The 144,179-nt window shown below is 43.7% G+C and overlaps 2 protein-coding genes across 2 annotated transcripts; both read right to left on the bottom strand.

Moving 5' to 3' along the window:
• Nucleotides 1-52,354: 52,354 nt before the first annotated feature.
• On the bottom strand, nucleotides 52,355-105,716 carry MTHFS (methenyltetrahydrofolate synthetase). Its single transcript, XM_047796099.1, has 3 exons — nucleotides 105,493-105,716; nucleotides 98,058-98,319; nucleotides 52,355-52,791 (listed from the first exon to the last, which is right to left on the bottom strand). Exons 1-3 carry the CDS (start codon nucleotides 105,607-105,609, stop codon nucleotides 52,559-52,561), a joined length of 612 nt encoding a protein of 203 aa, XP_047652055.1. The 5' UTR covers nucleotides 105,610-105,716; the 3' UTR covers nucleotides 52,355-52,558.
• A 13,272-nt stretch (nucleotides 105,717-118,988) lies between these two features.
• On the bottom strand, nucleotides 118,989-129,607 carry BCL2A1 (BCL2 related protein A1). The gene is made up of 2 exons (XM_047796822.1): nucleotides 128,883-129,607; nucleotides 118,989-119,259 (listed from the first exon to the last, which is right to left on the bottom strand). Exons 1-2 carry the CDS (start codon nucleotides 129,300-129,302, stop codon nucleotides 119,152-119,154), a joined length of 528 nt encoding a protein of 175 aa, XP_047652778.1. The 5' UTR covers nucleotides 129,303-129,607; the 3' UTR covers nucleotides 118,989-119,151.
• Between the last annotated feature and the right edge of the window lie 14,572 nt (nucleotides 129,608-144,179).

Here is a 144,179-nt window from a genome sequence, read left to right on the forward strand (position 1 = left end):
GTGTGCGCTTATTATTTACATTTCAATCTAAAAGTTACTAATTTTCAATCTAAAAAGTACTAATCACTTACTATATGACTGGCATATGGTATTTATCACATTTAATCCATATAACAATCTTACGGGGTGGGGACTGTTTTATGACCATATGATAGACATAGAAATTTGGGTGCAGAAAGGTTAAATAACTTCCTCAAGGTCATATGACTAGTAAAAATACAACAAAGTCGGTTTTCAGACTCAGATAGTCTGGCTCCTGGGTCTGTGTACTTACTATATTGCCACATTCAGGCAGGAGCCTGCTCCCCGAACCTAGACCCATGGCTCAACCACTGATCTTGGCATTCTTGCCTTTTGGGAGGCCCTGCTCAGGCAGTAGTGGGTGGCAGTGTTGTCAGGGAGCTCTCTCCCTCCTGCCGTGGAAGAGACGGACCTCATCTCCTCTACATTCAGGTCCTTGATGTAGTGTGGTTAGCAAGACACTGTCCCTGCCCCATGGAACACAAAGTCTTCTCAGGAGGACCAACATGTAAATAGATGGTTACAACACAGTGCGGTGTGTGCTGAAGCAGGGCTGTGTGCAAGATCTATGAGGGACAGGTGACAATGTCATTAACTCCTACCTCTGGCAGAACACATATGACACATTCAAACTGGGTCATTTGCAAAGAGACTAATCAAGGGACTGCCTACCAAGGGTAAGGCGGAGATGAGGTACAAAACCTGGGACTTGCCACAGCCAGAAGGCATCCCCACCCTAGGCTGCCAGGCAGCCCTCCAGACACATCACCCCTTTCCAGATTCCGAAGACTACACATCATCCCCAGGAAAGGTGATTTTATTAAAAAAAAAAAAAAAAAAAACACTTCTGTGGCCTCCTCACTGCCTCCCTAAGACTATCCACTGAGAGGAGCACAATGGCAATTTTTTTTTATTTAATTGTACAGCTGCATTATTTAATTATAATTATTATAAATTCTTTGATGGAGAGGAAATCAGAATCAGATCTAAGAAGACTTCAGCATTCCAAAAATGATGTTCAATGACCCCCTTCATGGTGGATTATGCACTTATTTACTATGAGATATATTTCTTCTCCAGAGATTCCTTGTTTGTGTATCAATTGTAGATTTTTGGTTTGCAGTTAATTCTGAAGTTTTGATATAAGAATCTATATGTATATGAGATTGTTTTAAGTTGTTGCTCTTTTAATCGCAAGTTCATCTCCAGTGTCCTGCATTTGCACCCACCTCTTCTCATGATTTCTGATTTTGGTGGTATAATTGTGCATGGATGATTTCATATCTTTACTGTATATGTACCTTTACTGGTGAGCCTTGTCATTTGTGAAATTTTTGTTTTCTGTTGCTGTCTTTTCTTTTCTGCCTAGAGAAGTTCCTTTAGTATTTGTTGTAAGGCTGGTTTAGTGTTGCTGAATTCTCTCGACTTCTGCTTATCTGTGAAGGTTTTGATTTCTTCTTCAAATCTGAATGAGAGCCTTGCTGGGTAGAGTAATCTTGGTTGGAGGTATTTTTCCTTTCATCACGTTAAATATATCATGACACTCTCTTCGGGCCTGCAGAGTTTCTGCTGAAAAATCTGCTTATTACCTTATCAGGGTTCCCTTGTATATCATGTGTTTCTTTTCCCTAGCTACTTTCAAGATTTTCTCTTTGGCTTTAATTTTGGTTACTTTGATTAATATGTGTCTTGGTGTATTCCTCCTTGGGTTTATTTTATATGCTACTCACTATGCTTTCTGGATTTGAGTGAGTGGTTGCTTTCCCATGTGAGGGAAGTTTTCGGCTATTACCTCTTGGAATATTTTTTCTGTCCCCTTCTCTCTCTCTTCTCCTTCTGGCACCCCTATAATACGGATGTTGGTGCATTTAATGTTGTCCCAGAGTTCTCTGAGACGCTCTTCATTTCTTTTCAATCTTTTTTCTCTTTTCTGTTCCGCATCCATAATTTCCACTAATCTGTCCTCCACCTCGCTTCTTCGTTCTTCTGCCTCCTGTATTCTGCTGTTAGCTGCTTCTAGTGAATTTTTTATTTCAGTTATTGTATTTTGCATCTCTTCATGTTTAAGTTTTCTATCTCGTATCTCTTTGCTCAGTGTTTCCTGTAAGTTATCCATCTTTGCCTCCAGTTTATTTCCAATGTCTTGCATCATCTTCAGCATCAACAGTCTGAAGTCTTTTTCCTGGCGGCTAAGAATCTCCTCATCGCTTAGCTGATTTTCTGGGATTTTTCCTTTCTCCCTCTTCTGAGTTATAGTTCTCTGTCTTTTCATTTTTATAGGTTTTTGGTGTGGTGACCTTTTTACAGATAATAGAGTTGTAGCCTCTCTTACTTCTGGTGGCTGCCCCCCTGTGGCTGAAGTCGGTATGGGGGCTTGGTGTAGGCTTCCTGATGGGAGGGGCTGATGCCTGCCCACTGGTAGGTGGAGTTGATTCTAATCCCTCTGGTGGGTGGGGCTTAGTCTCTGGATGGGATTAGAGGCAACTGTGTGCCTGAGGGGTCTTTAGGTAGCCTGTTTACTGAAGGGTGGGGCTGTGATCCCCCCTGGATTGTTGTTTGCCCTGGGGCTTCTCAGGCTGACTGATGGCTTGGGCCAGATTTTCCCAAAATGGCCACCTCCAAAGAAAGGCATGCTGGTGAATATTCCCGAGAGCTTTGCTTTCAATGTCCTTCCCTCACAACAAGCCACATTCACCCCTGTTTTCCCAGGAGGTCCTTCAAGAACTGCAGTCGGGTTTGACCCAGATTCCTATGGAGACTTTGCTTTGCCCTGGGACCCAGTGCATGTGAAAATCCATGTGCGCCTTTTAAGAATGGGGTTTCTGTTTCCCCCAGTTCCATGGAGCTCCTGCGCACAAGCCCCACTGGCCATCAATGCCAGATGCTCCGGGGCTCTTTCTCCCAGTGCCAGATCCCCACACGTGAGGGTTTGATGTGGGGCTCAGAACTCTCACTCCTGTAGGTGAGTCTCTGTGAACCAGAAAGTTTTCGGTCTGTGGGGCTTCCCACCTGGGAGGTATGGGGTTGTTTATATCGTGAAATCGCCCCTCCTACCTCTTGATGGGGACTCCTCTTTTTCTTCTGGAGTAAGGTATCTTTTTTAAGGTTTCCGGTCCATTTGGGTGGAGATTTCTCAGCCTTTAGTTGTGAATTTTGTTGTTTTTAGGAGAGAAGTTGAGCTCCAGTCCTTCTATTCTGCCATCTTGGGAACTCCTATGTCTCCACAATGGCAGTTTTATAAAATTGCTGTTGCCGGCTGGATGTATTTTGCTGAGTACAACTTTGACATATACTGAGCTGCTTGGAGCTCCAGCTCTTATGCAGGTTACATGTTTATAGAGGTTCATTAAATCCTGCATTCTGCAGGAAGCTTGGTGGAGGCAGAAGATATAGAGGCTAGAGTTTTCTGGAAATGTAGTTTGGAGCCAGACGGACAGTATTCTTGCAGTCCGTGGAATGCCTGCTAGGAAAACACAGAGAGGGAGTCCTGGATCCAAAGCAAGAAGTGAGAGCTGGACCAGGAGGCAGGGAGAGACAAGTCCTAGACTGGGGAGAAAAGCAGGACGATTGATGAACCCAAGCAACAATCCACAAGAATTGAGGGGGTAGAGAGCTGGTGGGCAAAGGGAGGACTGACTAGAGGTATCTGCCTGAAGGAGGGTGCACCTGAAGCACTTCGTGACCTAGGATTAATTCTGAAAAAGGCAGAGCCCCTAACCAGCCTGATACTCCTCCAGACTCTCTCATGAAGGTTACGCTACAGTCCTGAGCAAGCTGCGAGATGAAGCCCAAACAAAAGAGGTGCTCGCCAAAGTCAAGCTGTCTGAGTTGGACTCAGATGCCTGTGCTTATGTTTAGAGGCTTGCTTCCCTGGCTTTGAGGATTCCTATTGCGGAGTGGGAGAGAAGGGAGCGATCAAGAAAGGCAGCAGCTGTGGAAAAACAGAGAGTAACCACATCAACAACAGCAGTGATCCTGGCCCTGGTCTCTCTTTGCAGACAGAGGAAATAAGAGACAATGTAGGCAACCAAAGAGGGCCATCAAATACCCAAGGAAAAGCTGACCAGGCCAAGGACCATGGGAATCTCAGGAGGGTCTTATGGGAGACTCTGGTTCCAACCCATATTCTCTGCACTCACATATTTAGATTTCTGTGCAAAAGGCATGAGTGAATTTAGAGACCTGTCCGTTGGCTGGATGGGCATTCAGGGTCAAATGCTAAGATCATAACTATCCTGGCCACGGGTGATCGCCAAACCTGGGGTTCTGGCCAGACTTTTAAAGGAAAAATCCAATATAGATATTTGAGGCTGAATGAACATATTTTTAATTAAACCATGTACCCAAGTATATCAAGCATTGGAAAGGTGGTTCTGTTACACCGATGCTTCTGTTATTTACCGAGAACTTAATGAGCCTCTGTCTGAAATGCCATCACTGAGAATGCTTTGCAAATCATGTTTGCTAAGAGTAAACAGCTGAATTTTCAATATACCTCACTTAGAGATTAGTATGGTGCTTTGAGAGTAATTAAGCATCATTACTTTAGAACCAAAATGTCCCACACAGTGGGTAAAATAACTGCATATATAATTGTCTAGACATGCCTTTAAGCAAGAGAATTCCTGGTTTAAAAGGGAGATCAGTGATGGAATGGGAAGACTGTTATATTGGTTTTGTTTTTCTGTACGAACCTGAAGAGACCCACAGCGGTGGTTTTCATAGTTTTAGTGTTTTGTTTTCAACTCAGAATAGGAAATTCTTTCATGTTGACCTGAGAGGCTCATATTTCCTCTTTAATATCTTCATCTGTCTTACTGCAAGGTCAGTGTTTGCTGGTAACACCTGCTTACTTAGGTTGAATCCCTGAGAACCCAGCTAGCCAAGACTCCTGGCTTCAGTGAGCACGCACGTGCACACACATTTGTGCACGCAAACACACACACACACACACACGCACACACTCTCCAAGCCTTAGAGCAGCATTATTGATGTTTAGGACTGGATAATTCCTTGCTGTGGGGATAGGGACTGTCTTGCCCACTGTAAGCTCTTTAGCAGTAGCCCTGGCCTCCCCTCTAACTGCCTGTGATACCTTCCCAAATTGCATGATCTTTTTTATATGTCGTTGGTTGGATTCAATTGGCTAAATTCGTGTTGAGAATTTTGGCGTTTATATTCATAAAGATATTGGCCTATGTTTTCTTTTTTGGTAGTATCAAACGGTAGCAACCAAAAATATCTGCAGACATTGTCAATGTCCCCTAGGGGGCCTCATCGCCCCTAGTTGAACGCCACTGATTGAACAATCAAGGTCTGCACGGGAGTCCTCTCTTTTTCGAGGTGAATGTGAGGTCAAGGGCCTGGCTTAAGAGAAGGACTTGGCAAACCTTTGCTCTATGCCCCTAAAATGGGCCGCCGACCTGAGCCCCAGCAAAGATACCTAACAGCCTACACAAATGACACAAGGAAACTGCTGAACTGGTTTCAGAGCTACTCTGTTCTACTCCACCGTGGCTGAACTGTTCAGAGAAAAGTATAGCCCTCTTAAGGAGGGTCCAACAGAAAGACAGATGGAAAACAACTGAAGGCAGCAAATACCTGACCATATTAAAGCAGTCATAGATTTCTTTTTTTGAAGGAAAAGGATTTACAATAATTAATAGCTTAGTGAAGGTTGTTTGATTGGTTGATGGGGATGTATATCCCTGTCTGATTCCCAAACATTTTTGAGACTGTGAATGTGGTTCTTTTAAGATTTGTCCTGGTTGGACAGAAACTGTGGTGAGTTTTTATCCAGAAGAACAGACAGGTAGCATGTTCTCTCTGTTGCTGGTGGGGAGAGAGAGACAGATGAAGAGTGAAGGTACCACAAGGATGCAGTTTAAGGCCTTTCCCAGAGGGGACAGAAGAGGGCAAAGGGAGTGAGCATCTCTTTAGAGTCTGTTCTGTACTAAGAACTCTGCCTGCATGTGAAACTTCATTTTAGGATCAATATTGTCCTTTGAGATTTAGATCAAACTGACTCGATCTAAGGGGAGTCAGACCCTAAGGGGAACCCACGCTCTCTCTCTTAAGATTTCCTGGAGCCTCACATTCTCACCAGTCCTCTTTACTCAGAGGCCTGCCCCCTGGCTCTTTTTTGTTTCACTTACATCTCACTCCATTTGTTTTTTCCTTCAAATGCTAAATAATCTCTTCCCTTGACTTCCTCAAAATATCCTTTTCTCTCTTTCTTCCTTTCTCTCTTTTTTTCATTTTTTCTTTCTCTCTTCTTTCCTTCTATTTGTCTTTTAGTCTTTAAAATTGACCATTTATTGTGTACCAGGCAATGCTGATAGGAACTGGGAATAAAAAAGAAGAGTAAAATCAGAAAGGCTCTCATTGAACTCAGAGAAGACAGACAAAGATCAAATTGTGATACAACGTAATACACAATGATACGAACAACAAAGTGACAGTCCACAAAGCTGGAAAGCATTTTCTAGCCTGGCAAGTCAGGGAAGACTTCCCTGAGTCAATGACATCCCTAAATTCTGAGGGATGCACAGGAAGAGGCAGAAGATAATCCAGGCAGAGAAAACAGTGTATCCTAAGACTGTACAGCAGAAGGGAGCCAAGGCAACAAGAGAATGCCAAGTAGAAAGATACGGTAAGTGTGGCCAGAGATGGGGAAGACATGTAGAGATGTAGGTGGGCCAGGACATGCAGGACAGGAAAAAACAGTGTGGTTTGTTGTTTTTGTTTTGTTTTGTTTCGGCCAAGCCCCACAGCATGTGGAGGTTCTCTGAGCCAGAGATCCAAACTGCACCACAGCAGCAACCCAAGCCAGAGTAGTGACAGTGCCAGATCCTTAACCCACTGAGCCACCAGGGAACTCCTTGTCTTTATCATTAACATATTTTTTTTTTTTTACCTTTAATTTTAACCTTTCTGAATTAGGTTTGATTGTGTACCCTTGAGAAAGCATAGAGTTGTACTGGCTTTGTTAAGTAATATATATATATATATATATATATATATATATATAGTGAGTTTAGCTTATTTATATTTGTTAATATCAATAAAAGGTTTGGTTTCAGTTGTCATGCTGTTTTTTGTTATACTTACTATAAGCACATAAAGTCCTTTCCTCTTTGGCTTCCAAGTGCCAAAACCTAAGCAGTAAAACAAAGTAGCTTAAGTGAAAATGTAGGTCTTTTTGAAAAGTCACTGGGAAAACTCACAGAATGTAAGGTGGAATTAGAAACCAGGGAAACAGATTCAAGATACTTTAATAGCCAAAGTGATACAGATAAAGATAAAATGAAAGAAAGTGTTATGATCTGGGCGTCAAATAATCTATAATCTAAGAATAGAAGTATTCAGCAAAACAAAGAATATTTTATAGTGCTAAAAGCATAATGAAGTTATCATTGTCATAAATTTCTATGCACAAAATAATATAGCAGCAATTTTCATGAAGCAGAAACTATAGAAGATAAAAGGAAAAGTATACAAATCCACATTAATAATAAGATAGTTTAAATCACCTCTTTCTGACTGAGACAGATTAAGGCGAAAATATCTATCAAGGATAAAGCAAACCTAAATAAATAATAAATTAAGTATATCTTAGAGCTATATTTCCAACCTGGTACCATGATAATACAGAATTTTCCTTCTTTTCAACTACCTTTAGACCATTTAAGAAAACAGACCATATTTTAAGTCATAAATAAAATCTAAATTAATTTCAAAAATTGAAATACGATTCTGGCCAGAATAAATAATTGTTGTGATATAGTAGCTCATTGTGCTTTTGATTTGTAGTTCCCTAATAACTAATTAGTTGAGCATCTCTTCCCGTGCTTATTGCCAATTTATATGTGTTATTTGGGTTATTTGGAGAAATGTCTATTCAGATCCTTTGCCATTTTTAATTGGATTATTTGCTTTTTGTTACTGAGTGGTAAGAGATCTGAATACCAGCCCCTCTTCAGATATATGACTTGCAAATATTTTCTTCCATCTCATGGATTGTCTTTTAACTTTCTGGATAGTATCCTCTGAAACACAAATTTTTTAAATTTTTATAAAGTCCAACATATCTATTTTTTCTTTTGTCACATTTGCTTTTGGGTTCTAAAAAATCATTCCCTAATCCAACATCATGAATATTTACTCCTGCGTTTTTTCCTAAGTTTCTTAAGTTTTTCCCTAAAACTCCTTAGTTTTATAATTTTAGTTCTTATATTTAGGTCTCTGATTCCTTTCAAGTTAGTTTTTGCATATGTTTTGAGGTAGCTATCCAACTTCATTCTTTTGCATGTGGCTATACAGTTGTTCCAGCACCATTTGTTGAAAAGATTACATATTCTTTATTTGTTTTAGCATCCTTGTCAAATATCAATGGACCATAAATGTGAGGAACTTTTAATCTGGATTCTCAATTATATTTCATCTATCTGTATGTTTATCCTTATGTGAGTATGACATTGTTTTGATTACTGTAGCTTTGTAGTAAGTTTTGAAGTTGGGAAATGTGAGTTCTCCAATGACTTTTTTTTTTAACTCTTTTTTACTTTTTTACCATTTTTAAATTTTTTTTAACTATTTGCATTTCTATGTGAATTTTTAAATCAGCTTGTCAATTCCTACAAAAAAATAGCAGCTGGAAATTTGGTAAGAATTGCACTATGTCTTGTTTTGCTTCATTTAGTTTCAATGATGGGATTTTGATCTATGGAGACTTTGATAAAATGACATTGAGCAGGAGACATTGTGCTGTTTGCCCTTGTGATGCCAGCAGAGACCCTAAAAGTCTACAAAATGCCCCAATAGACAATGAACCAAATCAGCCGGTCTTTCCCTGTTTTACCCTGTGAACCCAGAGGCCACAGCTACAGAAGGGCAGGAGGCCTGAAAGTGGTCACAAAAAACCCCCTCAGGCTCCCATTCCAAATATTCTTATAAACTAGAAACCTTATCTGATTATAGCCATCAAGGTTCTCAGACCAGGAATGGACATAAGTCAGCCCTTTCCCTAAATTGTATCCATTTGAGTTTCCTACTCATCACACATTTCCTTTCCAATTTGCCCTGCAAAGACTTTAAACTTCTAGATAAGCTCAATTATGCAAAGAAAAGTGCTTTTTCCCTTCATTTGACAATAGTTTTCAAGAGAGGCTCAGCTGTGGGGCTCCTTTTGAAAGAAAAATTGGCTTCTGATTATACGTAAGTGATAATGAACGAGGAATACATATTACGCTGGCCAGATTTGCATATGCAAATTAGACAAGCTTCCCTTAACTTCTCTTTCACCAGCAAAAAATATGGTAGGGATGCCTGAGCCTGACTGAATGATTCATGTAGACCTCAGCCATCTTTCAGTGAGTTAACAGCCAGTATATTGAACGGCTTCAAGATAGAAAATCATTCTCATATCTATGTCCTAAATGTGGACTAACTCTGCATTTAAAATTTGTATTTGTTTCCTCCTAATGAACTTAAAATGGAGGCTGATGCTATAAATAGGTGTGCAGACTTGAAATCCAGGTTTGACCACACACTAAATGCCTTCTCCGTCCTCTTCAGGGACCAGACCTATGCGTTGAACATTCTGTACATAGTAATCAAGTAAAAGTATTGCTGACCTTGCAGACTCGCATCTCTACAGGTTCACTTGCAGTGTTGGAAAGCAGATGACCTAAAAGTAGGAAAGAAAATAAGTGAAACAAGGTGACTGACCAACATGGTCTTTTATAGGCTATTATCTGATAAAAGTGTTACTTATTTCTAGGAGAGTTACTATAATTCTTGTCAGGGTAGAAGTCAGAGGCCTTGATTCTGCTCTCTGCTTATGTCTTTTTTAGTTTCCTGACACCTTGGGGATCCTTGGCCAGGGGCAATCGAAAATGACCCTTTTTTCCGTGGCGCCCAATGGGCAGAATAAGAGTTCTATCCCACAAGAATGGGATGCATGAGGCTCTCTTCTCCTCTGAGTTGGAGACAGCAAGCCTCTGACTTGGGGATTAACCTTCAGAGCCTGATTCCAAGCTCTTAGATGCTCCATCTCTTCAGGCCCTCCCACCTCCACTGCAGCAAGATAGAAATTCTGACTTAAGACACGTGGTAAGATAATAAGTGAATGGCCTTGGTCTGGAGTCAGAGAAGAATGCCCTATGGATCAACTGTATAAATGGACCACCATATCCAGTTCTCCAGGCCACCAGAGAAATGAAGGAACAGGTAGGCTCTTTAGCCACCTGAAGCTGCCACGAGCAATCCACTGGACTCCACAAGGCCACATAAAACCGAGGGGAGGGAGGGTCCTGCCCAAATCCCACCCACGCAGAAAAACCAGGAGGAGTCTAGTCCTATCTCCTGGTCCCTAGACTCTACCACCAGGGCACAGTATAATGGAAATGTCCCAGGATCTACAGTGACACACCTGGAATTCAAATCCTAACTCCCTTTCTTAGTAGCCATGTGACTTTGGTTGGCTCTTTTAATTTTTTTAAGTCTCGGTCTCTTCAGTTGGCCTCTTCAGTTAATTTTTTTATTATTATTTTTAGGGCCACACTCATGGCATATGGAGGTTCCCAGGCTAGGGGTCTAATCAGAGCTAATTTTTCTATGAAAATGACCAGTGTACATCAACTCTCACTTGGCTTCTTCCTATTCTAGACCTTGATAGAAACCCTGGTGACTAGATAGACGCCGGTCCCACCCACAGGAGGGTGTGGGACTCTTGGGTGTGGGACTGGACATCAGCCACCTTGATGAGAAGTACTGAGTGGCCTCAGAGTCCTGCCCACACTCCACTATCTACATTCGACAGTGAGGCTGCTGCTCCTGTGTCACATGCTAGGAGTGGGAACACAACAGGTCCATATGGAGGTTCCAAGCACATGCAACTCTGAGGAGGCCATAGAAGGCTAGTTCAGCAGTTTCAGTGGCTCATCAGAGATATACTTGGGGGGAAATGACAGATAGGTATGCAGGAGATCCATGCTCAGAGTGAAACCGGTCTTCATCCACCCTGGATGGCTTTTTCTTGCCCACCTACCATTCTAGGAAGAGTCATCCATACTCTTTCTTTCTTTCTCCAATTCCCCACCACACTGCCCTCAGCCCACAGTGGTTCGGCTCTAGCCTCCATCACTCCATGACCTTGCTCTCATCAAGACCACCCGTGACCTCCACATTGCCAAATCCCAAGGGCACTTTTCCCCTCCTCACTACATTTGCCCTTTCACCAGCATCTTTCACCAGCCTCCTTCTTTGCTTTTTCTTAAGTCTTTTGTTTTTAATCCCTTCATTTTAATCATTCTCTTAACAAACATTTTTTTTTTTTAGTACCTTCTACTAAAAAAAAGTACCAGGCACTGGCCTAAACACTGGGAATATGGTGGTGAACAAAAGCAGAAATGATTCTAATCCTTTTGGAAACTACACTCCAATGGGAAAGTCATGTATGCATCAAATAAACACACAGATAAATGTTGTATTGTCATCATAATAAGTGATTCACTGGAGAGGGAGACTGTGCAGGGAAGAAGGGACTTTGACGTAGCCAGGGAAGTCAACAAAGTCTTCCCCAAGGACGTGAGGCTTGCTGAGATCTGAAGGATGGATGGGACTTCACTAGATGAACAGGGTGAGGAAGAGCCTTTCGGGCAGAAGGAACAGCCTATGGAAAGGTCACTTAGCAGAAAGATGGTGGATAAGGCTGAAAGGTGACTTGGTCCCATTTCCTAGAGCCCAGGGCAGGGATTCTGGTACATGTGATTTCTTGAGAAGTGCTCTCAGGAGAAGGGTGCGAGGGAAGCAGGATGAGGAACCAAGCAAGGATGTGGTCTTAGCTGATCCTATAGGGTGCTCTGGAGTGTGAATTACACCAGGGCTGGTTTCCCTTGAGGCAAAGTAATAGTCTTTAGTACTTTCTGTAGAAGCCAGTCATTGGCTGTTGGCTACACAGGGGAAGTGGGGTGTGAGCACACACCACCTCTCAGGTGAAGTCACTCCCATTGACCAAAGGCAGTGCTCCAGAGATGGGGCATCTGTGAGACATCAGCAGCCACACTCACAGCAGCTGGAGCATGGACACCCCCGCCCCATAAAGGTGATTCAGGCCAGACACCAACAGCATCCACTGCAGAGCCATATGGCCAGAATCCTAGCAAAAAGAAGCTCTCTCCTAATTCTTGGCCCTCAGCTAAGTCTTTTCCCCTCTCTCTTTCCCAAAGTTTTGTCCCTGTAAAATCTTTGAGTGCCTCTCTAGCCCATTCATACACCATGGTTATTTTCCCATCTTTTGGATCCCAGGCTAGAGTTCACTTCGGGATACCGCCTTGCCACCCAGATGTCTGGCCCCAGGGGCCTGGTAGCAGCAACACTTCAAAGCCTTCCAACAAAAGAAGCACAGGAGTCAAATTCAGAAAACACCAGGAATGTCTGACAGTCCGTGCTAGAGAATTCTGAGGCCAAGAGGTCAAAATAAGGCTGGTCACCCAGTTAGATGAAAAGTCAGGAGCCCAGAAGTGGGTACCCAGAGGTGTCAGAGCTGACGTGAAGGGAAAGCCCAGGCAGTGAGGGGGGGCTGGGTCCGGGAAAGCAGGAACAGGAATGCCTGGTGCATTGCAGAGTGTGGTCCAGGCAGGGACAGCCCTGGAGGAGCGGATGCCCTTGAGGAGCTGCCATGCTGTTGCTCTGGCTCCCTCCCCATGCCTGGTTGTGTGGGCTGCTGCCTGGAAAGTACAGGATTTTTTCTTCTTTGCTTCTGGCTTTTCACAGTAACTTCCATTGGGCTACCACTCATATTCTGTGTAATAGGCTAAACACGAAACAGTCAAACTGAGCAGAGAATGGAGCAGGCACCAGAAAAGAAAAAGAAATGTTAAGATTTTTTAGCTTTTATAAAAGTTACCCCATAAATACATACGGGGTACAAATAAATGTTAACAGTCTTCTCGTGGTAATCCATGCACTAAAATATGGAGCTTTAATATCTCAGCCCCACTCAGGATTTGGTCTGACTTTCATAAACCAATTTCATATTACTTTATATACAGAGCAAGACAAATATAGCAATCATTTATTGAACAACGGTGCTAAGCTTTGCATAGTGCTAGGTTTTACATAAATCATCTTCTTTTAATCCTTTCAACAACCCTTAGGAAGGGTTGTTATTATCTCCATTTTACAGAGGAGAAAACTGAAACTCAGATAGGTCAGCAAGCTGACATTTGGCAGAACGAGTATAAACTCAGCTCTTTCTTATGACCACAAAGAGACACCATTCACAGCAGAAATACCAGATCTCAGGTATCCGAATGAAGTTTGCTCCTTTCAAATAGGCCCTCAAGAGACCACAAAATATTCTTCTCTAGAAATAGCCTTGTGAACCTAAAGCATAATCTTTTCTTTTTTTTTTTTTTTTTTTTTGCCATCTCTTGGGCCGCTCCTGCGGCATATGGAGGTTCCCAGGCTAGGGGTTGAATCGGAGCCATAGCTGCTGGCCTACACCACAGCCACAGCAACATGGGATCCGAGCCGCATCTGCAACCTACACCACAGCTCACAGCAACGCCGGGTCCTTAACCCACTGAGCAAGGCCAGGGATCGAAGCCGCAACCTCATGGTTCCTAGTCGGATTTGTTAACCACTACACCATGACGGTAACTCCTAAAGCATAATCTTGTGAACGTTCTCACTGTAGGCAAGATTTTGTCCTTGAAAGACGGAGTTGATTTTCAACAGTTATTTGGAGCAAAGGCTGGTTGGGCATGGTGGGGGAGGGGACAGGGTGGTCCACAGGGGACATCAGTCTATCCAGACAACCTTTGTCTGTGGAGACACAGCCTTAGCTCATCCCACCATATGTGCCTCTTTTGCCACCTGACTTCAAGGTGGGCATGTGATCCAAACCTGGCCACTCTGGCCTGGGTACCTCATCCTCCTATTCACTGTGTTTTGTCTACAAAGTGGGCATGGGGGCAAGGCAAACCAGAGAACTTCTAGATTTAGTAGATCAACTTCGGAGAAAAGGGTCTCTCCTCCTTTTGGATTGTGTGTTAGTTTCCTCTAGCTGCTATAACAAAGGCCAACAAACTTGGTGGCTTTAAACACTATGAATCTATTCTCTTTAGTTCTGGAGATCAGAAGTCCCAGATCAGTGTCACTTGGCCAAAATCAAGATGTCAGCAGAACTGGTACCTTCTGGAGATTCTAGGGAAGAATCTGTTGCTGGGCCTTTTCTAGCCTCTAGAGGCCACTTGCATTCCTTGGCTTGTGGCCCCTTCCTCCATCTTCAAAGCACATCACTCCAACCTCTGCTTTGTCATCCTATCCTCTTCTTCTGCCTTTGATCTTCATGCTTCCCTCTTCAAGGAACCCCTGATTACATTGGACCCACCTAAATAATCCAGGATGATCTCCCCATCTCAGGATCCTTAACTGAAATCACATCTGCAGAGTTCCTTTTGTTGCTGAACCAAACTTGGGTTCAATGCTCACTCATACACAATAAAGCCAATCTACGGACACCTGGTTGGGGGAAGGAAAACAAAGTGTTTGTTGTAGGTCACCGAGCAAGGACAGCTCACGCTCAAACGACCCAAACTCCTCGACAGGTTTCAGGGAAGGGGTCTGAAAGGCATGGTGAGGGAAGGGGCCACAGGTTGCTTGATTGGCTTGTGTTCAAGTCTCAGATTGGCTGGCATCAAGATGGAGTTTCGAGCATCAACCTTCTGGTTTCAACTGGTCTGGTAGCTATGTGCTTACAGTCAGCAGTTTTCACCTGGTAGGGGTCTGCTTTTGTGAAAACAACTTAAGAATACTTTTCAGGCCTTTATATATTTCAGGAAACAGAGTTCAGTGATTCTGCTATGTAGCAGATTTATAGTCTAAATTGTTACAAATTCCCAGTCCAACAGCCATTCTTGTTTCTATATCTTCCTATTTCCTAATCATTAACTCTTCAGTCAGCCTTTTGAGACCAAGGAGAGGCCTGGAGACTAAAGTCAAAGCCTCATGCTACAAAAGACAAGGACACGGGGTCTTGTATGCAGTTTCACTTTTGCCATGCAAGGCAACATACTCACAGGATCCAGGGATTGGATCATGGCATCTTTCAAAGGCCATTATTATGGCGAGCAGACTGTGAGTTTGGGGGGCTCCCAGTGCCTATGACAGCAATGTGAGAAAAGTCTGACTGCAAGAGATAGGGTCAGTAGGAAGGGATGACTGACACAAGAGAGTGAGAAAGATGGAGTTCTCGTCGTGGCTCAGTGGTTAACGAATCCGACTAGGAATCATGAGGTGGCGGGTTCGATCCCTGGCCTTGTTCAGTGAGTGGGTTAAGGATCCGGCATTGCCATGAGCTGTGGTGTAGGTTGCAGACGCGGGCTCAGATCCCACGTTGCTGTGGCTCTGTCGTAGGGTGGCGGCTACAGCTCCAATTAGACCCCTAGCCTAGGAACCTCCATATGCCACAGGTGCGGCCCTAGAAAAGACAAAAAAAAAAAAAAAAGAAAGAAAGAAAAAAAAGAGAGAGAGAGGGAGGAAGCTGACAGCATTTTTGAGCCTCTGGATTCAGTTGCCCCTGAAGGAAGGACAGGATGGAACCCCTGGCTTCAGTGTGGAGAAAGCCTGGCTAAGAGATGAAGAGAAACGAGGTAAGCCCTTAAGCCAGCTGCACCCTCCATCCTTGGATGTCCAGTTGTGCTTGTGTCACAATTAAACATGGAAAAAATACCATATTTTGGTCAAGAAGGAAGTGTGACCACAAAGAATTGATACTGATTCTCTTTTAGGGTAAAGTATCTGATCCCAAAGCTCATCCTCAAAGGTAAGTGTCAGGGTGATTGATGAAATAAGGACATGAGTTTTGGAAAAAGCACCTGGTATCCCAAGGGAGTTATGTGAAAAGAACATTCATTTGGGAAGTTATATTTCCTTGCATTTTTTTCCAAATGTTTTATGTTTCATAGAAAGATGCTCGTTGTTTCTCCCTCTCTCTTTAATCCACTGCTTGCTCATGATTCATTCTCAAAAGGACCCCAGCACAGGACTACTGCTAACTGGATCGGGGCGATACCTGACCCCTGCTGAGCAATTAAATTCTCTCACAGGCATTTGAAACTGGAACTTAGAGCTGCTAGTTAAGAGGTAGCTGGTCCTTAGAGTTTTCTGCCATAAGAGAGTTAGAGGAAGCTGACTTACAAGGATGGGAATGATGTGAACACACAGAAATACAAGGTCACGAGACCAGAAAGACAAGGAAAAACAGAGACTCCGAGAGAGACACAGCACAGAGGCAGAGACAGAGAAAGCAAAGGAAAGCAAACACAGTGACATTTCCAACATTTGGGAGATCTGGATAATGTATACCTGGAAATTAAAAGTACTATGCAATTCTGTAAGTCCAGAATTTTGTTAAAATTTTTTGTTTCAAAAATAGTGTAAACAAAATAAATACTCCAAGTAAAAGACACTGCTAAGAAAATGAAAAAAGCAATTGCAGACTAGGAGAAAGCATTTCCCAAACACATATTTGATGGAATGTACAAAGAACTCTTTCATCTAAGTACGATGAAGACAACCTCATGTTTTTAAATGAGAAATTAACTGAATAGTTAACTCACCAAAAGGGATAAACAAATGGAAGTACAAAAAAATGTTCTGCACCATTAGTCATTAAGAAACTGTAAATTAAAACCACATTGAGGGGTTCCCATTGTGGCCCAGTGGAAAAGGATCCAACTAGGAACCATGAGGACTCAGGTTCGATCCCTGGCCTTGCTCAGTGGGTTAAGGATCCGGTGTTGCCGTGAGCGGTGGTGTAGGTCACAGACATGGCCCGGATCCCATGTTGCTGTGGCTGTGGTGTAGGCCGGCAGCTGTAGCTCCAATTTGACTCCTAGCCTGGGAATTTCCATATGCCGTGGGTGTGGCCCTAAAAAGCAAAAAATATATAAATAAACAAACAAATAAATAAATAAATACAAATCTTCTTCTCTCCTAGAGCAAAAGATCCATCAGCTCTCCAAAAGAGTGAAGCTAGCCTTTTGCTAGCCGTTTGAGAGAAGGAAGGAGAAAATATCTAATTTCTGTAGCAAGTCAGGCTGCCTCACTTATAAAACATTGCCCTTCATCTTAATAAGTTTACATTGATTTCTCTCACTTGCAACCAGAAGAGCTCTGACTAAGATATTTCTTGATGGAAAGAAAATTAAATTTCTTAAGGATTCAGAAGTCCAAACTACCTCGAAACGTAATATCATAAAATCTTCTAATATTGTATTTAGATGGCTTTATCCCTTCTGGAATGCTAATTTTCAGCTCGCCGTGTTCCTAATATCACTCTGTGCATATTCAGAGCAATTCACCACCCAACAACCTCCACAAAGTCCATTTGAGGACTAAACTCATCAGACTATAATGCTTTCAGAAATTAAGATGTTCCTGGCAGAATGGCCTCGATGTTCATTCTTCTTGTGGATCACACAATTTAAAGTTTAATTCTCCGTGATTACTCCATCAAAGGAAAAGTACACATAGATGAAATGATTCTAGCACTGCCCTTGTTTGGACTGTCATATTCGGAGAGCTCCATTTCCAGCAGATGGAGAAATGGCAGAACTCATGCACCCATCTAACTCCCAAGGGCTCCTGAGCCGTTGGCTGCTGCCTCCTAGTCCTGGGGCCCGTGTGACAGCTCCACAGAGAACACGGCCCTCCTGACTGAGAGCCCATGTTGCATTTGCTGAGAACAACTGCACTGCTGGGCAACAAGCATCGCGCAGGGACTGTCATCAGCCAGGGCATAATGGCTTGTCACGGCAGTACAATTCCATCTGACTCTGGGAGTTTCGTCCAAGGCAACCAGCAGCCAAACATTTAAGTGTTTGTATCATGACAAACATAATTATGAGATCGAAAGAGCCTATTTGGTCTACTGTGTAATTTTAAAACTCCAACTGTCAAATAGAAAATCCCTCGTCTTCTCATTTTGAGAAGGCTGTTATCATTCCAGGGTCCCTAACAGCTCACTCAGTAGCTGGTTAAGTGCCCTTTCTGAGCTGATAAGAGCTTCATTCTGTACTGGTTCTGGTGTCTGAAGAGTTTAGAAGCAGGAGGCTAGGCCCAGGTGACCTAAGGAAGCCCCGGCTTCTTTAAGCTTGAGAGTGAGACACTGGACAGAACATGCCTCACTGCACTGTTGGTTTTTAATTAGAAAACCGCAATTGACACCAACAGGCATACATGTTTCTGCATATGTGGGTCGAAGTGTGCACACGCTGGCATGCGTGGGTCTGTGTGAGTCTCGGGGGACTTGTGAGTGAACATCTATGCCCGATCTTCTAGATACTTTTCTCTAAGTGTGGACAGCCTTGGGATGTGAGCTCATCCCTCATAGCCTGGGCCCTGCAGGCAGCTGCTCCATTGCTACATGCTCATCTGATTGGTACAGACCCACAGCCCACACAGCCTATAGGTCCTGGTGATAGAAAGAAAAGTGCCCTGGGTAATGGACCAGGGCTACGGCTGATTAGCTGTGCAGCACTGGGCAAATCTCTCTAGCTCTCTGATGGACCTCCATTCCCTTATCAGCAACAGGAAGCTATGACTAGTTAACCCATGGGGCCCATGGGAGGATTCGGGGGGAGACTTCATTCTGTACTGGTTCTGGCATCTGAAGAGTTTAAAAGCAGGAGACCAGGCCCAGGTGACCTAAGGAAGCCCGGGGCTTCTCTAAGCTTGAGAATGTATATTGTGCGACATGCAGAATCACAAATCAATTCTTTTGCCAGAATGCATATTGTGTGATAATAATGGAATAGCATCGTATTGTGTAGTAATAGTTCTTGTCTTAGTTTGGGTTCTCCTAGAGGTGGATTCCGAGACAAGGATTCACGGTCAAGTAGTTTATCTGGGGTATGAAGGAGAATGAGGAGGAAAGAGAAGAGCAGTCACTAAAGGATATATTATAAACCAGCTACTGTTATGGGGACAAACTTAACCTTACAGGGCCATCCTGGGAAATAGTACAGGATACACTCTCCAGGCATTTTAGGGTGCTGGTGGGGTCACGCACCACCTCTGCTGGTCACCGGCAAGGAGCGGCTGGCAGGCAGCCAGTTTCTCCGCACTTGCAGCTCACCGTAGGCAGATAAGGCCTGCCAGCTGCAGACCTTGGCCTGTGGACTGCAGCCAGATCCTGCTGAACCCAAGAACTGAGGTCTGTGAGCAGGGGCTGGGGAGCATCTGGTTCCAGGTGAGAAGAAGAACACTGCAAAACGGTGTGTCACAGCAAAGACCTAAATTCTGGGCAGGCTTGGATTCCAAAAGAGGAAGTGCTAACAGGGCAATTTCAGATCTTTCAGTCCTACCTGCTTTGGTGCCTGCCTCTCATTTATCCACAAAAATAATTACTTGTGAGCCTCTGCTCTATGTAAACATCATATTTAGTGCTGCAGATACGGTGATGCACAAAACAGACTCGCTGTGCCCTCCTGGAGTTCTAATGGGGATGCCCAACTTAAACCATCACACACACACAATTACAATTCAGTAAAAACTCAGACACACACCCAGTTACCTTCAGTAACGAATGCTAAGTACCTGCCATCTAAGTTGAACAGTGGGTGGAGCAAGCAGATGTCAGGGAAGACCTCTGAGCAAGTGACATTTTAAGCTCAGACTTGAAGGCTGAGTAGGGGTGGCCAAGTGAAGGCGACAGAAACCCCTAGCAGATGGCCTAGCATGTGCAAAGGCCCGGAGGCAGGGAAGAGCTGGGCACACTCCATGTGCTGGCAAACGTGTCTGAGGCCTGGTGAGAGGGAGCTTGCCCAGCAATGAGGCTGGAGAAGGAAGGACAGTCAAGCCAGGCAGCATGAGAAAGACTATGGATCTTATCCCGAGTGCCTTGGGCATGGATGAAGGGTTTCAAGCAAAGGAGGGCCTTATCTATTTGGAATTGGGGAGCACCACTGTGTGGAGAAAGGATGCCTAGAGCGGCTCTGGTCCTCATATGTTAACTAGGGGTTCAGGGAAGATCAGTCTCCCAGGGGAGCTCTGGTGGGGACAATGCATGAGAGAAATGCCAATGTCTACACAGCAGGTCCAAATCAGAGATGAGGATCCCAAAAGCCTTTCTGGAGGAGGTGGTATTTGAGGCAGGCCTTGGAGTGTGGGTGATATTGCACCTGAGGGCTGGGGCAGAGAGAGACCCAGGCAGAGGAGTCAGAGAAAGCAAGGGAAAGCAGATCCGGGAGCTGTCCTTGGTGCCCAGGTAGGCAGTGGCCTGAGAGGGCACAGATCCTCTGTTCATGTGGCCACCACATTCAGCCCCTTGACTGCCAGGGCAGGTCATGGTGATGTCTCAAATGTTTGGAGGGGCCACCCTGATCCCAAGGGAGCCAATAAGGTCACCTAGGCCTGGCCGGGAGATCAAAGACACCTGGGAATCAGCAGGAAGCCACCTAAGGGCATAGCTGGACATTTGTTGAATGGGCTGGATGGTGGGGTTATTACTTCTAGTCAAACTCACCCTTGGTCCATTCAAACTACATACAAACACATGAATAACCACCGAGAACTACTTTTCTGTTTGGCAATTTCAGCAGACCTGCGCATGTGTGTGTGCATGCATGCACCCATGTGCACACATATGTCGATATAAATATGCACCTGCAGGTGCCCGGGAAAGCGCCCCAGGTCAACAGGCATGTCATTAACAGCTCATGTTGGAGTTCCTGTCATGGCGCAGCGGAAACGAATCTGACTAGCATCCATGAGGACGCAGATCCTATCTGTGGCCTCACTCAGTGGATCAGGGATCCGGCATTGCCATGAGCTGTGATGTAGGTCGCAGATGCGATTCAGCTCTGGTGTTGCTGTGGCTTCAGCATAGGCCAGTGGCTACAGCTCCGATTCGATCCCTAGGCTGGGAATCTCCATATGCTATGGGTGTGGCCCTAAAAAGACAAACAAACAAACAAGCAAACAAAAAATGTTCTTTCTAGGAGGGTGAGGATGACTCAGTGCCATTGTGGGGCTGAACCACAACTGACTTCATGCTGTCAGCTCATCTAAGGCCTATAGTCTCTTCTGCTCCCCCTCCTTAAAACAAAACAAAACAAAAAAACAGCTCAAGTTTATCCAGTGCTTGCCATCACTTGATATTCTCACATGAATCATCTTATTTCACCCCTACGGTAGCCTTGGGCAGTAGACAATACTGTCATCTCCGCATCCCCACTTCACAGACCAGGAAACCCAGATGGGATGTGAGCCAGATACCTCTCTGTGTGCAATGTGCTCATTCATTCCTAGAATCCTAAATCACGCATCCACTCCTAGAAGGAAAGAGATTTTCAGCTTTCATCAAGGTCGCTCACAGAGACAACAACTCATGCTGCTTTCTCATAAAGCCCTTGCAAAAAAACCCGACAAAAATTGGACGTGAAATAAAACTATAACATTTTGCCTATAGTCTAGTATCAGATGTCTGCCAAAATATTAGGAAAATGAATGCCGTCCACCTGGGAAAAAAAGAAAAAATAACCTGGTAGAGTTTGGCAGTAAAAAGAGCATATTTCACAATTTCTCTGCTCTCTAATAAAACAAGCAATGAATCTGACCTCTGAAGGCATCCGTTCTAAATCCACCACCTGACTTAATAATGCTTGAAAAACAAACAAGTAAAATTTAATTTGCTCATAATGAACACCATTTTTAGGTTTCCAGCACATTAAAAAAATAGATAAAAGCCAAAGCATTTCAGCTGCAATCCAGCTTTTGACCATCCAAACTCACTTGTAAAATGATCCCGTTAATTGGCGAGGAGGAATCTAAAGTGTGTGTGTGAAGCTGCTGGTTCTCCCTTTGTGCTGACTCCAAATAAAACCGTGCAAGTCTTTATGAGTCCACCCTGCTCGCTTGTTCTTTCCTAAGGAGAATTCGCAGAGACCCCAGAGCCATGCCTGCCACACAGTAAGCACCAGGAAGGTATTAACTACAATGATAATGATGGTTGCCCACCATCCACTTCCCACTCCACCCCCCCCACCCTGTTTGTGCACCCCTCAGTCCACAGTGGAAACTACCTCCCATGATCCCCGCCTGCCCAGTATTTTATCTCAGAGGTCAGCTGAGCATCTTGTCGCTCACCATGCCCACAGCCCCCACCCCAATCTCTCCAGTCCTACACGCTGACTTTTCCCAAGTCTTTCAAATTTGCGATTCTCCCTGACAGTAGGACCTTGCACACTCTGTTCCCCAGCCTGGGACACCCTTCCTCCCTCCTCTCCTACTTAATTCCTACTCATCCCTCAGACTTCCGCTTAGGTGTCATCCCCTCCCCCCCAACCAAGAAACTTCCTTTAAGCTCCCTAACAGTCAAATCTCCCTGCAATGGGTCTTCACCACCTCACGTGCCGCTCCTTTCGGGTACCGTCACAGCGGAAGTTCGCACCTGCCTGGTGGGTGATCTGTCCCCTCTCTGGTGCATCTCCCCCATTAGACTGAATTCCCATGAGGCAGGACCACAGAGCCCCAGAGCTGAGCATAATAACCTGGTCTGGAGCATAAGAGACACTCGGTAATTCTAACTGTGTGACTTTACAAAAAGGGGTTTGAAATAACAGTGTGGAAGGGAAGGGGCTAGAAAAACTGACAGCTAAGGGGGGGAGAATGAGACCAGATGCTCTCGCTGGCTCTCCTTCATCCACCCTCTAGGCCTCCCCACCCCCATCCTACGTCCTTCCTCAGCCACGAGACACAGACCCATGCTGGTAGCTTCAGAGCCCATCTGGCTGCAGCACAGCCGCTCTGCCCAGAGCTCTTAGGAAGCACCTGGTACATCTCAGTGACAAAGTGGCTCCAAATCATACCCAGTCCCTGTGTCCAATCCTCCCCTCTCCTCCCCCTGCCCTGGAGGGGAGCCTCGCCACATTCCAGCGCCATCTGCTTAAGCACAGCATGCCAGGCTCCCCTTGGCAGGAAGGGCCCAGTTGGCAGTAAGGGTCCCTGGGCCACCATGGAACCATCACCCATAGGAGGTGGACAGAAGGCAGACGCAATGGTCTGGGGTCAGGGACATAGTCCTAGCTGTCCCATGGGGGGCATCCAAGGTGAGCTGGAAGTTTCCATGGAAGGCAGGATGGTAGATTGGGCCAGATGTGGGGGGGAAATGGCTGAAATTCAAAACTGTCACAAGCAATGAGAGATGGTATCCTGCTGGCCCTGGGTGTATCCTGAATCCAGATGATGAAAGCAGAGAAAGAGTCCAGTCAGGACAAGATGGGTCCGGCTCAACATCCCAAAGGCCACAGCCTGGCTGGAGAAAAGGGGTGCTGTGACTGTGTTAACATCAGTCAGTTGAGCCCTGGGTAGGGCGTCTGATACCCATTTGAGCCATGGCTCAAAAGGCTGCAAGGAAAAGGGAGATCAAGACCTCTACAACTCACAGGCCTGGGGAAGGTCCACAGGTGCCCGGGGCAGTGGGGGTGGGGGGGCACACAGGGAGGTCAAGGCAGGGTGACCTGGGGCTCATGCCTTTATCAGGGTCCACAGGTGGAGTGTTTCTGGGGTTCTCAGGCTAAGTCAGGACTGGAAAGAGCAGGGTTTGGTAGGCTTCTGTGGGGTCTTCCCTAAGGGCCACACCAGGGAAAGGAGCTGGGAGGAAGGAGAGACTGTTGACCACCAGGGCCTTTGGGGAAGTCACCTTGGAAACTGACATTTACCTGTGACTCTGTGGGCTGTGACCTAGGGGCGGCGCTCAGGGGAAGGGCTACAGCAACAGCTCACAGCCCCTGCAGGAGGCTCAGCCCCACAGCACCGACAGCGAGGCAGCAGCATTGCCTTACAGAGTAGCTTAGCTAAACTCTCAACAAGGGGCTAACAGTGTGTCCTCATGCTCCAACTAGAGTCGGGAGTGGGTCTAACCCAGCACAAGAGGAGGCCAGAAACATCATCCAGACAAGAAAAGCCACCACCAGCAAACGCAGGTGTGGAAGGCCATGGTACTTCTCAACTGTGGCAGGACCCCTAGTACTAGGACCAAGGCCACCTGCCATCTCTGAAACAGGCCTGCTGTGTGGTACTCCCTCAGGTGCAACAGCTGCTGGGGATGCTCGCAGAAAGAGCAAGTCATTGGAGAGATGTGGGTATGAATTCCAGCTCAATCCCCTCTGGCTGTGTGACCTCAGGTAAGTCACTCACCTTCTCGGAGCCTCCTCATCTATATGGGATTTGTAAACACTGCCTCATGGGAGGAAGGAGAAGATGTAGGTAAAGAGCTTACTATGTGCCAGGCAGTGAGCTAGGCTCTGCAGATATAACTGTGAGCAAAGCCAGATGTGGCCCCTGCCCTCATAGGACTTATGGCCCAGTGGGAGAGATGGACTTGAAGCAACACATCTCACAAATAAATGTTTCACCACAAACTGCAATCAATTCTTGGAATAAAGAGCATCGGGATGCTCACCATCTCTAATAATTGGGGAAATGCAAATCAAACTACGATGCGGTACCACCGCATACCCATGAGGGTGGCTACTATCTAAAAAACAGGAAATAAGTGTTGAACAGATGTGGAATAATTGGAACCCTTATCCACTGTGCATAGGAATGTAAAATGGTAGCGTTGCTATGGAAAACAGTACAGCAGTTCTTCAAAATATTAAACACAGAATTACCATATGGCATGGCATTTCCATACCTGGGTATACACCCCAAAGAAATGAAAGCGGGATCTCAAATAGACACCTGTACCCTCTCAGCCCATAGCAGCATCATTCATAAGAGTCAAGAGGTGGAATCAACCCAAGTGTCCATCAACAGATAAATGAATAAGCACAATGCAGTATCTATACAACGGAATAGTATTCAGTCTGAAAGAGGAAGGAAATTCTGGCACAAACTACAACATGAAAGATCCCTGAAAACATTACGTGAAGTAAAAGGTCAGTCAGTCACAAAAGGACAAATACTGCATGATTCCACTTCTATGAGGTACCTGGAGTCAAATTCATAGAGACAGAAAGTAGAATGGTGGTTGCCAGGAGGGGAGGAGGGAATGGGGACTTGCTGTTTAATGGGGACAGAGTTTCGTCAGCAAGATGAACAGTTATAGAAATGGAGAGTGGTGACAGCTGAATGACAGCCTGCACGTACTTAATGGCACTGAACCACAATTAAAAATGGCTAAGATCGGGGAGTTCCTGTTGTGGCTCAGTGGTTAACAAATCCGACTAGGAACCATGAGGTTGCAGGTTCAATCCCTGGCCTTGCCCAGTGGGTTGAGGATCCGCCGTTGCCATGAGCTGTGGTGTAGATTGCAGACGCAGCTTGGATCCCGAGTTTCTGTGGCTCAGGCGTAGGCCGGTGGCTACAGCTCCGATTCGACCCCTAGCCTGGGAACCTCCATATGCCAAGGGAGAGGCCCAAGAAATGGCAGAAAGACAAAAAAAAAAAAAAAGGCTAAGATGGTAAATGTTATCTATCATATATATAAACACAAAATGTTTTAATTGGACAAAAAAAAGGTATCAGAAGCAAGAGAGTGGGTAACAGCAGGGCTTGACCTGATGTAGGAAAGAGAGTACTGGGTCCTCCTAGAGGGAATGACAACATCCGAGCTCTGGTGGAAGAACAGGGAGCAGCAGTGATGGCCCAGGAGCAAAAGGGTGGGGGTGGGAAAAAAGCACCACGGAGAGCAAGGGGTGTGTGTGGCAGTGCTTAGGTGGAGGGGCTGAGAGGAGGCAGAGAGCAAGTGGCTGGCAGGGGCTGGATCCTAGAGGGCACTGTCAACCCCAAGATGTGACAGGCTCCCTAGGGCTGACTTAGCATCCATCAGAATGCCAACCCCTAGCATTATACACAAAAGAGCACAGCCTCTTCCTCAGGATGGTTTCCAAATTACCCACATGTTCCTCCAAGAGCAGAGGGCAGACTTGATTGAGAAATCTTTGAGGCTTCTTGACTGAAAAGCCTCTGAGTTGAGACATTTTGATCCTAAGATTATTCCCAAATCAGTCCTTAGTCCCAAGATGCCTCTCTACCATTGCTCTTAGAAAGCCCAGCAAATCCTCAGGACACCAGGTTTCTGGGGAGCCAGGCTAAGGTCCCAGGAGTCTCAGGATGGATGCACAGATATGCGGGGCTCTGCACTAGCCTGCCAGGGCACCCAGCCTGCTCCCTTAACAGGAAGGAGTGCGGTGCTTTACACCTAGTGATGTTCTTGTCAGAGGACCAGCAGGGATTCTTATGCATCCCTTGGCTTCCACCCCCAGGTCGCCTTTTCTTGGAGCCTCTGCCCACAAGCCCCGTAGCTACAGCTTTACAAAAGGGGGAATGCAATACAGCAGTTTCCAACCTCTTGGCTCCTTTCAGTCTCTGCATCTTCTGTTTCTCTCTGCCTGCTTTGCCTCTTCTAGAGTGTGTAATTAAACCAAAAGAGCCTGGAAAACCCCCTTCTCATCAATAATTCAAAACGCTAGTCTCCTGTGACATTTTTTTCATTACAGTTCTGCAGGTCAGGCATTCATTAATTCTCCAGGATGGAGTTCCCTGCTGGGACATCCAAGTACAATTAATGTGGTCTTTGGGTAATTATGTATTTTTTAATTATCCTTTTTTTTTAACTAAACAGCCAGAAAGAATTGTTTATAAATAAAGGAAAATGTTATGTTCTCATGAGTTGTAAAGAAGGAGATTCAAATGAGGGTACAAATTAGAGTAGCAGGAAACATTCGGGGTATTTGCTGAGTCAAGAAAGATCCATTTAGAAAAAGGTGAAAAGAGTTCAAGCACCATTTAAAAACTCCTGACATGACAGTTCAGCTTTATAATGAGCACAACTGAGGTACCAGTGGCCTTGAGCTCTCCTCCTTATGCCCTCCCTCCTCCCCATTCCCAGGGCCATCCCACCATCGCTTTCCCCCTAGCTGCAATAGACACTGCTAGGGGCTTAGCCAACACTCATTCTCTCCTTTTCCCAATATTCTGTTCCAATAACAGAACCTTGATTTTGTTCAGCATGGCAGCAAGTCCAATTTAAAACATCCCCCCAACTCCACTGCAGTTAGAGGTGACCAGGTGAACCTGTCTAGCCAATGATATATAAACAGAAGTCTACAGTGTGGGACCTTCAGGAAAACAAAGCCAACTCAGCTAGCATATGGCTATGCCTTTCCATCTTCTTCCTGCCTGAGATGTGGACGTGATGGCTAGAGGAAGGGCAGCCATCTTGCAATCACGAGGATGATATCTACAGGTTAGGAATGGCAAAGCAGAGAGCCAAAAGAAAACTGCACTTTCAGTTTCTCCCTAAGGCGGGCTTCTTTCAGAAATTCCTGTATGTTTAAGCCATTGTTAAACAAGTTTCCTGTGACATGCAGCCAATGCAAGCCCTAAATGACATACATTTCTAAACATTAGGACACTTACAGAGCCAACTCAATCATCCCAATTTATGAGAGTTTCTCTCCAATGGAGCCAACAGTTTTGCAGACTCTCCATTCTGAAAGGAGACATCAGCAAAATCTAAGGCTGTCTTCTATCCACTTAAAACAGTAAAGGACAATGGGCACTTTCACAGGCTCCACCAATCTGTAGGATAGGAGAACAGAATGGAGTCATAGGGTTTCTGAGAACAATAACCTCAGTGGCTACAATACTAGAGCCCTAGGCTCCTAAAATGCCTTGTGCAGCAGCACAATATCTAGGTGACCCAAACTCCCTGAGCTCACTCGATCTCACGGCTTTTCCCACACGGGAGACACTGTATCGTCCTCACTACATTGCCCTTTCTGGGTTTCTGTGGCATCTCTCCTCATCTCCTGCGAGAAGGAGCATGGCTGGAATGCAGGAGCTCCTCGGGGTGCCTCTTAACACTCCCATGTCCTATGACCAAAGTCAATTGGAAAACCACACCAACCCAATTCAGGCAGGACAGCTAATGACCTAGGCCAGTGAACAGTAAACTGTAGCCCACAGGCCAAGACCATCCCTCCACCTCCACCTATTTTCGTAAGGAAAGTTTTATCGTAACACAGCTGCATCCATTTTTTTATTTTTTTTATTTATTTATTTATTTATTTATTTATTTATTTATTTATTTATTGTCTTTTTGCTATTTCTTGGGCTGCTCCCGTGGCATATGGAGGTTCCCAGGCTAGGGATCTAATCGGAGCCGTAGCCACCAGCCTACGCCAGAGCCACAGCAATGCAGGATCTGAGCCGCGTCTGCAACCTACACCACAGCTCACGGCAATGCCAGATTGTTAACCCACTGAGCAAGGGCAGGGACCGAACCTGCAACCTCATGGCTCCTAGTCAGATTCGTTAACCACTGCCCCACAACGGGAACTCCTGCATCCATTTTTTAATGTGTTGTCTGTGGCTATTTTGCATTGCAACTACAGAGCTGAGTAGCTGAGCCAGAGACTCTAGGGCCCTCAAAACCTAAATGTTTATTATCAGATCCTTTACACAAAAAGTCTACCAGTTCCTGGCCTAGATCCACCACCTAGGATACTGGCTAAAGGCAAAGGAAATACTGAATGAGTAAGGAAGGAAGGTAATTATAAATGCTGTAACCAGCTCCATGAATGAGAATGTAATACTTATGGATATTTCTTTCTTACCTTTTTTTTTGTCTTTTTGCCTTTTCTAGGGCCGCTCCCGTGGCATATGGAGGTTCCCAGACTAGCAGTCTAATCAGAGCTGTAGCCACTGGCCTACACCAGAGCCACAGCAATGCCAGATCCAAGCTGCGTCTGTGACCTACACCACAGCTCATGGCAACGCTGGATTCTTAACCCACTGAGCAAAGCCAGGGATCGAACCTGCAACCTCATGGCTCCCAGCCAGATTCGTTAACCACTGAACCATGACGAGAACTCCTCTTTTTTATCTTGATAGAATTATTTGTAAATATAAACCAGGCATTTTTCCCTCTATCACCCCCTTATCTGCATGTGCTAATAGCAGTTAGCTTTATATCTCAAAATTTAACTCATACATATATTATACGATTAGATACAGATATAGATAAAGGGAGAGTGCAAATTGGCTAAGAGAAGAGTGAACATTACCCCCAAGACAAAAAAAGGGACTTCATATCTTCTAAGGAAAGGCTTAATGCTTGTTTGGCTGAATGCGGGTTAGTTGTAGCACATTACACAGATGCATGACTTTGTCATTGTCTTTATTTGGAGACTAAGTGTGTATTAAAGAGATGGGTGCAGGTACCACATTGACAGAAGTGTACAATAGTGACTTTCCAAAGTGACAGCTTGGCTGGACTACATTTCCCAGAATCCCTGCTCCTATAGGCTTCTGGTTAGGGCAGGGCCCAGGGGATATCACTGCAGGAGATGGGCCAGTGGGCAGAAAGCAGAAGCCATTTGGCTCTTGTGCATGGTCACTGACCTGCTGACCCAGCCCATTGGTATGCTGCAACAGCCAGGCCTGCAACTGCCCCAATGTCCCCTGAACCTTTCAGTTTCTCCAAATCCTGGACCAGGTATATATGGTAAGCTCTTATTTTGAGCTAACCATATACACCTGGCTTCTGCAGACACCCTCCCCACCCCCCCACTATTGAGGTCCGAAGCAAAAGAAATGACATGGATTAGAGCTCATCCTTGTGGTCCAGCTTGTACTTGAAGTTCCAGCATGTTTTTTCTCTCCTCAATCCATCTTCTCTTTCGTAGAGTCCACTCTGTGGACTTCAAGCTCAACACCAGACACACACAAAAAATGAAATTCACGTAACTAACCCTGTAATGGAACCAAATGTATGAGTGTGCAACTTGCTAGGGGTTCTGCTTCTGTGATTAAACACTGACTGACTCTTCCAAAGATAAGAGGTACTTGAAGAAGTGCTGGGAGAAGAGCAGACAGAAATCTATGCCTGAGCTCCCACTATGATAGAAGGAAAATGGGTCCAAATTGCCCAAGTGAAAAAGAATAAAGGGGATAAAGACCACAAAAGGGACATAAACAAGGCACTCCAGGGGTATGGAAGTAGCAAGAGCTTTGGAGACAGCCAGACCTGAATTATGACCCTGGCACCATCACCTTCCAGCTGCGTGACCTTGGTAATGACACCCAGTAGCTGCCTTGGTTCCTTCCCCTTCCCTCTATGGAAGAGAACTGGGAAAAGACCTTTTTGTTGACGGGGAACACGTCAGGCAGGGTTTCAAAGAAAAAGACAGGATGTTTCCAGCGGGCCTTGCAGGAGAGTGGTTTGTATTTTTCCATCGTGTGTAGAATGAGTTAATGCATTTGGTGGGATAGAATGGGAAAAGGTCATTCTGCAAATATTCAAAAGCAATTTCATGAAACAGTGGGCTGTCATCCATCTGTTGTAACAAACTGGCTGGGCACTGTGGAACCTTAAGCACTATACATTCAGGGAAATTATGACTCCCACCGGGGATATATCTTATTTTTTTTTTTTAAGGCTTAAATGAAAAGATATACAGTACCCTGTATACATAGACCTATTATGCTGGGGGAAATCTCAGAGCCAGTTTTGCTGTTTATGGAAGATGAGTTATAAATCAACCTCTATAATCTGAAACCGACTGTTTCATTTGTTCTTTAATGTTCCTCTGATCTTTTGGAAATGAAGGAATTTCACATAAAACAAGTAGTTTGATGAACTTTAATCTTACCCATAATTGGGTAATAAAATTGGGGACGTGCAGTAATTAAAAGGATTGTGATAAAAGAGTCAATTTGCAGTTTCGGATTGAGCCTCTTCCATAAACTGAGTTCAGTTCAGGGCATACTCAGAATCAAAAAGCGGCCCCTTGGGCAGGAGAGCTGCATTTTTTTTTTTTTTTGTTAGAGGAAAATGTATTTATTGAGAAGATATACCAGGTCAGTGATGGCTGATATTACCACCTAAGGCACCGTGAGATTGTGAGCATCAGTTTTAAAGATTAGGCTTCGACCTGTTAGTGAGCAGGAAGTTAACTGCTCGATTTTCACTTAAATGAGTTCATTTTTCCAAGTTATCTGTAGATCAGTTCATCTATTACCCATTCTCCGTTGCTGTCTGTCTTGTGTAAATGCAGACTTTCAACTTGCAAGCAAGTCTGTATGTATCAAATCGTTGTTTCTGGGCTCCCCAGTAATGCCTGCCATGCCTGCTCCCAGCCTTCAAAATATCCAGCCTCTCTTCTGCCGGGTTGGGTCTTGCTGGACTGGCTCCTACTCTTTTCTTGGTGCCTTAAAGTCCTATATCCGGCCACTAGGACCCTGTGCTGGACCTCCAGTGAAGCTGACATACCTGGGTCAGCCCCTGCACCTTGAGCAGCTCTCTCAATCACCCCTTTTTGGTTTTTCCAACACCTATCTTTGGCCTCCTCCAGTCCTGGCCATGGCTTGCTAGCAACCTCTCCATCCTCAACTAGTACCTGACCACAGACCCAACCGTGTAGACCATCTGCCATTAGATCCTGCCCAACTTTAACCTGGCTACCACACCATGCCATTCTGATTCCTCAAAACCTTGCCCTCTGTGATCCTTAGGAAGCTTTTCTTTGCAATACAGTGCATAAGAAAATGATGGGTTTCTCATGTACCAAACTGATAATAAAATTGCCAGCGGCCCACAAAGTGTTGATATCCTTTGATCATTTCTCCGAGATACAGTAGTGAGAACAAAATAAAACAATTGATTTCAAAAGGGATCTGGAATCAGGAAAACCCCAAACACATATGAATACTATCACATGGAGCAAGGGCCACCTCTGTTTCACAGATGAAGAAACTGCCCCTCAAAGAACTAAGGAGCCAAGGCCTCTCAGAACCCAAGAAGCATATTTAGGACTAGAATGCAAGCCACTCTTCCTAGACACTGGTGATCAGTATTTCTGCTTGCTTTCTTAATAAATCATGTTTCTTTGATTTTTGTGTATGATAAAACAGGAATTTATATAGCCATATTAACATTTTAGTATATATTCTTCCATTGATTTTTTTTTCCTACAAAATGCAATTGCTGGTTTTTTTCCCCCCACAAAATGCAATTATTGGGATATATTGTCTTATAACTTATTCTTTTTTAAACCTTAGAACATGAACATTCTTCTTCTTTAAACATTCATCTACAGTACTTTTAATGGCTATGTGGGGTATAGTTGGTCTAAATGTACCTATTGTTGTGTGGTTTCATTTCACTAGGTAACACCAATTATCACTATGAAAACAGCCCCATGCTGAGCATCCTTGTGCATAAATCTATGCAAATAGCTTATATTATTTCACTGGGATAAATTCCTGAAAAGAAAAACACAGGGTTAAAAGTCACAGAAAATAAGACTTTTGTTACATTTTGCCAAATTGCTTTCTGGAAAGACTGAAAAATTTAAACTCTCACAGCAATACAGGAGTCTGTGAGACTGCATCACAGCCCAAACTTAATATTATGGGTCTGATTAGTTTTTACCATTAGGTTTGATTGGCATTTCTTTGATGATATACAAAATTAAATATTTCTCATATATTTATGGCTATTTGTGTCTCTTCTTTTATGAATTGCCTTTTCATGTCCTTTTCTCTTTTACCACTGGGCATATTTCACTGTTTTCTCATTGGCGTGGGTAGGTAGCATTTACTGGGCAGCCCAGAGATTAGGACAATGAGAGACCTCCAAAGTGGGACTCGTCCTCCTGAGCCAGAGAGAACTAAGGAAACTGGTCCTGCTCTGTGGTCCAGAGGAAAGGAATCTGATGACTTTGCCCTCCTGTCTGAGCTGCACATCTGCTGAGAGGTGGTTCTGGTGAGAGTGGTGCCAAGGAATGATGGAGGGAGAATATGCAAGCCCCCGTTCTGATTCTGGGACAGGGAGAAAGGACTGGCAATTTGGAGGAGGATATGCAAATACAGGGAAGCAGGCAAAGGGAACTGACATTAATGGAGGGAAGAGGGGAGGTGGCAAAGGACGTCAACAACTTCCAGGCTAACCAAGTACCCCAGGCTCGTCCCTGATCCCCAGATTTCAGGTCCCTTTCTACATCACACTGTCTTCTGCACTAAAGCCACTGAAAATTAATGTACCTCTAAGAGGCAAATAACTTCCTCTTAGACTGAAATGCTGGCAAAAGACCAATCATTTTTCATCTCTGATTAAAATGTCTAAGGAAGAAATTGGAAATAATTCAACAAAAGGAAGCTCCCACTCTTGAAGCTGCAGAATGCAAAATAAATTTGGAGGTGGGAGTGAAACGGCAACACACTGCCCTCTGTGCATGTCAGAGCAACCAGGCTCTTTCTCATTGACACGTACAGGATTTATTGGTAGGTAGGGTCGCTGGGGTCACTTAGGCAAGAATAATGCAACTGAGACACGCTTAGGACCCTGGAGTCACACTGTTCAGTATTTCCCACCTGTGCCTTTGTTAGAAGTACTTGTTAGAACAACAAATTACCAGTCTTCTTTTCCTGGAGATTGTGATTAGGATGCCTAAGGTAGGACCAGGAAATGAGACTTTTAAAACAAGGGCCTCAGGGGGTTCTTATGATCTGGCAAGGAGCTGACAGTCCAGGGCTTCTCACACTAAAATCCCCTGAGGAGACCAAACAAACACCACCAAAGAGTTCCATTTCTGCCTAACTTGTACAGATCAACATACCTACCACAAACAAATAGAAACTATGTACAGAATTACATCTTTTAAACATTTTGTTTAAAAATATCAGAGAGCTATCAAATGTGGCAAGATGTTAAGGCACTGAGATCTCAGAGAGAGGTGCAACTGATACTTGGCACAGCTCTTTGCCTTGAAGCATTTGCTGATTCTTAAGAAAAACCTAAAAGCGGAGACGTTGTGCATGGTAGAAATTGATCAGTGAAGCAGCCAAGAGGAGGAGAAACCAAGTGGAAACCAGCAGCCAAGAAGATGTGAAGCTAGGCAGTGTTTCTATCATCTCAGCAAACTGAGGTAGCAAAAATGCGGAAGCAGGGCAAGAAGGGGGACCCTGGTATGTATCCCAAGCTTTCAGATAGGATCCGAAGTCTAGGAATAGAGACTAACCAGAAACAGAGCCATTTTCATAAAGACTAAAGTGTCATTTCAAATCTGCTCAGTGCTAGCCTGGATCATGATGATCTGCCCCACATTAACTTCCAAAAGCAAAAGGAAATCCTCTCAGTCTCAAATTGTCTCACAATTTTCTATACACAATATCTGACATTCGATAAGCAATTACAAAACATCCTAGGAGATATGAAAGGCCAAATACCAAGAGAGAAAACAGACAAAGAATGAGACCCAGGAAAGAGTTCCCATCGTGGTGCAGTGGAAACGAATCCAACTAGGAACCATGAGGTTTTGGGTTCAATCCCTGGCCTCACTCAGTGGGTTAAGGATCCGGCGTTGTCGTGAGTTGTGGTGTAGGTTGCAGAAGCATCTCGGATCTGGCGTTGCTGTGGTGTAGGCTGGCAGCTGTAGCTCTGATTCGACCCCTAGGCTGGGAACCTCCCTATGCTGCAGGTGCAACCCTAAAAAGACAAAAAGAAAAAGGAAAAAAAGGAGCTGGTGAACTATGGTCCATTGGCCATTTCTTTTTTGTAAATAAAAGTTTTACATGATATTTGTGGCTTCTTTCTCACTACCAAAGTGGAGTTGAGTAGTTACCATAGACTATAGAGCACACAAAGCCTAAATTATTTACTATCAGGCCCTTTAGAGAAAAATTACCAACTCAAAATAAACAGTGTTGGAGATACAACCCTGAAAAAACTAAATAATTGTTTTGTGCATTTAATGTAGTTTTTCTTTTATATTACAGCCCTGAAAGAAAGAAAGAAGGGAAAAAAGAAAAAAAGAAAGAAAGGAAAGAAAAGAAACAAAGAGTCTCAAGGAGATGCTGATATTAAAATGATCAGATAGGGACTTTTAAGATAACTGTGAGTTAATATGTCCAAGAAAATGAAGGACAAGATGAAAAATATTAACAGAATTAAAATGTATTTGTATTTTTAAAAATTGAAAACAAATTCTAGAACTGAAAAATATAACTAAAACTAAGAACTCTGTAGATGAGTTTAAAGCAGCAAATTAGGCACAGCTGAAGAAAGGACTAGAGTCTTCAAAGACAGATCAATACAGAATATCTGGACTGGAAGAATGGAGAGAAAAAAATAGATGGAAAATACTGGACAGGGATAAGGGGGCATATAAGACAGAATGGGACCAGGCAAATAGGTGCAACATACATGTAATTGGAGTCTTGGAGAGGAAAGAGCAAACAGAACAGAAGTAGTTTTTACAGCGATAATGACTGAGAATTACCAAAGCTGACCAAAGACATCAAGCCATAGATTCAAGAAGTGTTTTGGACCCCAAACAGAATAAGTACAAAGAAAACCACATCTGGAGACAGCTGGTAAAACTGCTAAAACCTGAAAACAAACAGAAAAATTTATAAAACAACCAGAGTTAACAATTCAATTTGAATGTATTAATGTATTTTATTATTTACTTTCATTACTTATTAATGGCCAATTGTATCAGAATCTCTGAGAATTGGGCCAGGACCTGAAGGGGCGTTCTAGACATTCTGATTTGGTCAACTTGGGGAAGGGCCCATGAATCTGCATTTTCAACAATCCATTGAGGTGATTCCGATACAGAAGTGGACCACATGCACTTCCTCAAACCTAGCTATTCCTTATCCCTTTATGTTATAGCTGAGGAAATTGGGGCCCAGGCCAGCTGCAGGTGGCACTGCAAGTGGGTGGCAGGGTCGGGGGCAATTCTAAGAAGCAGCTCTTCTAACCTGGCACATGCAGGACCCTCCCCTGCAAGGAGGACCTGTAAGGGCTCATAACCAGGGGAAAGACGGCAGGGAAGGACTGCAAATTCCCGATCACCTCTATGAGACAGGCCCTGTATGAGGAACATTCACAGACTTCCACTGATTCTAAAAATGGGCTCAAGCTATATATACCGTTTTTCCAACTTACTGTATTCAATTTATACAGGTGCTGTATTCAATGCTTTATCCACTATCATTTTTATTTTTTATTTTTAAATATTTATTTATTTATTTTTGCTTTTAGGTCCGCATGCAGGGCATATGGAGGTTCCCACGCTAGTGGTCAAATGGGAGCTACAGCTGCTGACCTACACCACAGCTACAACACCAGATACGAGCCACATCTGGGATCTACACTACAGCTCATGGCAACTCTGGATCCTTAACCCACTGAGTGAGGCCAGGATCCTTAAGCCACTGAGCGAACCCGCAACCTCATGGTTCCTAGTCAGATTCGTTTCCCCTGTGCCATGACGGGAACTCCCATTATCGTTTTTAATCTTTACCAGAAACCTATGGAGTAAATATTACCATCACTCTCCATTTTATAAAGAGGCACAATGAAGTTAAGTAACTTATTCAAGGTCACACAGCTCCTAAGTGAGGGAGCCCAGATTTGAACCCACAGGGCTTGATTTTTAGTCTATACTTGTAACTTCTATGTTCCACAGCCTCCTACCTAACTCCCCTGCCCCATCCACCTGCTAATTTGCACACATTTACCCCCAAGGCCAAAAGATGGTTCGTTAACATCTCCCCCCTCTAAACTGGTTCTGGTGGGGGGTAGCCTGAGAGAGCAAAAGGTGCAGGTGACCAGGACTTTGAAAACCTGTGCTACCACCTAGCTCTGCCGCTCCATTCTGTGGTCCTAATATAAGTTCCCTCCCTCCTAGGCACATCAATCTCTTCACCTGGAAAACAGAACTAATAAGACCCACTTCAGGATTATGGTAAGGATTAAAGGCCTTTGAAGACTTATCACTACTCTAAACCAGGATGAGCTCCAGGGTGTGGCTGACATGGGAGAGGAAGCGTTTGGGTTCTATTGCGATTGACAGGTGGGCCGACAGACCTGGGCACTTAGCCTGCGTGGTGGTGGCTCCTAAGAAGCTGTGAGGCTCAGTCTGCAGTGTGACCTGTGCTGCTGGCCTGCAGCATGCCGCAGTGTTCACTTCCACCACAGCCAAAGCCTGCCTGGGGTGAGCTCATTCTCTCGGTCCACTCTCCGCACAGCTGACAAGGCCCAGATTATTAAACGGCTCACCTAGCTGCACTTGTTTTTTAAAATGGCATGAGCAGCCATGCAGATATCTATAAGTTTTTCAATAAACTTGGAAATCTGATCATCTCATTCTCTGAAATTTCCCTTCTGGTGCTTGATGTTGATGGAATTTTTAAAAACTTTATCTAAGATTTAATTAAAAAAAAAAAAAACCCGATGGATTCAAAGGTAGAAATACATACATTTACAGGTGATATTAATCCTGGCAGGACTAGTTCTGGGCAAAACTCTCAAGAGGATAAAACGAGGTGTGGAACCCCTCCCTCCTTCTTTTGTCTCTATGGGTGGGATACCCACCTTCATGCCTGCAGCAACTGGCCCGAACCCAGCACCTGCCGGTAGTTTTCCATAATATTCAGGAATCTTAACGGCTCCTTAGCTCCTAGGAGAACATCCCCCTGGACTCCTCTCTACAAGATAACATCGGGGGAATCTCGTAATCACGTGACAACCTTCCTTTGCAGACAGCTCGTTCCCCTAGGGTTCAAAGGAGGGGGATGGCCCTGGGAACTATGTCTAGTCACTCGTGATGGACATAATGGAGGATAATGTGAGAAAAAGAATATATATATATATATATATGTGTGTGTGTGTGTGTGTGAGAGAGAGAGACTGGGTCACTCTGCTGTAAAGCAGAAAATTGACAGAACACCATAAACCAACTATAATAGAAAAATAAAATTTATAAAAAAAGTGAGCTGGTCGGGGAAGAAGAGAGGGGAAGGGAGAACAGAGATGGGAGATGGATTTGGAGGGCGAGAAAGAAGGAAGGAGCGAGGGCGAAGGGAAGAGAGGGGAGGGAATGCAGAATGGCTGGACCATCAGCAGAGAGACTGAAAAGCCAGAAACATAACCACGTGGTGGAGGAAAGAAAGGCTTATAAGGAAAAACCCAGATTTGGGGGAAGCAGCCCGCTGAGGACCAGAGGAGTGCTGCAGCTCTGCAGCCACAGACAAGTAAACCTAAAGGGCATTTCTGATCTGAAAGAGATATCTCTGCTGCCTCAGGCCTGGCAAAAGCTGACTTTAGGAACAGGTTTCTGCAGACCCAACTGGAAGAGCTACGCTAACGCAGCTGCCCTCATCAGGCCCAGGCTCCACAGCAGGAGGCCCGGTGGGACCACTTATAGCTGCCCCTGTGCCTTGTGGTGACAGCCTCAGCCATAGGTCCTAAAGGGGAGAACGAAGCCCAGCTCCACAGGAAGAGAATCCCCTCCCCAGCCTTCCCATCTTATGCCAGGTGGCTGTCTCTTCAAATCTGCCACACACCAAACTTTGGGGACTCAAGTACTTGAGGGAACTTCAGCAACCAAGCCCAAACAGAACTGGTGGCCAGGACCCAGGAGAGCAAAAACTGTGAAGGTCCAGGAAGAGAGTCAGAGGGACTTCCTTTCTCCAGCATCTACAGTGAAGAGGGAGGCGCAGGTGGATAAAAAAAAACATGGGGGAGTTCCCGTTGCGGCTCAGCAGGAATGAACCTGACCAGTATCCATGAGGATGCAGGTTCCATCCCTGGCCTCACTCAGTGGGTTAAAGATCTGGTGTTGCCATAAGCTGTGGTGTAGGTCACAGACTCGGCTCTGATCCCGCATTGCTGTGGTGGTGTAGGCCGGCAGCTGTAGCTCCGATTGGACCCTAGCCTGGGAACCTCCATGTGCTGAAGGGGCAGCCCCTAAAAACCAAAAAAAAAAAAAAAAAAAGAAGAAGAACATGGGCTTTAAAGTCAGAGAAGACTTGGTTCAAATCCTGAGCCATCACTTACTTGGAATATGATCTTGGGCTCAGTTTCCTCTTCTGTGAAATGGGCATAGTCATACCTCATAAACTGGGAAGAACCCGAATGTGTTAATATATGTAAATGTATGTCCTGCATTTCCATTTCCCCGGTTTCCTGTGCTCTGATGGAAGACTTCAGCCAGAGTAACTCTTCTGTCCTTTCTTTCCTCCTCTTCCCACTGGCTGCTGGGATTTACAGAAGGACCTGAGCGTGTTGGGTCTAGCCCTTTCTGGTTTCCTTGTTTTGGACCCGTCTCCCCCATAGAAAAAGCACTCTCTACCACATGCTGAGCTCTTGCCCCTGCTGGGAAGGTCCACAGGCATGGAGCCAGATATACCCATTACTGGCTGGAGGATGCATGTGTCCAAAAGCAGGAATATCAGGTAGCCCTACACCTAAGCCACATCCTCCAACCATTATTAACAAAGCTGATACTTGACTGATCCTCTGTCTGAGCCCTGTGTCTTGTCTCTCCAGGTGGTTCTGAACTCAAAAAGCAGTAGAAAGTACTGTTTGGTGATTCTGGTACCCAGAAAGCACGCCTTGAAAGCCTGCTGCACATGCATCCCCCAGGGGCAGGGTCCTTTCACTAAATCTGGCAGAACTTGCACTGATGCTCCGTCCCCCTGAGGGACACTGGTCCTCCTATAAGAAGCAACTCAGCAAGCAAGAGCCAGTTAGCAAACCAGTCTCTCATTTTGGTGATGCACCCTGATGGACCTTGGGGAAATTTTCTAGCATTTTATTTCCACTTGCCCCTGCCCCAGGGTCTTGATGCCACCTTGTTCTTTGGAAACACGGGAGCCATGGCATGCTCTGTTAGAGCCTCCGTCCTCAACCCACATATTCAACTTCTTCCTCCAAGAAAATGTCAGATAGCATGGTCCAGGAGACACCAATTGGTTTTCTTTCTTGTCCACTACTCCACGTAGTTCTGATAGGGCTGTAACCACAGGGCCTTTCTTCTTGACCCCCAAACAGCCCATCAAAATATTCCTATCCAAGAATTTGGATACCGAGCAGTGTTGCCCAGACAACACCCTAAAGAGTTTACAAGCTTCTGTCACTGATTCCCAGGGCTGCCCTGTGTCCGTGCTTCCTGTGTTGAGTTCTTCCTTCAGTTCCATGAAGTTCCCCCCTCAACCCTGCCCCAGTATCAGGTTTCCCAGGAAGTAGAGTGAGATGGAGATTGGTGTGCAGGAGCTTGGCTGAGGAATGCTCTCAGGAGCAATGGCTTTGGGGAAGGAAAAGAAACAGGAGTGGACAGGGAGAGAACTGAATGGAAAATGTGCATGGCACACAGGCCTCGGCCAATCCCAGGGCAGCTGCAGCAGAGATGGCCTGCCTTGAAGCGAGGGGGCCGGGCCTGCGTCCCTCTATCACAGCAGGCACTGGGCATAGGCTGTCACCAAGAAGGGGCTGTAACCTTGGGAAAGAGGCCTTTGTTTAGCCAAGGGCAATTCCAGGGGAGGGCCCCAGCTTTGAGCTGCCAGCAGCCAACATCCTGGCAGCTGGAGGAAAGCATACGTCAGTCCTAATGGGGGATCAGGCAGCTCTTCACAGCGCCCACCGCGCCTTCCAACATCTCTTTTTTCTTACTTAAGTTCCGTCTCTGCTTGAAGTAAAGAACCATGGCAGATATATTTGGACACAAAGCAATCTCAGACAATAGTCTCCAATGCACCCCCTACCTTTAGAGCGCTCGCTCCAGCGGCTAAATCAAGGTTTGTCTGTCCACCGCACGTCACTCCCATTCAAAAATGAGAATTAGAATGTGAACCCCTCTCAAAAGGAATGCCATGCAGACTGCAAACCACTGCGGAGTTCTGCTTTGGTGATCAAGTCTGTGCCTGTTGGCTCTCTCCATTTACAATCACCCTGTGTAAAATGTTGTTACACGGCACTTTTCCTTCTGTCTAGAGTTTCTGCAGGCTCCACGGCAGGGACAATGGGTGACAGTTATCTACACATTCTGAAGAGAAGTGATGCAGACTCTGAAAACAAACTTATGGTTACCAAAGGGGACAGGTCGGGAGCGGGGATGGACTAGGGTTTGGGATTGGCCTATGCACACTGAGGTGTATGCAATGATTGGCCAAAACAGGGACCTGCTGTGTAGCACAGAGAACTCTACCCAATATTCTGTGGTAATTTCTATGGGAAAAAAATCTGAAGGAGAATGGATGTGTGTACATGCATAACGGAGTCACTTTGTTGTACGGCAGAAATTATCACAACACTGTACATCAACTATACTTCAATAAAACTTTTCAAAAGGGGGTTAAAAAAGAGAGAAGTGATGGATTGGAAAGCAGACCCTGGGTCAAGGAAATGCGTGCAGAAGTGTATTTTGGGAAGTGGCTGGAGCAACAGAAGAGGGGGACTGAGCAAAGGAAAACTGAGAAAAGGACGTGGAAGCCCAAGGCATCTAGCCTGGTGATCCTCTGAGGAGCAAGGCAGAACAGACCTCAGAACTGGAGAGGATTTATCCACTGGCCCCAGACCTGCACTGGCCATGCGCCGCCCCCTTGGGGTGCCGACTCCCTCACACTGCCAGGTGCGCGTGTGCATCAGGATGACTGAGAGGGCTCTTTCAAGGCTCTCACCCAGACATGACATGCCAGGGTGGGAAGCCCTGCAGGCAAGAAGAGAGGATGGCTGGAGAGAAAAGTAGCCCGAGAGGCAGCACAGGAGTCCAACAGGTAGAAGGCAGCCAGCATGGCTCTTCAGCTAGCCACCACCACCACCATCCATCTCCAGGTTGTATTAGAAAAGACAAGAGATTGAGAAGATCATTGAAATAAGGGACCTTGTTAGTGTAGAGAATGCTGAGCCATTTTCCTTCCCCTCCCTGTGACTCTGGAGGGCAGGAGCTGGGTGGAGGCTGTGAGGGGTCAGCCGGAGGGAGGTACAGTGCATGCAGTTCCAGCAAAGTCTCACAAAGTGCTTCTATGAAAGACAGCCAGGACCTGGGCATCTGGCATGCAGACAGCTCTAATGGCCAGGTTGCACCTGCACCCAGTCAGGTGAGCTTTACTCTTCCTCAACTGTCAGCACATTCTGAGCCCGAAGGATGTGGAGCAAGGAAAGTGGGATACCCTGCCGAGACCTCTCCCCACCTCCCCAGGCATGGAGGAAGGCAGCATAGAGTTGGAGGATGAACTGAATTTCTGATATAAGACGGGACTGAACTTTTTGAAACCCGAGAATGGAAGTTCTTTTTATAACTGAAGGGTGACCAAAAAACTATAGAATCTGCCCCAAATTCTGTTCCTGCACAGGAAAGGGAGGTCCAAAAGAAAAAAAAGAAGAGAACTATTTCCGGATTGTACTTAACCCAGGTTGAGCATCATCCCTGAAAATGAATGAATGTAGCTTCTGGTCCTCACCAGATGTTAGCACCTAATAGACCAGAAGGCATATGGGATCAGAGAACACATCTGGGACAAGCTGCACACCAGAAGAATGCTGCTGGCTTGAGAGTTTATACCTCTTCCACCCTACATGCCTATGGTGTCAGAGGTCAGCTCCACCAGGGGAAACCTACTACCTGTAGACAACTGGGTATGTTTCCATGGCTGGAAGGAGGGCATATTCCAATTTAAGTTGAGCTACCCCATGTCTGTCTCTGGTATTTACCTGTTCTCACACTAGATTTCTTTCTAAACATCAGAGTTTAGACTGCCTACAGAAGTGTTCCTATGAATTTAGCATGCATAAGAACCCCCGGGGGTGCTTGTTTAAAATGCAACTTTCCAGTCCCCTACCCCGAGAGATTCTGATTTAGTAGGTGACCTGTCAAAATGAGTTTGAAAAACACTGCTGTCGAAAATAGTGTTGTCCAACAGAACTATCTGCAAGGATGGCAATGTTGTATCTCTGCGCAATTCAATACAGTCGGCACTTAAAATGTGGCTAGTGTGGCCAAGGAAGTGAATTTTCCATTTGATTCCATTTTAATCAATTTAAATTTAAAGTTACATGAGACTAAAGTAACCACACTGGGCAGCACAGCCTGAGACCTTGCTACTCAAGTGAACAGCCAACCACCAGCAGTAGTATCACCTGGAAGTTTGTTAGAAATGCAGACTTTCAGGTCCCACTGTAGACCTACTGAATCCGAATCCCCAATCCAGCAAGACCCCAGGCGATCAGTAACTTTATAGGCTGACACTCACTCTCGAGAACATGATGGTTCCTCCTTGAGATCTCCCATTCCTGCATCATCTGCTACCTGTTAAATACAGCTCTCTTGTTACAGACTAACCATGATATCCACCTGTATAATAACCTAGTTCTTCCCTAGAATATTGGATATAACTGGCATCACTGGTCTAGAAGAAATAAGAGGGTGTGTGTGTGTGTGTGTGTGTGTGTGTGTGTGTGTGTTCTCTGGGCAATAGAGAACTATCGAAAGCTGTTAAGCAGGCAAATGACATGAGCGTAGTTTTGTTTTAAGATGACAATGCATGGAAGCATAGAGGATGCCGTGGCAATGGCTGGCTACGCAGACACCTCCATTGTCCACTGGGTCATATATTATAATTACAGAGAGCAGCATTTGCTACCTTATCCTTAGCTATGAGGAACACCAAATATTTAGGACTTAACACGATCTCTCTATTCTCCTACATCAATATCCACAAGTACCTCAACTGAGATCTTCAGAATAATACTCTTCATCTCTTTTCTGGAGAGGAAATAAGACTTTTTGCATTTCAATCCTGAAGAGATGATCTCTCAGTGATAAACCAAGTGTTCGCTATTCCTACCAGTGAACTCTTTGGAATCTGATGCACCCACAGACACAACTGCTTCCTTCTAAAGTATGCTTTGTCGGACTAACAGTGTAAGTAAGACATTCACAGGACACACATAATCAAAACAACAAAACACAATGGACCTTCTTTTACACATCATGTCCATTGGTATTCACGTGGTGTGTTGTCCCATATATTAAAATGAAAAGCAACAGCAACCAGTGGAGTAGGTAGGGGGATGAAATGCAGAGAGAAGAAGTGAGGGGCTTGAACGTGCTCCTCGTCTTTTATCCAGTCCCAGAAACTCCTTGATATACCCACAGGGTGGGAAATGGCCAGCCAGGGGAAGTCTGAGAGAAAAAGAACCAAAAGAAAGGCATCTGCTGATTCCTAGGTGACAGAGTTCTTTAAGGCATTCTGTTTTTAAAGGAGTAACTTAGAGAAACTCATTGGGATCTGAAATTCTGCATTTCTAACAAACTTCCAGGTGATGCTGCTGGTGGTTTGCTGTGCACTTGAATAGCAAGAAATTATCCCTCTCCTACTCAAGCACTGCAAGCAAGAGAACAGCCCCAACAGAGCAGTTGGACAGAAGACAGGACACTGGTACTGGATGCAGCGGACCAGAAAGATGGAGGGGTCATGGGAGGCCAGACGCATACACTGTGGTCCATAAGAGCCAGGGAAAGGAGGGGCCACCGCTCAGGCAGAGTCCCTTAGTGGAGGGACCAGTGAACCGGAACCCTCTACCCATCCAGCTAGGAGGACAAGTCCTTAGAGCAATGGTCTCCAAACAGGGTGACACTCACCAGGAACACTGGGGCTTGGGACCAAGAAATTAGAATCTCTACTTACATGTACCTTTTAATCTTTAAAAGACAAGGAATTAAGACTTGTAAAAACTTAAACTATAGATTGACATCAGCCCCTCACTCTGTCAGCACATCAGAAGGCCCTGGGGTGGGTTGGTACGCAAGCAGCACTGGGAGGGAAAACAGCTGCTGGATGATGTGAAAGGGGGTGTTTCGTTCCTTTCGGCATACTGCAATGTCCTGTGTGTTTTGTTTTGTTTTGTTTTTTAATATTCCCAGGCACATGGATATATCTATCGGACTATGTAGTTTTTACTAAATCACCCTCTTAAAATGGGTAAGTGGCTTAAAAAGATTCTTGCAAAGAAACAGCACAAAGATAATTCTAATAATTCAAGCACAAGTAATACTAGAAGATACTTCTGCTACTGGTAAAAAGCTATTCATCTGCTATATGACAAGGGGAAAAAACAAAACAAAAAACAGTAAGATTTGCCAGGAAGTGAGTCCCCCCATTTGAAATTATCGCCAAGATATTTTGTAGTAGGGATCTGTATGCACCATTGTCATGAGACACCTCACTCTTCAGATTTATGATGACAAGTGTGAAGCCATCATGGTTAGCAGAAGCTACAGATCCAAAAGATAAACCTCTACACCATTGTTAGTAATATTTAATATCATGACTTACTAACTCTTCTGTCCTTTTAGGACCCACCCACGGCATGTGGAGGTTTCCAGGCTAGGGGTCTAATCAGAGCTGTAGCTGCCAGCCTACACCAGAGCCACAGCCACGCCAGATCTGAGCCACATCTGCGATCTACAGCACAGCTCATGGCGATGCCATATCCTTAACCCACTGAGCGAGGCCAGGGATCAAACCTGCAACCTCATGGTTCCTCATGGAAACGGATTCGTTTCTGCTGCGCCACGACGGGAACTCCTAACTCTAATATATTTTAACCTTGTTTCCTAAATATAGTCATAACTGTTTGTCTTTAAGTTTTCTCCCTTAGCAAAACGAAGTAGAAAACACTTGTTCTCCTTGCCATGGAAATAGGGATGAAGTACTCATAAAACAACTCGGGGAAAAGAAAAACCTGGGCACATCTTTTTGTCAAGAGGTACTAACTGGATACCATGTAGAAAACATGCTAACAATCTAAAGAAATAAGCACAGGAACAAATTTTTCAGGGTGAGGTGTTGGGTAAAAGGACAGATGTTTCCAATATGCCCCAGCCTATAGTATTGCTACAAAAAGAAATTAAGTAGAGATATTAAAGATATTAAGTAGCAGAGAGGGTAGGTCTCAAAATTAGCTGACTTTCTTTTTTAATCAGTGTTTTATGGACAAATTATTTAAGCCTAACCGCTGATGGAATGGCTACTTAAAGAGTTTCATTTTTTAAAAGGGGAAGAAGGATAGATTCCACATTAAAGGATTCAGCAATAGCACTAATACATAATTTACAGACCAGAAATGCACCACACGCTGAAGGTAGCAGTTAATTTTATCAAATTCAGACCTTTAAGATGGGAGTTCCCATTGCGGCTCAGCGATAATGAACCAGACTAGTATCCATGAGGACACGAGTTCAATCCATGAGGCCAGTTCAATCCCACTGGCCTTGCTCAGTGGGTTAAGAAGCATTGCCGTGAGCTGCGATACAGGCCACAGATGTGGCTCGTATCCTGCCTTGCTGAGGCTGTGGTGTTAGGCTGGCAGCTACAGTTCCGATTCGACCCCTAGCCTGGGAACCTCCATATGCCTCAGGTGTAGCCCTAAAAAGACAAAAAAAAAAAAAAGACCTTTAAGATATAGAATATCTATAATGCTTTGGAATGTGATAGTACAAATGAAAAATATTTAGGGAAATCTAAATTTCTCTGATTATCTCAAAGTAAAATGCTTTGTAAAAAGTTAAGCTTTAAGATGAGTTTTGCATGTATTTTTTACACAAAGAAGAGTGTTCCACTCTTTCTTTTCTGTGATTATAAATGGCCACCAGTAAATCACTACCTAAGCAAACATCTGCCCCCTGTCCCCCTCAAATACATCTAATTTGAATCTTCAGGGTAAAAGTCATGTTTCTTCCATGAGACAGAAAGGAACTTCTTTCAGAAAGAGATGTGATATGGAGAGAACACACTGAAAATGGTTATCTGGAAATATTTTCATCATTGTATGATTATGTTGCCATAAACTCGGCATGGCACCTATAAACACTTTGATATCTGCACAACTAAAAAACGTGGAAGCAGAATTTTTCTAACTTGGTTAAAAATCTTTCGAGGAGTTTCAGTAAGTTTTGAATCCATTTGCTAACAAAATAAATGTGCATCACTCTCTGATAATACACAAGTACGATCCATATCAATAAATGGATATTTACTAGCCCGATGTCAATTTAAAAAAATTGTGAAATTGGTAGATAGCACTGCAAATTTTAGTAAGTGCAGTACTGCTTCCATATGTATATATCTGGAAGATACTATCTTTTTCAAATATAAAAGCCCTTAAAACCAAATATCAAAATAAACTGAAATTAGAACCAGACTTCTGAATCATTCAAAAAGGGTTAAAATAAGGTTTTCAAAAATAGTAAATTTCTGGAAAATTTCCATCATGTTGCTTTCCTTTTTAGAAATTAAGTACATTATGTTATAAAACTATGGATAATATATCTAGTTCAATGATCCCATCTTTTTATGTGTATGTTTCCTAGTATGCATACAATATTATTTTTTAAAAAGAAGTTTGGGAGTTGCCCTCATGGCTCAGTGGTTAACGAATCTGACTAGGAACCATGAGGTTGTGGGTTCGATCCCTGGCCTTGCTCAGTGGGTTAAGGATCTGGCGTTGCCATGAGCTGTGGTGTAGGTCGCAGACGCAGCTTGGATCCCACGTTGCTGTGGCTATGGCATAGGCGGGCAACTACAGCTCTGATTCAACGCCTAGCCTGGGAACTTCCATATGCATATGCTGTGGGTGTAGCCCTAGAAAAGACAAGTAAATAAATAAATAAAAAGAAGTTTGTTTAAGAAAACTAAATATAGAACTACCATATGACCCAGCAATCCCACTCCTGGGCATATATCCAGACAAAACTTTCATTGAAAAAGATATGCGCACCCCTAGGTTTATTGCAGCACTATTCACAATAACCATTAGGAAACAACCTAAATGTCCATTGACAGATGAATGGATTAAGAAGATGTGATATATATACCTCAGGTGGTCTCAGGTGAGGGGACAGACCAGGCAGGAGAGAAATAGCAACTTGATCTGAACAAAATAGTTGTTCCATATATATATAATACTACTCAGCCACAAAGAACAAAATAATGCCATCGGCAGCAACATGGATGGAACTAGAGACTCTCATACCAAGTGAAGTAAGTCAGAAAGAAAAATAAATACCATATGATATCACTTATATCTGGAATCTAACACACGGCACAAATAAACCTTTCCACAGAAAAGAAGCTCATGGACTTGGAGAACAGACTTGTGGTTGCCAAGAGGGAGGGGGAGGGAGTGGGATGGACTGTGAGTCTGGGGTTAATAGATGCAAACTATCGCATTTGGAGTGGCTAAGCAATGAGGTCCTTCTGTACAGCACAGGGAACTAGACATAGTTACTTGTGGTGGAACATGATAGAGGATAATGTGAGAAAAAGAATATATACATATATATATGTACATATACAAACATATATATGACTGGGTCACTTTGCTATACAGCAGAAATTGACAGAACATTGTAAATCAACTATAACAGAAAAAAACTAAAATCTTTATAAAAAAAGAATTTTGCCTCCTATTTTTAAGCATATAAATAAACATATATTTGGGGCAGAGGCTCACAGGGGTTAGAGATGGCCCTTAAAGGGCAGAAAGCCTAAGACTGCCTGGGCATAGGAGAAAAGATGACCACAAAGATGCAAAAAAGAAAAGCACCAACAAGGCCCCACACCACAGATGATGTGACGCACACGTACAAACTGCCCAAGGAAGGCAATGCAACTGCAGTAATAGAAAATGTGTTCTAAGAGTTCCCGTCGTGGCGCAGTGGTTAATAAATCCGACTAGGAACCATGAGGTTTCGGGTTCAATCCCTGGCCTTGCTCAGTGGGTTAAGGATCTGGCATTGCCATGAGCTGTGGTGTAGGTCACAGACGCGGCTCGGATCTGGCATTGCTGTGGCTGTGGTGTAGGCCGGCGGCTACGCTCCGATTAGCCCCCTAGCCTGGGAACCTCCATATGCCGCAGGAGCAGCCCTAGAAAAGGCGGGGAAAAAAAAGAAAAGAAAAGAAAATGTGTTCTAGAATAATCCAACCCTGAGACAACGCTGAAAGGACAGAATCCCAGCAGCAAACAGCAATGAACGTTAAAACTGACAAGGGCACCACACAGACAAGGCAACAAGCACACTGGTTCATTCCTCCATCAAGAATTTATTGGCCATTTATTTTATGCTAGGGACTGTGGTGGGTACCGGAGTAAACCAGGAATTTGGCAGAAAATTTACCTTTGAGGAGGAAATAAGCTTGTTAACGTAGGGCTGAATGCAATGGGATTAACTGAATTTCAATGATCTTTAAGGGGGGAAAAAAAAGGGAAGGGGACCAGGAATTAACAAACTTCAGCATCAAGTCACCCATACCTAGACATACTCATCGATCTCTTGGATCTCTTGTTTAGGTGGGACTTCGAGATTAGTATACTGTTCTTATTGATATCTGTTAAATAGACTAAGACAATACAGTTTACTTTCTGGTTAAATTAAGCACAGTTCTGTACAATAGGCAAGAATCATAGACACACACATATTGCCAATTACCCAATACTGAGAACTATTTTGTTCAGATCAAGTTGCTCTTTCTCTCCTGCCTGGTCGGTCCCCTCGCCTGAGACCACTGTCATTCCTGTTTCATGCTGGCTCTCTCCCTGGGTTCAAGGCCTGGTCCTCAGCCTCTGCTTGTGCCCTGATCAGAGTTACAGTGTCACATCACCTGCATTGTCAGGGTTTTTTTTTTTTTTCCTTTCCGATGCCTTCTGCACAATGACCACTGCCCATTACTGGTCACTATAGGGAATGGTCCTCTTTCCAGGTGAGAGACCCTGCAGCCTGGAAAGAGAACCTTCCTCTTTCCTGAATCTCAGCACCTGACTGACTTTCCTGAATCTCAGCACCCTGGATCTTCTGGCCGACTGATTCTGTGTTCATCTGTACTTGAGGAGCTGGGAATAGCTTTGCTTTTATTTTATTTTATTCTTTTTTATGTCTGCACCTGTGGCACATGGAAATTTCCAGGCTAGGGGTTGAATTGGAGCTGCAGCTGCCAGCCTTAACCACAGCCACGGTAACACCAGATCTGAGACACATCTACAGCCTATGCCACAGCTTGTAGCAACAGCTGATCCTTAACACACTGAATGAGCCAGGGATCACATCCACACCCTCACAGAGACAACGTCAGGTCCTTAACCTACTGAACCATAATGGGAATTCTGGGAGTAGTTTTTAAATGCTCTTCTTTGACAGAAAAACAAGAGATCAAGTTCTAAGTTGCTAGACCTGCTGCAATTCAATCATTTTACGGTTGAACCACTTCAGGCCAACGGTCATGTCAGCTATATTAACACTCACCTTAACTTATGGTTGAAGTAACCCTTACGATTTCTCACCAACACAATAATGTGACTTTACAGCTTGCAGAAATTGTTTCCCTCCCATTTCTCATTGTACACACTCTATCATAAAAGTTCAATCTTAGCCCAATTGATGTTTTTAAATGTTTTTACTTTTGTATATAAAACATTAAATCACACGCTATTATCCAAGGGATAAGGATCTGTGTTTCAAATGAAACATATCTGAATGTATTCAACTAACTCATTCAAAAAAATTTTTGTTGTTGTTGTCATACTAAATAGTCAATCTAAATCAGTGCTTCTCCATTCAGACTGGCCACACATCTAGAGTTCAATGGCCAAATGTAGTGCTTATTCTGGACAATACAGTTCTAGAAAACCAATTTGTTACTGTTGATGAGAGGATGAGAGCAAGAGAAACAGAGGTCATTAAATAAACCGTTTCCTTCATAAACTAGAAAATATTTTTCTAAAGTAGAAAAAATGCCTACAAGTAAAATCTTTCCTCCAAACTAATAAATATTCATTTCTAAGCTAAATTATTTTGTCAGTATAAATTAAAATAAGCAACTGGGAGTTCCCTTTGTGGCTCAGTGGTTAACGAACCTGACTAGGATCCATGAGGATGCGGGTTTGATCCCTGGCCTCGCTCAGTGGGTTAAGGTTCCGGAGTTGCCATGAGCTGTGGTGTAGGTCACAGACATGGCTCAGATCCCACGTTGCTGTTACTGTGGCTGTGGTGTAGGCCAGTGGCTACAGCTCCAATTTGACCCCTAGCCTGGGAACCTCCATATGCTGCAGGTGTGGCCCTAAAATAATGACAACAAAAAATTAGCAATCGAATACATTCTAATATCTTAGACTTTTAAAAAAACTCTCCAACACCCACAATATGTCTAAGTACCTTACCAAGTGTGAGAAATATAAAGATTATCCCTGCTCTTTGGCGTTCAGTCTGGGGGAGGGATAAACATGACAATAAATAATTGATACGTAGGGACACTGTGACCAGGACAATGGCCCAGGCTGCTTAAACAAGTGAAGGAACACTAACTCTGCCTGGACACACGGAGGAAGACTTCCCAGAAGAGGTGAGCTAACACGGGAGCTGAGTCTTGGATAAACAGGAGTTGTCTAGACAAACAAAAGAGGAAAGAGCACTGCAGCTGGAGGAAAAGCACCCTCTCGGAGCACAAAGGGCAGAAGCCTGCAGCACTCAGGGAGCTATATGAACATCTGCATAAGTGGTACAGAAGGAGGATGTGGGGGGGGGCGGCTAGAAAACCATAGGTGGGAGACCCTGCTTAAAGGGCCCTGTGCACGCATAGAAAGCCTGTGCTCCTTAGCCAGAGGCTCTGAACAGCCACTGAAAGATTCTGATTTTCACGATCAGGTTCACGTTTTAAAACTTCACTTCGACTGCAGTTGGAGAAATAGGCTAAAGAGGTCTAGACTGAGGGCAAGGAAGCCAGGGATGAGGCTCGCACCCCATTCAGCTTAACTCGAAGGGTCTGGACAAAAGGAAGCACAGGGTGGGGAGAGGAGAGAACAGAATTAAGAGGCACTTCGGAGGCAGCACCCACAGGACCTGGCAACAGGCAGGATGTGGGGTGTGAGTGAGAAAGCACGATCCAGGAGGACTCCTGGGTTTCTGGTTACAACCAAATCTCCCCGTCACAAAATTCCCGTTCCCCGGCTGTGAGCCCATCTGCCAACTTTCAGCCCAAATTGCATTTCCAAAGCCGACACCGCAAACAAACAGAGGTAATTGCTAACTTACAGGCTCTTGGGCCTTACACTCCTAAGAGCCTGACACACAGAGCAGCAGGGATGGGAACCAATCAGCTGAATCAAAATATTTAAATCATAAAAGATTTCAGTCCATTAACCATCAAAAGCTACAAAGGGTCACACATAAAATTTCAGGTTGAGGGAGTGAGGCCCTGATGAAACGGTTATCGTATCTTGGGGAACTTTGTGTGCGAAGCAAATGCAAACACCGACCGATCAGTGAATAGATGCTGAGTCTCCATCTGCCCCCCACACTGACCCAGGCCCATGACGGGACTTGATGAAGGTGTCTTCTCCTGACGAGTTTACTTTCCCCTCACACTCTGAGTCGGAGCACAGTGTCTCATGAATATTTAACTGGAACTGCAAAGCAGAAAGATCCACTTGGGACATGAATACCAGGCAGTTAAGCTGAAAATCATATGGTGATAGGCTCCATTTTAATTGAGGTTCTATTACTCACGCTGCTATTGGTTTTTTAAAATGGCTTCATGTTAGATATCTTATAATTAACACTAAACGCAATACAGCCCCTATTTCTACTAATTTCTGATAAAGGAAAATACACATATTCTGCTTTTCTCTGATACAGAACATTGATTTTGGGGGAGCTGTAGTCATCAGGACTTAGGATGCTGGGGAGTCTTCATAAAGGACTTCATCTACCTTCATGTCATGTTCATCCATGGGGACCTGGAGGCAAATCTGTTCTTTGAAAGCCAAGGCCAGGGTGTAGGGCTTCACATCCTGGGACTGCAGACAGCGCTTCAGGTAGGCGTCGTAGTAGCCCTTGCCCCGACCCAGACGGTTGCCACAGTTGTCAAACCCAAGACCAGGCATGAAGATGAGATCAAGTCCCCCTGTGGAAAGAGGAACAAATTTACGAGGGTCAATGGTTTCTGAAAGAGACTAATCATTTCAAGATCCTCTTTTTTTTTTTTTTTTTGCTTTTTGCTTTTTAGGCAAAAGCCTAAATGCTTTTTTTTATGCTGCATACCTGCAGCATATGGAGGTTCCCAGGCTAAGGGTCCAATTGGAGCTGTAGCTGCCCGCCTAAACCACAGCCACAGCAATGCCAGATCCGAGCTGCGTCTGCAACCTACACCACAGCTCACGGCAACGCTGGATCCTTAACCCACTGAGCAAGGCCAGGGATCGAACCTGCGTCCTCATGGATACTAGTCAGATTCATTTCCGCTGAACAGAACAGGAACTCCTGCTTTTGTTTTTTAATGAGGTCTATTTTTTCTCTGATTTCTAAAGAAATACATGATCCCCTCTAGAAAATCCTAAAAGAAGGGAAAAAAAATCACTCAGCTAACTGTAAGTCAATTCCTCCATCTCCATCAGCTCTTTCACTTATATACATACAAATACTTGTACAAATATGTGCAGATATCTTTCACATATATGTACAAAAGTGCCAGATTCCCAGGTCTTGCCCATACCTAGTGGAAGAGAGTCTTCAGGGACAGGGCCAAAGAATTCTCTCTCTCTCTCTTTTTTTTTTTTTCTCTTTCTTTTTTAAAGCAAACATGATTGTACACACCTCTGCCAAGTTTGGGAGCTGAACATACAAACAACTGGAGTCAGGGGAGAGGGCTGGAAAGAAGCCAGAAAGGATGGAGCTCTTCTCAAAGTCAATGAGCAAGCAGAAGGTTAGCTGTGACAAGAATGAACCTTTCCTTTTCATTTCCCCTCTTAGTGGAAAGGGAAGGCCAGGCTGTCTGGCTTCCCTGAATTCATGTGAGAACTACCTTTGACCTACCCAGGAACACTCCAAAGGTATAAGATGGGGCCTCAGAAGTGGGCCTCTGGCTGGAACACTCCCAGGGAGCATGGGGATCAGAACTGGCCGTGGCATCATCAGGACAGAGCAGGCTTCTGGGGCTCAAGATGGAAGGCAGGGTCTTAGAAGCTATAAAAACCTGACCACAAGGAAAGGTGTGAAGAAGACAATAAAGCAGCTTCATGGATTTTGTGAGGCCCAGGAAATGGCCCTTCAGTCCCTGGTGGGGAGCACGACACACCAGCACACGCCACATCACATACCCAACCCAGGGGCCTTTCTGTACTGAGCCTTGGCCTCCTGAGAGCCGCCCTGGAGCTTCTGGGTGATGGACTAAGCACACATGGCATTGCTAGCAAGGACGTACCAGGGTTGGAAGCCAGGAATTTTCTGGAACAGGGTATTCAGAGTAGAGGTTTTCAGACTGCCAGCTAGGCTGGCCCCCAACTAGCAACAGCTGTTCTGACTACCTGCAGAACTGCGAGGTGACCTCAGCTCCTCCCCGGTTCTCAGTTCACACCTGTCAACCCCTGCCTGCCAGAACCTAGCCGTGCACGTCTCAGATTCCAGCCAGGACCTTCCGGGGGGAACCCGCTTGCCTATTCCAATCCCGACTGGCTAAATGGCCTTGGTTGGTGACCTTCATCTTTCCTCCCTCCTCCCCCCTCCTCCCCATGTCTCCCTCTCTCCCCTCCCCCGTCTCTCTCTTTTTCTTTCTCTTTCTCTCTCCCTCTCTCTTTCCCTCTTCCTCTCTCTCTGTCTCTCTCTCCCTCTTTCTGTCTCCTCTCCCTCTCTCTCTGTCTCTATCTCTCTGTCTTTCTCCCTCTGTCTCTTCTCCCCCCCCCGTCCTTCCCTCTGTCTTTCCCTCTGTCTCTATCTTTCCTTCTCTCTCTCCCTCTGTCTTTCCCTCTGTCTCTATCTTTCCCTCTCTCTCTCTCTCCCTCTCTCTCTCTGTCTCTCTCTGTCTTTCCCTCTCTCTGTCTTTCCCTCTCTCTCTCTCGCTCTGTCTCTCTCTCTTTCTGTCTCGCTCACTCTCACTCTGTCTCTCTGTCTCTCTCTGTTTCCCTCTCTCACTCACTCTCTCTGTCTCTCTCTCTGTCTCTATCTTTCCCTCTCTCTGTCTTTCCATCTCTCTCTGTCTCTCTCTGTCTCTCTCCCTCTCTCTCTCTTAACCATGGCTGGTGCACTTAGACTCTGCTTCTTCCAAGTCCTCCTGCTGCGGCCAGAGCACTCCCAAGCATAAAGTTCAAATCTTTCGTTATCCACACACACACATCTTTTCCTTGGCTTCTTGCCTCTTGACAGGGTAGCAAAGGTGCTTTGTAAAGTCCTCTGGGGGATACACAGCCACACCCCTGCCCTTCAGCAGGTGGAGAGCAGTTAATGTAAAATCTGCACAAGAGTAACACCCATTCCAACTCAAGGTGGCAGCGCCTGCCAACTGCCCCACGTGCAACAGAGACAAGACGTCCTAGAGACCTCAGCAGAGGGACAGCCACATGGCTGGGTGGTCAGGGAAGGGGCCAGGGGCAACTCTGACAGGACCCAGATCTGTAGGGATATGTCAGTATTGGGCGTGAGAAGATTTCAGAAACCAGGGAAAGGTGGCAGGAGCGGAGTGCTGAGGAGCTAACAGGGCAGAAGAACCGGGCTGAGGAGCAGCAGAAGGCGTGCGGAGTTCATCAGGGAAGGGCAGGGACATTTGAGAGTTAAAGGCAAAGGGACCTCTATAGCCCAAATAGCAAAAAGACAAATAACCCAATTAAAAAATAGATGAAAAACTAAAGGGAGCTCCTGCCATGGTGCAGCGGAAATGAATCTGACTAGCATCCATGAAGATGCGGGTTTGATTCCTGGCTTCGCTCAATAGGTCAGGGATCTGGTGTTGCCGTGAGCTGTGGTATAGGTCACAAATATGGCTCAGACAGGCTGGCAGCTGTAGCTCCAATGCGACCCCTAGCCTGGGAATTTCCATATGCTGTGGGTGCGGCTCTAAAAAGCAATTAAAAAAAAAAAAAAAACTAGAACAGACATTTCTCCAAAGAAGACCAATGAAAAGACGCTAAACATCATTAATCATCAGGGAAATGCTATACACACCTCCATGAAATACTACCTCACACCTGTTAACACAGCCACTATGAAAAAAAAAAAAAACCCACAGAAAATAATAACTGTTGGTAAGAATGTAGAGAGATGGGAACCTCTCTGCATTGTTGCTGGGAATATACAAAGGTGCAGCTGCCATGGAAAGCATTATGGAGATTCCTCAAACAATTGGAAATAGATCTACCATATGATCCAGGAATCCCACCTCTGAGTATTTATCCAAGAGAACTGAAATCAGGGTCTTGAAGAGATACTTGTGTATCTATGGTCATTGCAACACTCTCCACAACAGCCAAGAGGTGTTCACAACCTAAATGTCCATCAGATGATGAATGGATAAACAAACTGTGATGCATACAATGAAATATCATTCAACAATGAAAAAGAAGGAAAATGGAGCATATGCTACAATGGGGAAGAGCCTTGAGGGTGTTAGGTTAAGCAAAAAAAGCTAGTCACAGAAGGATAAATACTGCAGGAGTCCACTTAAACCAGGTATCAAAAGTAGTTGAGCTCAGAGTTCCTGTCATGGTGCAGAAGTTAACGAATCCAACTAGGAACCATGAGGTTGCGGGTTCGATCCCTGGCCTTGCTCAGTGGGTTGAGGATCTGGCGTTGCCATGAGCTGTGGTGTAGGTTGCAGACGCGGCTGGGATCCAGCACTGCTGTGGCTCTGGCATAGGCGTAGGCCCAGTGGCTACATCTCCAATCAGACCCCTAGCCTGGGAATCTGTATATGCCGTGAGAGAGACCCTAGAAAAGGCAAAAAGACAAAAAAAAAAAAAAGTAGTTGAGCTCATAGAGCAGAAAGTAATGTGGTGGCTGCCAGGGCTGGGGGAAGAAGGAAAGGAAGAGCCGCCATCAAACAGGTGTGCAGATTCAGTACTGCAAGAGGAAAAGTTCTAGACAGCTACGGTACAACACCGGGCTTCTAGCGAACAATACTGTTCCATTTACTTACAAGTCTGTTAAGAGAATAGAGCTCATGTTATGTGTTATTTACCTTAATTTTTTAAAGGTGAATATAGCAAAAGGAAAGCCAGGAAAATTTCCACCAGAGCCAGTACACAAAAAAGAGAAGATTGGCAGAAGAAAATAAAGGAAGGAAACAGAAAGGTAAGAAAATAATGTTCCTAGATCCCTCGAGTTAGGATTACTCTTGCTCCCCCTTTTCTTGCTCCCCTCTGCACTTTTTTTTTTTTTTTTTGGTCTTTTCTGAGGCGGCTCCTGCAGCATATGGAGGTTCCCAGGCTAGGGGTCTAATTGGAGCTGTAGCTGCCAGCCTACACCACAGCCAGAGCAACACGAGATCCAAGCCGCATCTGTGACCTACACCACAGCTCACGGCAATGCCAGATCCTTAACCCACTGAGCAAGGGCAGGGATCGAACCCGCAACCTCATGGTTCCTAGTCGGATTCATTAACCACTGAGCCAGGACGGGAACACCCCCTCTGCACTTTGATGATAGTTCTCACTGAGTCTACCTTGTACCACAGTTCTTTGTATGCGTTTCTGTCGACTCTAACAGAGAGAAAATTTCCTTGATAGCCATGCTTTTGTCCAAGTCATCCTCCATGCTTGAATTTTAATAGAATTCTAGGCCAAAGGAACCCTGAAAGTGGAGTATGCTTTCCACAGACTGGATCAATCCTAGCATGACATCCCCTACTTTAATAACTCCAAGGTGCCTAGGTTTGAACCATAGAGGCAACAGCTTGGGACAAGAAAATGACAGGCAACAGCTTGGGACAAGAAAATGTACAGCCGCTTGTTCAAAGTGAGCTCTACCACTTAAGCCAGAAACAGGATGGCTTTGGGATTCTTAGGTGACGAAAGGCTCTGAAATGGCCCTTCACAGGCCATTTGGGGGTGTGGCTGTTGGACCCCCTACCCGCAGGACTGGTACTACTACTGCTCCCTTCAACCATGGGGTCCTCTGTTGCCCTGGGCTTCAGCTCCTTAGAATCGTCTTCCTCGTCTGCTCCTCTCTGTGGTGAATCCAAGTGCTTTCCTGAAAGACGTGGTGTAATCCCTGCTAGACATCATCCATCCGGCGTCACCTGTGAATCTTCCTGTGCCTTTCCACCTTCCCCACGAGCATGCCTGTTCTCCCGCTGCAATCACACTGGGCTCTTCACACACTCATGGCCCTGTGCTGGATGCTCTCCCTCCCCAAAGGTGAAGGAGCCCTGGGGCCTGGAATCACATACAGTCTCACCAAGCTCCCCTTACACATGCTGGTCCCTGCTGCGCCATCCCCACCAACAGAGCTGGACCTCAGACCCATCCTAGCACACGCAGGATACAACTCAGTAGGAGGAACAGGAGAACAAGCCCTGGTCCACACACACATCCTTTGTAAGCCTCTAGCACAGTTCTAGTTTCCAATCCCCAATGGCTCCTTAGGGGAGGACACTGACTTAGTACAACATGCAAGAAGAGCCACCCTGACTGCCTTTACTCCCACATGCACCTGCCTCACAGGCCCTGTGAGCTCACGGTGGGACCTTCACAAAGAACCCAGCTGCATCAGGACTGCAAGCCAGCGTTCTGGAAGTGTTCTCTGGAAGTCACAAGACTGCTCTGCGGTCACGGTCTGGTGGGTGTGTTTCTCCAGGCTTTGTGGGCTTTCTAAGGTGATGCTGCATTCCCAAACTGCAGGGCTAACCTTCGGAAAGCTCAGCCAGCCCTTCCCACTGTATTTGTTCACCCACAGCGTCTGTCTTTTCCACTCTGGTGCTGGCTCTGAAACACCAGTGCCCTCTGGAGGCAGCCCAGTGTGGTGACTAGGGGCAGGGGCTCAGAGGCTGTTTCTTAGTGGTGTGACCCAGGGCAACCTAATACCCTCTCTGTGTTTCAACCTTCTCATCTGTAAAATGGAACTAAAACCAATACCCACTTCACATGAATGATCATGAAAATTATATTAGATAATGATTGTGAACACCTCAGCACAGGGCCCCGATTGTACCATTTATGATAACAGCTTTTCTTTTCTTTCTTGAGAATGTCAGGGAGTTCCTGTCGTGGCTCAGTGGTTAACTAACCGGACTAGTATCCATGAGGTTGCGGGTTCGATCCCTGGCCTCACTCAGTGGGTTAAGGATCCAACGTTGCCGTGAGCTGTGGTGTAGGTCACATGGATCCCATGTTGCTGTGGCTGTGGCTGTGGCAGAGGCCGGCAGCTGTAGCTCCAATTGGACCCCTAGCTTGGGAACCTCCATATGCCTCAGGTGCGGCCCTAAAAAGACAAAAGACAAAAAAAAAGTCAGACAGGTAGCATGGAAAGGGGGTGAAGCTTCTTCAGTACTTCAAGTGATTTTTAACCAGAGCTTTTACAGCCTTACATGTTCTCTCAGCTTCAGGGTTTGGAAGAAAACCAGGGGAATGATGTTATAAAACAAGGCTTAGCAAACGTCTCCACGAAGGGCCTGAAAGTATGTAATTCAGGACGTAGAGGCCACAGGGCTTACAACTTGACCCTGCCATGCAGCAGGAGGGCAGCCACACAGTGGTACATAAATGAATGGATGTGGCTGTGTGTCAGGAAAACCTTCCTCACGAAAACAGGTGGTGGGTCAGACGGGCCTGTGGGCGGCAGTGTGCTGTCCTGTGTCACAGAATATAAGGAGAGGGTCCCAGGAAGAAAGGAGCAGAAACGGTATCCGAAGTTGGCAGAGGTGTTCCCATCGTGACTCAGCGGTTAAAGAACCCAGCCAGGACCCGTGAGGATGTGGGTGTGATCCCTGGCCTTGCTCAGTGGGTTAAGGATCGGCATTGCTGTGGCTGTGGTGTAGGTCAGCAGCTACAACTCCAATTCGACCTCTAGCCTGGGAGCCTCCCTGTGCCATGAGTATGGCCCTAAAAAGCAAAAAAAAAAAAAAAAAAAAATTGGCAGAGAGGACAAATAAGGTAAGGAGAGGACAACATCACTAGACTGAGCGACGAGGGAACCACCAGGGTCATGGTAACTTTAAGTGGGGAGATGGGGACAGATGCTGAGCTGCGACCAAAAAAAACAAAAACATAGGAACTCGGCCCTGAAAGAAAATAAGAAAGAGGATTCTACAGATGCCTTTACTTATTCTTAAGACTGAAAGTCTATGCCAGGCACTGAGGATTCAGCTCACCTTCACAAAACATCCTTTTGTAACTCTGGCCAAAAGAGTTGGGACAGCAGCTGGGCCACAGACACTTCTTAAGATGCACTGAACTCAGACTCCCCAGCCTGGGTTTTTCAGATGAATATAATCAGCTCAGCCAGTGGCCTCTCTTGCCCCAATACTGAGGAGAAGGCTGAAAACAGTCAGTGTGAGAGCCCAGGAGTCACACAAAGCTTTCTAACTCTACTTCCAACATGTTCTGTTCCACAGCCTTCTATTTCTCTCTCCTCCTCTTCCACCTACCTCAGGTTGTATGGGCATGCCTCCCACAAATTCCCCTCAGGAATTTCCTAACTCAGTGCCTCCTTCTGCAATCACCCCTCTGCACTCCTGCCAGAGTCCTCAGCTCCCCTTTTTATTTTATTTTTATTTTTATTTTTGTCTTTTTAGGGCCACACGCATGGCACATGGAGGTTCCCAGGCTAGGGGACAAATCAGAGCTACAGCCCCTGGCCTGTACCACAGCCACAGCAACACCAGATCTGAGCTGCATCTGTGACCTACACCACAGCTCATAGCAAGGCCGGATTCTTCACCCACTGAGCAAAGCCAGGGATCAACCCCGTGTCCTCATGGACACTAGTCAGGTTCATTAACCACTTAGCCATGATGGGAACTCCTGCCCTTGTTATTCTGAAGGTGCCATTCCCCCTGGAAGTCCAACCAGTTAACCCGCCTTGAGGCACTGCTGGTCCCAAACTATTCAAAAATGCAGCTTTCATCATGACCTCCCCTGGCCCCAAAACTTTTAATCAATAACAGTCTCTTAAAGATAACCTCCAAATTCCTTACTAGGATGCATGCCCTCTACACGTTCATTCCAATCACCTCTCCAATGTGACCTCCCATCACACTTGCAATCCTAGGTAAATGGATAGAGTCACTGTCCCACAAACCTACCCCACAACTTCCTGCCTTGGCTCTTGTGACACTGTTCTCCATGCCTATCAGGTAGTTCTTTTTTATTAATATACATCTTTTATAAAAATTATTTTCCATCCTGGAAGGTCTTTCTAGACCTTGTATTCATTTGTCTAATCAAATCAGTGCTAAGAATCCTCAGGGAAACTTCCATCTCGTCCTCCCCACCCATGCAGTTTTGTGTGTCCAGCTCTGACTCTATGCTGCAAGGTGCCCATGGCCCATTAGGTAGAGGAATCTCTTCCCCTTGCCTCTGGGGACAGTTTTCATGTTTCCCCAGAGAGATGCTAATCTCAGTTCTATTACGGAAAGAAAAATGAGAGCAAAAGACAGGATGAGATGTCTCGTGACCATATTTATCTTCGTTTTCTGACTATACCCAAGTAGTTACCTGCTCAGACCATCCTCTACGACCTCTCTTATCCCAAGTCCAGCTTCTAGAAGAGGAGAAGAAAGCACAGAAACTAAAATCTGTTAAGTGTCTACAATGTGTCAGGCACCATCCTAGACCCCAGGGAAAGAAGGATGAATTAAATCAGCTGGTCAGTACATCTACCTGGGGAGACAGAAGGGCAAAAGGATTTTTATCCACTTTGGGAGTTCCCATCACGGCGAAGTGGTTAATGAATCCGACTAGGAACCATGAGGTTGCGGGTTTGATCCCTGGCCTTGCTCAGTGGGTTAAGGATCTGGCGTTGCCCTGAGCTGTGGTGCAGCTTGCAGACGCGGCTCAGATCCCGGGTTGCTGTGGTTCTGGTGTAGGCCAGTGGCTACAGCTCCGATTGGACCCCTAGCTTAGGAACCTCCATATGCCGCAGGAGCGGCTCAAGAAAAGGCAAAAAGACAAAGAAAAAAAGAAAAAAAAAGGATTTTTATCCCCTGAAATCTCACAGATGAAGAAACACATGCAGTGCTCAGAGACCTCAAGTTGCTCTTTAAAGGCATTCCGCTCAAAGATAGAGAGCTGAGGGCTTGCTGCCCCCGTGGATAATGAGTCAATAGCACACGCTGCTCTTACTGCTGAGAGATACAGGTGGAAGGAGGTAGAGGGACTGAGGAATCATACAAGGTCAAGTGCCTTAGAGGCGGTGGAGCAGAGGGGCTATGTGCACAGGCTTTGGACCAGCTGCCTAGGTCTGAATCCCTGTACTAGCACTTACTAGCTATGCAACATCAGTCAAAATTGCCTTCCCCTAACATCTAAAATGGATACACCTATTAAGATGTAAAGAGTCTCTAAGGTATTAATACCAAATGTCAACTTAATCAATTGCTGCATGCATACTTCTAAGGCCCTGGGGCTGATTACGGAGACACAGGCATTTCCATTAAACATGTCTCTCAAACATGAAGAAGCTGAAATCCTAAAATAAAACACAGAACCAGTAATTCATAATAGCTTTTATGGTAGAACTCTCAAAAATCAATACCATATGCTTTCAACTCACTGTGGTTGCCTTAGAAAGAACATGAGTTCCCATTGTGGCTCAGTGGTTAACAAACCCAACTAGCATCCATGAGGATGTGGGTTTGATCCCTGGCCTCACTCAGCGGGTTAAGGATCCAGCGTTGCTGTGAGATGTGGTGTAGGTTGCAAACGCCGCTCAGATCCCTCGTTGCTGTGGCTCTGGTATAGGCCGGTGGCTACAGCTCCAACTGGATAGGGCCTGGGAATCTCCATATGCTGTGGGTGTGGCCATAAAAAAAAAAAAAGAAAGAAAGAACAGATTGAAGCACGACTCACTTGAATCATCTTCGTAGTAAAACAATATAGAGCATACAAGTGGTAAACAAAATCATTCATGTGATTATAGTCATAAAATATATTCAAGTCTGGTTATACATAAAAATTGGGTTTTCAAATAATGTATTTCCCTGCAAATCCATAATGCTCTTAAAGAGTACTAGTATACAACTAAACCACCTAAGATTGATGGCTATTTTTTAAAGTTACATTGTAAATGCACCCTCACACTTTCTGCTATGTCTGGTCCCAATGTACTGTGGCTGTTTGGGAATCTCCATGTAGAATCAAACACACTGGGAGTTCCTATCATGGCTCAGTGGTCAACGAATCTGACTAGGAACCATGAGGTTGTAGGTTCAATCCCTGGCCTCACTCAGTGAATTAAGGATCCGATATTGCTGTGAACTGTGGTGTAGGTAGGTCAGAGATGCGCTCAGATCCTGCGTTGCTATGGCTGTGGTGTAAGCTGGCAGCTACAGCTCCAGTTAGACCCCTAGCCTGGCAACCTCTATATGCCGCAGGTACAGCCCTAGAAAAGACAAAAAGACCAAAAAAAAAAAAAGAATCAAATACATTGTAGTAAAAATCATCTATTAAAGACATGATTATCATATGATTGATTATATTGTTATCATAAAGTCTTTTCTTTTAACACAGGTCCCAACATTCAAGTCAAAATACAGGGACTGCATCTATCACAAGAGCAACTGGGGACAAGTACCCAACACCACGTACAGCAGCCATCCCTCTAGGATCCCAGGTATGACAGGTCACTCCACTAATCAGCTAATGAGGGGTTCAGAATATAAGACCATCTCCATGTGTCTTATATTTGAAGCCTAAGTCTTTACGAGTTTAAGCTTGTAAGCCCAGAGAACATTCACTACATGTTTAAATGAAGGAAGCAGGAGATGATAGGAAATTAGATTCTTCTAGGTTAAAGCCTGGAGCAAAGAAATGGGAAACATGAATAGTATCTGGTGACGTGACTGCTGAGTATCTCACCAAGAACATCCTCCTCCTACCTAACCCAGGAGGCCCTGAGAAGGATCAGCACGACAACAGCACGGAACTCAAGCTAATACGGATTATAAAACCCAATCACCCTTTTACCTGTAACAAATACTGGTAAACACCTGTAAGAATGTCTCAGGAAGGATCTGAAGGAAACACAATCAGAGTGGTTGGCTCTGGAGAAAGGAATGGGGAACCAGACTCTTGCTTGGATGAGAAGGGTATTTTATACTTTCATGCCATCCTCTGTACAGTTTGAATCTTCTACCATGTGCATATATAACCAAATTGTTTAAGTCCTTTTAAAATATCAACCTTCTGCCATCATTAATAAGTCTACAACTAAAAAATACTGGAGAGGTTAGGGAGAAAAGGGTTCCCTCCTTCACTGTTGGTGGGAATGTAAATTGGTACAGTGTGGAGGTACCTCAGAAAATGAAATATAGAACTACCATATGACCCAGAAATCCCACTCCTGAGAATATATCCAGACAAAACTTTCCTTGAAAAAGACACATGCACCTATATGTTCATTGCAACACTATTCACAATAGCCAAGACATGGGAACAACCTAAATGTCCATCAGCAGATGAATGGATTAAGAAGTTGTGGTACATATACACAATGGAATGCTACTCAGACATAAAAAGGAACAAAATAATGCCATGTGCAGCAACATGGATGCAACCAGAGATTCTCATACTAAGTGAAGTAAGTCAGAAAGAAAAAGACAAATACCATATGATATCACTTATTTGTGGAATCTAAAATATGGCACAGATGATCCTATCTTAAAAAAACAGAAACAGATCATGGCCAAGGAGAGCAGACCTGGGGTTCCTGGGGGGAAGGGGGAGGGAGTGGGATGGACAGGCACTTCGGGGTTTTTGAGGGCAAACTGTTATTTTTGGAATGGATGGGCAATGGGGCCCTACTGTACAACACAGGGAAATGTGTAAGACTGGGTCACTCTGCTGTACAACAGAACCTGAAGAAACACTGTAAATCAACTATACTTTAATAAATAAAATAAAATAAAAATCAACTTTCTAACATTTCAAGGACAAGAACCTTGGAGGCTGAAGAGCACAGCACTTAAGCATGTAGGCTTCTAGAGAGACTGCTTAGGTCTGAATGCCCTCACTGCCACTTACTAGCCAAGAAATGTTAATCAAGTTACTCACTCTCTCCTAAAAAGTTTCTTCTCCTTAGGATGGAAATAATACTGCTACCTACTTTGACAGGGTGACTAAATACATAAAGGGAGGAAGGTAAACACTCCAATAAGTGTTCAATAAAGGTCCGTCATCATGATGCTCAGGGTTTGAATAACACCTATTCTCTTTCTGTTAACTCTGAAAGTGACTTCATTTTGAGGAAGCAGGAAAGCCCTAACAGAGTTAGATTATACAGATTTCCAATCAGCCAAACCACCTGCAAGGGTGGGCAGACCTGGGGTTCCTGGGGGGGAAGGGGGAGGGAGTGGGATGGACAGGCACTTTGGGGTTTCTGAGGGCAAACTGTTATTTTTGGAATGGATGGGCAATGGGGCCCTACTGTGCAACACAGGGAAATATGTGTGACTGGGTCACTCTGCTGTACAACAGAACCTGAAGAACCACTGTAAATCAACTATACTTTATACTTATCTACTACCATCAGGTAGAAATGTGCAGGCCAGAGACAGCCATCGGGAGGGCTCGAACCCTGAGCGGAGCAGGGCCACAATGACTCTCTGAAATATGGAGGCTCCGAAGTAGGTGTCATGGAAAGGACTCCCCCCCTCACAAATGGCCTCTCCCTTTACAAAGGATCCTTTGAAAAGAGCCTGTTTAGAAAAGAACCTCATGGACTTGAAGAACAGACTGGTGGCTGCCAAGGGGGAGGGGGAGGGAGTGGGATGGCCTGCGAGTCTTGGGTTAATAGATGTAAACTATTGCATTTGGAGTGGTGTATAGCACAGAGAACTCTTATCTAGTCACTTGTGATGGAACATGATGGAGGATCATGTGAAAAAAAGAACATATATATGTATGTATGACTGGGTCACTGTGTTGTACAGTAGAAATTGACAGAATACTGTAAATCAACTATACTGGAAAAAATAAAAATGATTAAAAAAAACTTATGGTGTAATGTTAAGTGAACAAATATAAAATTCTAAGGAAAAAAAGAAAAATGGTTTGGTTGTGATGATTGCTGTACACCTGTAAATGCAATAAAATTCCTTAAGTAAAAAATAAAATAAAATAAAAATAAAATAAAAAATTTTAAAAAAAGAAAAGAATATGTTTACAAACCAAGGAAAATGGAGGCACTCTTTTATGATCCCTTTTCAGCACTGAACAGCCATGTGCCAGACACTGCACAAAATGCACTTCACAGACGGGACCTCATTTCATCTCCCTGACAGCCCTATGAGGTCAATATTATTATCCCCTTTTTTTTTTTCAAATGGAAAAGCCAAGGCTCAAAGAGAAGGTATAATTTGTCCAAAGCCATACAGCTAGTAAATGCAAGAGCTGGCGTGTGAACCCCGATTTCCTAGCTCTTACGCAGTGTGGAAGCTCACTGTTTCTGAACTGGAGAAGGAAAGTGGACAAGGAACAATGTACTTCACTGCCTTGGTCTGGGGAATCAGCCAAACTGGACACAACATTACATCAATCAGGTCAGGGCCAACGTGAGTGTCCTCAAATTGGGGACGTGAAAGCAGTTCAGTAGCAGAAGGCTTCAAAGAGAAGGCAGGGCTGAGAGAAAGCAGTAGAGCTGCTAAGAAGCACTGACCTTTCCTGGTCCCCACCCCCTCCCCTCACCCCCCCACCACAGTTACAGGCACCAAAAGAGCTGCATTTGGAGGGGCTGCCTAAGAGGAGTATGGCTCCTGGAGATGAGGCTCTGGGGGCGGGGAGGGAGGGAGCAGGGGAATAAGCACCTCCAACCTCACTCTCCCGCAATCCTTGGTCTCTGCTGGTGCTTCCCATTGGCTTGAAGAGCCAGAAAGCAGGGATAGGGCACCTTGTTGATGCAGTTCATACAGGGGGACCCACCCCCCACAGGGGTACTGAGCAAGGAGAAAAGATAGACAGTGGATCTGTAGGAACCAAGCAAAATTATCCAGCAAAAGATTCCATAGGGCTATTATCATCAGTGCTTACCACTGGGTTGGGGAATTGGGGCTTATTTTTTATTTCCTCTTTATACCCCTTTACCTTCCTTGAATATCTCTTATCTTTATAATCAGAACAAAGCTATTTTCCTTTAGAAAATTCATTTCTATGAATACTAAGAAAAATTTCCAGTCTTATTTTGATGAGGTACTTCAAACATGTTAGTAATTTCCTTAAGTGCTTTTTATTATCTCATAAGGCTAGCAAGGTATAGAGGAAATAACTCTAAAATTGTAAGTCAATAGAAAATGATAATTTGATTTACATTATTTTCTTAATCATCACCATCACCATCATTGCCATAAACCATTACAACTGTCTTCTGTATGAAAGCGAGCAAGCTAGGTGCCAAGGACCAAAAAGTGAAAGTGAGGGTCCCAATACTTTACCGTAGGGGTTGGCAAACTATGGCCTATGGGCCAAATCTGGCCTGCCGCCTACTTCTATAAATAGTTTCAATGAACACAGCCACACTCTACTTTCACACCAAAAAAGCAGAGTTGAATGGTTGCAACATATAATGTATGGCACGTAAAGCCCCAAATAGGAGTTCCCATTGTGGCTCAGCTCTTTAAGAACCCGACATAGTCTCCATGAGGATGCAGGTTTGATCCCTGGCTCGGCTCAGTAGGTGAAGGATCCAGCATTGCCGCAAGCTGCAGCATAGGTTGCAGATGTGGCTTGGATCTGGTGTTGCTGTGAGTGTGGTATAGGCCTACAGCTGCAGCTCCAATTCAACCCCTCGTCTGGGAACTTCCATGTGCCACAGGTACAGACCTAAAAGAAAACAAGAATTAAAAAACAAATATTTACTATCTGGCCCTTTACAAAAAAAATTTGCTAAGCCCTTCTTTAGAGCATCTATCATAGGTTAAAAAAGAAACACAAAACAAAACCATATTTTAGCTTATTCTTTCTTAGCAAAATATTAACCAAATAAGTCATTGAAAAAAAAAGAATTGTCTTTATTGCGGATATGCAGAAATGTTTTGCAGTAAATAGCAACAGCTTTATTCAAATGGCATTTTCTAAATGTTTATTTTGGGTCTGAGTTTGGGATGTTTCACTGTTGTTAATAATCAGATGGACCTAAAAAAATTCAATAAAACTAAAAAGAAATTATAGAACTTCCTACAGTTTTTCACTAACCTTAGGCAACCTCTGGTTGTCTGATTTTTCTCATCTGTAAAACAGATGGATGGAAACTGTCAATTTCCCAGATCTCTTCAGATTCAAAGCTTAGTGATTCCGAGAATTTTAAGGACAATTCCCTGTCTATCTGTGTGACACAATGAATCAATAACTTAAGCCAGTCACAAAGAGGCAAATACTGTACAATTCCACTTGCATGAGGTATCTGCAAATAGTCAAATTCACAGAAACAGAAAGTAGAATGGTGGTTACCAGAGGCAGGTGGGAGGGGGAAAGGAGGGTTGTTTAATGGATTCTGAGTCTCAATTTGGCGAGATGAAAAGGTTCTGAAGATCTGGTTTACAACAATATGACCCTGCTTAACACTACTGAACTTACATACTTAAAGAGGGTTAAGATGGCAAATTTTATGGTGTATGCTTTTGAACCACAATTTTAAAAAAACAAAAAAAGGAATGAAAGAAGAAACTAAAGCATTGAGGGCCACTGCGCTGGGGCTGGCAGACAGCCCATCCTACAGCATGGGTTCATGGGAGGGTGCAATGAAGAAAGAAAAGCCTGGTTTACTCTTGAGAGCAGTGAAGAACAATTTCTTCAGATACAGAAATATACGGTGCTTCTGGAGCTATTTCCATTTGTCTCACTTTTTAGAAGATGAGCTCTCCAAGTCATTATTCTAAATAATTATAGCACTGCATGATTCCTAAGTCTTAAGAGCTTAGCAAAATGGAAACTTCTCCCAGGCTTCCACCATTTGTTTTACCAAGATGTTAAACAAGCACTTGAAAGTCCTGCAAACTTTCTGGTTCAGTACATTTAACTAAAATAAAATTACACGGTACATTATATTTCTTCTGCTTGCTCTCTTCTCCCATGCCTAGGAGGATTCGTAGCTCGGCTAATACGAGGCTTGTGCCATCTCGAACAAATTCTATTACTGCAAGCCTGAGATAAAGTAACCTATTACTTTGAAATAATAGTACCTGATTTTTTTATATAATGTCCTTTTCCAATGAGTTCCAAGTGCTTTTTTCACTCCAACTACCCTTGTTATCTGCTTCAATAAGTCTTCCTCTGGTAAGGGAGAAACTTGCTCTTAAAGCCCTGAATGTTCCCTAAAACCTGCTAGAGCAGCTTGAAGGAAAAAGGAAGCAGAAAAAAAGATTCTGAGGATTTGCAGCTCCATCAAAATTCAATGGAACCAACATAATAAGCAGCCACTACTGATAAATTACTATAGGGAAGGCCTTGTCCAAGGAACTAGAGAAGTCACCAAGAGAAGTAACTATTCAAACTCTCTAGGATCTAACAACCTAGACAGCTGGAAATATCCCTAATAAGTTGTGTGTGTGTGCACAATTAAATAACTGTAATAAGGGTCAGGGCAGTGTAAATAACAAGGAAAGAAGTAAAAAGGAAGGAAGCTGTACTCTATGAGAGAAGGGGTGATATGCCCACCAGGGAGATGGCCTGTTGTACAAGCAATGAAAGGATGGGTAGGATCTTGAAGGGCCAGGATGGAAAGGCAGGGACAGAGCGTCATGAATAAAAATGCAGTGAGCAAAGGCACGGATGGGGAAAAGCATGGAGTCTGTTCAGGGCCAGGGATTGGTTCTCTTTGGAAGGATTTATGAATGAAGGAAAAGCAAGATGGCTGGAAGGATACTTTTAGACCATGTTGAGAAGGGTGCCCAATGCCATGGTAAGAAATCTACTTAATTCTACAGGGTGAGCCAGGGAACCCCTTGATGGCCTCTGAGAGGAAAGAGAAGGAAACCCATGCCGAGCCTTCAGGAAAATCACAACTCCAAAGGCATGCAGGGAAATCATAGAGAATCAGTAGACAGTGTCTTGACGATGCTGGGAAAAAAAAAGTGACTAGGTCTTTTCTGCCATTTAAAAAAAAAAAAAAACAACTCTACATGGACTTCCCTTGTGGCTTGGCAAGTGTAAGAAGGATCCTGCATTGTCACTGAAGAGGCTTAGGTTGAAGCTGTGGCTCGGGTTCAATCCCTGGCCCTGGGGACCTCTGCATGCCCATGGATACGGCCAAAAGAGAAAAAAAAAAGAAAAGAAAAATTCAACATGGAATATTCTTAGTTAACCAGTTTTGTTCCTTACAAAATTTGTTACAAAACTGCCTACTCTTCCCACATACTGCCAACAATATATCAGAAGGACTCCTGAGAGGGCCCTTATCAGCCAAGTCTCAGGGCTACAAACAAGACCCTGGACTCTGGACACCACAGTTATATCTCTCCTTATCCAAGAGGAAACTGGATTTCCTTCAGAGGTTTTTTTTTTTTTTTTTCGTCTTTTTGCCATTTCTTGGGCCGCTCCCGTGGCATATGGATGTTCCCAGGCTAGGGGTCTAATTGGAGCTCTAGCAGCCAGCCTTCACCAGAGCCACAGCAACATGGGATCCGAGCCGCGTTTGCAACCTACACCACAGCTCATGGCAACGCCGGATCATTAACCCACTGAGCAAGGGCAGGGATCGAACCCGCAACCTCATGGTTCCTAGTCGGATTCGTTAACCACTGCACCATGACGGGAACTCCTTCTTCAGAGCTTTTAAAACTCTTTAGAAAAGGTAAAACAAAAAAGTTTCTTTGTAGTAATAAAACTGTTCTGGAGTTCCCGTCGTGGCGCAGTGGTTAACAAATCCGACTAGGAACCATGAGGTTGCGGGTTCGGTCCCTGCCCTTGCTCAGTGGGTTAACGATCCGGCGTTGCCGTGAGCTGTGGTGTAGGTTGCAGACGCGCTCGGATCCCGCGTTGCTGTGGCTCTGGCGTAGGCCAGTGGCTACAGTTCCGATTCGACCCCTAGCCTGGGAACCTCCATATGCCGTGGGAGCGGCCCCAAAGAAATAGCAAAAAGACAAAAAAAAAAAAAAACTGTTCTGCATTTTGATTGCTGCAGTGGTTCCACAACTCTATAGATGTGATAAAAATGCAGAGAAATGTGCACACACATACACATAAATGAGCTGACTGGAAACTGCTGAAATCTGAATGTGGCTGGTAGATGGTGCAAGGTCAGTATCCTGGTTTTGACATGGCGGTACAGTTGCCTAAGAGGTTATTATCAAGGGAAGCTGGCTAAAGGGTACACTGGCCCCACCCTGCACTATTTTTGCAACTTATTATTTTAAAACAATACATCTTTAGAAAAGCAGCTCATACTGTGACTTCCACCTCAGAAAGTCTAAAACCAAATCAGCCCAAATCTACCCTCAATCTTACCTGCCTTTCATTGACCAGAGACTCTAAAAATAATCCCCTTTTCACCGCTTGCCCTCACGAGTTCCCTTTCTAGCCTTCACACTCTTGTCCCACAGTTCGAGTCTCTGAACTTTACAGAAGTCCCATCCTATCTTAAAGACTCAGCCCATGGTTTCTTCCTTTGCCTTCACATAAATCCACCAAGGCACTCACTTCTCCAAAATCCAGTGAGTAGGAGTTCCTGTCATGGCTCAGTGGTTAAAGAATCCGACTAGGAACCATGAGGTTGCGGGTTCGATCCCTGGCCTTGCTCAGTGGTTAAAGGATCTGGCATTGCCGTGAGCTGTGGTAGGTCGCAGACGTGGCTCAGATCTGGCATTGCCGTGAGCTGTGGTAGGTCGCAGACGTGGCTCGGATCTGGTGTTGCTGTGGCTGTGGTGTAGGCCAGCGGCTACAGCTCTGATTAGACCCCTAGCATGGGAACCTCCATATGCCACGGGAGCGGCCCTAGAAAAGACAAAAAGAAAAAAAAAAAAATCCAGTGAGTACTGGTGTCAGAGGGCTAGGTGCTCAGCACATGTACCCTTGGAAGGTCCCACCTCTGCAATGAAAATTAAATGGGCCACATCTTTTCCATAGGCAGATACTGATGGGGGGAGCCAGCTGAATAAAAGAAAGATATTTCCTTGAAACTGGCATTTTGCCCACTTCATAACTTGGCCTAAAGCTGTCCTTAGGGTTCGCCTGGTTTCTTTACCCTCATTTTGCAGGAAAAAATATATATATATTTTTTTATTACTTGGTATATTTATTGGGAAAGATTATAAACTTTTGGAGGATATTTTTGACACAGGTGTACTGAATGATTTATATTATTTCTCGCCAACATAACCAATTAGGCTGTGCAGAGAGGAGGCTGGAAGTTATCCTAGTAGCCATATGCAAGTCCTGATGTTATATCTACAGTAGGAAGAACAGGACATTATACTCAAGGTCAATTTCACGTCCAGTAACTCTACATTCAGGTAACAAAAGACAATTGCTTTCAGTTCATTTCACGCAATTATTGTTATAATCCAAGAATCTAACATCTTGTTTGTAAGCAATTTTAAAACATTAATCTACCTAAACTGAATAGTATCTGCTTCCGTTTCTCCAAAATATAGCTTCTGGGTTGGACTCTACATATTTTCTTCTCTGTGATTTTGGTGACTATCTTTAACAGTCTTTTAGAGGGAGGGTGTTTTAGAAATAAGGACACCTGGGTTGTTTCCCGAGGCCTGTTCCTTCATCTGCAAAATGAAAGGATCAACCTAGATGATCTCCAAAATCCCTTCCAGTTCAAACAATCCCCGGTATGCTAATTAAATGACCAAAAGATACAGAAAGGCAAGAAACTGCAGATAAAACCACCACCCCAGGCTAATACATTTGTAAAACACTGACATCTGCTGGAAACTGGGAAAAATACTCAGTCCACCCAAAAGCAGCAGCCTTTAAAAACCTGGTCTTAGACATCTCACTTTGAAAAACACGTTCTCAAAGACTCAAGTTTCTTATGAAATTGAGTTTTCTAAAATTTCATTTTAGTTTTAGGCAAAATTTTGAAGAAAATAACTTTAAATCTACTTCAGAAACTTCTAGAACCAGAATTCTGGTTCAAATGGAGCTATTTGGAAACTTGAGCCTAAGTTCCTATACTTGCCTAAACAACTTGCCTAACCAACTTGAAAATATGATGGAAAAAAAAATCCCACTCACAATAACAATTATTAATTGACTACAAATATATTTATCAAGAAATATGCAGAAACATGACTAAAAGCAAAAAAGTCCACAGAGGAGCACAGAAAAAGCCCTGATAAGGGAGGCATGCCATATTCCCAGAGAAGGCTGATGTTGCCATTTCAAACCAATATGAAAATAGTGTTGGGCTACCTGGCTGTTTTTTTTTATAAAAAGTTAAGTTTCGGAATTCCCGTCATAGTGCAGTGGTTAACAAACCTGACTAGGAACCATGAGGTTGCGGGTTTGATCCCTGGCCTTGTTCAGTGGGTTAAGGATCCAGCATTGCTGTGAGCTGTGGTGTAGGTTGCAGACGCAGCTCGGATCCCACGTTGCTGTGACTGTGGTGTAGGCCAGCGGCTACAGCTTCCCATTGGACCCCTAGCCTGGGAATCTCCATGTGCCACAGGTGGGGCCCTAGAAAAGACAAAAAATAAATGAATAAATAAATAAAGTTTCTTCTCTATATATTAACACACATTTTTAAATGATTAAGATTTTAATATTAGAAAAATGAAATAATAGGATAAAATGAAAATTTACAGATCCCCTAAAACAAAGAAAGATTCCCTAAAAAAGAAGCCAAAGGTAAAATTAGTAAAGGAAAAGACTGACAGATGTCAGCAATAAAATATCTGTATCCCCCCAAAACAAAAACATACAAGAAATAAAAAGAAAATAATGGGAGTTCCCGCCATGGCTCAACAGTTAACGAATCTGACTAGCATCCATGAAGACACAGGTTCAATCCTTGGCCTTGCTCAGTGGGTTAAGGATCCAGCATTGCCATGAGCTGTGGTGTAGGTCGAAGACTCGGCTCAGATCCTGCATTGCTGTGGCTGTGGTGTAGGCTGGCAGCGACAGCTCCAATTCAATCCCTAGCCTGAGAATTTCCATATGTTGCAGATGCGGCCCTAAAAAGCAAAAAAAAAAGAAGAAGAAGAAAATAATAAAGTGGATAAACATATTTGCAGTATACATGACAGACTAATAATTAACCTTAATATATAAAGAATTGTTACCAACCAGAAAGAAAATTGTAAATATAAAAAAAGAAGATAAATTCCACAAAAGAAATGGGAAAAAAAACTACTTTATAAAAGACAAATTAGGTGTTCATTGCAGCACTATTTACAATAGCCAAGATATGGAAGCAACCTAAACATCCATCGACAGAGGACAAGAAGGAATAGAAGGTGTGGGATTGGCATATGCATACTGAGTTATACGGAATGACTGGCCAATGGGGACCTCCTATATAGCACAAAGAACTCTACCCAATATTCTCAGATAGTCTATGTGGAAAAAGAATCTGAATGAAAGAGAACGAGTGTGTGTATATGTATAACTGAATCGCTTTGTACAGCAAAAATTATCACAATCTTCCAAATCCCACTATACTTCAATAAAACTTTAAAAATGAAAAAAAAGACAAATTAAGAAGGTTAAAGAAATATAGGAATTCCCATTGTGGCTCAGCAGAAATGAATCCAACTGGGAACCATGAGGTTGCGGGTTTGATCGCCTAATTCAGTGGGTTAAGGATCCAGCGTTGCCGTGAACTGTGGCGTAGATTGCAGATGTGGCTCAGATCCTGCGTTGCTGTGGCTGTGGTGTAGGCTGGCGGCTGTAGCTTCAATTAGACCCCTAGCCTGGGAATCTCCATATGCTGTGAGCATGGCCCTAAAAAGCAAAAGAAAAAAGAAAAAAAGAAATATAAAGAAAAAGGAATCCTCTTACACTTTTGATGGGACTGTAAATTGGTGAGGCACGATAGACAACATTATGTAGTTTCCTCAAAAAACTAAAAATAGGGAGTTCCCGTCGTGGCTCAGTGGTTAACAAATTCAACTAGGAACCATGAGGTTGACGGTTTGATCCCTGGCCTCACTCAGTGGGTTAAGGATCCAGTGTTGCCGTGACCTGGGGCTCTGCCATGAGCTAGGGTGTTGCCGTAAGCTTTGGTGTAGGTTCCAGACGTGGCTCGGATCCTGCATTGCTGTGGCTCTGGTGTAGGCCAGCAGCTCTATCTCCGTTTAGACCCCTAGCCTGGGAACCTCCATATGCCACAGGTACAGCCCTAGAAAAAGACAAAAAAAGCCCAAAAACCTAAAAATAGAATTACCATGTGATCCATCAATTCCACTCAGGGGATATATCCAGAAAAAAAAAATGAAAACACTAATTTAAGAAGACACATGCACATCAATATTCATAGCAGTATATTTACAATAGCAAAGATATGGAAGCAACCCAAGTGCCCATCAACAGATGAATGGATAAAGAAGGTGTGGATACATGTATAAGGGAATATTACTCAGCCTTAAAAAAGAATTAAATTCTGCCATTTGCAGCAATGTGGATGGGCCTAGAGAATATTATACTTAGTGGAATAAGTTAGAGAAATACAAATTCTGTATGCTATCACTTATATGTGGAATCTAAAAGATAACACAAACAAATGTACATGCAAAACAGAAACAGACTCCATATATAAAAACAAACTAGTAGTTACTAAAGGGGAATAGAAAGAACAGAAAAAGGGGAGGAGAAATTAGAGGTATGGGACTAAGAGATACAAACTACTATGTATAAAGTAGATTAGCAACAAGGATATGTTATATCACAAAGGGGATTACAACCATTATATTTTAATAACTTTTTCTTTCTCTTTTGGCCGCACCATGGCATATTTGGGCTAGACATCAAATCCAAGCTACAGCTGCACCCTACACCACTGCTGCAGCAATGCTGGACCCTTAACCCACTGTGCTGGGTTGGGGATTGAACCTGCGGTGCTGCAGAGACAACACCATATCCTTAACCTGCTGTGCCACAGTAAGAACACCTTGTGATAACTTTTAATAGAGAATAATCTGTAAAAATACTGAATCACAATGCTGTACACCTGAAACCAATACTGTAGATCAACTATACTTCAATTAAAAAAGCATACAAAATCTTATTACACATTTTAACATTTTCCATAATGAACACATATTTACTGTAATTTTCTGAAGGAGGAAATTAAAGTAAAATTGAGAAATTACTGTTTAGATTCATTCTTTTTTTAAAAAAAAAAGTTTTTTTATTTTTTCCATTATAGTTGGTTTACAGTATGTTTGGATTAATTCTTCAAAACAAAACCAGAAACATTGATAAATCAAAACAAAGTTGTTTTTTTGTTTTTTGTCTTTTGTCTTTTTAGGGCCATACCTGTGGCACACAGAGATTTCCAGGCAAGGTGTCCAGTCGGAGCTGTTGCTGCCGGCCAACACCAGAGCCACAGCCAGGCCAGATCCAAGCTGCGACTGCGACCTACACCACAGATCACAGCAACACTGGATCCTTAACCCACTGAGCGAGGCCAGGGATCAAACCCACAACCTCATGGTTCCTAGTCGGATTTGTTTCCACTGCACCACAACAGGAACTCCTATTTCTAAGGTGGAAAATTCAAACAGTGGGGATCATAAGATTATCCCAATGAATTTCTTCTGAGACTGTTAACCAAATTTCTCAAAATGTTTATATATCGAATATATTTTGAATATATTAGTCAGGTTTGTTGCGGCAGTACACTTTTTGGGGAAATTCATTAAAAAAGATATATTTCCTCCTGATACAACCTCATGACAAACTACTATTTACACCCTTAAAGACTTGGCTGAGATATTCCCCCTCCACCCAAACACTTCCAGCCAAAAGGAACCAATCCTGTCCTGGGTCCCCAGAGCACATCCCCACGGTGCTCAATCTCATCAGGATGGAATCGCTGCTTCCTACAGGTTGGCCATCATCATCAACACCAAGTACTTACTAGGTAATGGGCGCTGCACTGAAAGCCTTACACAAATGTTCTTATTTAATCTTCACAACAGTGCAGGGCTACAGGTGCCCATTCTCAAATGAAGGAACAGAGACTTAGGGAGACCGGGGGGTTTACTCATGTCTGTGCAGCTAGTATACAACAGAACCCCTAAGTATACCCAGCTCCTTCTGAGACCAGAGCCCCATCCTAACCACTCCTCAGCCTCCCGCTCCACACAGGTGCCTTCCCCTGTGGCCAGAGATCACTGCCCCCTGTGCACTTTTTCCTTTCCAGGGCATCACGGGGGGCCTGGCACATGCTACATGGTCATGAGTGTGCACATGTTTTCTTTCTTTCACACACTCATGTATTCATTCACTCATGCATCCAGGCAAAGATCAAAATACTCATATGATGGTGCTAAGTATGTAAAGTGGCACAGACTTTTTGGAATCAATATGGAAATATCTATAAAACTTTAGAATCCACAGCCATTCCACTGCTAGGAATTGACCTTATTTGCAGAAGTATGCAAAAATACATGAGGATATTCTCTATGTTACTGTTTGTAACATCTTTTTTTTAAAAAAAGGGAAATGTCTTAAATGTTCATCAGATTGGGTAAATACATTAAAGTGTATCAAAGATAGGCAACCATTTAAAATACTATGAGAGATCTACCTGTGTTACTATGAAAAGATTTCTAAGATTACCTACAGGAAAAAAAACAAACTCATGAATTTGGAGAACAGACTTGTGGTTGCCAAGAAGGAGGGGGAGGGAGTGGGATGGACTGGGAGTCTGGGGTTAATAGAGGCAAACTATTGCATTTAGAGTGGATAAGCAGTGAGATCCTACTGTATTGCACACAGAATTATATCCAATCACTTGTGATGGGACATGATGGAAGATAATGTGAGAAAAAGAATAAATATATATGTATGACTCCGTGTGTGTGTGTGTGTGTAATATGACTGGGTCACTTTGCTGTACATCAGAAACTGACAGAACATTGTAAGTCAACTATAACAGAAAAAATTAAAATCTTTAAAAAAAGAATTCTAAGGTTTATGAACAAGTGAAAAAGCAAGATATAGAAGAGAGTGTAGAGTATAAAAGCTATCTGTATAATTTTTTTAAAGAATGCACACATATAGACCTAGAAAGATACCCAAGTATGTTAACAGTGGTCCTACTTGGAGAATAGGTGAGAGGCAAGATGAGACTTCTACTTTTCATCTTATGCCCTTTCTAAACCACTGAAATTATTTACCATGGCATGTAATTCCTTTTATGAATTAATGTATTAATTGTTGCTCTACCACTGTGGGGTTCTTCTCTGTTTTCTTATACTTGTTTTTTAAATGCCAACACAAACTGAGATGAAGCACGGTTACCTTGGATTGGCCAAGAGGGTGAGCTGTGTATTGATCCCCTATATTCCACTTTTCTTCCTCAAAGGCTATCCTTATCTAAGGATTGGGCAGCATGTACATGAATATACCTTCTTCCTACCACCAAAAAAGAAGGGCAAGAGGCAAGGGAAGGAGAACCTTTCATGGAAGGTTGAGACAGAAGTTGGGAGTGCTAGAGTAAACAAAGAGTCCATGCTTTCGTTGGCTGAGTCTCAGGTAAGAAGGCTGTTCTTCCCATTGGGCTCCACCACCACTGCAGGGCGTGAGAGCTCCCCCTTCTGGTCTCCCGACCTCATTTAAATTGAGGTTTCTGACTACTAATTTTTTATGCTTGCACCACAGCTCGATCACTTTTTGTCTTGCAGCCTGTTGGAAACATCAGATTCAGAAATATTTCTCCAGGTTTTTTTAATGTGGATTAGTGAAAAGTATAATAAATAGAAAAAGGTAAGATGGTCATAAAAACCAACAGAAGTTTTCCAACCACATTCATTAAAGACACCAGCACAAGCGTGGGGAGAGGGAAGGGCATGTCTAATGAAGGTTCTAAAAACTTTTTCTAGTGAAAGTTTCCATGAAACTTGTAACTTGTCCAATCTAAAAATTATAAGATTCCAAGTAAGATTAAAAATCAGCACTAAAGATGTAAAATTCTAAATCCATAGAATTTTTCAAAATCCTCAACTTGGAAATGAATCCCCAGTTAACACACAGACGTACAATTTAGTGGGATCATAGGAGAATGCACATGGAAGCTTTTGTGTAAGTACGTGAGGCTGGGGGGCCGGGGGAGGTGGGGGGGGGAGAGAAAGAGAGACAGACAGACAGACAGTGTGCGTGCTCTAAGCTGCCCCAGTGATCAGTAATCCAGGCTCGTCGGTAAGGAGTACTCTGGTATTTCTGATTTATGACTGAAGTGAGGTCCAGATGTTCCCTAAATACTTTGCGATTTGTAGCACAGTGTCAGGAAACAGTAAAAGCAATAAGCAAGGTGCTGCATGCAGAATGAAGTATCTCGCTTGTTTTTAAGCACCTTAAACTTAAATAGGAATTTCCACTGAAATTATATTCAAATTCAATTGAATAAAGAGATTAGAGAGGAAGACCAAACAGGCAATAGTTTTTATACTATGTTAACTTTTTCTCCCCCACTTCAATGTGGTCTAGTAAATTTTCTTCAAATTCAGTTATAATTTTCTGATGTGAAAATGAGTCCTCATTGAAGGAGCTCTGTATTGGGTTTCTGAATGGAGCAGATTATTTTATTCCTACAAGATAATCTTTTTAGATTCAAAGTGAAATATAACTTGTATTTTGAAGGGTTTGGGGAAAGATATTTCCAGGTATGTTTTTAAAATGTAGAGCTTTTCGGAGTTCCCATTGTGGCGCAGTGGTTAACAAATCCGACTAGGAACCATGAGGTTGCGGGTTCGGTCCCTGGCCTGGCATTGCCGTGAGCTGTGGTGTAGGTTGCAGACACGGCTCGGCCCAAGAAATAGCAAAAACACACACACAAAAAAGTAAAAATAAATAAAATGTAGAGCTTTCCATGAAAAATGAAAGAACAGTGAGTGCTGGTTTATTTGGTAATATATATGGGTTGAGCTTTGGGGTAGCGTAGCTACATCAGGTCACAAGTAATGAAGGGGACATGTATTTATGCAACTAGGATTTCATAAAATCTAGAAAAGGAAGGAAAGGAGGCTCTTGGCAAACATTTTGGCAACCAAAGTAATTTTGATTATTGTACATATTAATAAATAAAAGAACTTTAAAAGAATTCTTAATTTGTAGTCGTATGTAATTACTATTTTAAAATTAAATTATATAAATTCTACATTAACGATGGTGAGGAACCAATTTAAAGAATCACTATAAATATCTCCCTATAAAATAAACATATTTCGGGAAAAAGTTTTTTAAAAATGAGAGTTGAGAATAAGCTACATCTATGAAACTGGACAGCACAGTCATAAAAGGGGAGTAATTTGAGGTCTTTAACAACTGTTTCTAGATTTTTTAAATTAGTAATTAAAAATTTGTAATGATGGCAAGAGAATAACGGTATTGATGGAGAAAAAACCCAAATTAATGAAACAGAAGACTAGATAGGGAAATTCTATCAGAACTCAAAATGACATAGTGAAATGATGATGACAAAAAGAATGCGAGAAATGTATTATATATCCAGGAGAACCAAAGAAAACATAACAGTAATTCCAAAAACAGAAAACAGAGCAAAGAAGTCATGATCAAAGAAGTAACTGAAGATAGTTCCCTGGAGCTGGAAAAGACATAAAACTTTAGAAAAGAGATCACTAAGCATCAATGAATTCATAAAATTAATGAGGATGAAATTCATAGGTTTCAAAGATAATCAAAATTCCCAAAAGAAGCCAAGCAGCAAAAAAGCAAATTTCTTACTAAGGAAAAAATGGATATGAGATAAGACTTCTCATCTACAGTAGTAAGTGCCACAAGACAATGGATCAATTATCTGGAACAGGTCAGGAAACCACAGCCCCAAAGATAAATCTGGCCTGCTGTCTGTTTTTGAAAATAAAGTTTTATTGAAACACTACCATATCCTATATATTATCTATTTTACAATACAACAGCACAGCTGAACTGCTGTGACAGAGCATGCATGGCCTAAATATCTGTCACTTGACAAAAAAATATTTTCCAACCCCTGGTCTAGAATTTTGAGTGGGGGAAAAAAAAATGTGACCCAAGACTTCTAACCCCATTCAAAAACTCAATATGTATAAACTCAGGCCCCAAAATAAGAGCATTACAAAAATATGCCATCCATAGATCGTATTGAAAAAAAATTACTGGAAACAACCCAAATGTCCATCGACAGATGATTGGATTCGGAAGATGTGGTATATATACACAATGGAATACTACTCAGCCATAAAAAAGAATGACATAATGCCATTTGCAGTAACATGGATGGAACTAGAGACTCTCCTACTGAGTGAAATGAGCCAGAAAGACAAAGACAAATACCATATGATATCACTCATAACTGGAATCTAATATCCAGCACAAATGAACATCTCCTCAGACAAGAAAATCATGGACTTGGAGAAGAGACTTGTGGCTGCCTGATGGGAGGGGGAAGGAGTGGGAGGGATCGGGAGCTTGGGCATATCAGACACAACTTAGAATAGATTTACAAGGAGATCCTGCTGAATAGCATTGAGAACTTTGTCTAGATACTCATGTTGCAACAGAAGAAAGGGTGGGGGAAAATGTAATTGTAATGTATACATGTAAGGATAACCTGACCCCCTTGCTGTACAGTGGGAAAACTAAAAAAAAAAAAAAAAAAAATTACTTAAAGGAATACTCCATCTGACCAAGAAAGCAATAAAAATACATAAATCAAGAATGAGGGAGTTCCCATCGTGGCGCAGTGGTTAACGAATCCGACTAGGAACCATGAGGTTGCGGGTTCGGTCCCTGCCCTTGCTCAGTGGGTTAAAGGATCTGGCGTTGCCGTGAGCTGTGGTGTAGGTTGCAGACCCGGCTCGGATCCCACATTGCTGTGGCTCTGGTGTAGGCTGGTGGCTACAGCTCCGATTCGACCCCTAGCCTGGGAACCTCCATATGCCGGGGGAGCGGCCCAAGAAATGGCAAAAAGACAAAAAAAAAAAAAAATGAGGAAGGCATGGTTTAAAAGCAGAAGCAGGAGTTCCTACTGTGGCTCAGCAGGTTAAGAACCCAACTAGTGTATCCAATGAGGATTCAAGTTCAATCCCTGGCCTCGCTCAGTGGGTTAACAACCCAGTGTTGCCAGAAGCTGTGGCATAGCTCGCAGACACTGCTCAGATCTTGCATGGCTGTGGCTGTGGCATAGGCCAGCAGCTGCAGCTCCAATTCAACCCCTAGCCTGAGAACTTCCATATGCCACAGGTGCGGCTCTAAAAAAGCAAAAAAATAAAAAAATAAAAGCAGAAGCAATGACCCACAACCCTAGGAAAAATTAGAGTTGAGTTTAAATAACTACTCTTTATAAATACAGCATGAAAACAATCAAAGGTCAAAAAATTCCTTAAAGAACAGGTACACATTTTAAAATTACATTATTGTAAAAAATCCCAGTTTATGTTGAAAAAACACTGGGATGAAAAACCATATTCACTTATCTTTTATGGGAGTGAAAAAATCGATGCACTATTGATAATGCTAATGAACTCTGAGGTTCAAAACATTTTAATGTAACTAGTAGCAGAAATGGATGCATAACTTGCAAGTGCTCCCGAGGAAAAAGGATATAAAGGAAAGGAAATGATTTTTTTTTTCATTCTTTTTCCAAAAACAGAAAACAAGATGACAGAAGTTACAGAGAGAAGGTCAAACACAGCAGTTATCAGCAAAAAGAGGACAGGCTGAATTCTTTTAATAAAAGAAGACTCCCAGTTGGGTGCAAAACAAAAATCCAATTGTATGCTATTTAAAGAAACATGCTCACAGACAATGGCACCAAAGATTACGGAGAAAGCCAAAGACATATTCAAATATAAAGAGGTATCAAAATTGATAGTAAGATAGAATTTAAGACAGAGGGCTTTACATGGAAAAAAGAAAGTTGGTTTATACACATTTTAAAAAATCCACGATTAAACCTAACAGCTAAGAAGTCTTCGGTGCTAAGAAGTACAGTGCTGAAACATATAAAATATGTTGAAAGCTAAAGAATTAAGAAAGCCTTAATTACAGTGGGAGATTACAATCATATCCTCTCAAATGTGTACAGCTACATATAAACAAAACTGAAGATTCGCAGGAGTTAACTTACAGGACATAATTAATAGGCATGAGAATATTTGCCTGGATATGCAGGTACAGCCCTCATTTTGTCCCCTGGACAAAGAATACAGATTCTTTTCAAGTCTACAGAACACTGTCTGGCAGAAATTGTTAGTTATTGACCCAATACTCACCTTTTCTGCTCTTCCTTATTAACAGAACTATGACTTGTTTGGGAGAAAAAAAAAAACAAAAAAAAAAAACACCTATATTCCTGACCCTCTTATGAACAGGAGTCATCACACATCAAGCCAATGAGATGTAAAGGTTTCCAGGGAAGTTCCTTCAAAGTGGGAACATCCAATCACTGCCATTAGTCTCATTCTTCCTCCTTGCTCAGTTCAGATGTGAAAGCTGGATCTAGAGCAGTCACTTTTCAATCAGATAAGAAAGGCCAGGAGTTCCCGTCGTGGCTCGGTGGAAACAAATCTGACCAGCATTCATGAGGACGTAGGTTTGATCCCTGGCCTCACTCAATGGGTTAAGGATCTGGTGTTGCTATGAGCTGTGGTGTAGGTTGCAGATGCAGCTTGGATCCCGAGTTGCTGTGGCTATGGTGTAGGCCAGCAGCTGCAGTTCTGATTGAATCCCTAGACAGGGAACCTCCATATTCAGTGGATGTGGCCCTAAAAAGACAAAAAGAAAGAAAGACCAAGAAAATTGTAGAAACTGCAGGCCCATCCTTAGGCTGAGAGATCAATGCCAATAGCCACCTGCCACTGAAATTCTTTTTGCATGAAAGTAAAAACAATTAGCAAACAACATTGTAAATCAACTATACTTTAATAAAATAATTTTTTAAAAAAGAAAATGAAAAGATTAGCCATAGACTGGAGAAAATAAATATAAATAACAAAAAAATGATTAAAAATTTTTTTAAATTAACACCTTTCCTTATTTAAGCCCTTTTTTCACAGGACCTGATGCTTACTGTCCAATGCAACACCTAACTGAAGTAACCAAAATACATGAACCCACAAAGAAAATGTTAACACATTCCTCAAATGATAAATTGTATATGCCAATATTCTCTTAGTCAAAAATAAAATTATTTATATTTTTATTTTTATTATTTTTTTTATTTTGTTGTTGTTGTTGTTGTTGTTGTTGCTATTTCTTGGGCCACTCCCGCGGCATATGGAGGTTCCCAGGCTAGGGGTCCAATCGGAGCTGTAGCCACCGGCCTACGCCAGAGCCACAGCAACGCGGGATCCGAGCCGCGTCTGCAACCTACACCACAGCTCACGGCAACGCCGGATCGTTAACCCACTGAGCAAGGGCAGGGACCGAACCCGCAACCTCATGGTTCCTAGTCGGATTCGTTAACCACTGCGCCACGACGGGAACGCCTCAAAAATAAAATTAGAAGGTGGTCAAAACACTTTAAAAATTTTTTTAAATATGTTAAATATCTCAGACAAACAAAGCATCTGATATTAGTATAAAAAAGAAGATAATGGGACCATAACATCATATGTCCAAATTCATGGAAAGTCACTAAAGCTATATTCAGGGAAAAAATTAGAAATTTTGAATGTTTTCATTAATAAACAGGAAAGAGCAAAAATAAATGAAGGAGTCAGGAAAAAAAAAAGTCACAGGGTAGTAGGAAGGTAAGAATCAAAAAAGATTTTAAAAAGAAACTAATTCCATGAGAGGAGGAAAAAAACCAAGGAGGTATTAGTCAAAAGGTACAAAGTTTCAGTTATGGACGATGATTTAGGCCCCAGAGATCCACTGTACTGCACACTGCCTTTCCTTAACAAGACCGTATGGTACACTTTAAAATTCACCAAGAATAAATCTTATGTTAAATGTTCTTCTCACAAAAATAATAATAAATAAAAGAGAGTGAGAGGAAATATTTGAAGGTGATGGATAGGTTTATGGCATATGATTTTTAAAACATCTATGTTGTATTTTCAGTACATATAATACCATATAATTTATAATATAAATATCATATAATTTACATGCTATTCATAGCAAGGATGGAGGAAAGGAATGGAATTACCTAAAAACCAAGTTGCTATATTTTACTGGAATTTGGTATTAAACTGAACTGTGTTAATTAAACGTGTAATCCCTCCATCACCACTGACAAAACTTTAAACATAAAAATAATAGAGGAAGCAAAACAAGGTACTAAAAAAGAGATTTAACATAAAATTGTTCCTCTCTTTTGTATTCCATGATTTAAAGACTACGTGATCAACACTGTCCAAACTTTTCCTACAGAAAAGAACAAAATCCCTGGGGACCTGCCCAACGTGGCCCGCCACAACCAAAACTGTTTTCATTTTGATATTTTGTGTTTTATGGCTAAAATTAATGAATTGTTTTTTGTTTTTGGTTTTGGTTTTTTTTGTCTTTTTGACGTTTCTTGGGCCGCTCCTGCAGCATATGGAGGTTCCCAGGCCAGGGAACTATAGCCGCCGGCCTATGCCAGAGCCACAGCAACGCGGGATCCTAGCTGCATCTGCAACCTACACCACAACGCCGGATCCTTAACCCACTGAATGAGGCCAGGGATCAAACTCACAACCTCATGGTTCCTAGTAGTGTTCGTTAACCACTGAGCCACGACAGGAACTCCATGAATTTTTTTTATATTCAATACATTCGTGCTTGTTTTGGTATAAAAACAATGTAGGGTTTTGTTTGTTATTCTACATTTGTTTTCCCAAAATGTTGAAGTAAAATGAACACTTAAAGAAAATGTACTGTTTGTTCGCTTGTTTTATGAGCCCACTGATAGTCCACCAGGGGCCCCTAAAAAAATACATGGCCTTTTGAGAGGTAGGCACCTAAACCAGTAGCTTTCAAACTTTCTGGAACCTACAGTAAGAAAAACACTGTGACCCACTTTACACACAAACACATAGACACACACAAACACACATAAAGGTGCATGCACACACACATACATACACACAGGTGCACACAAACCTCTAATTTAAAAAGTTTTTTCCTATGTCTTTCTCGGGTTGTTTGTTTGTTTGTTTAATGCTACTAAACTATAAAGCCCTAATGAGTCAGGCTTCCAAAAAAAACTGGTCTCGACAATCTGACAAACTAATTCATCCCAGGACATCTTAGCAGTGATTCTGGCTTCCAGCATCACGACACTCGAAAACTTACATTTTTATGTGTATTGCACTACTTTAAACCAAAGTCGTGAGATGGGCAGATAGGAAGACAGTTTTGTTTCTGTTCATTTTCCATCTCTTAGCTCACTGCCCACTTCATCCAACAATATTGGCTTGTTCTTCTTGCTTACTTGTGGATGATTAGTAATACATACATGATTTTAGAAAATGATCAGCATGAAAAATAAACATCGATGGATTATGTTCACATTTCTTGGCAGCTACAATTAATCACTCATTCAATATACAATCATTAGGCTTATACTCTTAAAAGGATATTTAAGCTGGTGAAGAAAAAGGTGATGCATCAAGTTCACTGGGGTACCATACAGCCCAAACACAACAAGGGAAATGTTTCAAACTATTTAAGGGTTTCTGTAAGGGGCAGCAGGACCATCAGCTAAAAGAGTTACACAAAGGCACAAGCTTAAAATAGAAAATAACTCCTAACCTCCTATAAAGTGGTCTGAAATGGAATGGGCTTTCCTGGTAAGTGGTGGACTGCCAATCCTGCAATTATTAAAGTTAAAAAAAATGTTTAAATTACAAGCATGGGGTATAATAAAGCCAATTCAATAACACAAAGCATACTGAGGTATCATAACATGGGTAGAAATATGAAGGAAGAAATGTTTAAATCTGACTGGGGAATCTAGGGAGGCTCCTAGAGGCAGCCTTTATGCGAGACTTAAAGGATGATTACGATTCAAAAGTCAGACAAAGAATATGGGCGTGTCAGGCTGAGGGAGTTAGAAGAGCAAAGACAGAAAGATCTTCCCCAAAAGAAAACACACACACACACACACTTCTCCTCATCTTCCTTGAATTCTGCTACTGAATCTGGACTTATTTTCTAGAGAGTGAAAACAAACCTTTCAAGGGGTGGAGTAATACAATCCAGGTGAGTGTTAAGGTCACTTTGTCAGGAACATGAATCAGAGAAGTCAAGTTTCAGAGAAGGGTGGCCAGGGAGCAGGTCACTGCCATAACCTAAGACAGAAACGTCAACCCCAACATTTGCCAAATGGACAAAGGTGGAATTTCATTTCACTTTACTGGCCCAGCTTCCTTGAAATCATGTCTTGCCCTCATTTCGCAATGGAGAAAACTCCCTACCTCACTTTCCTGGAAAGAACATGTTCTAATTCATCATAAAGCAACACCCCAGTCTTGTTGGCCTTTCAAAATGCTACAATGAAGAATTTTAGAGGGCCCTTTTCACTGCTGAAGGCATCCATGGAAGTACAGATCCTCTTGGCTTTTGTCCACAGCACAGATGGCTAAGACGGAGGCTCTCCCCAGCCTGCGGTCCGACGTTCCCCGGGCTGCAAGACTGTCCCATCAATCCTTGGGGAGGGAGTGACAGAACACAGGGGAGGACCTGCTCACGAAGAAAGGAGGAGTGGGGGAGGGGGAGAAAGCACATTTCCACGGCGACACGGAAACCCATGGTGGCATTTATGCACACGCCAGTTTTCACCACTCTGACTTGATATTTAAGGGTCAGAAAACTAAACTAAAAACAATTTATTTTTTTTCTAATTCAACCTCCTCTTAAAAATTCTGCCTTTTCTCTCAACTGAACTATATACAAAAACACACATAAACCTAATAGGCATTTTAATGTCTCAATTAAAAGCAATAAAAACTGAATTGAAAAAGAGTTTAAACACATGAAGTTCTATATGTAGGAAGTCTGAAGTCACCTGGGTTAGTCCTTTTAATGATACTTAAGTGCTCCATAGTACACTCAATGAATCATTATGCTTGAATAGAACGTTTAGCAGGCTAAGCCATCTTGGCAAGAAAAACAGGCCATAACCCCTAAGGTAGTATCTTTTAATCTTAATGGGCTGGGAGTTAACAAAAAGTAAATTACCACTCTCCAAAATGAGCATATAGTCTAAAGGTGCTGCTGCAAAAGATAAAACAGACAAGCCTGGAAGCGCTCCAAGGAAGCCTATCAGGAGTATACTTATCATTCAAATGAAAGGCCCTGTTACCAATAAAAGCCTAGACTGTTCTTCCTGTGCATTTACTTGACTATAAAATGATGGAAAAGAAGCTTAACTTCAAAACCAGTGTACTTTTAGAGACATGTGACTTAGATCAGGTTCTTCCTTGGGAGAATATGACAAGGTTCCCATGAATACAATTACCAACAGTACCTGTCCCATGAAAGGTGCTGGTGCAGTTTGCTGTCAGGAGAGGGAACGAGGATCCAGGTGGTAGAGCATCTTAACAACTGAGGTGTGAAGAAAAGACGGTGGCTCAAAGGGAGAGGAAAAGAGGAGAACCCGGTGACCACTGCATTGTTAGGAACTCCGTGTGTGTCCTTGGAGAAGTCACTTGACCTCCCCGGGCGTCAATTATTCCCTCTGAAACAAGGATGATGAAGCGAGGACCAGTAGCCTTTGCTCCAGCTCCCACAGGGTCTAACTCTGAAGGCAACGGTCTCTACCCCCCTGAGGGAGAGGTTGCCCTCAAACTCCTGCAAAAAGCGTGTGCAGTGTGCAAAAGCACACTCCAAAATCACAACCGCTTTGATTTCTTTTTTAGTCATCCGAATGTATTTTTAAAGTTCAAATAAAATGAGTGAAGCGGATTTTTTTAAAGTTCAAATACAACGAGTAAAGCGGATTTTTGCGAAGCACAGAGACATGTGTTAAAGGTTTAGAAACACCACTTCAGCAAGTTTTCTGTAAATCATAGCAAAACATCAAACCATGGAGGAACCCATAACTGCTAATTTCTCGTGGACGCTTTGAAAGTCCTCTGTGATGACAGTGCTATTAGAGTCTCCACAGAACATAACGAGACAATACCCATTGCCTGGACCATGCACGCAGCACAGACCTGGCGGCTGCTACAGGTTTCACGCGGCACTCTGACTCGGCAGATGGAAAAGACTCGCAATCTTGGTATTCCTAGGAGAACCTGGCATTACAGAAGATACAGAGCAGCACCTTCATCCCATCCTGGGCCCAGCAACCACCCTGGCACGCAGCTTCTTTTGTCCCCTCGCCCACACGGGATGCCTCAAGTGCCAAGATGTGTGCAGGTGCCCTGGAGACCCATGGGTTCTGACCAGTCTTTCACATGAGTCTAGACTCAGAGACTCAGGGCCTACACACTAACTCACAGCTCCAAACCCAGGTGTAGGAGCACACAGCAGGTACAACACAGCAGGTACAACATTCTACCTTCATCTTAACTCTATAGCGTCCCCAAAAACATTCCACCCTGATCTTAACTCTATAGCATCCCCCAGACGAGTGTTGGAAGAAGACAGAACAATTGCAAGGTTATTCCAATCCAGGACTGATGTGAACCCTTGATGCTCATATACCAAATAAAAGCATCACAGCATCTTATAAAACAATTTCTGATATGCTTTTTATTTTATTTTTCTTTTTATGGTCACACCTGCAACATGCAGAAGTTCCCAGGCTAGGGGCGCGTCAGAGTTGCAGCTGTCGGCCTCCACCAGCCTTAATCCACTGAGTGAGGCCAAGGATTGAATTCACATCATCAAAGATAGTATATCGGATTCTTAACCTGCTGAGCCACAGTGGGAACTCCTGATATGCTTTTTAAAAGGTCCCTAGGTTGTTATTTTTTTAAATCTGGCTTTCCTTTAATGGCTATAAAATATTGATCATCCATAAATTTATACAAGCATGCTCTGAATTCATAGAAGTGTTGGCTTTACCTCAAAAAACGTTCACTGAAAGTCTATGATGTGAACCACAGGATGTTAGGCACCAGGAGTACAGATGATTTAGGAGAAGATCTCTGCTCTAAAAGAGTCCACATCTCTAATTTTTTTTTTTTCCTGTACCACCAGGCAATTCTCTGACATCCAGCTGGGTGTCCAACAATTCAATTCAATTCTTACAGAGCTACCTGGAGGGGGCGTCAGGTCCCACATGTTAAGGGCTCAATGCCATAAGACAGCCTGCCCTACCAGCAACCCCCATGCCAGATGCCAGTCACAAAGTCCAGGCTGTCACCTGTGCCTCTGACCTACCAGCTCTCCATCGGAGGGTCCCACCACCCCTTCCCTGAGTTGGATTTGTTTGATTAATTTGCATGAGCTGCTCCCAGGACTCAGAGAAACATTTTTACTGACTAGATGGCTGGTTTATTATAAAAGGTTATAACTCAGGAATAGCCAGATGGAAGAGTGACACAAGGCAAGGTAGAGGGAAAGGGCCTGGAGCTTCCAGCAAGTCCACATGCTCACCAGCCAGGCAGCTCTCCAAACCCATCCTTTGGGTTTTTACAGAGGCTCCACTACATCAGCATGATTGATTGAATCACTGACTGCTGGGGATGGAGTCAATCTCCAGCCCCTCCCCACTCCCCAGAGGACAGGGATGGTGGGGGGACTAAAAGTTCCAACCCTCTCATCACAAAGTTGGTTCCCCTGGCAACCAGGCCCCATCCTTAGGTGCTTTCCAAAGTCGCCACATTAATATAAACGCAAGCGTGGTTGAAAGGGGTTCGTTATGAACATCAAGACAACCTTTATTGCTCTTACTTCTTGGGAAATTCCAAGGATTTTTAGGAGCTCTGCCAGAAACAGGGATGAAGACAAACACATATTTCTTATTATAAATCACAGCATCACAAAGTCTCTCAGCAAAGAAAAGAAATATACCCTCTAGGAGAACTTGTAAAACAGGGGAACATATGTTAAGTGCCAGGCGAATAAGAATTAGAGAAGAAAGGGACAGTACTGGGGGCAGCTGAGGAGGGCTTAGAGACGGTCAGCACAGGCTTCTCTAATAACGACTGACATTTTTGATCTCTAACCACGTGAGCCACTTCACTACTAGGCACTTCACATACGGCATCTTTATCCTCGAAACAGCACGATGAGTGGGCACTGCAATTACCCCCAATTTCATAGGGAAAAAAATGTGTCCTTTGGATGTCAAGCAATTTACCCAAATGGTAAAGCCTAGATTCAGACTCAGATCAGTCTGACCCAAAATGCAATGACCTTAAACACTAGACAAAAAGATACTGCCTGGAAGGAACACCTAAGACATTCCAGCCTGGATGTGTTACCACATCCTACAGTCCTACAGCAACGTGTGTTCACAGTGACAACTCAACTGCTGCAAAAACAGCAGGAGCCACATCAGTAACCAGAGCCCCTTTCCTGAACACCTACTATGTGCCAGGCACTCTTCAGGCATCATCTCCCTCAAGGTTCATAACAGATCTGAGAGGCAGTTTCATGACATCCCTCTACAGATGACAAAACTGACACTCAAAGGAGTTAAAGTCATATAGTTAGAAAGTAGCAAAACTAGAGCTCAGATGCAGGTTTATCTGATTCCCAGGTCTATGGACTTAACTGTGGAAATACTGTCTTCCACTTGTCACAACCCTGGCTGAAGCAGAGCAACTGCACCAGGCAGAAGCAGGGGTCAGGTGAAAAGCCAACGAGGGAGTTCCTGTCGTGGTGCAGTGATTAACAAATCCAACTAGGAACCATGAGGCTTCAGGTTTGATCCCTGACCTTGCTCAGTGGGTTAAGGGTCCGGCGATGCCATGAGCTGTGATGTATGTCGCAGGCACGGCTCGGATCCCACGTTGCTATGGCTCTGGCGTAGGCCAGCAGCAACAGCTCCAATTAGGCCCCTAGCCTGGGAACCTCCATATGCCGAGGGAGCAGCCCTAGAAAAGGCAAAAAGACAAAAAAAAAAAAAAGACAAGGAGGACCAGGCAGCAACCTAAATGTTTAAATTTTATCCTATGTCCCTTTTCTTGGCAACAGTTAGCTAGCAGGTACCTCACTCTGCTCAGGTATACAGATCCATGCCATGTACAAGGAAAGGCTTGAACGGGATAGAAGGCCTGCACAAAAAGAGATAGTGCAGGAAAAGCAATATAGTCAGGAAGCCAAATGGAAGTTTATTCCAATGGAACAGACAACGAAGAATCAAAACGATAAGTGAAAGATTCCCCCGAACTGGAATTAGAGAGAGACAAGTGGTAAAAACATTACAAAGAAAACTCTGGGGTAACTGGATGGATACAAAAGAGACAAGGATGATTTTATGGTCACAAACTGGATACTCATAGGAATGTTCTGGTTGAGGACTAGGAAGTCTTCATTAGGATCATACATTTTTTGAGTTATGTGTCAGGTATGCACAGGCAGGTATGAATTCCTAAAGAGCTTCCAGAAAGACCAAAAATTTAAAAATCGGCACTGACAAAGTCATAAGTGCAAAGAGCTTGCTATATCTACAGATTTTCAGCAATGACGGACAGCAGATGTGAGTTTGATTTTTGACTGTCCAGTATTCACTCCCCTAGTTCTGGCAATGGCGCTTGTTTTCCTGGTGGTGAATCACTCTCAGCCTGCCCTCAGCTCAGCGCTTTGGGCTGGGCTGCAGAGGTGGTCCAGGAACCCCATGGGGTCCATCAGCACATCCTTTCACCCTGGTTACAGCAAATGGCTCAGGGATGGGCATGTAAGGCCCAGGCCTGTCACTCAGCCTTGACTCAGTGTGTCCTTGGCCACAGTGATTAATTTCAAACGGACGCCTGACCCAATTTGGGTCAATAAGAGTTAAAGAGCAGAACTTTACTGGGGCTGTTTTAAAAAACAGACTTGCTCTTTTCTGCTGGGACTGCTAGCAATAATGATGTCATAGAACCTGAAAATGGCCACCTCTGGCACCAAGAAAGGAAGCCAACATAGATGAAAGCAGAGTCAAAAAAGCAGAAATAGGCGTTCCCTTTGTGGCTCAGGGGTTAACGAACCCGACTAGGAACCATGAGGTTGTGGGTTCGATCCCTGGCCTCACTCAGGGGGTTAAGGATCTGGCGTTGCCGTGAGCTACAGTGTAAGTCGCAGATGCAGTTCAGATCCTGTGTTGCTGTGGCTGTGGCGTAGGCCGGCAGCTGTGGCTCCAATTTGACCCCTAGCCTGGGAACTTCCATATGCTGTAAGTGTGGCCCTAAAAAAAGGAAAAAAGAAAAGAAAAAAAAAAAAGCAAAGCAGAAATAGAGTAGATTCTAATGACTCTGATCCAGCCATATGTAAAGCTAGCCCTTTTGTGGATTTTTCAGTCTCTGGACCAACAATATCCCAGGTTTGCTTAAGCCACATTGAATCAGATTATGCATTTTCAATGGAAAGATTCCTGGCTAATCTAACGGCCCAAGCAGCCCTCACTTTGAGAATAAACTGAGTAAAGAAGTAGCCTCTCGACTTTACTTACCCATCTGGTTTTTTTTTGTTTTTTTTTGCTATATGCATAACACAAAAATACCTGTGTGAAATTTTTGCTTAGGAACTTACACTTGCAACCAAGGACACCAAAGCTCACTTTTTTCTAAGCTGTGATAACAAGAGCAAACCAGAAAGATAAAGAGGCTACATAAGCTATACTGGGAACAATCTGAGCTCTAATCAGTTTGTCCCAAACACTATGAAGCTAGATTTATGCTGTAGCACTGAAGATGCCATATTCTAAACTGCTGATGCAAGTGAAAATCCATGGTACAGAATGTGATGCTGGGAGATAACAAAGAGCAGACACTGCCTATTTGAACATTTCTATAAACAACAGCAAAGAGCATCAGCTCCCAGACCACAGTGGCAAGAAACTACAGGTATAATTTCCTCGCCCTTTGCAACCCAGATTGCAAGTGCCTGCAAAAAAAAAAACACATGGGGAGAAAAAGCAACCCATCCCACAAATATAGCATGAATAAATGCTATGGAGGAGGAAAAAAACTGAACAACCAGTTTTCTGAGTGAATCTTAGGGCCAAGTCTTGAACTGCTGTATTCTTAGTATTCCGTATCTTTTCATTTGACACTTATATTTGAAGTCCATTGCAGGTGGGACGCTCATTCTATTTACATATGTTTTCTGTCTCCCCAGCTAGAGTGTGAGCCCCCTGAAGTTCAGGACGTTATCTTTCCAGAGCTGAAAGATATCTTTCCAGGTGTCTGATACCAATGAGATGCTTGGAGAAATGTTTGTTGTAAATTATCAGAGTGTTAAACACTTGGGTAGCACTGAGTTGATCTTATAATGAATAATTCTGCCCTTTTTGTTTCAAATTAATAGCGGTTACCATTTACTGAAGACCTCCTAGGTGCCATATAATGGGCTAAAACCCATACATAAATGATACAGCTCATTCGCTTGGACTGAGTTTATCCTAACCAGGAAGTACATGTAAATTAAGAGGGAAGATAATGCTTCTTCTTTACAACTCCCACTACCGTATTTAAATAGAAACAGAACGAATGCATGAAGTTTCGGGGTGACGCATTTTAGCTCAACCTAAGGAATACATTCTAGAAGGTACAGAGCTGTTCTACCAAGACAATGGGCTGCCTCTGGAGAAAGTGGTTACTGAAGGATGCCAAGTAATATTTCAATTAGAAGGCCATCACAGAGATGACGTAAGCATTGAAGGAGCCGCTAATACAGTCAAGCAGAATAAGGAAAGTACCCTAGGCTCTACCCATGAGCCCATGAGTCTGGAGAAGCTGATTAAGTGTGAACAATGTCAGAGTGTACAATTCATATCTTGCCTTATCTATAAGCCTGGGCTAGCTCCCAAAATACACTGTATTCCCTTATGTCTTCTTGTCTTAAAATGCTTGCAATCTTTCTTCTTGAAGATACGAAAAAGTTTCATAATGTTGGCATCCATCATTACTGACATAGGACATGAAGGAGGGAGATCTGAGTGGACTGTTGGTGCCTAAACATCTAACAAAGTACAGAACTGGATAACACAGCAGAAAAAGTAGCCAAGTAAATAATCTCCCTATTACCATAAGTCCTTGACTCTGTCCCTTCCCACGCTGTCATATTGATTTTGTAGGTTATGATGCTACATGGAAAAGGAACAGAAACTGAGAGAAGATTGCATAAAGCTTCACTGGGATTTCTTTGCAGTTATATAAGCCTTAACCAAAAACATACACCTCTAAGATAGGTTTGAGGCATTTGATTACAAAATCGTACCCTTAGCTTGTTTTGCTTCCAGTTCGTTGACTGCTTGACAATGATTAAATCTTCCAAGTGGCTGTTGGCCAAGGAACAGCATGTATAAAGGTCCAGCAGTAGAGAAGGGAAAACAAAGCTGGCCTAATTTGAGAAGATACATACACCTCTTCAGAGGTATTGCCGCAGCTCAGATCTGATCCCTGGCTGGGGAACTGCACATGCTTCAGAGTAGGCCAAAAAAGAAGAAGAAAAAAAAAAGACAAAGAATGGGAGAAATTATTTGCAAATGATGCAACTGATAAGGGCTTAATCTCCAAAACATATATACAACTCAACAACAAAAAACCAAACAACCTAATTGAAAAATGGGCAAAAGACCTAAATAAACTTTTCTCCAATGGCCAACAGGCACTCGAAAAGATGCTCAACATCACCAACTATCAGAGACATGCAAATCAAAACTACAATGAGGTACGAGTCACAATGAACATCATTAATAAACCTACAAATAACAAATGCTGGAGAGGGTGTGGAGAAAAGGGAACCCTCCTACACTTAGTGGGAATGTAAACTGGTGCAGCCACTATGGAAAATAATATGGAGGTTCCTTAGAAAATTAATTATAGAGCTGCTGTATGATCTAGTAATCCCACTCCTGGGCATCTATCCAGACAAAACTATAATTCCAAAAAGATACTTGTACCCCCTATGTTCACTTAAGCACTATTCACAAGAGCCAAGACATAGAAACAACCTAAATATCCATCAACGGATGAACAGACTAAGAAGATGTGGTACATATATACAATGGAATACTATGAATCCATAAAAAAGGAATGAAATACATTTGTGCAACATGGCTGCAACTAGAGATTCTCATACTAAGTGAAGTTAAGTCAGAAAGAGAAAGACAAGTACCATAGGATATCACTTATATGTGGAATTTAGAATATGGCACAAATGAACTCTATCTACAAAATAGAAATAGGCTCACAGACATAGAGAACAGACTTGTGGTTGCCAGCAGCAAGGGGAATGGGATGGACTGGAAGTTTGAGGTTAGCAGATGGGAAGTATGACATTTAGAATGGATATACAATAAGGTTCCACTGTATAGCACAAGGAACTATATCCAATTTCATGACGGAAAATAATATTTAAAAAAAGAATGTGTGTGTGTGTGTGTGTATATATATATATGACTGAGTCACTTTGCTGTATAGCAGAAATTGGCATAACATTGTAAATCAACTACACTTTAATTTAAAAAAAATTAAGTATGTCAAAGAAAGACAAATACACAATATCACTTGTATGTGGAATCTAAAATATAATGCAAATGAATCTATATACACAACTGAAACAGACTCACAGACATAGAAAACAAACTTATGGTTACTAAAGGGGAAAGGATAGGATAAACTGGAAGCATGGGACCAACAGATACAAACTACTATGTATAAAATAGAGAAGCAACAAGGATTTACGGTATAGCTCCAAGAAATACATTCAAAAATCTTACAATAATCTAAAATGGAAAGTACATACATGTGCCTGAATCACTTTGCTGTATACCTGAGGTGAACACAACACTGTAAATAAACTATACTTCAATTTTTAAAAATGGGATTGGGAATCTAGGAGAGATTCAGAGTGGCTACAACTTAGACTATAAAGTGAGGGCACAGAAGGATATGCAGGGTCAGATAAGGAAGAGCCTCGTTAAGGAGTGTTTACTTCAAAGTAAGGGCAGCAGAGAGTCACTGAAAGCCTTTGGACAGGGGAGAGAAATGGTCAGCTTTGCATTTCTAAAATCTTGCTTCAATTACTGTGAGAAGAATGGACTGAGAGGGAGGAGAGGACCCAGGACACAGAAAGGAAGAAGAGTTAGGAAGCTGCTAGAAGCCGCAAGGGAAGACGGCAGCTCACACTGCAGTGGTGGCAGTGGGATTAGACAAAAGAGGACAGATTCAATAAACGCTCAATAGATAAAACCATTAGGACTTGGCAGCAGATCCTGCAGGGGGCAGGGCAGAAAGAGAAAAGCCAAGGGTGACCTTGAGATTTCTGGCATGGTCAACTGGGCGGCTGATGGTACTGGGCACCAAGAGTGACCCGGGAGGAGTTCCTGTTGTGGCGCAGCAGAAACGAATCCAACTAGGAACCTCAGGCTGTGGGTTCGATCCCTGGCCTCACTCGGTGGGTTAAGGATCCAGCGTTGCCGTGAGCTGTGGTGTAGGTTGCAGCTGCGGCTCCAATCTGGCATTGCCGTGGCTGTGCTGTAGGCTGGCAGCTACAGCTCCAATTAGACCCTTAGCCTAGGAAACTCCATATGCCACAGATGCGGCCCTAAAAAGACAAAAGACAAAAAAAAAAAAAGAGTGACCTGGGGTGGTAGGCGTTCAGGGACCATGATTCAGTTTGGAACAGGTTGTATTTGATATGCCCATGTGACATCCAACTAGTGGACAGGTCTAAACTAGAGAGACAAATGCTTATTAGCATTAACAATGATGTCCTTATTAATATACAGACCACACCTGAAACCAGGGGAAATGACAGTATTATTCAGGGAGAATGTATAACTCAACCCATAAGGTTAGGGCAAAAGATTGTGAAAAAGCAACAATACCTTGGTCCCTTACTATTACACTTGACACTTCACAGCGTACAGAGGGCATCTCACCTTAAGCCAGATCAAGTGGGTGTCTTGGAAGATGAGTGAAATACAAATTCACCGCTGTAGAAAAAGTGACCCACACTGACCCAACCATAACAAGTAGATCAGAGGTATAATAATCCCTTACAGCCTGACATCATCCTAAAATGCTAATTCTAATACCATAACACTCACCTGTTGACAAGGCCTCCTCTCGAATCTCATTCTCCCCGGGCTGATGAATATTCCAGGATGTTTTGGGAAGGGAAGAAATTTCCTCGGGCGATGCTAATTTCACCATATCCATGTGATTGCTCTGGAAGTGATACCGTGGGATAAAACAGGTCTTGCCTTGTTGGAAAATGTCCCTGATGATCTCTTCCGTCTCGATTTCATCTGGCATGCTCAGAAAGATGGAAATTCTTTTGGACTTTAGATACTGACTGTGGGCAATCACCTGAATGGAAAATGATGCAATTATATTTTCTAAGATTATATGTTGAAAAACTAATGATTCCCCTTAACAGTTTTTAACACTTTCTCCCTTTTCTCTCAACCTTCTCCAGTTTCTTCTTCCTAAAACAAAAAACAAACAAGAAGCCCAGCAGTGTGCTACAGTCAGTCAAAGAACGCTGCATCCTGAAGCCTGACTTTTAGTTTTGGACGCACTTACTTCTCTGATCCCTTTACATGTCTCTGGCACACCTCTAGTAGGTACAAAAATTCATTACAAAGTCACGATGGGAGTTCCCGTTGTGGCTCAGAGGGTTAAGAACCCCACTGAGGTTCTTAGTGTCTGTGAGGATATGGGTTCAATCCCTGGCCTCACTTGGTGGTTAAGGATCCAGCGTTGCTGCAAGCTGCGGTGTAGGTCGCAGATGCTGCTCGGATCCCACACTGCTGTGGCTGTGGTATAGGCTGGCAGCTGCAGTCCAATTCGTCCCCTCACCCAGGAACTTCCATATGCCACTGATGCGGCCCTAAAAATTAAAAAAAAAAAAAAAAAGTCACATGGGGCCCTGCAGCTGTCTGGAGAATTCCAGGCTTGACCCCACCCACCCATTCTAGCAGCTTTCACTCCTGTCACACACTTCCCTGAGAGTCTGTCCTTTCTTTTAACTCAGAACCTTCCTCCCACAAGCCTCACTGGATTGTCAGCCTTCTCCACCAAATTCTAGCCTTTAAAGGCCAACTCAAGGCCTAAGTTTTCCTGACTTCTGCAGAACCCTTACAATGCTTAGAGTTAATACACAACTTAACATTTAACTACATGTTGTCATGAGTTGATTATTAACTGCTTCGTGTGCCCAAAATGTAGTATCCTAGCTACATTTAAATGTGAATTCCTAGCTATTGTCAACACCTTGCATGCCACGCAATTCTCTTAGTTCTACTGACCTCAGTCGCTTTTGCTACAACTCTTCTGTTCAAACGAATGTTAAAATGTTCACAAAGATGCAAGGTCGGGGGCGGGGGGGGGGGGGGGGGGGAATCCTGGAGGGGCAAAGACCTCTAAAAGCAAGTGCCACGTTGTAAGGAGGTGGACCTGGACCATAGGGTGAAGGAATCCCTACATGCTCAGTTTAATCATCCATGAGCAGAAGAGGGCTGAGCTTTGCTCCCCATAGAAATGTTAATAATCCCAGAACTTTTCCAGACTCAGAAGTTAGTTCTTAGCTCCCTTTTTTTTTCCTTCCTTTTCTGTTCTTCCCCGTTCTCCAAGCTAAGGAGAAAAATTACTGCAGACATGGCTTATAAATATGACTGCCAGAAAGACACAGGCACAGAAAGTCAAATTATTCCTAATAAAATGGGACACACAGAAGTTAAGGAGATAGAGAGCACCTCACCAGGGTCAAGGAAGGACGTTCATTCCATCTTTCCAAGAAGGCCTGAAATAGGCAAAGCAAATGGACTTGTGAAACCCAGACACTAAGCTGATCCGAGGCTCTGGGCACCATGTAAGCTTCTGAGAATTTTAAGTGTCTATCTTGTTCTCTTTAAAGCAGAACACAGACTCAAGAGCTGAATAAGCAGTAATAAACATGAATTAAAATTCAGTGCGAGACTGTGTATACACACTTATCTTTCTTTCTTCCTCAAATCTCATTTACATGACAATAAAGAAGCACAGAAGAAGAAAGCCTTGATAGCACTGATAACAAGAGAACAGAAATTCGACTAGTTTCTGGAAGACAGAGAGTGGATGGGACAGCCACTTGCAGACAAAACAGCAGCAGATCCCAACACTCGATGCAGATGCAGGTCAGACAGAATCCACTCTTCCCATGGACTCTCTAGATGACTACAAAAGGCTAAGAAATCCCCATTATCGCACCTTCATTCATAACTATGTGCAGACAATAAAAGTTCATCAAACATTTTAGAAAGCCAAAACACAAAAAAGGAGGATTTTTTTTAAAGGGGGGAGGGGATGTAGGAAGTGATCCAGTAGAAAACTGAGATAATTATAATTCAGAGAACACAGATTTTTTTTTTTAATTCAAATTACTTTTCTCAGACAAATTCAAGAAGATAGTTGCATCTATAAACAGATGTGTTTCCAAACAGGCTGAGAAAATAATCAGAGAATTTAAAAAAAAAACTACTTGGAAAGTAAGGTTACCAAAGTTAAAACAATTAAGGAAGAGACATCGATCAATCTAAGATTTTTACTATTTGATCCACAGGAATTACAGAAAGGAAAAGAAGTAATCAAAGACATAAAAGATAAAGATACGGATCTTCAGATTGAATGGAGATCATGAGTGCTAAGCAGAACAAGGAAAAATAACTTTCTTTTTTTTTTTGTCTTTTTGCCATTTCTTGGGCCACTCCAGCGGCATATGGAGGTTCCCAGGCTAGGGGTCGAATCGAAGCTATAGCCGCCGGCCTACACCAGAGCCACAGCAACGCAAGATCCGAGCCACGTCTGCAACCTACACCACAGCTCATGGCAACGCCGGATTGTTAACCCACTGAGCAAGGGCAGGGATCGAACCCACAACCTCATGGTTCCTAGTCGGATTCGTTAACCACTGCGCCACGACGGGAACTCCAGGAAAAATAACTTTCAACTTGAAATTCAAGCTACCAATAATATACAAGGGTAAAGACATTACCTAATACATAAAGTAGATAAAAATTTACCTCATAGATATTTTCTCCCCCCAAAAAAGGTTATTTGAGAATATACTCTAATAAGATAAGAGGGAAAGAAAAGAAAGAAGGCACTGGATACAAGAAACAGCACTAATTCAGAAAGAGTAAGAGGAAGCCCAGGGCAATGGCTATACCACAGGCTAGAAGGCAAGCAGACCAGAGGGAGCAGTGGGCTGGAGTGCTTTCAAGAAGAATGTGGATTTATATTAACCGAAAGAATGAAAAAGAATCTCCTTCCCATTGTGGCTCAGCGGTAACAAATTGGACTAGTATCCTAGAGGATGTGAGTTCGATCCTTTGCCTCACTCAGTGGGTTAAGGATCCAGTGTTGCTGTGAGCTGTGATTCCTCCATTGCTGTGGCTATGGTGTCAGCTGGCAGCTGCAGCTCAGGTTCAACCTCTAGCCTGGGAACTTCCATATGCCACACATGTGACCTGAAAAAGCTAAAAGAAAACTACTGAAAGATGGCATACAATGGCATGTTCTTGTTCTGCCAAAAAGGAAAAAAAAAAAGGCAATCAGAAACTTCTTCTAAAACACAGAGCTAAAGTGAAAATGTATAGTCCAAATGTGAAAACTAAACATGACAATTTCAGGCAATTATAAAGCATAAGAAAAAGAAAGCATTTGATATTGACACTTGAAACATTTCCCTCTCAGTCCAACGCATCTAGTGACATAAAATTATACATCCTTTTCTTACATGTTTAATGATATAACTTGGTTCTATAGTGAACATCATCTATATAACCCAAAATATTATCAATATTATTCACTTGAATTTCAAGCTTAGAAATCAGCCACAGAAAATGCTCAGTAGACTCATTATGACTATAGAACAGGGTACAAATATTAAACAAAATTGATAATGTATATATGATGATACAAGTGTCAGAAATTGGCAGATCGAATCGAAGATCGAAGACAAAATGAGTACAGGGGCACTAATTTCCTCATCATATTTAGTTGGAGAGTCCAGATCAAGCATAAAGCTAAATTTCTTTTCTATACATTACTTTTCTGATAAATTTCTAAATTATTCTTAAAAAGTATTGTGTGAATAAGAATAAACATGCCTTCCTTAAATACTACTGGGAGAAAGGCATCATTTAATACTTTTATTGAACATGCATGATGGCAAAACACTGCTCTACTCACAGCAGTTTGATGTTTGGGGCGTTGATCCATTGGTCATGAAATCAACAGTGGTTTACAATCAGCATTTTCAAATGATAGAGAAAACATGAAAGTTCATTGCATTTAGCAAGAGTTTATGAAACATCTGGTTGTGTTGTGAAACACATTACTGACATGAATGCATTTGTTTGTATGGGGTAAAATGTATTTATTACTGAGTCATGAGTCTGCTTTTTTTTTTTTTTTTGTCTTTTCTAGGGCCACACTGCGGCAAATGGAGGTTCCCAGGCTAGGGGTCGAATTGGAGCTGTAGCCACCAGCTTACACCACAGCCACAGCAACGCAGGATCCGAGCCACATCCGCAACCTACACCACAGCTCATGGCAACGCCGGATCCTTGACCCACTGAGCGAGGCCAGGGATAGAACCCTCAACCTCACGGTTCCTAGTCGGATCCGTTAACCACTGAACCACAACGGGAACTCCAATAGTCTGCTTTTTCATTCTTCTCTCTCCTCCTCTGATGCCAGCTCAACCTACTGCTAGCCATGGCTCTGCCTCTAAGCGCTACTATTCCCACCTAGAGTTTTTGCATTCTAATCTACTACACACAAAGAAACCAAACTCCACTCATCTTCATTTCCTCCATGCCTTCCAAAATCTGCTCCCACACCTACATTTCTTGCACCTGGTCATGGTAAACACACTTTATCCCCAGTTCCAAATTTTGGAATCATAGGTGACTCCCCTTTTCCAATATTTTGGAACCTCCATGCAATAAATTTCCAAGGCCCACTGATTCTTACTGCACAGTCTCCCATTTACTGGCTTCCCTGCCCAAGCCCTTGTTTACATCTCACCTGATATCGCAACAGGGCCCTACTGGTCTGCATTTTTTTTTTCTCATTCTTCCTTCCTCAATCCATTTTCCAAAATGCTGCCAATATTCTTTCGCCAGATGATATATCAAATATACGTAGGGAGTTCCCATTATGGCTCAGTGGAAACAAATCCAACTAGTATCACAAGGATGTGGGTTCAATCCCTGGCCTTGCTCAGTGGGTGGGTGATCCGGCGTTGCTGTGAGCTGTGGTGTAGGTTGCAGACACAGCTCAGATCCTGAGTGGCTGTGGCTGTGGTGTAGGCCGGCAACTGTAGCTCTGATTCAACCCCTAGTCTGGGAATTTCCATATGCCCCAGGTGTGGCCCTAAAAAAGAAAGAAAAACAAACAAACAAACCAAAAATATGTGAAGTACTCAATATATAACATCTCTTTAACACAGCTCTTTAACCCTCACAATAGTCCTGAAAGGATATCATCCCTTTCACAGAAAAGGAACTGGATAAGGAAGCAGAACGATGAGGAGACTTGTCCAAGGCCTTATGCAGCTCAAATGCAGTGGAGTCAGATTAAATCCAGATATGCATAGTTCTAAAACCCATGTTAAACTGTCTTTCCCTCTCTTGACAAAATATTTCTGCACATGTTCACACATTCTATCTTCCCTTCACCTGACAAAACTCATCTCGTACTTCCAAACATACCTTAGACATCTTCCTACAGAAAGCCTTCTCATTCTTCCTCCCCTAAGCTACTAGGGGAATTTTGGTGTTTATGTTTCTAAAGCCTTGGTGTTTACGTTACCATGTATCTGAAAGGGCTGCAATTCTTCATTCACATATCTGTTTCCTCTTCTAGACTCTCTGTTCCTTTAGAGCAACAATCCTATCTTTTTTTATCCCAACCCAGTACAAAGCAAAATATAGACTAATGTAGGCCTTCAATATATGTGAACTAATTAGCTAAATTTTAAGCACCTGGAGAGTAAGGCTAAGCTCCTATATTTCTCTATATCCACTAAAGCAAGCAATGCTTTCTTCATAATAGCTTTAAAAATTCCATTTGAATAAATATACTAACATCTGCATAGATCACCTCCTGCACACCTATGCATACAAAGAGTGAAGTGAAATGCTTGTATTTACTTTTATGGCTTTAACCCATAGGATCCTTGAATTTGAGAAACTAATGGATGATAGAATAGTGAAGTGAAGAGCAATTAAAAAATTCTTAGGACAGAGTTCCCAACATGGCTCAGTGGTTAATGAACCAACTAGTATCCATGAGGACGAGGGTTCCATCCCTGGCCTTGCTCAGCGGGTTAAAGATCTGGCGTTACCCTTGTAGGTTGAAGATGCGGCTCAGATCCAGCATTGCTACGGCTGTGGTGTAGGCAGACAGCTACAGCTCAGATTTGACCCTTAGCCTGGGAACTTCCATAGGCCACGGGTGCGGCTCTAAAAACACAAAAGACCAAAAAAAGAAAAATTCTTTTGCCGTATCTAATTTCAGGGAATATCAAGGAAAAGGACTCTCCTGCTAATTTCCGAATAAAATATTGGGATCTATATGAGAGACAGGATATTGGGGAAGACAGGAAGACAGATCATTAGTTTGTCCCAGAATTACTAACATTTACTTATTCACAGGACATCAGTTTTTTCCCCTTTGATGTCCAACAAAAATCAGTCTCCCAGACATTTTCTAGAACATACTCTCGAGACAGGATCTGATTGCCATTTTACTGATAAGAAAATTGGCACTACATAAACAGACTGAAAATATAATTCAAGTTGGTCGGCAAAAGTAATGAAACCGAGTATGACAACCGACAAGGAACCCGATTCATTCTCCTAATTTCCCTCTTCTGCTTCCTATCTTCCCAGGGAGCCTAAGTATGAGACTCGGTTCTTTCTTCCACTAATTTGAAAAAAGCATGTAATTTCACCTACTGCGGGCAAGAAGGTTAGGCCCTAGGGCTACTGAGAATGGGCCCAGCCCTCCACACGCTCAATGAAGTGCAGGCAGCACTGGGCTTCAGTCCTGTTACACCTCTGCATCCTTTCTTGCGCTCCATCGTCTGAAATAACTGCATCTTTCTCTGGATATTTTACTGATACTCCTGGACTCTTCTTTGTAATTGAGACTCACTGAAGGCACCTTGGCGCTCAGGGGTTCACCTGTCTTCCCCTCCAGATCTTTCAGTTCTCACGCTGCTCGTACCTCAGCAGTCTGTCACCCATTTCCATCCTCTCCCTCCAAAGTCCCATAACTCCCCACGCCGCGGTCAACCCCACGAGCCAGTGCCCAAGAGCAACCAGACGCCCACAACGGGACATGCGCACACTGAAAGGACTTTGCACGCGCTTGGGGGACGTGCGCGCGCCTGGCGGACGTGCGCGCGACAGAGGCTTGCGCCTGCGCAGAAACAGAGGCCTGATGTTGCCTGGTCCTGGCGCTGTGGCCGCCGTCCTCGCGATCTCCCACCTTCTGGGTTAAGAGACGGGACTGGCGCAGCCGCTCCTCGGCGCTCACCGCCCGCAGACGCTGCTTCAGCTCGGCCCGCAGGCTCCGCTTAGCGCCGCTCACGGCCGCCGCCGCCATCTCGCGGGTGCGATCTGGCCCCTTGTCCGCAAGCCGCTGGATCTGCCGGCGCGGGGGAGGATCCGGGCTCCGACGGGCGGGCCGCTCGCTTCCGGATCGCGAGGCGCACCACGCCTCCCGCACTTTGGACCCGACTTTCGTGCAGCCTTTGCGGTCTACGCACGCCCCTCCCCCAGCAGGTCGCGGTCACCGACTTCCCGGTTGCTCGCTCTGTCTGCATCCTGCACTGCTCTGCATGCCAGACCTCCTTGGGCCTGCAGTACTATTGGAAGGAGTACTATAAAGGCCACTCTTGATTCCCTACGTGCCATGTGTCATGCAGTACTGGGACTGTCTGGGGCCGGAAAAGGCTTAGGCAGGCCACAAAGAGAATGTGGGCGATAGACAGTCCTACTAGTTACAGGGAAAATGACCTTTATTTATTCATTTATTTTTCTGTAATAACACCTTCCTCTTTTTCTTTTCCTGTAGCTGGGAGGGAGCTGGTTTACTGCTGATGGGTGGGACAAATCACTGATGAAGCAAGTGACTTCCCTTTACTCGCAGCTTCTGTCTTCTGTTCACGTCTAGATTATTTAGGGATTATTTAGGACTGAAAGTAAGTCCATTACAGGGTTAAAGTCCAACAAGATTTTCACTGTGGAATAACTGGAACTTGCTCCTACTATAAAAGTTCTATTCCTTCAGAAACAGATGATTATGGAATTGCCGTTGTGGCTCAGTGGAAATGAATCTGATTAGTATCCATGAAGACGCAGATTCAATCCCCCGACCTCAATCAGTGGGTTACAGATCTGACGGATCTGGTGTTGCCAAGAGCTGTGGTGTAGGTCACAGACACAGCTTGGATCTGGCGTTGTGTTGTGGTGTAGGCTGGCAGCTGCAGCTCAATTTGACCCTATGGTGGGAACCTCCATATGCCCTGGGTGTGGCCCTAAAAAGACACAAGGAAAAAAGAAACATGATTAGGAGCGGAGACCCAAGACTTTTTTCCTTGCAGGGTCTGTGATCTGTATTGGGAGAAGAGAAGATGGTAACTCAAGGGAAGAACTAGGTGTGGAGGAAGGCTCTTTTATGTCAATTTTACCCCTGACAATGTTCACACTCGGTAATCTGAGGAAAAGGTGAGAAAGCTAATTATTTGGTGGATAAAGAAAATAGACTTTGAAGTTGTTGGACGTTTAGAGGAAATATAGAAAGTTTATGTGAAAGTTTATAAGTTTTATGTCAGTAAATCAACTTTACTAAAATCTGTATGGGAAAAGAGGCATGGAAGAATAGCTAGGAAAACACTGAAAATGAAAGACCACAGTGGGGAACTAGCCTTTCCAGGCACTGAAACATATTATAAAGCCTCTATAATTAAAACAGTGTGATACTGCCACTTGAATATACAGTGGACCAGTGCAATAGAATAGAAAGGACAGAAATAGGCATACAGTGGACTTCCTAGCCTCCAAACATAATCACATGAGCCAATTCTTTATAATCTTTCTGTAGGTAGATATTGTCTGTTGCTACTGTTGTGGTGTATATGTAACCCCAAAAATATGAGCAATGAAAGAAAAGTAAATTGGAATTCATCAAAATTAAGAACATTTGGGAGTTCCCATCGTGGCTCAGTGGTTAACGAATCCGACTAGGAACCACTAGGTTGCCGGTTCGATCCCTGGCCTCCCTCAGTGGGTTAAGGATCTGGCGTTGCTGGAGCTGTGGTGTAGGTCACAGACACGGCTTGGATCCCGCGTTGCCCTGGCTCTGGCGCAGGCCGGTGGCTATAGCTCCAATTAGACCCCTAGCCTAGGAACCTCCATATGCCGTGGGAGCAGCCCTAGAAAAGGCAAAAAGACAAAAAAAAATTGTGCAACAAAGGACACCATCAAGACAATGAAAAAACAGCCTACAGAATGGGAGAGAACACACACAAGTCATATATTAGAAAAGGAAATTGTATCTAAAATATATAAAGAATTCTTACGAGTCAGCAATTTAAAAAAAAAAAAAAAAGATGGTGTTCCCGTCGTGGCGCACTGGAAACGAACCTGACTAGGAACCATGAGGTCGTGGGTTCGATCCCTGGCCTCGCTCAGTGGGTTAAGGAGATGGCGTTGCTGTGAGCTGTGGTGTAGGTCACAGACGCGGCTAGGATCTGTCATTGCTGTGGCTCTGGCATAGGCTGGCTCCGATTGGACCCCTAGCCTGGGAACCTCCATATGCCACAGGTGTGCCCCTAAAAAGACAAAAAAAAAAAAGTAATCCAGTTTAAAAATGAGCAAAGGACTTGAATAGATATTTCTCCACATAACATATGCAAATGACCAATAAGCACAAGAAATGATCTCAACATCATTAGTCATTAGGGAACTCCAAGTCAAAACCACAGAGAGATACCACTTCACAGTATGGTGGCTATAATCAAAAACGCAGGAGATATCTGTTGATGAGGATATAGAGAAATTGGAACCCTCATGCTCATGGGACTATAAAATGCTACAATATGGATGGACCTTGAAAGTTGTAAGCTAAGTGAGAGAAGCCAAACACAAAAGGCCACGTATTGCATGACCCCATTGATATGAAATGTCCAGAACACGCAAATATACTGAGACAGAAAGTACATCAGTGGTTGCCTGGAACTGGAGCAAAGGGGGCGTGGAGTGCAGGATTTCTTTGGGGGACTATGAAAATGTTCTAAAATTAGGCTGAGATAACTCTGAATAGACTAACAACCACTGAACTGTACTTTTTTTTTTCTTTTTAGGGCCACACCTGTGGCCTATGGAAGTTCCCCGGCTAGGGGTCGAATCAGAGCTGCAGCTGCCGGCCTGCATCACAGCCACAGCAACACCAGATCCCAGCTACATCTGTGACCCCACAGCTCATAGCAACGCTGGATCCTTCAACCTACTGAGTGAGGCCAGGGGTTGAACCCGAACCCTCACAGATGCTAGTTGAGTTCTTAATCTGCTGAGCCAGAGTGGGAACTCCTGAATTGTACATTGTGAAAGAGTGAATTTAATGTGAATTGTATTTCCATAATATGAAAGAAGAAAAGGATAAAAAAAATGTACATGTATTTCTGGGGGAAAATACAATAAATACAACCTAGAAGTAAAGGTTGGGTATGTATAGGGAATGGGTAAGAAGGTGGAACTGTTGGAGAGTGGGATGAATTGTGATGGGGAGAAAGTGACCTTTCATTGATTAGATTTTTTTTATCACTCTGACTCAGAACCATGGTAATGTTCTATATACATCTACATACAACCACAGTGTGGAGAGAAGTCTAAATAGAATACAAGCCTACAAGCCGGGACAAGCCAGCTGAACTGTTTTGTAAACGATTAACAGAACCACAACGAAGTGAGTGAAGAAGACAGAACCAAGTTAAGTAGCTTTGGAAAACAGTGTTTTGACCGTATACAATAAGGCTAAAGACAAAACTGTACAGATACCTCACTCTAGTCAGTGCATTTGTTTTCTATGGGGTTGTATATTAGCAATTGTGAAACAAATTTATCTGGAGTTCCGGTCGTGTGCTCAGTGGTTAGCGAATCCGACTAGGAACCATGAGGTTGCGGTTCGATCCCTGCCCTTGCTCAGTGGTAAGGATCCGGCGTTGCTGTGAGCTGCGGTGTAGGTCGAAGACGCGACTCGGATCCAGCGTTGCTGTGGCTCTGGCACAGGCTGGTGGCTGCAGCTCCAATTCGACCCCTAGTCTGGAAACCTCCATATGCCAAGGGAGCGGCCCAAGAAATGGCAAAAAGACCAAAAAATAAATAAATAAAATAAAATAAAAGAGAGAATTGAACAAATAAGCAAAGATATTGTGGATCATGAGATTCAGGTTTCTCCTTGTTGGAGAAACAAGTTACACATAAGGAAAGAGGAAGTTGGGGGATGAACCTCCTGGGCTGGAGTATAATTAAAAGTGTCATGTATAAACAAATGGATAGACAGAGAAATAGAGATATGCATGTTCAATACACATACATATATTTCCTAGCTCTGTGAGAGGACCTAGAAACAGTGACAATCCAGTAGCAATGAAATCCAGCATCCAGATCTTGATTTTTTTCTTTTTAGGGCCGTACGAGGGGCACATGGAAATTGCCAGGCTAGAGGTCCAATCCAAGCTGCAGCTGCTGGCCTACACCACAGCCACAGAAACTCAGGATCTGACTCATGTCTGCAACCTACACCACAGTTCAGGGAAATGCCAGATCCCCAACCCACTGATCGAGGCAAGGGATTGAATCTGCGTCCTCATAGATACTAGTTGGGTTTGTTTCTGCTGTGCCACAACGAGAACTCCCAGATCTTGATTTTTAAAAAATTATTCTCCAATAAATGATCAGGGCTTCTTGATTCTAGAGTTGGGGCAGGGCCAAGGTGGGTCTGGAACATCCTGGGGGGCTACAAAGTAAGGAAATGGTCAAAAAGGAAGGGAACATGTCAAAAGCAGCCAGGTACCAAATTGGAGTTCCCAATAGCCAAAGCTGACACAATTTGAACAGCAAAAATAATAATTTTCTATTACAACCAATGGAATACCCTATGGCAAGCACTATGCTGAATTCTTTACATACTCCTATATTCCTCGAGACAAACTATGAAGTAGGTAGTATTGGGATATTTTTTACAGAAGAGGAAACAAGTTTGGAAAATCATATGTGTCTTGCCCAAACTCATATGGATACTATGTAAAAGGAATCAGATTCTAACCCAGGATCCCCAAAACGATGCCAGGCCTCCTCTTTTCTTCTGTCACAGCAGAATTTCATCAGCACCTGCTCTTGTTCCCTGGGTGGACGGTCAGGCTGGGACCATGTTTTCCAGTCCCTGTATCCTTGGATGCTCAGCTCAGGGCCGGGCATGGAATGAGTCCTGGGGAATATTGAAGTGAGTGAGTGAGGGCTGTGTCAGGAGCCAGGTGGGTAGGAAAGCACTTGGCTGAAGCTGATAAAATCCCAAGCTGCTGATGGACGTCCAATTCGAGAGAAGAAACTCCTTGTACTCTTCACTGTCACTTCACAGCTGGAATACTGTACCACATTTGAAGAAGGGTCTGACAAACAACAGAATATTTAGAAAAGGGTCACTCCTTCAGCTTTAGGTTGTAGAGTTTTATTCTGGAAATGTAAAAGAAAAGCCATCATGTCACCAGGGGAAACACAATGACCCACTGCCCTGCGGCCTTACAGATTGCATTTACCTTCAGTTCAACAAATTGTGTAGACATTGAGCAAACGCATGGGACAGGGGCAAGCTGGGAGAGGGAGGGGCAAAGAGGACTAAATAGAGTTTCTGTCATCAAAGACAGCAAGCACGGAATTCGCTTATATTCATGGGCTCATTCTTACACTTATAGACCCTAAAACTCCATTTTCATCAGCACACCAAAATGGGATCTGTTTACCCATAGTTGCTACGTTGAGTGTGGTTCATGAGCCAACAGCATCAGCATCACGTGGGAACTTTTTAGACATGCGGTATCTCAGGCTCTCCCCAGAATCTGTGTTTTTATTTTACCATGATCTCCAAGTGATTTTTATCCATGTTAAAGTTTGGAACGCATTACCAAAGATTGGAGTGTAAACCAAGAACCAATCTGCAGGAAGAAACAGAACTATTATGCAAACCATGGTATAATCAGACTGTACAGATCATTCTCTGCAGTTAGACAGATCAGGAGGTTTTCTGATGACCCTTCACTTCCTCTTCCCCCACCCCCACACACATCCACATCCCAAGGAAGTGCCTTTTCAGCTGAAATCCCAAGGCTGAGTAAGGATTAACCAGGCTCGAGGGGAATGAGATCAGAAAGATGGGGGAAGGTTAGAGAATTTGGACTGCATATTGGGAATAAATTGTTGAGGGGCAAGAGCAGAAGCAAGAAGATCAGTTGGGAGCTTACTGCAAAATCCAGGTCAGAGATCTTAGATGGCTTGGGTCAGGGTCGTAGGACTGAAGATGGTAATAAGTAGTTGAATATTGGATGTATTTTAATGGTAGAAACAGACAGTATTACTTCCTGATGGAGAGATTAAGAGGCAAAGAGTCTAAAGGATTTGCCTCAGTGAATGGAAAGATGAGGCTACCATTAACCAATGGTGAGGGATGCAGGGGTTACAGATTTGAGAGGTGATGACAATCAGATATTCACATTTGAATATAGTGAGCTTAATAGATTTGTTCAGCACCCAAGTAGAAAGATGTCAAGTCAGCAGTTGAATATGGGTCTGGAGTTCAGAGGGTGGGGGTCTGGGCTGGACATATGAATTTGGGGGTTTTAAAGTCATGATACGGAATGAGATGTTTAATGTGTGAGTATAGATTAGGAAAAGAAAGCCAAGGGCTATCCAGGGGCTCCCCAATATTAAGAGTTAGACAGTTAGCTTAGGGAGATGAGGAAGATTCATCAAAGGAGACACAGTGGCCGGTGAGATTGGACAAGAACTGAGAGAGACTGGTGTCCCAGAAGTCAAGAAAAAATACATATAAAGAGTCATACATGGGGTGTTTCCCCCCCCCCCCCCCCCCCCCCCGCTCAGTGATAAGGAACCCGACTAGTATCCACAAGGATGTGGGTTTGATCTCTGGTCTTGCTCATTGAGTTGAGGGGCTGGCATTGCCGTGAGCTGTGGTGTAGATCACAGATGCGGCTCAGCTCCATGGCTGTGGCTATGGCATAGGCTGGCAACTGCAGCTCTGATTTGACCCCTAGCCTGGGAACTTCCATGTGTCGCAGATGTGGCCCTAAAAAAAACCAAACCAAACTGAAACAAACGAACAAAAAAAAATGCTCATCCACTGTGTCAAATGTCATCACATCAAGAAATCTGAGGACTGGGAAGTCATCCCTGAACTTAGTAGTGGGGATGAAAGTATGATTGGGAATAAGAGTTCAGGAGACACTGAGAGGAGAAATTGGAGACAGCAAGGATAGACGCTCTTTTGAATTTTTCTACAAAGAGGAGAAGTTAAAAAGGGGTGACTGCTGAGAGTGCGTGTGTTTGGTTTGGTTTGGTTTCGTCTTAGGAGAAATTACAGTGAGTTTGTGTGCTAAGGGGACTGGTCCAACAGAGGGAAGATTCTAAGATGCTGAAGAGTAAGGCTGAAGAGATGTTCCCACAGAGGCAATAAGGAACAAGGTCTCATACATAAATACAGGGCATGACCTTCGAACAGTTGAGTCGCAGTAATAATAGGAGGGAAGAAAAAAAATACAGCAGTATCGATGCCATGTGGATAGCTTGATATGGTGGTGAGGCTATGTGGAAGTTCTCAGCAAATAGGAAGCAAAGCAAATTGTGTCAGAATAATTGTGTTGCAAGAGTCTATAATAAAGGCTTCCTATATACCCATGCTTCTGTTGCTCAAATAGCATAGTCATCAACCTCTCCTTTTTTTTTTTTTAATTTTGGGGTTCTTTTTGGCCGCACCCTCGGCATGTGGAAGTTCCCGGGCCGCTGCAGTGACAACACCGGATCCTTAACCCACTGTGCCACAAGAGAACTCCGAACCTTTAATTTTAGAATGATTTCAGAGAACATTGGTAATGGGTTTGGTTTTCAGGTGAGCCAGTTAGATTTACCCTGTTCAGGCAATAAATCGTAGCCCTAGGCTCAGCTATCTGTCTTGAAATCCTCCCTTTGGTCATTAAGCAGACAAATCAGAGAAAACCCACCAACACTGTGGGAAAATAATTTAGCCACAATATCCATCCTGTAGCTTCGTCCCTAATTGCATCTTCCAGCAGAAATGGCCACACAGAGCTACTAATTATAAAGAACGGTTTTCGGTTTTTGTTTTTGTTTTTTCATTTCACTGTCAGCAACTTTGCACCCTCTTTGCAAAAAGTTTCCAGATCCAAAATCATGGCCACTTTGAGTTGGGTGATTCCACTGGGAGGCCACAAAGCATGGGAAGCTGAGGGAGGGTGGGGCACCCCTCTGGCTGCTGAAGACCCATGCTGTCTGTGAGGACACCAGGCTGGCCCATCGGGGCCCTCACACACAGCGCCAGCCTATGAAGGGGAAGGGCAAGGAAGTGGAGGTCTGGGCGGCTCCATGTGATCAGGAGGAAGTGCCACGGAGACAGGAGACCCAGGGCCACGAGCACCAGCCCGGGGTTTAGAGGCCCGTGTGACCCACCCACCCCAGGACCTCGGGCAAGTTTCTCCCTGCCCTTAAGCCTGTCTCTTCAGTTGGTTAAATGGAGATAATATCTCCAGGGAACTGCCCTGAAGCCAAAAGGAGATTGCCTCTGGAAAGTTCCTAGGAGTTCCTTCTGTGGCAAAGTGGGTTAAGGATCTGGTGTTGTCTCTGCAGTGGTGTGGGTTCAATCCTGGCCCAGTGTAGTGGGTTAAGGATCCATCACAACTCTGGCATAGGTCACAGCTGCAGCTCGATTTGATCCCTGGCCCAGAAACTTCGATATGCCTGGGTACAGCTAAAAAAGAATGAAAAGAAAAAAGAAAAGAAAAGAAGGCCCGTGGAAGACACCAATGAACAGCCATTACTTCCTTCCATGCCATTACAGGGAACGTGATGTTGAGCCTCACCCCAGCCGCATGTGTGACCTGTCCCCAAACCTGTTCATGTCCATTCATCTATTTTATTTATTTCTTTATTGGTCTTTTTAGGGCCCCACCCTTGACATATGGAAGTTCCCAGGCTAGGGTTTGAATCAGAGCTCTAGCTGCTGGCCTACACCATCATCAGATCTGAGCCATGTCTTCGACCTACACTACAGCTCATGGTAATGCCAGATCCTTAACCCACTGAGTGAGGCCAGGGATCAAACCCACATCCTCTTGGATACTAGTTCGGTTCGTTACCACTGAGCCACAATGGGAACGCCCATTCGTTTATCTTTGAAACAAGTATTTATTGAGCTTTCACTTGGCTCTGAACTGGACTCTGAGATAAAATGGTGAGCACAGACAGCGATGGTTCTTGTCTGTGGGGGAAACAGATATATTGATTTCAAAATCACACAAATGTAAAATGAATTGAGATCACGGTGTTTTAAAAGACTGTAATAGGAGATTTTAACCTAGTCGGGGGAGGCATCCCTAAAGAGTGACCTCTGAACTAAATCTGCAGAGAAAGGAAGCACTGCCAGGTGCAGCCGTAGAGACAAGTTCTGAGCAGAGGGAACAACATGTGAAAAAAATCGATGGTCCCAAAGGTCTAAAATCAAGCCAGGGAAGCTGCAAAGAGGCAGGAGACCTAGGAGGATGCAACCGAAATGGGTGAAGCGAGGGCCAAACACACCGAAAAGACCTGGTAGGGCGTCAGCAAGACTGTCATACACACAAAGTCCTTTTAAATGACAAGGGGGAGAAAATAACAGAGCTTCACGATTCTATTTGGGCATGACTAGCCTTCCACTTCAATTTAGTACTGGGGGGATGTTCTTTCTCTCCTTTTGTACTTTTCCTTATTGTTTCCATCGTTGCTAATGAGTGTTTATCATTTCTTCCCTCAACCAGGAAGAAATGATAAACACTAAATTAGCTTCACTGAGATAGTATTTATCTGCAATGAAATGGACCTGTTTGTGGGAGTTTCTTTGGCCACTCCTGCAGCATACAGAAGTTCCCAGGCAGGAATGGAACCCTCGCCACAGCAGTGACAACACTGGATCCTTTCACTCTTCACCACCGGGGAACTCCTGAAACGCTCCTGTTTTATGTGATCTTCTCTATGAACTTTGGCAAATGTACACCACCGCAATCAAGACAAAGAACATTTTTATCCTTCTAAAAAGGCCTTTCCCAGTCAGCACCCCCACCCTAGCCCCAGGCAACTCCTCCTCTGCTTGCTGTCACTATGTACTAAATTTGTCTTTTCTAGAGTTTCATGTCCATGATATAATACAATATTAGTCTTTTTGCGACTAGCTTCTTCTGCTCAACATGACATTTTTGAAATTTACTCATTCCATTGTGTGTATCGATGCTTCATTTCTTTTTATTTCTGAGTAACATCCCATCACATGGATATGCTACAGTTTGTTTAGCCATTCACTTACCAGTTATCAGGTCATTTCCAGGTTGGTTTTGTTGTTGTTGGCCATTATGAACAGAGCTTCTATGTATAGTATGGACATAAGTTTTTATTTCTTTTTTTTTAAATTTTTTGTCTTTTTGCATTTTCTAGAGCCACTCCCACAGCATATGGAGGTTCCCAGGCTAGGGGTCCAATCGGAGCTACAGCTGCCGGCCTACACCACAGCCACAGCCACAAGGGATCCAAGCCGCATCTGCGACCTACACCACAGCTCATGGCAACGCCAGATCCGTAACCCACTGAGCAAGGCCAGGGATCGAACCTGCAACCTCATGGTTCCTAGTCGGATTCATTAACCACTGAGCCATGACAGGAACTCCCAGTTTTTATTTCTTTTGAGTAAATACCTAGGGGTGGATTTGCTGGGCACTAGAGGAAGTGGATGTTGACTTGATAGGAATTTGCCAAGCTGTTTTCCAGAGCAGTTTACAGTTGTATGTTGTCACAGTAGTGGAGGAGAGTTCCAGTTGTTCCACATCTGTCCCCAAGCATGGCATTATGATTCTTTCTCATTTTAGCCATTCCAGGGGGTGTGCAGTGGTTTTCTTGTGGTCTTAATTTGCATTTCCCTGATGATTAGTGGTGTCCAGCATCTTTTCCATGTCTGTTGACCCTCTGCTTTTGTGAAGTGTATGTTCAAATGTTTTGCCAATTTTTAAGTTAGGCTGATGGTCATGTTGTTATCAAATGTTAAGTGTATTATAATTATTCAGGATACAAGTTCCCTTGTCAGATAGTACTGTGACATATCTCCCATTCCGTGGTTTGCTTCTTTGAAGGTATTTTTTTAACAGCTATATTGAAATATAATTCACATGGCCTCTCTGACTGTTTAACTATGTCTTTTTAAAAGCAGAATTTGAGGGAGTTCTCTGGTGGCCTAGAGGTTTGAGGTTTGGTTTTATCACTCCTGCAGCTTAGATTCGATCCTTGGTCCGGGAACTTCTGCATGCTCAAGGGCATAGCCAAAAAAAAAAAAAGTAGAATTTTAAAATTTTGGTAAGTTCTAAATTACCAGTTTTTCTCTTCTGGTTCAGTTTTTTCGTGTTTTAGCTAAAAAATCTTTACCTACTCCAAGGTAATAAAGATTGTCTCCTGTGAGAGCTTTGTAGTTTTAACATTTAGGTCTGTAATCTGTTTGTTTCACTTTCATTTTTGTGTATAGCACAAGGTAAGAGTTGAGGTTCATAAAAGCCTTTTTCTTTTCTTTCAGTTTTATATTTTTCTAGGGCCACACCCGAGGCATATGGAGGTTCCCAGGCTAGGGATCTAATCAGAGCTATAGCCACCGGTCTACACCACAGCCACAGCAATGCCAGATCCGAGCCACATCTGTGACCTACACCACAGCTCACGGCAACACCAGATCCTTAACCCACTGAGTAAGGCCAGGGATCGAACCCGCAACCTCATGGTTCCTAGTCAGATTCGTTAACCACTGAGCCACGATAGGAACTCCAAAAGCCTTTTTCTTTTAAGTAAAGTACTAAACAAATCAAACGGTGAGCTGCAGTTTGAAAGACCAGATTACAAACCAGAAACAGCCAGTGATTTCCCAGTGACGCTTTGTTCAAGAGATCATCGCAGCATAAAAGCCAGGGCTTGCGGTTTTATTTATTTATTTATTTATTTATTTATTTATTTATTTTTAATGCCACACCAGTCATATGGAAGTTCCTGGATTGGGGATTGAATCTGAGTCACATCCGCAGCAATGCTGGATCCTTTAACCCACCACGCTGAGCTGGGGATTGAACCCAGGCCTCTGTAGTGATCCAAGTCACTGCAGTAGGGTTCTACTGTGCCACAGTGGGGACTCCCATGGTTTCTTGTGCAAATGTACTACAGGTAGAAGTACCCTCGCACGTACTTCCTGTTTATGTCCATTCGTGACTGTTCATTCCCATTACTTTGCTCTGAATAATGCAAAACTGAATTAAAATTTAACCCAGGAGTTCCCACTGTGGCGCAGTGATTAACGAATCCGACTAGAAACCATGAGGTTGCGGGTTCGGTCCCTGCCCTTGCTCAAGTGTGGGTTAACGATCCGGCGTTGCCATGAGCTGTGGTGTAGGTGGCAGATGCGGCTTGGATCCCACGTTGTTCTGGCTGTGGTGTAGGCCGGCAGCTGTAGCTCCGATTAGACCCCTAGCCTGGGAACCTCCATATGCCGAGGGATCGGCCGAAGAAATAGAAAAAAAAAAAAAAAAACTTAACCCAGTGGGTTAGGGGCAGGTAGACTCTTGGTTGAAAGAGGAAAAAGAAAATGCTTCTTGTCCCCTGCAGAAACAAGTCCCAGGTGACCTAGGTAGTCACCTCTCAGATGTGATCTGATAAGCAGGCATCCAAAATATTTCCCTATTGACTTGCCCCAGTGTCCTAATCCCCATCATTAAGAATCACCATGAGGGGTAAAGCATGCATTCACTGAAATGCCCTGTGAAAATGTCCATTGCTTGAGAGAGGGGGGCTCTGGCTTCTTTACTGGATCTATCAACCACTTTCTAGGAAAGGTAAAAAGCCCTAAAGGGGAAGAGATTGTATTATGGTAGAAAAAGAAAGAGTGGGAAGGTCTAGAACAAAGTCCAGTGCTCTCACGTGCCAATCAGATTTGCTAACTCAAAAATCAGAATACAGGGTCTAATAAATGACATAATTTTCTAACTCGTGCACTTTTATTTATTTATTTATTTATTTATTTATTTTTTGTCTTTTGTCTTTTTCGGGCCGCACCTGCAGCATATGGATGTCCCCAGGCTAGGAGACACAGCAACGCCAGATCCAAGCCGCGTCTGCAACGCAGGATCCTTAACCCACTGAGCAAGGCCAGGGACCGAACCCGCAACCTCATGGTTCCTAGTCAGATTCGTTTCCTCTGCGCCACAATGGGAACTCCAACTTGTGCAATTTTTAAAGTGAGGAATTTGACAATGGCTCAACATTGAATCATTTGCCCACTTGTCTTTGTTGAGACTGTCCCAGAGTCTCATAGTTGTCATACTCATCACCTCTAAATGGCAGCTCTAAAGTTTGGCAGGGAGGGCATCAGTGGAAACCTCTAAGTAAGCCTCTGGGAGCCCTGGGGGGCTCCAGAAAGCTTGGGGCCCAAAGGCACAAGGGAAGCAGACCCCACTCGCGATCAATCTAGACTAGGGTCATCGAAAATGACTTTCAGGTAAAGGACACACCCTGAGGAAAATCTGCCAAAGACACGACCTTCCGGGCCCTCAGCCTCTCGTTCCCTGTGTTGAGCTTTACCCTTCTGCTGGGCTCCCAGGCAGGACACAAACTACACACAGAGACAAATACATACAATTTATTCATTAAAACGGGGACAGAATTTCCATAACTCTAATCCCACCATCAGAGTTTTTTATTTAGAAGTACAAGGTAAGAATTGGTCATCCTTCTGTAAGAGTCAAGAAAATTCGGCAAGTTTCACAATATGGAGTGTCCTTTTTAGTCAATAGTATTGCTTCAGGAGACATAACATTTCACAGATCTTTCCTGTAACTTCCACAAAGGTCAGCCAGCCAGATTTGGGTTCAAACTTCTTTACAAAGCCATTTTCCTATAAGAGAACAAATGTAACATTTCAAAAATCCATGGCGGGTAAGTGTGCTGAAATGAAAAGCAAAGAAACTCATTTCAATAATGCAGATAAGTCAGTCTTCTCTGTTCACTAGTTTTATTCTCCTCATCTTCATCATTCTCTTTCTCCAATTGGAGACCACTCTAGAGCTGCACTGTCCAATAGAAATATAGTGTGAGCTACACATGTAAAGTTTTTAGTAGCCACATTTTTAAAAGTAAAAAGAAAGGCAAAATTAATTCTTAAAATATGTTTATTTTGTCTAAAGTGTTATGATTCCAATATGTAACCAATATGGAAATTATTAAGAAATCGATACAAACTTTTGCCTTTGGAATGCATAAACAATCAGATCCTGCTTATAGCACTGGGAACTATATGTAGTCACTTATGATGGAGCATGATAATGTGAGAAAAAGAATATATATACATATGTGTGACTCGGTCACCTTGCTGTACAGTAGAAAATTGACAGAACACTGTAAACCAGCTATGATGGAGAAAACTAAAATCATTTAAAAAAAAATAAAACCAGGAGTTCCCATTGTGGCTCAGCAGTTAGCAAACCCGCCTAGCATCCATGAGGATGCGGCTTCAATCCCTGGCCTCTCTCGGTGGGTTAAGGATCCAGCATTGCGGTGAGCTGTAGTGTAGGTCGCAGACATGGCTCAGATCCCCAGTGGCTGTGGCTGTGGTGTAGGCCGGCGGCTATAGCTCCGATTCAGCCCCTAGCCTGGGAACCTCCATATGCCGTGGGTGTGGCCCTAAAAAGACAAAAAGACCAAAAAATAAAATAAAATAAAACCAGAAAAAAGAAATTATTAAGTTATTTTACTTTTTTGTACTAAATTATTACAATCTAATGTGTGTTTGATACTTACAGCATATCTTAATTCAGACTAGCCACAGAGCAACTGTTCAACAGTCACAGGTGACTAGTGGCTACTGTACTGGACAGCACAGCTCTAGAAGACAGAAAGTCTATCCTTTTTTTCTCTTTCTCTTTCAGTTGTCTGGTAGTGAAATATGCATGTACGTTTGTAAATCCGATTGTGCTGAGAATCATGAGGGCCCAACAATAAAGCCAGATTAAATCAGTGCCTCTGAGCCTACGCAAAGGTTGTTGTTTCTATTACAATTTACACTCTTTTTGAACAAACATGATTTTAAAAAAATAAGAGTATAGCGAGTTCCCATTGTGGTTGTGGCTAGGTGGTTCACAGAGCTGACTAGCGTCTATGAGGATGTGGGTTTGATCCCTGGCCTTACTCAGTGGGTTAAGGATCCGGCGTTGCCATGAGCTGTGGTGTAAGTTGCAGACATGGCTTGGATCCAGCATGGCTGTGGCTGTGGTGTAGGCTGGCGGCTACAGCTCTGATTAGACCCCTAGCCTGGGAACCTCCATATGCCTTGGGTGCAGCCATAAAAAGACCAAATAATAATAATAATGATGATGAGTATAAACTGGACATAGATTATAAATGTATGCTCTATTACTATAGAGCATCCTCACCAAAAAGTACCTCTGAGATCATCTGGCCTAACGCCCTCTCTTAGTTTGACAAATGAGGAAACTGAGGCCAGAAAAAAAATAAGGTATCTAAGGTGACCCAACTTTTTCATGACCAGACCTGTTCTGGGGTGCAAACACTGTTCTTTGCTCTCCATACATTTCCCAACCACCACCACGAGGATTAGAAAATTGTTAAAAAATAATTTTCTTTAATGCTCATCTAGGAAACAATTGCTCTGCCTCTAGCAAGTTTCATTTCGGGAGTTACAAATGCCTTCAAGGAGTTCACAGTCTAGTGTGATTAATGCCAAAAGGCAAACCAAGAGTATTTCTTTGATAGTCGGAAGAGACCTGAGAACTCTGCGCGCCTTGGAATCCTCCTTCGATTTGAGCATCAGGGCGATACAGGTTAACACCAGTCAGGGGAATTTTCCACTGGAATGATTGTGCAAGAAAGCCAATGTCTGCCTCCGTGTGAAGTCTGGAGTCATGCCCAGAGACACACGCCATCATACCCTGACAGGGGACAGCAGCTCCTTCTCTTCTTCCTCTCCCCCCACCCCCCCACCGCCCTACACACACATTTCTTGAATGTTCTAGGGATGCATCCACTTAAGTGCTCCCCCTCCTAGAACGTTCATAAACCCCATGTTAACTGGAAACTGGTTGGAGGCTATTGATACAGTTGAGTGACAGGGGAAAGTGCCCTAGATGCACTGAATATACAACATTTTGAAGGTGCAGCCAACAGAATTTGCTGATGAGTTGGATGCAGGCTCTGAGGGAGTCACTGATGACTCCTGGGGTCAGGGAGCTGAGGTTAGAGATTCCTGGAGGACCCATAGGTAGACTTGAATGATGTTTCACCTCATTTTTTCATCAAATGATTTTTTAAAATCTCAAGTTAAAATTCAAAAGAAATACAAGAAACATTTGGCCACCAAAACGTATTTCATCAAAGGATATATAAGAATTATTTTTATTATTATTATTTTTTTTTTTTTTTTGCTTTTTAGGGCCACACCTGCAGCATATGGAAGTTCCCAGGTAGGGGTTGAATCAGAGCTGCAGCTGCTGTCCTACACCACAGCCACAGCGACGCCAGATCCAAGCCACATCTGTGATCTACACCACAGCTCATAGCAATGCCAGATCCTCAACCCACTGAGAAAGGTCAGGGATCGAACCTGCGGATCTTAGTCAGTTTCGTTAACCTGCTGAGCCACAAAGGGAACTCCAGGATATATAAGAATTCTTGAGATCATATCGCATCACCGCTAGAACTTTGCACCTTTTAGAAATGCCTTTGCCAGAATAAACACTTAGTCCATCATCTACAGGTCTCTGTATGTCCTTTTATTTGGCCTCAAATTGACCTTTATTTAGAGCAAGAGGGTCATAAAGAAATAAAACCTACTTTGCCTGACTCTTATGACTCAGGCTTTAATATGCTGGTTACTTGGAAAGCACCAATTCTGATTGTACATCCCTACTTTCAAAAGGGGCTTTCTTTTGGTATTAAAGTATTATTAAGAAGTACAAATTTAAAGTTTTCGGAATTTCCCCATATAGCCTTCATAGTTGTATTTGACCGTTTAAAGCATTCTTACGGAAATGTTCTTTAACTGGTTAACTTTCCTTCTAAGGTAGGTATTATTGTCATTATATATTCTGTATAGTATATTAATGAATTTGAGTCTCAAGTTACTTCAGTAACTTACCAAAGATCACACGTCTAGTGAATGGGAAAGGCAGGATTCAAATCTCAGTTTCAAGGCTGGTTCATTCAATCATTCCATCAACAAATATTTGTTGGCTACCTTCTATGCTAAAGGCCCTATGACAAAATGAGGTAGGTATTCAATGGTGCTTTAGGTAAATGTGATTCCTCCTGCGTGGAGCTGAGGGCTGAATGTCCATTCCTCCCAACCAGCACAGAGGCAGGAGAATGCTTCATCAAAGAGGGTAAAAATAGGAAAGCCCCCTGGCTGCAAAGGAAAGGCAGTCCCAGGGGTGAGATGAGTTTCACCTCAGGCACAGTCTAATGGTTTTTAAGAACCAGTCTTTCCTCGTGAATGCCGAAGATCGCTTTAAAAAATGAACTTAGGGAGTTCCCGTCGTAGCGCAGTGGTTAACGAGTCCGACTAGGAACCATGAGGTTGCGGGTTCGGTCCCTGCCCAACGATCCGGCGTTGCCGTGAGCTGTGGTTAGGTTGCAGATGCGGCTCGGATCCCGGGTTGCTGTGGCTCTGGTGTAGGCTGATGGCTACAGCTCCGACTGGACCCCTAGCCTGGGAACCTCCATATGCTGCAGGGAGTGGCCCAAAGAAATAGCAAAAAAAAGACAAAAAAAATGAACTTAGTTCTCCTATCAGATCTTCTGAGAGCCCATCCATTTTCAGCACATCAAATTGACAGAGGGGAGAAGAGGAAATCATGGTAAATGCAGAAAAAGAATAAAAAGTCATGAGAAGCTGCAAAGAAGGAAAGAAGGGAAGGAGGGAGGGAAGAAAGGAAAGAAAGTAACTCAAGCTGATAAAATTGAAGAAGAGAATAAACTATGAGATTATGGCCCCATTACTGATACACTGGTCTCGTTTTCTCCCTTGAGAGCATCTGTTTTAGATGGTGGCTGATATCTAACTGTGGTGATGATATAATTTCTGGAGATGAAATTTATCTATTCAGGGAAGTTAGACACCACCACTACTACTAAACAATAGTCCTTAATTTGTACTGAGTGCTTGTTTACAGAAACTGTGTTCTGGATGCTTCGTATATAATATGAACTGATTTAATCCTTACACCAGTCCTAGGAGATACGGAGCCATAGTCTCCCCATTTTACAGAGGAGGAAATGAGGCTTAGAGAAGTTCAGTATCTTGTCTTTGTCACACAGGTACTAAGCAAGTAATGAACCCAGGTCTGTCTGATTCAGAGTTGATGCTCTCATATCTATGCTGACCTCACATACCACATTCTTGATTCAAAAGTTTTCATAAAATCTCTGGGCACACTAAAAATTTCATTAAATCATGGGTATTATCTAGGTGTAGGTGAAACGCTGCTCTCGCCTTTTATCATAGGCATGCATCTTTAATTTGGGTCAGTGACAAGCAAATGTGGCTAGAACAAGAGATCAGTGATTTTTTTTTTTTTTTCATCATTGCCCATGGCATGTGGAAGTTCCCTAGCCAGGGATCGAACCTGCATCATAACAGCCACCTGAGCCACAGCAATGACAATGCTGACCGTTAACCCACTGTGCCACAAGAGAATTTCCCGTGATTTTTTTTGTCATTGTTGTTGTTGAGAGAGAGAAAGTTTTTCAGGAGGGTAGTAAGTGAGAAGTTGGTGCTTGTTTCTTGATAAAGTTGTAAAATGCCTCCTCATCTCCCTTCTTTCTGTGGGCACCTGACTCCACTAGCAGGACATGTAATTGCACCATTTCCCCTGAAATGAATCATTCAAGAGTAGAGTCATTCACCATCTTCTCGATGGAGAATTTGTCATCAGGTAACAATCTCATTTTAATATCAGTCAGGTGATAATTAGTTGGTAAATAAACCACCTACCCAAATATATGTATATAAAAATGTGAACCTAAACAGAAATGATATTTACATAACCTATTTATTTTTACTTCAACAATACTCTTTCCATTCTCTGGCACTTATATTCAAGAAGACCGTATACAATCTCTATTTACAACCTACTCACACACACATATACACACACAGGAATTGGATTGAGTCTAGAAGAAAGCATTGTATAGGTTAGAAATAACTACTGCCCCCATCAAAAAAAATGGGCAGAAGATCTAAACAGACAATTCTCCAAAGAAGACATATGGATGGCCCAAAAACACATAAAAAGATGTTCAACATCACTAATTATTAGAGAAATGCAAATCAAAACCACTATGAGATACCATCTTACACTGACCAGAATGGCCATCATCAAAATATCTACAAACAATAAATACTGGAGAGGGTGTGGAGAAAAGGGAACCTTATTACATGGTTGGTAGGAATGTAAAATTGGTGCAACCACTGTGGAAAACAGTATGGATATTCCTCAGAAAATTAAAAATAGAATTACCATTTGATCCAGCAATCCCACTCCTGGGCATCCATCCAGAGAAAACCATGACTCGAAAAGATATATGTACTCCAATGTTCATCGCAGCACTATGTACAATAGCCAAGACATGGAAACAACCTAAATGCCCATTGACAGAGGAGTGGATATACAATGGAATATTACTCAGCCATGAAAAGGAAAGAAATAACGGCATTTGCAGCAACATGGATGGACCTAGAAATTATCATGCTAAGTAAAGTTAGACAGTGAGCACCAACATCAAATGCTATCACTGACATGTGGAATCTAAAAAAAAGGGCACAATTAACTTCTTTGCAGAACAGATACTGACTCACAGACTTTGAAAAACTTATGGTTTCCAAAGGGGACAAGTTAAAGGGTGGGGGGAGGGGCTGGGGATTTAGGATGGAAATGCTATAAAGTTGGGTTGTGATGATCATTGCACAACTATAAATGCAGTAAAATTCAGTGAGTTAAAAAAAATAGCTACTGCATCCCACCAGAAACGTCTCTCCTCAGCTAGACTTTATTTCTATACCAAGATCTCACAAGTATAAATTTCAATGACATTAATATTATTTAGCTTGTTAATTAATATCAGTCAGCCATAAACCTAAAAAAAAGCCTCAGTTATATTTTCTGAAGGCCCAGTATCTTTTGTTCCTTTGTATCCAACTTTATGTTAGCCCTCCATGTGTTGTCTCTGTATACAACTGATTTTCCTCTACCTGTGATCAGTATTTGTTCCTAGGAAATAACCTCCTCAATCTATTCATACTAATTTGTAAATTGCTGATCTCTTAACCATTCCCTGCATAATTTCCATTTTTAAAAGAATAAAGGCAAATGATTACATATATATATACATATATTTTTTATTACTCAAATGAATTTATCACATCTGTAGTTGTATAATGATCATAACAATCCAGTTTCACAGGATTTCCATCCCATAACCCAAGCACATCCCCCACCCCCTATATATATATTTTTTTTTTTAGAATGGATAAGCAATGAGGTCCTACTGTACAGCACAGGGAACTATGATGGAAGATAGTATGAGAAAAAGAATGGGAGTTCCTGTCGTGGCGCAGTGGTTAACGAATCCGACTAGGAACCATGAGGTTGCGGGTTCGATCCCTGCCCTTGCTCAGTGGGTTGACGATCTGGCGTTGCCGTGAGCTGTGGTGTAGGTTGCAGACACGGCTCGGATCTCACGTTGCTGTAGCTCTGGCGTAGGCCGGAGGCTACAGCTCCGATCTGACCCCTAGCCTGGGAATCTCCATATGCCGCGGGAGCGGCCCAAGAAATAGGAAAAAAAAAAGACAAAAAAAAAGAAAAAAGAAAAAGAATGTATATCTATGTATGACTGGGTCGCTGCGGTATACAGCAGAAATTGACACAACACTGGAAATCAACTATACCCTAATAAAAATAAAATAAACTTTTTAAAAAAGGAATAAAGGCTTATGGCCATGGAGGGAAAAAAAAGAGTAAGTTCATTCATTTGAGCAAATTTGTCAATATCACTACGAAAAGAGGATATCAGTTTGCCATGGTGGCATGTACTGATTCAAAAAAGCACTGCCTGTCAGTAATAGACTCAATGTCTCCTGTGAGCCGGGAAAGGAATACTGAAGTTGCTTTGAAATGACATATTAAAGAGCATTTCTGTCCTAGGACTTAATCTCTTCAGGCATAAACGTCAGCTTAAAACATACATAAGGACTTGATGAAGGCTGGGAGGGTGGGAGGCGTGTGTGTGTGTGTGTGTGTGTGTGTGTGTGTGTGTGTGTGTGTATCTCTACTCAAGACAGGTTCATCCTGCCATATTCACACCTGTACCACCACCACCCCCGGAAATATAAGTCCACTTCCAGACTTTCTCAGAGACAATTCCATACCCTCCACCGAGTATGATCTTCAGGAGCTTACAAAATTTACTATTAAGAAGCTAAAATCTTCGTTAACATTTTTTCACTTTCTGTGTGTTCCATATACCGTGCTAGGCACTGGGAATACAGTACTAGGCCATATAAAGCTTGCAAACTAGTATTTCTCTGCAGGCTCACAGGTAGCCTCTGTGCCAAAGAACTTCTGCCTTCACTTGAAACCTACACATCATAATAGCGGAAATTTCCACCCATCCTTCAGTATAGCTCTCCATAGCAGTCAGAAGAAAACATGACCAAACATCTCACAGGCCTCACCCAGCCCCAAGTCAGGCTGAGTTGCAGGAAGAAAAGGTGATGGAGAAAGGGGAGTGGTTGCCAGCAACCTTATAGTTACGCGGGAAGGCCTCAAACAAAATGCAAAATAAGACATCAATTAAAGATTAATGCATGGGATTTCATCATCTCTTAAAACATTTATAATGACTGAAGACATCTGTAGTTTTAAAAGACAGTAAGTTAGAGGATATCAGAATTGAATATGCTGGATACAAATGTAAAAATAATTTGTATCCAAACTCTTCCAAGAATTCCTTCAAATCAATGAGAAAAGACAAATAATGGGAAAAGCAGCAAAGAATTGAAAGAGGCAGTTCCCTGAATAAGAATTACAAATGGTCAAGAAAGCTATGAGAAGATGCTCAACATGAAAAGATGCTTAACCTCACTAGTCATCAAGGAAACCAGAACTAGAATAAGAAGATAAATTAAATATATATATTTAACCCAGCAGAGTAGGGAAACTACGATAGATTGTTACAACCTAATTTTAGTCAGCCGGGATGTGAGAAAAAATGTGGGATATTGGAACAAGCTCTGATGGGAGGGGAACTTGGTAGAACTTGGAGGGCAAGGATCCAGTACATTTAAAACATTTTTGTACATCATGAACCAGCAATTCTACATCCCAATATCCACCCTAGAAAAGCACATGTACAGACGGGAAGATGTGATTAAAGCTATTCAATGAAGTACTGTGACAGTTCTGAAATAACTCTGGAAATAACTAAATAGCCATCAGCTAGAAATGGCCAGATATACATCAGCATGTATATAGTACCCTTTAAAATACCTTTTTAAATACTTTTGGGTGAAAAAAAGCAGAACAAGTACCATGTACTATTTATACAACTAATCTATAAATACTCTAAATTTTTAGTATCCTTTAGTAAGTAGTACTAAATACTATTTAACGAACAATATACAAAATTTGTTTTTACAAAGAAATGCTATGTATATTTTCTATGGTTATTTTCAATAGGCATGTTTTGCATGTAAAATAATTGATAAGAGTGGGGGGGGCAGGATTATGAGTTGAAAGGAGGTTCTTGGGGACACAGTGCTGTGAAAAAGTAAGTATTAAATGCATGGGGATGTAAAGAGAAGCATATGCATCCAACTGGGAAAGGTAGCTCACCGACATGAGTTCTAACATAGGCCCCCTGCGTGATCTTGGCTTTTTGAGGCATTGATCATAAAGTGAATTTTTATTTGGAAATTCTTGAATAAAGTTGCTTGCTGGTGGCGCACATTTTTTTTTTTATCACCAAGCTTTAACAGGCAGAATGTGTTATATTAGAAAACTAAAAAAAAAAAAATCAATTCATAAACAATGAACTTGGAAAATTTTACACCTGTCTTTTGCAACTTAAATATTACAGCCTCTAGTATCAACTATACTAATTCTGCATTGTCGTGACAACCGCAGCAAGAGCTGAGTCCTAGACTAGACTCTGATTCTGAAGATGCAATAGAGAGGTGCTTTATTAGTCCCCAAAACCCCACTCTTGCAATTTACACTATTAGGAATGAAAACTAGATCCACAAGTGTTTTCTAATTATAAAGTTTTAGGATTCATTGGAGATAAGCTAGATTTCTTTTATTTTAAAAGTTTAAAACTTTTAAAACAAACCACCCAAAGAAAAGTTGATCCTTAGGTAGTTGTTTTTTTTTTTTTTTTCCCCAATTAGCAAAGAAACTCAATTCCTATTTCAAAGTAAATAACAATGAGGAATGTTTCCTTCACACATACCCAGCCTCCGTTTTGCCTTATCCACTGTCCTGTGTTTTTGGTGATGAACTCGGCGACAAAGTAAGAAATCTCCTTGTACGTGTCCACATCTGGGGCAATTCGCTTTCGCAGAAGTTTCTTCATGAGAATACCTTCAAATGCAAATATGGTCACAATCCTTCCCCAGTTAATGATGCCATCTTCAAATTCCTTTTCCATCACTTGATTGAATATTATTCTGGCAGTGTCTATGGACACAACATCAAAATTGTCCAAGCATGGTTTCAAATTCTTTTCAACTTCGTTTTGGACGGAGAAAGCCACGTCTCGTAACACTCTAGATGTTTTGCTTGGACCAGATCCAGGTTGTGGTATCTGCAGGACATACTTCAGATAGTCCTGGGCCAGCATGTGAATATATCCAAACTCGTCGTCGGTCATCTTCTTCCCCCCCACAAGAGCAAAGTCTTCAGCTTATTCACCGGGAATGGACTGGGGCGATTTGAAGCAAGAGCTCGGAGGGCTGTGTGGGACGTGACACATGATGGTGTCTGGAGGCTGGTGGAATTTCTTTTTGCATCACTCGGTGGTATCCTTCCTCCTCGTCACTCTCACGCGTAGGCTGTGTGCGAAAGAGAAAGTTAAAACATGAAAGAGGAAAATATCTCCACGAGAGGCCACTTCCTCATGCTCTACGTGGCTCATTCAGCTTTAAAAAGTCTTCAAGTCAAGGATATAGAAACTAGAACCCTTACACCCTGCTGGTTGGACTGTAAAATGGTACAACCCCTGTGGAAAGTTTCGCACTTCCTCAAAAAGTTAAATATAGAATTACTGCATGATCCAACAGTTCCACTTAAAAGTGTACACCCAAAAGAACTGAAACCAGGGACTCACACGAATCCTTACACATAAATGTCCACACCAGCATGTTACTGCATGATCCAACAGTTCCGCTTAAAAGTGTACACCCAAAAGAACTGAAACCAGGGACTCACACGAATCCTTATACATAAATGTCCACACCAGCATGTTACTGCATGATCCAACAGTTCCGCTTAAAAGTGTACACCCAAAAGAACTGAAACCAGGGACTCACACGAATCCTTATACATAAATGTCCACACCAGCATGACTTAAAAGGGCCAGCAGGTGGAAACAGCCCAAATGGTCATCAATGGGAGTTCCCATGGTGGCTCAGGAGTTCACCAACCCGACGATCATCCATGAGGATGCAGGTTCGATCTCTGGCCTCACTCAGTGGGTTAAGGATCCGGTGTTGCTGTGGCTGTGGTGTAGGTCGCAGATGCAACTTGGATCTCCCATTGCTGTGACGTAGGCTGGCGGCTACAGCTCCCATTCAACCCCTAGCCTGGGAACTTCCATATGCTGCAGGTGCGGCCCTAAAAAAAAGAGACAAAAGCATGTTCATCAATGGATGAAAGGATAAACACATTGTAGGACATTACTCAGTCACAGCAAGGAATGAAATGCTAGTGTGTGTTACAGCATGGATGAACCTCAAAAACATGCACTGAATGAAAGGAGCCAAATACAAGAGGCCACCTACTATGTGATTCCATTTATGTGAAATATCCAGAATAAGTAAATCCACCGAGATAGAAAGCACATTGGTGATGGCAGGGGACTGAGGGAAGAGGGGAGTAACTACTTAGCAGGCACAGGGTTTGACTATATTTTGGAACTGCAAAGAGGTGGTGGCTGCACAACATTGTGACAGTACGAACCGTCACTCAATTGTTCCCCTGAAAAATGGGTCATTTTGGAGCTCCCAATGTGGCTCGGTGGAAACGAATCTGACTAGTATCCATGAGGATGCAAGTTTGATCCCTGGCCTGGCTCCGGTGGTACGGTGAGCTGTGGTGTAGGCCGCAGACACAGCTCAGATCCTGTGTTGCTGTGGCTGTGGTGTAGGCCAACAGCTACAGCTCTAATTCAACCCCTAGCCTGGGAACCTCCATATGCTGCAGGTGCGGCCCAGAAAAGACAAATAAGTTCATTAATTAAAATGGGTCGTTTTACATTACGTGAATTTCGCCTCCCAAAAAAGGTCTTAAATGCAGCCCAGTGGCTCAACTGTATTAATGACCATTTGGAATGGAGATTGGCAAACAGCCAGGTAACAGGGACCGGGGCCTCTCCAGCGTTGCTTGGGCAGTACTGCCCTTGACACTTTGGTACCTGAGTAGGACGATATAGGGAGGGGATTAAAAAGTACCACTTTTGTTCTTCACCCCACATTTCACTAGAACTCCCAGTAGAAAACAAAATCCTGCTCTAAGCCAGTGCCTCTAATTCCTGCTCTTAAATCAGCCAAATTGTCTAATGTGTGGTTAGAAATTCAGGGCCAGAAAGAAGGCTAGACTTGGATTCAGAGGCCCCTGCTTCATTCCTACCCCTCCCTGAGCCCTTATTCACTGTGTGCCTTTATTTTACTTACTCATCTGTAAAATGAGACAATAGACATTGGCCTCAGAGGCGTGAGGTATGAAAGGAGAGGACCTGTGTATGGGCACCTGTAACCATGCCTGGCACAGTGTGGGCACTGAATCAGCACGGGATCCCCCGCCATTCTCATTATGGACTAATGAGAAACCGGGCTTCCCGGTGAGGGCATAACTTCATTAAGTGCACAGTTTGAAGCGAAATGCAAATCTGTCATTTATTTAGCTTTGGCATCAATTCTGGGAAACAGTTGGCAGACCCAGTGAAATTTTTGGCTAAGTGGAGCAGTGGGGATTTGGGGGAGGATTTCAAGTCTCCTCACCAGAGTACATGGCCATTAAAGCCATCAGGGAAGCGTATTCCTGTCTGCTAGCTGCATCTCTCTGTTGCCTGAGGAGCCCATGTCGATAGTTACTAGGCAGGAGTAGTGGGTGGGACAAAAAGGAGGCAAGGGGGAGGGGGTCTCTAGAGAAATGGAATTCACTTTTTTTATTTTAACATATGTGGAGTAACTTTGATTCTTTGTGTTGGTATCTATGAACAGCTGCGAACAGGAAAAAAAAAATTTCCTGTTCCCATTGTGGCTCAGTGGGAACGATCCACTAGTATCCATGAGGACGGGGGTTCAATCCCTGGCCAGTAATGTGTTATGGATCTGGCATTGCTGTGAGCTGTAGTGTAGGTCACAGACATGACTTGTATCTGGCATTGCTGTGGCTGTGGTGTTGGCATCCACAGCTCTGATCTGACCTCTAGCCTGAGAACTTCTATGTGCCGTGGGTGCAGCCCTAAAAAGACAAAAAAAAAAAAAATCCCATATAACTTGTATTTCTGAACTATCAGCAAAGGGCTAAGGATGAAGGGAAAGCGGCGGGTCATTGGGACTTTGGCAGCCATGAAAATGCACCTCTCAGACCTTATACCATAGAATGTAATTGACCAAGGGCTCCAGGTGCTGGACACTGAAACTACTGCCCAACTTTGCCCTGAGGCCACGCTACCTTCAGGCTGTCCCCAGTCCATGACTGAGCAAGTCCCTGTACGTCAACCTCCTTTGAAAGGTAGCAGATTCAATGACTTGCCATCAGCTTTGTGGAGACTTTCACTGACTGCACTAGAGCCTGACATCTTCCTGCCCAATCATCCTTTCTTTCTCTCTCTTTCTCGCCCAGGTCAGCCCCACACAGCTCTCCCAGCCTCCTCCTCCTCCCTCCCCATTTTCCATCGTAGCCATTTCCCACAATAAAGCTCTTACACATCCATTCCTCTCTTGGCACTTCCTTCCTTCATAGAGTTCTGAACTGGCACGGGACCTGTACAGAACAAAGGAGCATATAGACATGCGGTCAAGCCACTTCTCCAGGACTTGCCCTGGGGAAGTCCTCCCTTCCCTACTGGACAATGCCTACTGGCCCACAGGAGCATGAAGCAGGTGTGCAGGCAGATTCTTTCTCCTCAAATCACTATCGAGCATCATAAGAAACACTTAAGGGATGGGAAAATTTATTTTCTTCCCCCATTACATTCCCTTGATGATGACTATTTCTGAAAAAAATATATATATAGAAGCATGTGGTTTAATAGTTGCAATTAAGCCTTCCAAGGTCAAGGTCTACCTTTTTTCTCTCTCTTGCCAGTGCCCAAGCCTGGACCCGGGAAAAGCAAGTAGTTCATCTTTGTGGAATAAATGAAATACATGGAAATCACAACTGGGGCTAATTAGAGTTTGGGCTCTATATTCCTGATCTTCTGGGTCTGAAAAGAAGTCAGGTTTAAAGTTCTTAAATGTTGTGGCCTGCTTTAGTTTATTTTGAAGATTGCCAAATAATCATTTTTCAAGGATAGGTGGAAGAGAGAAAGACAAAGTCTTTTCCATAAAGAATTACTTGTTTGTATATAAAGTGCAAAAAAGACTGGAGTGGGTAGGGTGGGTTGGGGTGGAGGAGGGTGGGACAGAGACAAGTAGCTGACCGTGAACCAGGTGTGAAGACAAAGGGAGGTGTCCTTTCCCAGTGCCACTGTGATCTGGGTCTGCATTCACCAGGGTCCAGTGTACAGGCCATAAGGACCAGCACGTGGTTCCCTGTTCCCTGAGGAGCTTTGTGTGAAATTCAGGGGTGACCCGAGTACAGTCTGAGGTAGTGAACCAGAATGGGTGGGGTCTAATTTAATTATCCCATAAGCACTCACTAAGTTGCTACTGAGATCCAGGGTCTGCATTAAATACTGGAGAAAACTCTCTGCCCTTAAAGACTAAAAGTCTAGGAGAAATGATGCCATATTAGGCTGTCAAAGGAACTGCAAAAGGAAGAGTTAGAGGAAGTTATCTGAAGCATAGCTTCACATATGGGGATCCTTCCTGGAACCCACTCTAAGACCATGGATCCAGGCTTCTGAGAGTCTAGAAATGCACTGATATATTGTGGTGTAGACAGATGGGGGAGGGTGTGATCATAGACGATAGTTTCCCAAATCTGTCTACACCCATAGCCTAATGAATATTTTCTCTCATACTCATTTTGTCCAGAAGTTTCTACCTAAGAAGCGTGGAGTTTGGGCTAGAGCTGAAGGAACTACTGGTGTTTGCCCTGAGCATGAGTCTGAGTCATCCTAATAACTAATTAACAGCTCCTTCCATCTGTAAAGTACTTTGGGTGGCAATGTCGCAATTACTATCACATACATATGTGTGAGCCACAACTTCACATCTGTCCATGGTACTTATATACACTGCCACATCTATACAAATATGTCCCAGTTATCTCTTGCTTTCTAAAAAATCAGCTTCCCAAATGTAGTGCCTTAAAATGGTCATCATATATTGTGCTCATGTGTGTGAACCTCGGGCAGGGCTCAGGACAGATGACGGGTCTCTGCTCCATGATGTCTGGGGTTTAGCTGGACTGTCTTAAACAGCTGGGGCTGGAACCGCTGGGATGGGCTGAGTATCTCTCTTTGTGTAGTCTCAGGATCTTTCTGTGTAGTCTCTCAGTGTGACGATCTCAAATTGGTCATACTTCTCACATGGCAGCTCAAGGTACCAAGAGCAAGTATTTCAGCAACTGAATGGCCTTTTAGAACCCAGTTTAGAACTCACGAAGTGTCATTTCTAAGATACTCTATTGGTAAAAGTCACTATGTGCCTGCCCAGATTCAAGGACACATAGACACTGTAATGGATAAGAAGAGCATCAAGAATTTGTAGCCATGTTTAAAAATTGCCACAATATGGAGTTCCTGTCATGGTTCAGTGGTTAATGAACCTGACTAGTATCCACAAGGACACGGGTTCCATCCCTGGCCTTGCTCAGTGGGTTGAGGATCTGGCATTGCCATGATCGGTGGTGTAGGTCACAGACACGGCTTGGATCTCGAGTTGCTATAGCTCTGGCTCTGGCGTAGGCCGGTGGCTAGAGCTCCAATTCGACCCCTAGCCTGGGAACCTCCCTAAAAAGTAAATGAATAAATAATTGCCACAATGTGTAACTCCTGGGCAAGGTCACTTACACACACTATAGTGTGCAGTTTAACCAATGTGATTCTCACCCAATGCTTTGGACTGGTAAAACAGGGGGGCAACTCCCGCCTTGGGGTGACCCTTTAGGACGTTTGTACTTCAAAGCCATACTGCCCTCCACTACCCCCAGCAGGCTACTGCAGGGCTGCGAATCATCTGGATTAGACTCTCTAAAACAGAAGTCTTCTAAGTGGGTTGAGGCACAATTGCCTGGAGAAGATCTCACTGAATCCCCACCCCAAAGCACAGAGTTCCCATTATGTCATTAGTCCGCCTCCTGTTCTGACCAGGGAGCAGAAAACAATGACTGACAAAGTTTTTTGAGGGTTTTTTTTTTTTTTTTTTGTCTTTTTAGGGCCACACCCACAGCATATGGAAGTTCCCAGACAAGGGGTAGAATCAGAGCTGGAGTCGCCAGCGAACACCACAGCCACAGCCACGCCAGATCCGAGCCAGGTCTGCAACCTACACCACAGCTCACGACAATGCTGGATCCTTAACCCACTGAGCGAGGCCAGGATCGAATCTGTGTCCTCATGGTTACTAGTCAGATTCGATTCCACTGAGCCATAAAGGGAACTCCTTAAGATTTTTATTTTTTCTACTATAGTTGATTTACACTGTCCTGTTGATTTCTGCTATACAGCAGAGTGACCCAGTCATACAAATATATATATATATATCTCCATTCTTTTTCTCACATTATCCTCCATTATGTAATGACTGACCAAGTTTTGATGGGGAATACGAGGGAAGAATCCTAAATGAACCCTGGCTGACGGATGGCCAGAGGAATCCAAGCTCCAGACCAAGGGTCCTGAATGTGTGAACTCGGGGAGAAGCTGCTCAGGTCAACTTCTCTTTTCCCCAAAGGGAGAACTTGGGCGGAAACTTGCTGGGCTTTTGGCTGCTTCAGAGGAGGTGGCCCGGGGGAACTCCCAGCCTGGTTTACTCTTTAGCTTCTGTGAACTTATCAAGATGACTTCCCTTTTCCAATGCTCTGGCCAGGGCAAATTCTCTGCAGAGAACATAGGTCACCCGTGGGAACCCCATCGTAACACAAAAAAGGAGGGAGGAAATACATACGAGGAACCACACGTGTGCCCCCACCCCGCATCATCTCCTTTGGTCAGGTGGGGCCAAGCCTTGATAATCAGAAAACAGCGGAGGCAAGTCCACAGCCTGTCAAGAAGAGTCAGCATCTCGGGGTGACAAGGCTCCTGGTGGGAGCTAGGTTCCTATCCGAGGAGATTAACTTCCAGGAAATCCTATGAGCCAACGAAGCAAGCGGGACTTCCCCCAGTTCTCCTGTTGTATCTGGGAACAAAGCTGAAAAGGGGGCACTGCAGAAATCAACCAGTTGTGAACCAAGGGAGCTGAGAGGCAGGGAGGGAAGGAAAGCAGAGTCAACAAATGTGCCTCATGCACTAGGGTTTTAGAGGCTACAAAAGAGATGGAGGAGGACAGGGGGAGGGGCCAGGGGCAGGTTAAAATTATAGGTGGTCCCACGTAAGGCACAATGTCTGAGTGCAACCCGTGATAATGTACTGACGTCTCCGTCATCTCTTCTGCACACCCATGTGGACAGGCGCATACCCAGACCCGTCTTTCCCTACCCTCTCCGAGTCTTACTTGAACACTCTTTGCTCATTCCACTCCCCAGATCAGGGTCTTCCAAGGGCCTCCTGTTATCTGGGAAGAGGAGCCCCAATTCCTAGAAGGACCTTTTATTTTTTATTGATTGATTTATGAGAATTGCAACATTTATTTCAGGTCCTCTCTTGTTTTGTTTTGTTGTTGTTGTTGTTTTACATTTTTTTCCTTTTTGCCACACAGGCAATATGTAGGAATTCCTGGGCCAGGGATCCAACCTACACCACACCACAGCAACCAGAGCCACAGCGGTGAGAAAGCAGGAGCCTCAACCCACTAAACCATCAGAGAACTCCCCTAGAAGGCTCTTCATGCTCTGCCTCAGCCTCCCCTCCCCTTACTCCTGCCCCCTGCCCTGACTCCAAGGACAGCTATTCTGGCTCCAGGAACTTGATCTTCCTGTTGTCTCCAACGGAAGCGGCTTTCCTCTTTCATCTCTGTGTCTCCAAATCTTCTCCATCATTAAAGTCCAGTCAAAGGAAGCCTTCCCTACTCCCCCTAGCCAGGAAAACCTTCTCAGTGTGCACTCCCACAGGATGCCTGTGTAATAGCATCTCCTAGTATATCTTTTTTTTTTTTTTTTTCGTCTTTTTAGGGTGGCACCCGCAGCATTTGGAAGTTCCCAGGCTAGGGGTCAAGTCCGAGCTACACCTGCCAGCCTACACCACAGCCACAGCCACGCCAGATCCGAGCCACTTCTGCAACCTACACCACAGCTCACGGCAATGCCAGATCCTTAACCCACTGAGCGAGGCCAGGCATGGATGCCAGCCAGATTCATTTCCACTGAGCCACGATGGGAACTCCTCCTGGCATATCTTATACTGCAGCTATGGTGCTGGCTGGTGCCCTCAGCTGGATTCCAGATTGGTAGTTTTCCTAGGGAGAGGGCTGTCTGTTTATCGTTGAAGTCTTCAGAAGGCCCAGCATAGGGACTGGCACATGTAAGACACATGTTGACTGGATTCTATTATCACCAGTAATGTGGAGTATTTGATAAATGGCATCGTTCACAATTAGACTGATAACTGTGGCTGAAGCTACCTTGGTATTTTGGTTAAGTTTTCCTCGGCAAAGCAAAAGAAAAACCTTCTCTTTCCCCAAATGTCATCTTGGGGGAAGTACAAGAGACAAGCCTATTTGAATAGGACCTTCAAGTGATTTGGGCAGAGGGCTTTGGACTTCCCCTGCCCTAAATGGAAGGGCAAAAGACACAACACAAACGAAAGAAGTAGGAGGGTGTGTGGTGAGAGCAAGTGAAAATGGGCCCCTTCAGGGCAGTTCTCTGTGGAGAGGCAAGAACTTGGATTCCCCTAAAGAGCAAAGTGCAGACAGCCAACTGCCAATCACTCAGCCTATTGCTCATCCAGCCTCACTGAGCACCTGCTATATGCCAGGCCCTGTGTTGGGTCCAGTGGAGCACAGGCAGGGGTTTGGCCTCATGAACACAGCACTCACCATGTAAGGGGATCTCCTGCAAAACCCTGGAACATTCAGCTGCCAAATAAGTGCCATGATACAAAACAACATGAAAATTCAGCCTGGAGGAAAAAGAAAGGACTTCCAGAGGAGGCTAGCATCCAAGCTGGCTCTCTCGGATGAATAAAGGGCCACCCAGGCAGAGAGCCCAGCACTGGTGACTATATACAATTATGAATCAAGAAGTGTGCTTGTGGTGAAGCTGAAATGTAGAATCTGGGGCTGTGGACATGCTGGGAGAGAGAGCAGAACTGAGGCTGGTCGCCTTGAGTCCTGGGCAAGGAGCTTGGAGCTGACTCTGAGAAATAACAGGAACCTTGGACGGCAAAATGAATCAGTTATACACATAGGCGTATCCACTCCTTTTCAGATTCTTTTCCCATATAGATTGTTACAGAATATTCAGTAGATTACTCTGTGCTATAGAGTGGGTCTTTGTTACTCACTGATTCCATATACAGCAGTGTGTCTCTGCCAATCCCAGCCTCCCAATTTGCCCTTCCCCCTAATGTTTCCCTTTTGGTAACCCTAGTCTGGTTTCAAAATCTTTGAGTCTGTGTCTCTTTTGTGAATAAGTTTTTTTGCCTCATTTTTAAATCAGATTCCACATGTGAGTGATATCATATGATATTTGTCTTTGTGTGACTCACTTCACTTAGTATGATCATTTCTAGGCCCACCCATGTTGCTGCAAATGGCATTATTTTGTTCCTTTTTATGGCTGAGTTATATTCCATTGCGTATATGTCCCTGGATAGCTCCTTTTTGTGAAGCATCTGTTCAAACCTTTCATCCACTTTTAATTATTTACTTTCTTTTCATTTTTTTTTTGTCTTTTGTCTTTTTGTTGTTGTTGTTGTTGTTGCTATTTCTTGGGCCGCTCCCACGGCATATGGAGGTTCCCAGGCTAGGGGTCCAATCGGAGCTGTAGCCACCGGCCTACGCCAGAGCCACAGCAACGCGGGATCCGAGCCACGTCTGCAACCTACACCACAGCTCACGGCAACGCCGGATTGTCAACCCACTGAGCAAGGGCAGGGACCAAACCCGCAACCTCATGGTTCCTAGTCGGATTCGTTAACCACTGCACCACGACGGGAACTCCTCTTTTCATTTTTTATTTTTTGGCTGCACCCATAACATGCAGTGTTTCTGGGGCCAGGGATCAAACCCACACCACAACTATAACCAGAGCCACAACAGTGACAATGCCAGATCCTTAACCCACTGAGCCACTGGGGAACTCCATCATCCTTTTTGTTTTTTTAATTCAAATTTGTTCTTTTTGTTTGTTTGTTTGCTGCACCTGTGGCTTATAGAAGTTCCCAGGCTATCACAGTTGCACACTGGAAGTTCCTATTCAATACTGGATCCTTAACCTTCTGTGCCACAGGGGAACTTCCAAGTTTAAAAGTTCTTTACATGGTTCTAGATACCAATGGAAACTCTGGAGGTAATTTCAGTCAGAGATGATAAAGCCTGAACTGGGATGATGGCAGTGGCTAAAGAAGAGCAGAAAGAGTCCAGAGACCCTGAGGGCCCAGATTAAGTAGGATGTGGTGGAGAATAGGGGCTGCAGCCATGGCTCAGAAGAAACACCAAAGAAAGAACATGAAGGTAACATTTTCCCTAGAAACACTGCCACCATGTAAGACTTAAAGACTCTGCAAAGGAGTTCCCATTGTGGCGCAGTGGTTAACGAATCCGACTAGGAACCATGAGGTTGCAGGTTCGATCCCTGGCCTTGCTCAGTGGGTTAAGGATTCAGCGTTGCCGTGAGCTGTGGTGTAGGTTGCAGACGTGGCTCGGATCCTGTGTGGCTGTGGCTGTGGCTGTGGTGTAGGCCGGCAGCTGTAGCTCCGATTGGACCCCTAGCCTGGGAACCTCCATATGCCGAGGGAGTGGCTCAAGAAAAAGGCAAAAAGACAAAACATAAATAAATAAATAAAGACTCTGCAGAGAAGACCTACTCGGTCAGTAGAAAATGCAGAGTGGGAGGAATTGCCTGCTATTTCCAAACCATGGCCTGAAGGTTGGCATGGGCAGTCTTAATGAGGACCAGGGCTTCTTTATCAGCTGGAGAACTTGACTGGTGCTACAATAACACTGCCTAATAAGCTTCCCCAGAATTCCTTGGTGCTGCAGTGGGTTAAGGATCCATTGTTATCACTGGTATGGCTCAGGTCGCTACTGAGGCTCAGGTTCAATCCCTGGCTGGGCAACTTTCGCATGCTGTGGGCGTGGCCAAAAAATGGAACAAACAAATAAATGCACAAACTTCCCCCCAACTCAATCCAATACACCAATAATCATTCAGTATCATGTCCACCAGTTTGCAGGCCTGTCGAGCAAGTCAATGACGGTGCTCCACGTGTCTCTCATTCTCAAGGGACCAGTGGACAACAAGACGTTTTTAGGAGTTCCTGTCCTGGCGCAGAGGAAACAAATCCAACTAGGAATCAAGAGGTTGCGGGTTCAATCCCTAACCTTGCTCAGTGGGTTGAAGATCCAGCATTGCCATGAGCTGTGGTGTAGGTCGCAGACACAGCTCAGATCTGGCGTTACTATGGCTGTGGCTCCGATTGGACCCCTAGCCTAGGAACCTCCATATGCCATGGGTGTGGCGCTAAAAAGAAAAACAAAATCGTTTTTCATGTTTATGATAAAAGCCGCACGGTGCAAGCCCGATCACAGAAACTCATTTCAAGGCTTGGTTTGAGTCACATCGGCTAACCCCTCCATGGACAATGCAAGTACCTGACCAGTCCTCTACCGGAGGGGGGGGGGGGTGACTCTGTGCCAAATAATCCAAACTATTATGCCAAAGACATCTACCCAGGGCCAAGAAAATAAGGATCTTTACTGATGTGGTTATGGTGGCAGACATCTATCACTGTATCTGCCCCATGCCCTCCCCTTCTTTTAGAAATAGCCCTTTCCTCTTTAATCTGAGAAGTTTTCTACTCATCAATTCGAATCATATGGCTCCACTTGGAAGTATCAGGATTGCTGTAAAACACTCCAGCCCCCTGATGGTATTGACTGATCCAGGGGAAGGCATCTGCCCTAACCAGAGCCACTAAAAAACCTCCCTCTAGTTTTCATTTTGAGAACACAGCCCTCTCCAGCATGGAAGTCCTGGATGTGAGGACAGGAGCTTTGGTGACCAGGCTCCTCACTTTGGAAAGGAAGTTGGTGAGAGTGAATGAAGTCCATATGCAGAAAGATGGGGAGAGGGTCCTAGTGGCCTCCCAACCCTTGGTTCTAATGGTCCCATCCTGAGTTTAGGTATCTGAGACCTGTCAGGGTGCTTCCAACAGAGTCTCCTCTTTGTCAGTGTTAGAGTGGCTTCATGTAGGGGCTCCTCAACAAATCTATTTCCCCAACACAGTGCCATCAGGGGAAGAATGTTGGCTCTACTGAGAACATTCTTGAAAAATGGTCAGGATTCAAGTTTCCTGAGAAAGGAACACTGTTCATAGTAGCGTGGGGTGAGCAGTTGCTGTCGTGAGTTGGATGGATAGTGGGTATCAGGTGTCTCTCTCTTCCCAGCATGGAGTGGTTGTCTCATGACCTCCGTCCTTATGGTTCATGGAACCCGTGCAGTTCTGGGGGTACAGTTCCATGTGGTCTGGGTAGGACTGTCCTTGGCCTTCTCCTCCTGCCCCCTCTGCTCCCCGACAGTGAAGGCACTAGAGCCTCCCCTTTCTAGCCTAGGATTTGCTCCTGTAATGATCTTCACCATCTCCTAGACCAGCAAATCTGTTCCTCCCTACTGGATCATTCTCAGCAGCAAGATAAACATTTAAGAAATCCTCTCCTCTTAAAAGAAAAAGGAAAAAACCTCCCTTGGAGTTTCCATTGTGGCTCAGTGGGTTAAGAACCTGACATAGTGCCTACGAGCTCACAGGTTCCATCCCTGGCCTCACTCAGTGGGTTAAGGATCTGGTGTTGCTGCAAGCTGTGGCATAACTTACAGAGGTGGCTTGGATCTGGTGTTGCTGTGGCTGCGATGTAGGCCTCAGCTGTAGCTCTGATTCAACTCTTAGCCCAAGAATTTGCTTATGCCACAGGTGCAGCCCCGAAAAGAAAAGATTAAAAGAAAAAGATAAACAAACAAACAAACAAAAAAACTCCCTTGACTACAGCAACTACCCACATTTGTCTACTCCTCAAAAGAATTTTCTACATTTTCTCTCTCCATTTCCTCCCACCTTATTTGCCCTTGAACCCACTCCAATTAGCCCTTTATCCTTACTCTTCCTCCCAAACTGTCCTTGTCAAGGCATGACCTTCTTTACCCCAGTCAGTGATGAAGAGGAGGGCATGAAAGAGCCTTCTAAACTCTCTTTCACACCTAACGGTGTAGCTGGGGCAGGGGTGGAGCAGGTGTGGTCTGACCCAGAACATAGAATTCTGGGTTCTTCTTTCTGCCCAATCTCTATCTCCAGCCTACCTGTCCTCTGACCTCCAGATTCATACACCCAGATGCCTACCTCACATCCGCACTCGAATATCTAATAGACACCTCCCACTGTCATGTCCAAACCGAGCTTTCAGTGTCCCACACGCCTCCCCGTGGTGTTCCTCATCTCAGCAAATGACATCGCCATCCGCTCAGTCCCAAACTCGTGGGACCACGCTCATCTTCGCTTGCAACCTCACTCTCCAAGTCCACTGTATCAGCAGATCCCAGTAACTCTACCTTCAAGATAGGTCCCAAAGGGGGCCAAATCTCACCACTTCCACTGCTGGCGATCCTGGTCCAACCTCCCTTACTTCTTGCCTGAAAAATGCAGCTCCCCCAGCGGCTGCCTCGGCTAAAACCAGCCTTCTGGCCCTGCAAGTCTGCACTTGTCCGGACCGTCAGTTCCCCCCGCTTCACTTTGCACTCACCGCCCCCCACCTTTGCTCAAGCCATCACGCTCTCCGCCCACTCTCTGCTTGCCACTGTCCCCCAACCACCAGCTATAGCAGATCACGTCTCTCTCCTGAAGAGGCCCAGCTTGGCAGCTAAATCAGAGCAAGAAGGTCCTCCAGGAGTGCCCCGAGTCCAAAGCAAAAGTACCTGCCATCTGGGTAGAAGATGAACCTCTTCTGAGAAAAAACCACAGCTGTGCACCATCTTTGCCATCAAATACCACGGTATTCTGGCAGGTATACCAGAAGGCCGATGATAATTGTTCCTCTCATGCAACTGAGGGGCTAGGTCTCTCCAAGGACATTTAGCATCAGAAACCTGGAAGCCGTGGAGAGAGATTTTTGTATCCATTTCTGACGCTCATTGTCACAAGTGATGATGGAGCTGGAGCTTAAAATGTGGTGTGGTGATTTAGACCAAAAGTACGGATTACAGAAGTGTGATGTTTCGATGGCTCTCCATGTGACACAGACCACATGCATTCTGAAATGCAGAGTTTCCTTATCAACACTTGCATTAAAGGTTTCGAGAGGAGGCTTTTCTCCTCAGGCCATTGAGATGATGCCCTGTATAAAGAAGAAGGCTCTCTGGGCCTGGCTGGGGACAAGGAAGTTGCTCGTGGAGAAGGGGCTGTCCCTTGGTGCCAGTGGAGGAAAGCTCTTTTGGAGCCTCTGTGTCAACATTCTGCCTTAAGAAATGAGAATCGATGCCCGAGATCACATTTTCCGGTGAATTTCCTTGCAGAGATGAGGTTTACACAAGTGACTTTGCTTGCCTCATATTTAAACACTTGTTACACAAACCTTCAGAGTAAAAAGTAAAAGAAATAACTACCAGGGCTATGAAGATGGAATAAGAGTTCCTGAGACCTTGCCTTGAGGTTTATTGGAATGAGCTATGCTCTGATGAGGCAGTACCTGGCATTTGTAGCAGACATACTTATGCTAGATCTGGGTTTTAGGACAGTTTCAGAGCAGAAAATCCATTTGACTTCTGTGTATATGTATGTCATAAAACATGCATGACATAAAATGTGTCATCTTACTTTTTTTTTTTTTTTGCTTTTTAGGGCTGCACCTGCATCATAGGGAACTTCCCAGACTAGGGGTCAAATCGGAGCTACAGCTGCCGGCCTACACCACAGCCACAGCAACTCGGGATCTGAGCTGCATCTGTGACCTATACCACTGCTCTTGGTAACACTGGATCCTTAACACACTGAGCGAGCCAAGGGATCGAATCCACATCTTCATGGATACTAGTCAGATTTGTTTCCACTGCA

The sequence above is a fragment of the Phacochoerus africanus genome, chromosome 9, assembly GCF_016906955.1.
Source record: "Phacochoerus africanus isolate WHEZ1 chromosome 9, ROS_Pafr_v1, whole genome shotgun sequence".
In the NCBI taxonomy this organism is placed as follows: domain Eukaryota; kingdom Metazoa; phylum Chordata; class Mammalia; order Artiodactyla; family Suidae; genus Phacochoerus; species Phacochoerus africanus.

Coding starts and splice junctions, on each gene's coding strand:
- MTHFS (XM_047796099.1), bottom strand. CDS start 105,609: ATGGCGGCGGCGGCCGTGAGCGGCGCTAAGCGGAGCCTGCGGGCCGAG. Junction 98,320..105,492: donor CCCGTCTCTTAACCCAGAAG/GTGGGAGATCGC, acceptor TTTTCCATTCAG/GTGATTGCCCACAGTCAGTA. Junction 52,792..98,057: donor AGAGGAGGCCTTGTCAACAG/GTGAGTGTTATG, acceptor CTCTTTCCACAG/GGGGACTTGATCTCATCTTC.
- BCL2A1 (XM_047796822.1), bottom strand. CDS start 129,302: ATGACCGACGACGAGTTTGGATATATTCACATGCTGGCCCAGGACTAT. Junction 119,260..128,882: donor TAAGGCAAAACGGAGGCTGG/GTATGTGTGAAG, acceptor GTTCTCTTATAG/GAAAATGGCTTTGTAAAGAA.